We start from the raw sequence: 144,179 nt of genomic DNA, 5'->3' as shown, positions 1-144,179 counted from the left end.
ATAGTGACAAAAATGTCCCAAAATTGGTAGGTAAAACAGAGGGAAAACCTCTGTTGCTTGCAAAGCTAGAAATTGGTATTTAACGCTTTGAGATATCTCCAAAGACTGCCTGTGATCAAATCTAAGCCCTATTCAAAAAAGGCCCACCCTCACCTTCAAACGTTAAGAATCCAGTCATAAAACTGCTCATAAAAAAGCTGCAGCAAAACACAAAGGCATTTCAACTCCAGATGAAATGGACTCAGCCCTCTGCGCTGGTACTCAGAAAGATGGAGGAGGAGGGATTCCCTTTTCCGAGAGTAATATTACTTCCTTCACTTTCTGTTGAGTTTCTTTGTTTTGTTTAGCATACAATGTTTGACATCAAATCAATAGTTGTGACACACAAAGCAGCAGGAAAATGCGATTCACAATTCAGGAGAAAGAGTGATGGAAGGTAACAGAGATGACTCACATACTTGAATGAGCAGATAACAGCATTAATGTAATGATAAAAGAATAAGAGAGAAGAAATATTTTAAGTATTTCATGGAAATTTTCTAAAAATATCTCAAGCAGCATAATGTAGTGTAATATAACTTGAACAACTGAGATTTATTTCAAAAATGAAAAGGTAATTTCATAGCTTATAACATAAATATGTCTAACATTTTTCCTTTGTGGTATCCTGGTCACTGTTACTATTTGTTTTCATCAGAATTTATATAATTCACATTAACTGATTATTCCTTTTCATATGTTAACTGAATGACTTTTTAAAATCTTATCAGTAGTCTTCTTCCTTCTAATTTCCTTTCTGTACAGCCACCCAGGTCACTTTCATTGCCAATGTTAGCTTCTTAAAACAATTCTAAAAGAAATTTAATAACACAACTCCACTTCTCAAATCCCCTCCAATAGTTTCCCAGTGCCGTTAGCATAAACGTCAAAACATGTAGCATGAGACACAAAACTGTGAGATCCACTCCTAGTCTACCTAACTAATCCCAATTCTGCTGCTTTCAAACCCATACTTTTGAGCCAATATTTATTCTCTCCCCTCTGTAACGTCACGCTCATTATGCATTTTTTGGCTGGGAATAACTTTTCTCCATTACTTAATTATCTTGAGAAATTCTAGTCACTTTCAAACACAGTTTAGGTTTTAACCAACTAAGGAGAACATCCCCAGGTGTTAGTAATGCCCCATTTTTATTTATTTGTCTTCCTCATAAGGCACATCTCTATTATAATATTTTTCCTGATTATTGTAAGTTTTCACTGGTCTATGTCACCTAATAAATCTGAGTGTATCTAAAACAGATTCTTCAGTCTCCCTAGATATAATATATAGTCTTTTTAAGTATAAGTAACCATTTCACACACAATGTATTTGTTAACACATTTATTAGTGATAAAAAGAAAAAATATCTCCTTTGCTTACTCTTCCTTGAGTTTAATGTCAGTGAAGTTCTTTTTAAAAGCTATACTCAAACTACATACTCATAGTAGCTTACTTTTCCTATGATTTAAAATTAACCTTTAGTGACATATTTTTAGTACAGTATATTACCATAATAATGAAAGCGATGTGTATTTTTATATAATTTGCCTCCTGAGAACAGTATAATATAGTAGAATTATCATGGGTATTTGGGGTGATGTCAGAAAGGTGGCCAAATATGAAGTCCCAGACCTCATTCACATCATAAATACTGGTTAAAAAGAAATCTTAAGGGTCAAAATACCCTTAAGAAGTCTAGAGTTAAGTTAAGAAGTTGCAACATCTCAAATGAACACAAAACAGAAAAAAATGTTTTGTAAAGGATAGAAAGAACAGTTTTCACTTTGACTATACAGACCCTTCTCCCACCCAGCCCAGCTCAGGGCTGAGAGATCTTCTCAGCCAGCAATTTCTCCACATAGGAGGGTGAGTAAAGTGTGCCTCTAATACACCAGCCTGTCAGGGTCCTCCCTGAGAGAGTAATCTGTCCCTCCTAATTCAGCACACTGAAGCTATTGGCATGGTTACCATGGAAGGCTAGGGGAAAATGAAAATAGTATTCTCAGCTGTGAGACTGAGGGATGAACTACCTTGAGACTTCTCCTCAAGAGGGAGGCAAAGAAGTGGTATTTGCACCCAGCCTCCCACTATTCTAGTACCACACTTCCCTAAAAAGTGGGGAAGGGAAGACAGCACTCCCAACTTCCAAATCCCCCCACTCCACAGTGACCACTGTTGTATTCTTCAAATACAATACAATGTGATACAAGTGTTCAACAAACTAGCTGTAAAAGGAATGGGCCTTAGCCTAATAAAAGCTGTATATGACAAGACCACAGCTGACCTGACTTGGTGGAGGAAATGTAAAGTTTTTCCACTAAAAATGGGAGCAAGACAAAAATGCCCACTCTCACTACTGCTGTTGAACATGATTCTGAAAGTCCTAATCAGAGAAATTATGCGAGAAAAATAATAAAAGAAATTCAAATCATAAACTATGGCATTATCTTGTCTGTTTGCATATGACATGATCTTACATGTAGAAAACTCCACCCACACAAATACACACACAAAAAAAATCTGGTGGAATTAATAAACAAATTTGGTAAAGTTTTTAGATACAAAGTCAACATACAAAAATAGGGTCCATTTCTGTGCACTAACTACTAACCATCCAAAAAGGAAATATTATACAAAGACAGGTGGTAGATATATTAATTAGCCTGATTTAGTCATAGTGTTTTGTACTCATTTATCAACACAACACATTATACCCCACAAATACATGGTGTTATCCCATGTATTTTCACATGTCCAAGCTCATCAAATTACAACATTAAATATGTACAGTATTTAAAATATAAATTATACTTTAATAAAGTTATCAAAAAGAAAAAAGAACATGACCATTGGAGCCAAACAAAATCATGCTAATGACATATTAAAAATTGATTTAATTAATTGTTATAAAATTAAAAATTTACTGTTACCTACTAACATGTTAATCATTGTTCTATAAATTAAATTATTCTACAAATTCTCTTTGAGAACTACTAGCATATTATAGAGTTTTATGGTAAAAAAATTCTTTTTTCATTTGGTCATTGCACAAGTTCAGCTGCATCTTAAAGATATCCAATCACAGTGGCTTAATTAATACCATTCAGTATTTGCAACAGTAAGTTCTCTACATAGTTGCTTCATTAGATCTACAGGGCATCACGGTCTTAGAGTCATTCTAACTTCTCCACAGCTTTCATAATCACCACATATATTCAAAATGGCTAGTTAAACCCCAACATTCTGAATTTTAGCATTCAGAGGAAGGAAATGACAAACTTTTCTCTAAGTCACCATAAGATTTCCACTGAAGTTTTATTTAGACCAAAATATGCAACTCATCCCAGCTTAAGGGGCTGGAAGGTGATTTGGGGCTAATGACATTGTTGCTGCAATAAATATTTGGCTTCTGTTAGTAAAGAAGATGGGCAGAGTGAGTATCGGTTAGGCAACTATCAATGACTTCCATTTTTTTACATATGTCAAGAACATTAATATACCATGAATCATAATGGGCATAGTTGCTGTTCTATTAAATTTCTCAATTATTAGAATAATGGTGCCTTCAAAAATGAGTTAGTGAATAACTCTATGTATTTAACGTTTTTTAAAATTTTATTATTAAATCATAGCTGTGTACATTAATGCAATCATGGGGCACCATACACTGGTTTTATAGACCATTTGACATATCTTCATCACACTGGTTAACATTGCCTTCCTGGCATTTTCTTAGTTATTGTGTTAAGACATTTGTACTTAACTTTTTCCGCAAAACCTTCCTTCCAAATTATCAGGTGTGAAATATTGTAAAGTATAATTTATAAATTTCAGCAAACTGAAAAAAGTAAAATCCTTGTAGTGAAATATAAATTAACATTTTTTGCATTAAAATCCTCTTTTCTAACAGAAAGATTGTGAAATAAACTGAAAACTACTAGTCAATTTCTTAAAGTATCTTTTAGAAATAATGTTTGCCTTTATGTATTGCAATTATATAACAATTTCAAATCATGTTTTATATATAATGCTGACACTGATAGCACTTTAGTAATATAAAGTTTAAAATACCTATTTGTATTTTAAAATTTTAGAAAATGCATTTCCTTAGAGATAATATGGGGATATTTTTAATATACTGTGGATGTCAAACTCCCCTCTCACTCAAACTTACAAGAACACACTTGTAATAATCCTCACAACTGGACTAGCTAGTTCACGCTGTCATTTCCTATTTCTAGATGGTAGCCATTGATACAACTTGCCCACTACTGTGTCTCCTCCCTATCACACAAGAGAAATTTATAGGTATCAGCTGAATGAATGCATTGTGAAACTCACATTGGATGGGTACAACTGAATTACGTTGATTTCTTCACCATTATCTTTTGAAATGTTGACTATGCTAAAGTAATTAAAATGTAATATTTCTCTTGACGGCCAAAAATATCTACAATCTAAGTAACTATCACTGTCAGAACATTGCAATTGTTTAAATTTATATGCAACATCTATACAAAGAAAGAAATTATGCCAGTATTTGGAGATAATTATAAAGTTTCTAACTTAGCAGTCCCTAATGAAGCATTTACTGGAGCTTTATTAAAAATTTAAGTTCTTAACTCATTATTAATTGTAATAACTAAGTTATAATTATCCTTACTTATTATTATCTATAGACCAATATTGAGTTATACCAGAGGGCCAAAGACAAATTAGTCAGTCTATAATTCAGAATCATTTTACTGCTCTGAAGTCCTTTTCTTTCACCACCTATCGCTTATGATTTATAGTCATTCTTTGTGTTCATGTTACATGTATTGGTCCAAACTTAATACCAAAAGACAATATATTCTCTCCTGTTCCAGGAGTATATATGAAAAAGTAATTGAGTTGTTTTTTATGCATCATTTTATAATACACTATTTCCAAAGGTAAGTCATGCATGATGAGAACAAGGTAGAGAACAGAGACACACAATAATAATACAAGGGAACAAAAAGATAGTTTAGAGAGAATTACAAAAATAAAGTTTCATTCAATTTGAAAGAGAATGGGAAGATTAATGAAAGAAACCCTCAACAAATTGGGTATAGAAGGGACACACCTCAAAATTATGAAAACCATGTATGACAAACCCATGGCTGACATTATACTGAATGGAGAAAAGATAAAAGAATCCGCCTAAGAACTGGAACAAGGCAAGAATGTCCACTGTCACCACTTCTACTTAGCATAGTACTCGAAGTTCTAGTCAGAACAATTAGTTAAGGAAAAGAAATAAAGGGCACTGGAATCAGGAGAGAGGAGGTCAAACAATTGCTGTTTCTTGATGATATGACCTCATATCTAAAAAATCCTAAAAACTCCACCAAAAGACTCCTAGAATTGATAAATAAATTCACTACAGTTTCAGGTTACAAAACTAATGTTCACAAATAAATGACATTTGTAATAGTCAAACTGAAAGTCATATTAAGAACTCAGTATTATTTATAGTAGCTACAAAGAACACAAAATACTTAAGAATATACTTAATCAGGGAGATAAAAGATCTCTACAGGAGAATTATAAAAGACTGATGAAATAAATCACAGATGACACAAAAAAGTAGAAAAACATCCCATGTTCATGGACTGGAAAAAGCAACATTGTTAAAATGTTCATGCTGCCTCAAATGAGTTACAGATTCAATGTGATTCCCATTAGAACTTCAACATCAATTTCACATTGTCAAATTTTGCATTTCTAGAAAAAAATATTCCTAATTTTTGTGAGGAACCAAAAACAAAAGCCTGAATATCCAAAGCGATCCTAAGCAAAAAGAACAAATCTGGAGGCATATATTACCTGACTTCGAATTATACTGTAAGACTTGGCACCAATATCAATACTATATCTGTGTTAAGATACAAGTTTAAAACTAGAAATGGATAGATTTTTTTCATTGATAAGACAAAAAGATTTTCACAAAAATGAGTAAAATAATTAATGGAACATATCTAGGGCACTTAATGGTCTCCTGTCAATGTAATTGTTAGTTTCCTTTTTCTCTGGACTATATTGGCCTTCTACAACTATTACTAAATTACAGAAACAAGCAGGTTTATTTCCAGTGGATAGCTACAGTGCATCTTGAGTTCCAGATTTGAACAATCTTTCTGAACAGTTGTCTAGATGGATTATGATAAAGAAGATTCTCCCAATGAAATAGAAAACCAACTAAATGGTAAGACTGTGATCATCATGACCACTTAAGAAGGCATTTCTATCCTAAGTCATAAAGATCATATTCATTGAATATGTGACAATGCCCTATTATACGCTGTGACGCAACAAAAAAGGGGGCTTTCAGGTGATAAGCAGGATGGGATTTGTATTTACAATGTCTTTGATGGTTACCTGCACATCCATGCTGGCAATAGGCTTTGTCATTAAAACCTGACTCCTACTGCTAGGGATCTATCTAAAAGACAGGAAATCAGCATATCAAAGAGATTTTGGCACTTTTATGTTTGTTATAGCACTATATCATAATAACCAAGATATGGAATCTACCTAAATGCCCATCAATGGATAAATGGATATATGAAATGTAGGATATACACACAATGTAATATTATATATTAAATATATAAGAATGAAATATAAAAGAATGAAATCCCATAATTTTCAGCAACATAAATGGAACTGGAGGTCATAATGTTAAGTGAAATAAGTCAGGCACAGAAGAAAAATACTGCATGTTTTCATTCTATGCTGGAACTAAAAATCATCTCATGGAGTTAGATGGTTTATAATCATGGTTCACCAGAGGCTAGGAAAAGGAGGAAGTGGAGATGAAGAGAACTTGGTTAAGAGGTACCAAAATAGAGTAAGAGAGAAAGAATAAATTCTAATATTCAACAGTACAGTAGGGAAATTATATTTAATTTCAAAATAGCTAGAAGAGAATTGTAGTGCCCCCATTGTGAAGAAAAGATAACTGTTTGAGGTATGGATACCCCAAGTACCCTGGTTTGATCATTATACATTATATGTATATCGGTATCAAAATATAAACCCCCAAATATACACAACTATTATATATCAATAAAAATTAAAAGTCTTTGACTTTAAAAAACAAAAAAACTGACTCCTAGATTAAGGGAGCTATACTGTGGTTTATTCTTTACATGCTTGGATAAACTAACCTATAATAGAAATATGGTTTTATTAATTCCAAAATGTGTAATTTTAAAACAAAATAATCTTAAAAGCAAAACAGATTTGGGATGTATTAGTTAATTTTAAAGTGTCCAGATTTTGTTAAAAGTGAAAAAAGACTATAGTTACCAAGACACTTGTCTGTTTTAATTTTTCCAGAAAGAAAGGAATAAGACTTTCATTTTAAAAGTAAAACAATTTTCACATGCATATCAAGGAATGTAATCATTTCTGTACCTCACCTCCTACTTTGAACTCAAAGTCACAATAATAGCCTCATTAACACTTTTAGAAAATATGAAAGCAGAGGAGCCAATTTAAAATTGATTATTTAGGTAAATGTTTTTGCTAAAACTTTATAATTATTAACGTTCAATATCTTTATTTATCCTATCTCTCGTATTTAAATTAAGAATATCCTATTTATAAATTTAAAAAACCTCTTACATTGGTGGAGCTTTTAAATTAAAGTAAATTTAAGCCAATGTTATCACACTATCAAAAATAATATATTTGTACAATCTGGTTTTTGTTATGAGGATATAAATATTATGTGAAATTTTGCATTTGAACATTTTTATATAAAATTCCAAAGTTTTACTTATTGAACCATCTATAAAGTCCTTGAATTGATGTTACTTTTTAATCAAAATATTCCATTAATAACGTTCCCCACTTCATTGTGTATGGAATAATCATTTCTCAAATTTCCCCCAAAGCATGTTATGCATCAATAAATAACTTTATTAAAAATATAAATGATCCAAAAAAGCAGACAAAACTTATAAACATTTCCATGTAGCAGAGAAAAACATTCTAACATCCCTCAAGTTCTCTAACACACTATGTTTTAACTCCCAAGGACAATTTTAAATTAGTTGTGAGACAAAGTAACTGTATGATATGAAGCAGCTTTCTAATCAGTGTTCAGCGTAGTACAGTGTGCAGATATATTTACAGTTGAAAAAGAAATCATCACATACAATCTTCCTATGTGTTTTCTTTGGCAACTCAGCTTAATATATAATAAACTTTACCAAAGCTAACTATATTATTTTAGAGAATGACTATATATTTGGTATAATTATCTTCTATCTTCAGATAATTTATTTCACTATGTATCCAGTGACTAAATTAACTCAATTCCATATATGCTGCAAATAAATATTATGTTGACTTTAAATCTTTTTGCTAGATCAAAGGTATTAATATCTGTCGAGTGAAGAATACATGGTTCATATGCCACAAGATATACTCAACCAAAGGATCAAAAACTTGAATTTACCCTAAACAAATTGGTTTTATATTTTAAAATATTTTAAATTATTTTAAAATATTTTACATTACCTCAAACAAACTTCATAACATTTTCAGTATAAATTGTTTTTTACTGAAAATGTTAAATCTGAACTTTCAATAATGAACGCACTTGCTAAATAAAAATATTCCCTTATTTCTATATTTAATCCCACAATAGAGTTAGACTCTGGTCAACATGAATGTGCTTGAAGATGGAAATAATTTTTGAATAAAAAGATCAGTACTTACCGAACAATCTACTTTTCATATCAGCAAAGTGTAGGTGGGGAGATACTTACAGTCAGATAGCCTGGCTTTAATTTGGTGCTGCTGCTCACCAGCTGTGTGACACAAACAAATTATTGCTTCTAAGTTTTCTTATGCTCACAATAGAAATATTCTTTCTGATATATTATCTAATGTTTACTTCAAAGGTGTAATGGAGCTATTAGAAGATAGAACACATGCAAAGTGGTTTACAAGAAAACGCTCCTGCATAGAAAGTTCTCAATAAATGATAGATTCTACTGCCTTTGTTCTTATTATTGATATTTCCAAGTAATAAGACACTGATAGTTGTTGATCAATTAATTAACTAGCATTTTGTTACTTCTGCAAATGGAAGTTAGTACATCATCTCTGTTTACTTTGGAAATAATGGTGAAATTAGAATTAGTAAGTAGTATTTGAATAATGGACCATTAAGGCCAACTTATCTCTTATATTCACTCTTTTTCTCTCAAGAGAGTTGAAAACCAAAAATAGTGAGTGACAAGTAAAATCAAAGCACATTCTACTAGAATTAGATTTGAGTATTAAATTAATTTCACAAATAATACAGAAATGAGCTAGAATACTGGCTTAAGCTGGTGAATTTAAGAAACTTCTCTTTCTAGCACCTGACTGGAATCATAGAAATTAATTATAGTTTAGTTAGCAACTTTTAAACAGCGAGTAGAAGGTAAATTAAAATAGCTAAATTGTAATTATTTTATTCCTACTAAAGAGGAATACCACAGATTAGTCATATTTGAAGACTGTTTGGGAAATGTTTGTGAATCAATGAAACCCCTGAACTAGAAAGTCCTGCACTAAGGCTCGTTAATTGGGAGAAGGGCTCGTGAGATGGAGGAGAAATTTTTATCCCTCAATTGTTCTAGAATATGACAGAGGAAAACAGAATTATAATACATATCCTTTTCTCTCCAAAGGATATTAAATAATAGAAAATTGCTCAAATTACTATTGTTATATAACAAAATACTTCAAAATTCGGTGCTCTGTAATTTTGACAAGATCCGGCAGACATGTTGTTACTGCTGAGAAAACTAAATAACTGACATTGACTTGACAACCTGGCCTGGAATTAACTGAAGATTTACTTACTCAGCGGTCGGGCAGTGGACACCGGCCATCTGGTGAGACATCACCTGCCTGGCTGAGTTTTCCACACAAACTCTTCATGAGGCCTCGACTTCCTCACAGCATGGCTGCATCAAGACAGTCAAACTTGTTAAATAGAATTTCAGGATTCCAAAAGCAAATGTTCCAGTGAACAAGTCTATTGCCTTTTCTGACATAGCCTCTGTAGTCATGTAGCATTAGTCCCACTGCATTCTATTGGTTGTATTCTTGTCACAGCCTTCCCAAGTTCAAGGGGCATCAGAAAAGTGCCAAGGTCACATTGTCAAGAATAATCTGGAATGGAAAATTTTAGTGCAACCATCTTTGTCAAATATAATTGGTCACAAATATATAGCATTATGATGTAGGAATAATATAGATGATGTTGAAAAGCAAATTAGCAAATTTGTCAAAGTAAATTGTCGAATTGGGGAGGATATACCACAAGCAGGAATGAATTTCAGGAATTGCAGATAGTGAAAACTACTTAGTAACATATGACTGTATAGAATATATTAGCCTTGAACTCGGCTTTGAAAGATAAGTAAGATTTTATAATGTATAAATGTGTGGTGGAAGGCAGAAAGTAGAAAAGAATGGGACTTTAATAAGTTGGCACTCCTATGATAAGGTGGTGTGATAAATGATCCCAAACTTTGGTGGTTTATAAGATAAATATTAATTCCTACCCTCACAGGACTGGGAATCAACTATGGTTCGGATGTCAGAACTGAATTCAGCTGGCAGGTCTACTCTAAGCTAGCGATAACTAGAGCTTGGCTGTAGGTTTTAGCTTCAGGATTTCAACCTCAGTGTGCTAGGAACTACCTGGACACATTCTTTCCATATGAATGAGGAGTAAGCATCTTCTTTTGCCATATCTGAACACATTCCATTTAGCAAGTCATAGGACCAAACCCAATACTGACTGGAGGGAAAGGGATGTGTCTGTTAATAGTTTGAGGAATGGGGAGTGATTTGCTGAAAAATAACCCAAACTATCAGAGGAATTATAAAAAGGAGGCCATTCTAAATCAGAAAAAATAGGGAGGTGGAGGCAAGATGGCCAACTGGAGCCTTTCCATAGAGGCTCCTGTCCAAAAGAAGAGTTAAGGGGAAGAAGTTTAGCAAGTAAGCCAATGGTATGGAGCTGAGTGAAGAGAGAAGATTGAAGAACATGCATCGACCCTGCTAAGGTGAGCTGTGACCCAAAAAAAACAAACAATAGGTACAAAATCCATCGCCAAGCAGACAGGAGTCCCCTCCTCCATGAGAACAGCTCACAGTATACTCTATACAAACAATCAAGAAGAGTTCAGATCCCCTCCTATTTTATCCCACTGGAGAGACCCTCTAAAAACCGGAACTCCTTCTCTAGAGAGGACTTACAAATGTGCCATGGCACTCTCCCACCAGGCATATAACTGTGTAAAACTGTATATATTCTCCATCTGCAATTCTGAAGGCCCAGCACTCCCCTCCACTCTCACCCTGAGGTCTGGAAGCCTGTCCCCCATGGAGTCCAGATTCTTGAGCATTTTCTAGAGAAGTGTGGACAGGGCATTGGCAGTTGCTGGTCTGTGCTGATTCTGTGGCACAGGAGTAAGACGGTCAACTAAGAGGGAACCATACAGGAGAAGGAGAGATGGTGCCCTAAGGCACAGAGCAGCAGTAGCAGCTTCAGAAACAATAGAGCTCACACCCCTGGGGATATTTTGGAGAGACACTCCCTGCCTTTCTGGGCAACCAGAGGAAGCTGGGCATCTTCTGCAGTGGCAGCCACTGGTGGAACAGATCTGGGATTGAAATGCAGACCCTGTAAGTAAAGGGTATGCCTGAGGCAGTACTGGCCTGGGAGGTGCACAGGGACTAGAATACACATGCGCAGAGATGGCATACTCCCAGGGCAGGGCTGAGCCTAAGACGCACCTGGCCCACAAAGGATCATAGCTGAGACAAAGGCAGGCGGGTAGAGACAGAAACCGAAAGCTGAGTATGAGCTCTAGCTGTGTCCACCCTAACACAGACTGCAGCCGAGACAGACACGCCAGCTCCAGGCAGCAGCACGGACCAGGGCTCAGACACAGTTTCTGTGATTTCAAACAGTGTCTGAACACAGGGGAAGATAGCCAGGACAGAAACAAATTCTGTGAAGTTGTTCTGTTCTGTCAGCAACAGAAAATCAGGGGTGGGGCTGGAACTGAGTGAACCACCCCAGCCTCCATTAAACACCTGAGGTTGTCAGGCCTCACCTCCCTCTGCCAGATAGTGGCAGAGAGCAGCAGCTGAGCCAAGGAGATATAGATCTCCCTGTGACTAAGGCAGGTGCAAACCCCTGGAGCATCTGCTCATTGGAGGGAACTAGGTCATAGCCCTGCAGGGTTACCAGTGACTGTATGTGACAGAGGTGCAAGGTGGGAAGGAGGCATCAAACTTCCCAGACTAATTCATTTGCTGGGTGGGTCCTTCTGACCTCATGAAGCACCGGAGCTAGTCATACTTGAGCTGCCAGCAGACCCCTGCTATCTAGTTGCCAGAGACATTTTGAACTCTGTCACCTGAGACCAGTGCTGACTGGGACAATTGATTTGGACTTCTTCAACTGGGCCAATCACTCAAAGACTATTCAAAGTGGTACCCTGGGTATGTGGTTGTGGGAAGGTTTGATTTTCCTTTTCCAGTTGTTGCCCATGGGTGGGTGGGGTGACTTAATTGCTGGTATTTCTCCACAGCTGAGACTTCAACCCAGAGTAACTGCTTCACTAGGGTAGGACAGAGACCAGCTGAAAACAAGACAGAGACACTTAGCCCCACTACACCAAGCAGGTCCCCAGTTTCTCAGGCTGTAGCACTGTATGGGTCCTTGGCAAAGCACTAGGGGAAAAGGTACAGATACAAGTCCCAACTCATGGGCAAAGGGCTGGTTAATCACTATTCCTGGAGCCTTCAACCCAACTTCACCTTATCAGCTCATATAGCCAAATGGTATAAAATAATCATGGGGCGGAATCAACAGAAAAACTCCAGTAACATGACTAACCAGAGTAGATCAACCCCCTCAAAGAATAATATAGTGGACACAAATGAAGATCCCATTCATAAACAGATGGCTGAGATGTCAGAAATCGAACTCAGAATTTGTATTGCAAATAAGATTAATAGACTGCAGATAAAGTTGGAATTAAAAATTCAAGGAGCATTGCAAAAGATGTCTCAAGAATTTGATGAAATCAAAGACAAAATCACAAAAGATTTTGACACATTGAGACAAGAATTTGCAGCCCTCAAATATATGAGAAATAGAATAGAATCCCTCAGTAATAGAATGGTACAGGCAGAAGAAAGGATTTCTGACACTGAAGACAAAGCTTTTGAATGCTCCCAAATGCTCAAAGAGGAATAGAAGTGGAAAGCAAAAATGGATCATTCTCTCAGAGAGCTCTGGGATAATTCAAAGGAAACTAATATTTGCCTTATAGGAATTGCTGAAGGCAATGAGGTGGCTTCGAAAGACACAGAGGCTCTTCTTCATGAGATAATGAAGGAGAACCCTCCAGACATGCCAACAGATTCTGAAATTCAGATAGCAGACAGTTTCAGAACACCAGCACGACAACCCAAATAAGACTTTCCTAGGCAAATTATAATTATCTTTGCCAAAGTTAAAATGAAGGATAAAATTCTGCAAGCAGTCAGATGTAAGAAAACCATAACCTACAAGGGAAAGAATATTAGAATGACTGCAGCTCTCTCTGCTGAAAATTTTCAAGCTAGAAGAGGGTGGTCATCAACTTTTAATCTTCTAAAACAAAATAAATTTCAACCCAGGATCCTGTATCCAACGAAACTGAGTTTCATTTATGATAGAGAAATTAAATACTTTAAGAACCCACACATGTTGAAGAAATTTGCCATAACTAAACCAGCTCTCCAGGATATTCTCAGACCTACCCTCCATAATGACCAGTGCAATCCTCCACCACAAAAGGAAACTCACTCAAAAACTTTTGATCAAATTCCAACTCCTACCCATGGCAAAAGGATTAAAAATGTCCACTGGACCTTTGAAAAACTTGATACTCAAAATTCTACCAGGCTAATCAATATTTACAACTAATGTGAATGGCTAAAATTGCCCTTTAAAGAGGCAAAGGTTGGCTGACTGAATACAAAAACTCTGGCCAGATATTTGCTGCATACAGGAATCTCATCTCACCTTAAAAGATAAATAGTGTCTCAGGGTGAACCGATGGTCATCTATATTTCGGGCAAATGGAAATCAGAAAAAAGCTGATGTTGCAATTTTATTCACAGATACAATAGGCTTTAAACCAATAAAAGTAAGGAAAGATAAGGATTGTCACTTGATATTTGTTAAGGGTAATACTCAATATGATGAGATTTCAATTATTAATATTTATACACCCACCAGAAATCACCTCAATTTATAAGGGAGACTCTAACAGACATGAGCAACTTGATTTCCTCCAGAACCACAATACTTGGAGATTTTAACACTCCTTTGGCAGTGTTGGATAGATCCTCCAAAAAGAAGCTAAGCAAAGAAATTTTAGACTTAAACTTAACCATTGAACAATTGGATTTTACAGACATCTATGGAACATTTCACCCTAAAAAAATGAATACACATTTTTCACATCAGACCACAGAACATACTCCAAAATCAATTACATCTTGGTCAGAAGTCTAACCTCAGCAAATTTACAAGAATAGAAATTATTCCTTGCATCTTCTCAGACCATCACGGAATAAAAGTTGAGCTCAGTAACAACAGGAATCTTCATACTCATACAAAAACATGGAAACTAAATAACCTTAGGCTGAATAATAGCTGGGTCATAGAGGAGATTAAGAAGGAAATTACCAAATTTTTGGAACAAAATGACAATGAAGACATGAATTATAAGCATCTCTGGGATACCACAAAGGCAGTCCTAAGAGGGAAATGTACAGCACTGCAAGCCTTCCTAAAGAGGATAAAAACAGAGGAAGTTAAAAAGTTAATGGAGCATCTCAAGCAACTGGAAAAGAAAGAGCATTCCAACTCCAAACCTAGCAGAAGCAAAGAAATAAACAAAATTAGAGCAGAATTAAATGAAATTGAAAACAAAAGGATTATACAACAGATCAATAAATCAAAAAGTTGGTTTTTTGAAAAGGTCAATAAAATAGATAAACCTTTGGCTCACCTAACCAGGAAAAAAAGAGTAAGATCTCTAATTTCATCAGTCAGAAATAGTAAAGATGAAATAACAACAGACTCCTCAGAAATTCAAAAAAATCCTTAATGAATATTACATGAAAGTCTATTCTCAGAAATACGAAAATATGAAGGAAATAGATTGATATTTGGAAACCCACCATCTCCCAAGACTTAGCAAGAATGAAGTGGAAATTTTGAACAGGCCTATATCAAGCTCCGAAATAGCATCAACTATACAAAATCTCCCTAAAAAGAAAAGCCTGGGACCAAATGGCTTCGTGTCAGAATTCTACCAAAACTTTAAAGAGGAATAAGTACCTACTACTCAACCTTTTCCAAAATATAGAAAAAGAAGGAACAGTACCCAACACATTCTATGAAGAAAACATCACCTTGATCCCCAAACCAGGAAAAGACCCAACAAGAAAAGAAAATTACAGACGAATATCACTAATGAATATTGATGCAAAAATAGTCAACAAGATCCTAGCAAACAGAATCCAGCAACACATCAAACAAATTATATACCATCACCAAGTTGGTTTTATCCCAAGGTCTCAAGGATGCTTCAGTATACGTAAATCTATAAATATAATTCAGCACATAAACAAATTAAAAGACAAAGACCATGTAATTCTCCCAATTGATGCAGAAAAAGCTTTTGATAATATCTAGCATCCTTTCATGATCAGAACACTTAATAAAATGGGTATAGAACGGATATTTCTTAAACTGATAGAGGCCATCTACAGCAAACCCACAGCCAATATTGTATGAATGGAGTTAAATTAAAATCACTTCCACTCAAATCAGGAATCAGGCAATGTTGCCCATTGTCTTACCTGCTTTTGAACATTGTAATGGAAGTCTTTGCCACTAAATTAGGCAAGAAAAGACAATCAAGCATATCCACATAGGGTCAGGAGAGATCAAACTTTCACTCTTTGCAGATGATATGATTGTTAATCTGGAAAACACCAGAGATTCTACTACAAAACTCCTAGAAATGATCAAGAAATACAGCAGCGTCTCAGATTACAAAATGAACACTCATAAATAGGTAGCCTTTATATATACCAATAGTCAAGCTGAAAAAAACAGTAAAGGACCTTATTCAATTCCTATTAGTGCCAAAGTAGATGAAATATTTGGGAGTTTACCTAACAAAGGATATGAAAGATCTCTATAAAGAAAACTATGAAACTCTAAGAAAAGAAATAGTTGAAAATGTTAACAAATGGATAAACATACCATGCTCACAGCTGGGAAAAATCAACATTGTTAAAATGTCCATACTATCCAAAGCAATATACAATTTTAATGCAATCCCTATTAAAGCTCCACTGTCATACTTTAAAGATCTCAAAAAAATAATACTTCATTTTATATGGAATCAGAAAAAACATCAAATAGCCAAGATATTACTCAGAAATAAAAACAAAGCAAGAGGAATCACACTACCAGACCTCAGACAATACTATAGATCAATAGTGATCAAAACAGCATGGTACTGGCACAAAAACAGAGAGGTAAATGTATGGAACAGAATAGAGAACCAAGAGATTAACCCAGCTACTTACCGTTATTTGATCTTTAACGAGCCAATTAAAAACATTCAGTGGGGAAAAGATTTTCTATTTAACAAGTGGTGCTGGATGAACTGGCTGGTGACCTATAGAAGACTGAAACTGGACCCACATCTTTCACCATTAACTAAGATAGACTCTCACTGGATTAAAGATTTAAACTTAAGACATGAAACTATAAAAATACTAGAAGAAAGTGCAGGGAAAACATTTGAAGAAATTGGCTTAGGCGAATATTTTATGAGAAGGACCTCCCAGGCAATGGAAGCAACACCAAAAATACACTACTGGCACCTGATCAAACTAAAAAGCTTCTGCACAGCCAAGTACACAGTAAGTAAAGCAAGCAGATAGTGGGAAAAGATATTTTCAGGTTACATCTCCAACAAAGGTTTAATAATCAGAATCCACAGAGAACTGAAACATATTAGCAAGAAAACACCCTGATCCCATGTCAGGGTGGGCAACAGACTTGAAGAGAAACTTCTCTGAAGAAGACAGGAATACAGCCTACAGACATATGAAAAAATTATCAGCATCCTTAATCATCAGAGAAATGCAAATCAAAACTACTTTTAGATATCATCTAACTCCAGTAAGATTAGCCCACATCACAAAATCCCAAGACCAGAGATGTTGGTGTGCATGTGGAAAAAAGGGAACACTGCTGGTGGGAATGCAAATTAATATGTTCCTTTTGGAAATATGTTTGGAGAACACTTGGAGATCTAAAAATAGACCTGCCATTCAATCCTACAATTCCTCTACTAGGTATATATCCAAAAGACCAAAAATCACATTATAACAAAGATATTTGTACCAGAATGTTTATTGCAGCCCTCTTCATAATTGCTAAGTCATGGAAAAAGCCCAAGTGCCCATCAACCCACAAATGCATTAATAAATTGCGGTATATGTACACCATGGAATATTATGCAGCCTTAAAGAAAGATGGAGACTTTTCCTCTTTCATGTTTACATGGATGGAGCTGGAACATATTCTTCTTAGTAAAGTATCTCAAGAATGGAAGTAAAGTATCCAATGTACTCAGCCCTACTATGAAACCAATTATAGCCCAAGAATATGGGGAAAGAGGAGAGGGAGTGGAGGGGAGATGGGAGGATGGATGGAGGGAAGGTAATTGGTAGGACCATACCTATGGTGCATCTTACAAGGGTACAACGTGAAATTTACTAAATGTAGAATATAAATGTCTTAACACAATAACTAAGAGGGTGCCGTGAAGGCTATGTTAATCAGTTTGATGAAAATATTTCAATTTGTATATAAAACCAGCACATTGTACCCCATGATTGCATTAATGTACACAGCTATGATTTAATTTAAAATAAATAAATAAATAAAAGTCAATAAATCAATCAGAAAAAATAATGTGTGGCTCAGTGTGTAGGGCACCGGCCCCATATACAGAGGGTGGTGGGTTCAAACCCAGCCCTGGCCAAACTGCAACAACAACCAAAAAAAAACAAAAAATAGCAGGCGTTGTGGTGGGCGCCTGTAGTCCCAGCTGCTCCGGAGGCTGAGGCAAGAGAATTGCATAAGCCCAGGAGTTGGAGGTTGCTGTGAGTCATGTGACGCTGTCTCTACAAAAAAGAAAAAAAAGAAAGAAAAAATAATGAAAACAAATATAATCAGGGGGGAAATAATCATGTATATCTATAGCAATAAGGAGTCTTACAACAGTGGCATGGCTTTGAGAAAATTGGAAAGGTTTCATAAATGGGCCCAGATATGTCTTCTCAGATTTTCCACATTTATGGATATATAAAATAGTTATGCTACCCTGGAATATACTTTAATAGCATCTCACATGTCTTGTTTTCATGATTTTCATTGCCATTATATTAATTTATTCAGTGGTTATTTTTCCTGTTAAATCATAAGCATCATGAGATCCAAAATCAGAAATATTACATAAGACTATATTTTTATTACACAACATAGTGCTTAGACACAGCTGGTGGTAAATAAATACTTGAAATACTTGAATTTTGAATGAAGGAAAGAATGTATCAGTATTTACTAGTAACAAATGACTATTTTTGTGAAATACAAAATTGATGAATTTTATGTTTTTTTCAAATCTCATCTACTAGTTTGAATCAGGGAAACATAATCCCTAACTGTATGAGTGGCTTAATTACCTTTACGATTACTCTGTGTTTAGCCATTGCCAGGAGATAAAGAAGGCCCAGTATAATTTTTTTAAGGTATGTTTCTAACTTAGTTTCTGCATCTCTATTCAGTCCTTCAGTTATCTTTACCATGAACATGTGGCTCACATCCTTGTTCTGATTATAAGCTTATATGTTATGTTTCTTATTTTGGAGACAGAACTTAGGTAGGTTAAAGCCTAATTCTACTTGCTATTGTCAGATCACAGGAATAGGAGATTGAGTTTCAGTTCAATTCCTTCTACTGAATTTCTCTAGGAATATGTGAGAAATGTGTTGCAAACGCACTCAAACTTTTATGAAAGATGTATTTTAAAGGGATGCAAATACTTATAGAGTGACCTACACTTCTATGATGTGCAGATACCCAGGAACGACTTAGCAGATGGCTACATATCTCTCAAAAGAGTCAGGCATGTTCAAAGGGGAATAAAACTTGCTCTACCAATCTCTTCCAAGATTGACAGGAGCTTCTCCTAAGACCTTATAGGATTCTCACTACATCAGAGATTATTATCAGCAGAGTGGTACCTTTGTGGAAGCTAGAAGGTAAAAAGAGTGTTCTCTTAAACTTTGGAGGTCTGACATTCTCATGATTACTATAGCCTGGACTTAAGTTTTTAAAATGAAATGTAATATACATATTATATATATGAAACATATATATATGTAATATACATATATCATATATATGATGTACATATACATAATATATACGTATACATAAACATATATATAATTTATAGCATTATGAGACTAAAGAGAAAAATTTCATGATCAAGTCAATAGTTATAGAAATAAAAATAACTTTTCATAAAAGCCTACATTTACTCATCATTAAAATACTTAGTCAACAGAAATACAAGAGAACATTTTAAATATATATATTTTTTAATTACAGCAGCATCTCATTTGATATGGAAATGGAAAGCATTTACCCTTAGATAGGAAACAAGTCAAGACTACATATCACCACCACTTTAACTTAATGTCAGAAACCTTAGCCTGGACAGTGGCATCCACAGTTGGATTTCTTGCCATACACAGTACACAAAAAATTAACTCTTGATATATTAAAGATCTAAATTCATAAGACGAAATCAAGACCTCATTGTAAGAAACAATTTTATAGAGAAGATCCAAGAAAAAATAACCATATTCAGCTAGTCTACACATCATATACATAAACATATATATAATTTCTTATAAGACTTTCTTTCAACAGACACTTATAATTGAAAACTGAAGATAGGAAGAGAGAATTTATTCATAGTATAAACAAATAATAAGGATTAGATTTAAGATAATATAAAGAACACATGTAAATAAATATAAACAACAAACAAAAAATGGAAAATAGGAGCAAGCAATTTAAATAAAATAGATAAAATAAGAAGAAAATCCAAAAGTCCAGTAATATATCATAGGATATAAATATCGTTAATAAGCTATGTTAGTACATCATTCCACAACCATAAGTTTGGCACACATTCAAATGTTCGAGAATATAAACTGTTGGGAAAGATTTGGGGAAATTGAAATTATTATTAATACACTTCTATGGAAATTTTCTATGGAAATTTAAGTTCATTCAGCCCTTTACAAATACAATTTCTAATTTTCTGGTGATATTCATACATAGTGAAACAGTAATTTAATTCTTATGTATGCACCTTAACATACTCTTGAACAAATTCACTAAGAGTCAGAGAAGCAAAGATTGTTAATACTAAAGTACAGGAGTCAGGCTTACAAATACATCAAGAATATAATGGAGAAATAAATTATGCTATATTATAGTAATGAGTAATGCAATATCATAGAGCAGACAAAATGAATAAATTAAATTATGTGCAGCAACGTAAGTGAATTTTAGGTATTTAATGTTGAGCAGAAATATACAAGTTTCAGACATATCCAACATAAATTCATCAATATAAATTTCAAAACCATGCAACAGTAATTACTATGTTATTTAAAGATACAAACATGAAATTATAAAAAAAGATACTGATAAACAAAAAAATTAAGAAAATTATTAATCTGAAAAGGGAGGGCTGCAGAAGGAATTAATGAGAGGCACCATCCGATGATGTTCATTTCTTAACTGAATGATTCTGTACATAGCTGTTTATTGTACTGTGATTCTTTTCCCTTATATATATTTTATAAGCTCTATTTTGAATCTACTCAACACTTATGTAAACAAAGAAGTACAGAACATTTGTACATATACATTTTTTAATTGGCCCCAACATTGTAAAGTCTACAACTTGATTTCTATTATTATCATCCTGAGGTTTTTGAAACCTGTTATTTTTTTCAAAATGAAAATTATAATGTAAAATTTCAGTTTCACCCAGAATCTGAATTTTCAGGCTTTTTCAGTTTAAAACAAAATACAAATTTGTTTTGATGATGTAATATTATTAAGAAAGTTTGATAACTTCAAAATAAAAATTTTTTAAGTAAGTTTGAATACTGACAAAATACTATATGCATATTTTACTTCAATAATTAATTATTAGTGTTCTAATATGTTCTCATCACTGAAAATGCAAGGTTGATCAATACTTGGTTCTTGCCTAGTGTGGTGGCTCATGCCTATAATTCTAGAATTCTGGAGAGGCCAAGGCAGGTGGATCATCTGAGCTCCGGAGTTCAAGACCAGCCTGTGCAAGAGTGATACTCTGTCTCTATTAAAAATAGAAAAACTAGTTGGGAGTTGTGGTGGGTCCCTATAGTCCCAGCTAGTGGGGAGTCTAAGGAGAGAGGATCACTTGAGCCCAAAAGTTTGAAGTTGCTATGAGCTATGACACCACAGCCCTCTACTCAGGGCAAAAGAGTGAGATTCTATCTCAAAAAAAATAAATCACATAAGCATTATTTATGCAAGAAGAGAATCAGGTAGCAGTAGGGAAAGACACCATGGTGAAATGGTGGGACCTTGATATCAAGCACAGCTTCAAAACGATGGTTGACCACTTAACCAAGAAGTAGAAGTTGGTTCTGGTGTCAGAAGAAAAGTGACTTGTGACTAGGGTTCTAGACAATAAATTGAGGGTTTGGGACCTGTCTTTTCCCAATGGACTTGAAAACTTGGAAGAACCAGCCCCTCCATCCCAAATTAAAGGGTTTTCTCCTGGTATACAGGACACTCTGTAGAGAATGATATCCATGAGAATGATGAAGCTACTGAGGATAATGACCTTTCATGTAGAAGAGACAGAGTTATGAACTTTGCAGTCAACAAAATAGCCAGGATTCTTGCTTGCCATGGTATTCATTCTGTGCTGGAATTATTTTGTATCCTTTCCAAAGAGAAAATTTAGAATAATTAAATAAGAAGATGAAGAAAGCTAGAAAGAAAGTAAAATCAAATTCTTGTGAAAAGGAGGTGAAAGACCTTGAAATCAATGTTGAAATGGCTTGGCAAGATGAAATCCCACAGGTGACTAATATCTACACTTTGGCCAAAGTCAAATCCTTTGACTTGATTCATTGATTTCAAGGAGAGTAAAGGGCTATCTTCCACCTGCAAAATAAACTGGTATAATTATATTCACTTAATCCATTCTTGCTTGCTCGTCAGGCCACCGGGACAAACAGAATCACCATCGGGGACCATTACCGTAATGTGCAAACCATGTTACTCAGCTCAGACAATATTACTGTACTTCCAGCAGCAGTTTATTTTTTTTAACATATGGAACAGGTTTATACTTGAGTGTATTCTCACTATGACCTGTAAATAGACACTTTGCTCCTTCTTTGATCTGGTGATATACAGGTGGTCATAGGAACAAAGACAAGGAAGTTGCTGATTTATGAGTTGGCCTCAGGGAATCTACTGAAAAGGTGCACATGATTGGGGTTTTATGATCTGTGGTGTTTTGCTATAAGCCCTGGGGGAAACTATCATATCATCATTCCATAATAAATATCTGAAACTTTGGGAAAGAATAGGGAGCTTCTTATTGTTGAGGAAGAAGGAGAGATGCAAAGAAGCAAAATATGAGAAGAGTGTGGCCAAAGAAGATCAATCAGCAGTTCCATGGTAGATTCAAGGTGGCAGTTAGCATAAAGAAAACTACTGCACAGTCAAAGCAGCTTAGAGAATTATAAGCCTATGGAATCATACTAAGAAGAAACAGCAAAAATGAAAGGCCACCAAGCCATTTATAAAGCTGCAAGGTAAGAGTTTTCTCTGTCCATCAACCCCACGATGACATATGGTGATATCTCATCATCAGCTTATGTATTAAAGATTTCTGAAAGACTTGCTACTTGGGCTATTTTTATCCCGAATCCCTAAAGAATTCATTCAGATAGGTGCTGCTGTTGAACTTCAGTTCTTCATTTCTCTTCAAGATTCACTTTGGCCAGAACACTAGCAATCAGATTCTTGTGAAGGTGATAGAAAATTAAAAGAAACAAGTGTTTCAAAATCAGCTGCATCCAGAGGTTTTTGGTTTCAACATGGCAGATCTCGATTTTCTCAAAAGAGATGTAAAGCAAAAAGTGAAGTTATATTTGCTTTTTGCTGTTGCTACCATGCATTTGAAAGAGAAGAGGATAGAATGACTAAATGAATAAGAAAAACCTGACATGACCCAACAAACACCTTACTGGTAAAGACACATGTATTGAAAGTAAAGGATGGAAAAAGAAATTCCATTTACACAGAAACCAAAAGTGAGTAGTAGCTATAGCCAAATCAGATGAAACAGACATTAAGTCAAAAACAGTAAACAAATGAAAAAGACAGAGAAGGATATTATATTATGATAAAGGGATCAATGTGGCAAGAAGATACAACAATTCTAACACACAATAGTAGTGTGTTGACCACCCAAGAAGGGGCTGTCAGCATACACAGGTGGTCAATATGAGGAACTAGGGAGACAAGATGGCTGACTGAAGCCAGTTTTCCACAGAGGCTCTCATCCAGAAGGAGAGTTAAAGCACAGAAATTTAGCAAGTAACCTGGTGGATTAGAGCTTTCCTAGAGAGAAGGTGGAAGAACGCACATCAACCCTGCTGAGGCAAGCTGCGACCCCAAGGATACAAACAAAAGGCGTGGACAGGGCATGGACTACTGATGGCCAGTGCTGATTCTGCAGCATGGGAGTGAGGAGAGGATGGTTGGCTAAGAGGGAACCATACAGGAGCAGTGCCCCAAGGTACAGAGCAGCAGCAGTTTTAGACAACAAAAGGGCTCACCCCTGGATATTCCAGAGTCACACGCACTATCTCTCTGGGCAACCAGAGGAGGCCAGGCATCTTCTCAGGAGGCAACCACCAATGGAACAGATCTGGGATGGAAATGCAGGCCCCATGATTAAAGGGTTTGCCTAAGGCGGTACTGGCCTGGGTGGAGTGCAGGGACTAGAAAACGCATGCACAGTTCCAGCAGACTCCCAGAGCAGGGCTGACCCACAGGACCACAATACTGAGCCTAAGACGAACCTGGCCCTCAGGGGATCATCAGCCTAGACATAGGAGGGCAGGAGGCTACAAGCGACAGCTAACCATGCTGCAAATACAAAACTACAGCACCAAAGACAGGGCCTGAGGCAAGGATTCTGTGAACTCAAAACAGCTTCTCTTCTGCAGGAGAATTTAGCCGGGACAGAAACAAATTCCGCAAAGTTGTTCTGTCCTCTCAGTAACATCAATCATGGGTGGGGCTGAAACTGAGTGAACAGCCCAGCCTCCAACAAGCAACCAAGTTTGCCAGGCCTCACCTCCCCCTGACGGATAGTGGAAGAGAGCATTGGCCTGGCTGAGAAGACATAGATTTCCTTATGATTCAGGCAGGTGCAAACCCCTGGGGTATCTGCTCATTGGAGGCAACTGGGTCACAGCCCTGAGGAGTTATCAGTAACTGGGTGTGACAGAGGTGCAAGGTGGAGAAGGAGGCATCAACCTTCCCAGACTAATCCATTTGCTAGGTGGGTCCTCCTGGCCTCACGGAGCACCAGAGTAAGTCACATTTAAGTTGTCAACAGACCCCTGCGATCTAGTTGCCAGAGAGACCTTTTAAACTCTCCCAGTTAAGACAGGTGCTGACTGAAACAATTGATTTGGACCTTTTGAACTGAGCCAATTGTCCGAGGACTATCCAAGTGGTACCCTGGGTGTGTAGTTGTAGGAAGGTTTGATTTTCCTTTTCCAATTTTTGCCTATGGGGAGTGGGTAACTTAATTGCTGGCATTTCTCCACAGCTGAGACTTCAACCCAGAGTAACTGTTTCACTAGGGTCAGATAGAGACCACCTGAAAACAAGACAGAGCCACTTAGCCCTACCACAATAAACAGGTCCCCAGTTTTTCATGTTGTAGCACTGTATGGGTCCTCAGCAAAGCTCCAGGGGAAAAGGTATAGACACCAGTCCCAGCTTTTGGGCAAAGGGCTGGTTAATCACTTCTCCTGGAGCCCCGAATCCAACTTTTCCTTATCCACTCATTTAGTCAAATGGTGCCAAATAATCATGGGGTGGAATCAGTGGAAAAACTCTGGTAACATGAATAACCAGAGTAGATCAACCCCCCCCCAAGGAAAGATATGGCAGATGTAATTGAAGATCTCATTCATAAACAGATGGTTGAGATGTCAGAAATCGAATTCAGAATTTGGATAACATGAATAACCAGAGTAGATCGAACCCCCCACAAAGAAAGATATAGCAGATGTAACTGAAGATCTCATTCATAAACAGATGGCTGAGATGTCAGAAATCGAATTCAGAATTTGGATTGCAAACAAGATTAATAGAATGGACGAAAAGGTGGAATTACTACTTCAAGGAGCAATTCAAAGGTCAGAATTAGAAATTTGAGGAGAAATTCAAAAGTTGTCTCAAGAATTCAACGAATTTAAAGATAAAACCACCAAAGATTTTGACACATTAAAGCAAGAATTTGCAGCCCTCAAAGATCTGAAAAATACCGTAGAATCCCTTAGTAACAGAGTGGAGCAAGCAGAAGAAAAGATTTCTGACATTGAAGACAAAGCTGTTGAATGCTCTCAAACACTCAAAGAGGAAGTGAAATAGAGAGCAAAAAAGGATCATTCTCTCAGAGAGCTCTTAGATAATTCAAAGGCTAATGCCTGCTTCATTGGAATTTATTACACCTAAGCAGGTGGGCCGCTGCCCAAAGGCGAATGCCCTGAAGAGAAAAGCAGGCTGCTTTTTCTACTTGTACTCTGAACAAGTCTTTTCAAGAATTGAAGTTCTTAGCAACAAGCACCTCCAGAAGCTAAGAATGACAGCAAAAGAATATAGCTCAAAAGGGTTGTATTAGTGAACTTGCATAAAATTTTCCTTTGCCTACATATAGAAATAGGAGTGTGGAGGGAGATTCTGCAAGAAGGGGAAGAGCCAATAAAATAATTTCTAATTGCTAATGAGATTCAGTGCTGAGCTCCCAACTGGTATGGTCTAAACGATTAGACGTCATTAGGATAGGAGACATTGCTTTACACAATTTATAAAATTTTCGTTTGTTACACATTATGGCACAGGTAATTTTATTATAAAGAAGCTTTATCCACCAAAGATTTATTGATCAAAGCACTATATTCTTCTAACCAGAATTTGAGATCAAACAGACATAGTTTTCATCCTCTGTCTCCTTCTAAGAGATGTCTCTCATCTACTCAAATATCTTGTCATTTTTCACTTTTAACTCAGTGTCATAATTTTATGAAGGCAGGTGGCCAGAAGGTCTTAGAAATGGCCATAAACCTAGAAGCACAATGGTGTCTATATCAGAGAATGAAAGGTTCTTTCTCTCCCTTTCCAGTTTAGTGTTTTCCCATCTGCAAGACTTCTAAACTAGAACCAATTGCTTTTCCTGACACCTGTCATGTTTATTTAGAACCTGTTTTTACCAGAATCTTTTCACCACAATAAAAATACCATCTCTAGCTTCCATGGTCTTTTCAGAGAAGACATAACAATAGTATAGAAATAAAAAGAGAGAGAGAGTCGGGCATACAAAGCAATACAAGTCTATTATCAGACATGTATATAATATTTTCTGGTAGCAAAAAGCTACAAAAATTTCTTTTATTATTATGACTTACTCTTCTACTCTCTTTCTTCACAGGCCAGTGCTATGAAATTAAAAGTAAGTCTTATTTTTTGTGCGAAAGCTGAGTGTGGCCAAAGAAGATCAATTATCAGATTCATTATCTGACAGTGTGTTATTTAACACACTTTGGACCCTGTCAGATAATGAAAAGTAAACACATGTTGCTTGTGTGCATAAAGTATAATTATTCACACATGAGCACACATGTTTTATTTTCTCAAAGATAGCAGCAAATAGCCTGCTACCTTATATAACTTGCTGTGCACAGGGAGTTTGTTGGTATTACATATATATTTGTTGGAATTACATATATATTTCCATTGAACTCTTGTCCTTATTCAACCAAAAAAGGGTTATTAATAATTTGAGATTATACTTTATGAGTCTCTTTAGTTTTAGTCAAAAATAAAACTATGGAATGAGAATCACCATCTGATTTATACCAAAAAAAAAAAAAAAACACTTCGACAGCTTGCAAACAGAAAAAAGCCTCATTTTGACCAAAAATTGGGAGTAAATCTTTCACATTATCAACCCATTCTAAGTTTATACATTTGACTAATAAGTTTCGTCCAGTTCAATATCTGAAAGACTTCTTTTATAGAAGAGATTAAAAAATACTGTAAGATCTGGTAATAATGACTGAACCAAATTCTAATGTTTGAGTTCTATGTAGTTTATTATTTGAGCATATAAAATTATAAATATCACAAAGAAGAAAATAACTGTGTAAGTCCAAAACTTTATCTCTCTGTATGTAATCAATATAAAATTATTTAAACCTTTGACTCTCTATTTCTTTTTAAGTATTCAAAGCCCAGTGTGTATTTGATATTTAATACACATGTCAGTTTGCACTGACCACATTGCAAGCGTGGCTAGCCACATGTGACTAGTGGCTACCGTGTTGAATAGTACAGAATTAATGTCTTAAATTTGTTTATGTTCTTGCCCAAAATTAAGCCTGTAAGCATTGTTTTCTGTTTCTTTGCTTGCTTGTTCTGCCTATTAATATTTGCTGGAGTTTTTCTTTGTATTAGACCAAAAACTCTGATTCAAGGTAGTCAGCTTCTTTACAGTTAATTAAATCAATTTTCTTTTCCTGAAGCTTTTTTTCCCCCCATATTCAATGATTCCATCCTACTTTTGTGCCTCTCCTCTGTGGATATTGTAGTGTATATAGTTTAATTATTTTATCTTCACATTTTGTAAAGAAATTACTTGAACAATAATTAGTAGGAAAATAATGTCCCAATTTTGAAATCACCAAGAAAGTAATTCTAAATGATACTATTAAATATCTCCTGAAAGAATTAATTGGAATTATCTTATAATCACTTCTCTGGAAGAATAAATTTGATTAAATGTAAGCATATTTAACTTTCAAAATGCGAACTATTGACTTGTGTCTCTCATGTATTCAGAAAAATTAATGTTTACTTTTGAACAGAGGTTTTTGTTACTTACTCAACTCAATTGGACAGTCTGATACTATAATCAGTCAGCATAATCTCAGTCATAAGAGGCTACCAGACCCACTGGAGCAGTTGTTTGTAAACTTTTTAATCATGTATTTTTTTCCTCCCAACAAATTTTTAAAAGATACAACCTAATTTCGTTGTGGCGGGCGCCTGTAGTCCCAGCTACTCGGGAGGCTGAGGCAAGAGAATCCCGTAAGCCCAAGAGTTAGAGGTTGCTGTGAGCCGTGTGACGCCACGGCACTCTACCGAGGGCGGTACAGTGAGACTCTGTCTCTACAACAAAAAAAAAAAAAAAAAAAAGATACAACCTAATTTTATTGAAGTGGGAAAACAGATTCCCAATTCATTTTCTCTTATTTCTTTCCTCTGAGACTTCAGAGAAACAACCATAAAACAAGTAACAAAACTTTTGTAGTAAATCCTTACCTATCAATAATAACACTGAAGGTAATGGACTAAACCCTCCAGTCAAAAGACAAAGACAAGCTGAATTGATAAGGAAACAAAAGCCAACTATAAACTGCCTACAAGAAACATACTAAAAAGATACACGTAGACTGAAAGTGAATGGGGTGGGAAAGGATATTCCATGCAACTAGAAACAAATTTTTTTTTTTAAAAAAGCAGCAGTAGCTATTAAGAGATTATAAAAGATCAAAATAAACTACAAGTCAAAAATTATAAAAAGAGACAAATAAGGCCAATATCTAATGATAAAGGGATTAAATGTCTATGTATTCAAGACAGGGGCACCCAAGTATATAAAGGAAAATATTAATAGATATAAAGGGAAAGACAGATTACAATACAGTGACAGTAGGAGACTTCATTACATGACTTTCAGTAAGGAACAGATCATCCATGCAGAAAATCAACAAAGAAATGTCCGAGTTAAACTATACACTAGATTAAATATGCCTAACTGACATTAATGGGACATTTTACCAACTGTTGTAGAATATACATTCTCTTCATCAGCATATGAAACATTCCCCCAAACAGAACATATATTAGAACACAGATCAAGTTTCAACAAATTCAAAACAGTTGAAATTATATCAAGTAATTATTCTGACCACAGTGGAGTAAAGCTAGAAAGTGATAACAATACGAACCTTGGAAACTATACGAACATAGAAATTATACAATATGTCTCTAAACAATGGGTCAATTAAGAAGTAAAAAAGTAAATTTAAAATTTTTGAAATGAATGAAAATAAAAATACAACATACCAAAATCTATGGATTAAGCAAAATTAGTAGTAAAAGGGAATTCTGTATCAATGAACACCTACATCCAAACAGTAGAAGACTTTAAATAACCTAGTAAGTACCTCAAGTAACTAGAAAAGCAATAACAAGACAAACCCAAATTTATAAAAAGAAACAAATAATAAAAATAAGAGTAGAAATAAATGAAATTGGGACTTAAAAATACAAAAGATTAACAGGATTAAAAGTTTATTTAAAAACAAAATTAACAAAACTTAGGTTAGACTAAGCCTTCAATGGTGACACTGTGGGAGGCTGAGGTATGAGGATGGCTTAAGGTTATGAGTGTGAGGTCACAGTGAACTGTAATCAGGCTACTGTACTCTAGCCTGGGCAACAAAGTGAGTCACTGTCTCTCAGGAAAAAAAAAAGGCAATAAAGGAAATATTTGGCAAGTCCAAACCCATGGCTAATATCATACTAAATGAAAAAATGAAAACCTTTCTTATAAGATCAGAAATAAGATACAAATGCCCACGTTCATCCTTTTGTTCAATGTAATACTAGAAGTCCTAGCCAGAGCAATCAGTCAAGAGAAAGAAAGAAAAGGCATTCAAATTATAAAGAGAGAAAATACAGTATCCTTGTTCAGAGATGGCATTATCATATATTTAGAAAACCCTAAAAACTCCACCAAAAGATCATTAAAACTGATAAACAAATCCACTAAACGGGCAAGATACAAAAACATCATACCAAATGAATAGCACTTACCTGTGCAAAGAGCCAACAATCTGAACAAGAAATCAAGAAAGCAATCCTATTTACAATAGCTACAAAAATATAAAACAGCTGGAATAAATTTAGCCAAAGAAGTGAGCACTACCCATAAGGAGAACTATAAGACCCTGATGAAAGAAACTGAAAAGCATATGAAAATGGAAAAATATTTCTAGGTCATAAATTAGAGAATTAATATCTTTAAATATATTTGTGATAATAAATCAATTTACATGTTCAATGCAATTCTAATAAAAATACCAATGATGTTCACAAAATAGAAAAAAAAACTCAAAATATATATGAACCAAAAAAGACAACAAATAGCCAAAGATCTTGCACAGAAGGAATAAAGCTAAAGGAATCACATTACCTAATTTCCAATTATATTACAAGCCTCCAATAACCAAAATATTATGGTATTAACATAAAAACAGACAGGTAGACCAATGAGATGGATTAGAGAAAAACTAATCTATGCATTTATGGCCGCCTAATTTTTTTTTGTTTTGTTTGAGACAGAGTGTCAAGCTGTCACCCTGTGTAGAGTGCGGTGGCATCACAGTTCACAGCAACCTCAAACTCTTGGGCTTAAGCAATTATCTTGCCTCAGTCTCCCAAGTAACTGGGATCATAGGCGCCCTCCACAATGCTCAGCTATTTTTTGGTGGTGGTTGTTGCAGTTGTCATTGTTGCTTTTAGCTGGCCAGGGCTGGGTTCGAACCCATCAGCCAGGGTGTATATGACTGAAGCCCTACCCACTGAGCTATGAGCACCACCCTGCCATCTAATTTTCAACAGAGACACCAAGAACACACCTTGGGAAAAAAACAGACTGTTTAATAAATGGTGCCAAGAAACGTGGATAAACATATGCAGAAGAAAGAAACTAGATTTGTATCTCTCACCACATGCAAATTCAAGTAAAAATGGACTGAAGACTTAAATGTAAGACTCAAAACTATGAAACTGCTAGAAGAAAACTTTAGGGAAGCACTCGAGGACATTGGTCTGTCAAAGAGTTTTTGAGTAAAACCTAGTAAACAGAAATAAGAATAGGAGAGAGAGAGAAAGAGAAAGAGCATTTCTTCCCAATAAAGAAAATAATCAACAAAGTGAAGAGACAACCCACAGAATGGGAAAAAATATTTGCTAACTACCCATTTGACAAGAGATTGATAACCAGAGTACATAGGAGCTCAAAAAACTCAATAACAAACAAACAAAAAACAAATGATCCAATTAAAAATGGCCAAAAGATATAAGCAAATCCCTCTCAAAAGAAGAAATACAGATGGACAATAGGTATATGAAAACAGGGGTCAACGTGACTAATCATCAGAGATGCAAATCAAAACTATAATAAGATATCTCACACCAGTTAAGATGACTTTTATACAAAATACAAGCAATAAAAAATTCTGGTGAGGATGTGGAGAAAGGGGAACACTTGTTCTCTGTTGGTGGGAACGTAAATTAGTATCTCTTCTATAAGAGAAGAGTATAGAAGTGCCTCAAAAACTAAAAACAGAACTACCATATGATCCAGCAATCCCACTGCTAGGTATGTATTCAAAAGAAAGGAAATCAATATATCTGCATTCTCATGTTTATTGCAGTGATATTCAGTGGGTGACTGGATAAAGACAATGCGGTATATATCCATGAGAGAATATTACTCAACCATAAAAAGGAGATCCTGTCATTTACCGCAATATGGATGGAACTGAAGTCATTATGTTAAAGGAAAAAAGCCAGAAATAGAAAGACAAATATCACGTGTTCCCACTCTTATGTAGAAGCTAAAAGAGAGGATCTCATGAAGACAGAGAGTCGGTGGTTACCAAAGCCTTGAAGGGTAAGGAGTGAAGAGGATGAAGAGAGATTGATTGAGTACAAAAATAAAGATGTAAGGAATAAATGAGACCCAGTGTTCCATAAATTAGTACAATGACCATATTAAACAATAAGTTCTTATATATTTAAACATAGCTAGAAGAGAATGATTTGAATGTTTCCAGCATAAAGAAAATTTAAATATTTAAGGTGACAGATACTCAATTACTTTGTTTTGATTTTACCCATCATATGAATGTCATATATAGGCTGAAAATATGATAATCCATTATGTACCAACAAAAATTAATTATTTAATACAAAAGTTATGTTATAGTCTAGGTTCCTTCTTTTTATTAAGTGTATAATGTTGTAGGATTTGCATTTACAAGCAGTTTTCTCATTGTCATCCTGAACATGTAGCATAATTGTACCGTCATATACTTTATACTCACCATTACAAATGATAAAAAAGTTTCTGTTATGATTACTCAAATTCCTAAAGTAATTATCAAGGTTTTTATAAACAGTTGATAATAACTTATTATTGCCTGCAGTCTTCATTGTTTGACTGAATATGAAATCTTGGCTTCTTTGAATATCTTTCATAGATTGCTTCACTGTATTTCCCTATGAAATGTTTTTCATAAATATTTACAAAAAGTGCCTTTTTCCCACTTATAAAATTGTTTTCTCTGGTTGCCAAGTGCCATTTGAAAAATCTGTGACTTCCATGGTTTTTATGGGTTATAGCTTTGTTGATCATTCCCAGCTGAAATTTCCTTATAATACAACTCTTCCAATACATAGGTTTAAGTAACATTTTGTCTCAGATATGTTTAACCACAATTATTAGTATTTGTTCTATTTATGTTTTGTTTGCGTTACTTTTCACGGTATCTAGGGTATTCTTTGCATGTCTACTTTTACTAATTTTCTCTTAAAGAATTTTTTTTTCATTTTTTATTTCACCTTTTTTTTAAAGACATGGTCATGGGGAGTGGTGCTTGTGGCTCAGTGGGTAGGGCACCAGCCCCATATACCGAGGGTGGCAGGTTTGAACCTGGCTCGGGCCAGCTAAAACAGCAATGAGAATTGCAACAAAAAATAGCCAGTTGTTGTGGCAGGTGCCTGTAGTCCCAGCTACTCGGGAGGCTGAGGCAAGAGAATTGCTTAAGCCCAAGAGTTGGAGGTTGCTGTGACCTGTGATACCACAGCACTCCACCGAGGGTGTGACATACTGAGACTCTGTCTCAAATAAATAAATAAATAAAATAAGACACTGTCATGGGTTAACAGTAATTTCTTCCTTTTAAATCTATAAATATAATTCAGATTTCACAATGAAGAATTCGGGAGAAAAATAAATTAGAAAGAGGGCAATTATTTATATATGTGTCTATATCACCGCTCACATCATCTTTCCTACTTTCCCCAAAATGTCTCAACAATCGATCTAGTCCTGAACCCCCTTTGTATTCACATATGTTATCACATGCATTAATGAATTGGGCAAGCCATCCTTTTAGTTTCTTACCACCTTCCATGTAGTAAACAGCTGTTTCAATTGCCCATTCAAATTTTCAAATTTTTCCAACATTTTGTGGATGACAAAATGGGCTATTACCCCATCCATTGTTCCATACAACCACAATAAAAACATTGCCCTTTAGATGATACAAATCCATACTTTATCATTATCGTTATAATCTGATACCATTAATTCTGCCCATTGAGTGAATTTATCATTTTCCTTTCATTTATGTGACACCATTAACCACTCACAGGGCAGACGCATTCCAGACTGAGTGTTAACCCTCTATTCTGGAAACACCTGTAAACTGTGTTGTATTTTGGCATTCTCAGACAACTGTTGAAACAGGCCCAGGTAGCCAAATGCTTAGGTAATTCCTCAGAAAGATGGAACAGAAGACCGAAAGACATGGCAGCTATGTGCTCATTTACGTGATTGCTACCCTCAGAGGTTTCCCTCTTTGCACACTTTTGAATATACCATTTCCACTTAATGAGGAAAGTCTCTGTGTGCACAGTACTTCCCTCTCAGTTGCAATGATGATATACTATAACTCAGGCTGTGGTGGGTATTTCAGGTCTCAGAATAACTGTATGCCGTTCAGCAATAGAAGCAGTTTCAATTAAAGTCCAATAACTAGCTGCCCTTTCAAATTACTTTTGCCTGTAACTTTGAAAATAGGGTTAGTAAAATTTCCAGATATGGTATGTATTTTCTTCAGAAACTAAAAAATAAAATCAGAGTTTCTGCTTCTTGTTTCGACTTTGGGTCTGATGAAGGCAGTAACTTATTTTTGGTTGTCTAACGGATGTCTCCAGTCATTTATGTGCAAATGGACCTTGGAATTTTCTGATTTGCTCTAAGTCTATAATTTGGTCAGGTTGATTAACCCTCCTCTGGTTGTCATATAAGTTTCAAGTGTTTCTAATTCAACCCTGGCTTGGTCTCAAATTAAGATATCAAATTTATGGCATCAATATAATAAAGTTGCTTTAATTTCAACTGAATCAAATCTAACTCTCTTCTCCCCAGATTTTGGCAATAAGAATTTAAATATCCTTGTGAAAGCATAATAAATGTGCATCAGAGACTATCCACATGAATGAATTATTGATATCATGTTGGCACAGCTAATGCAATGTGAAACATTACTCTATTTGGTTTTCCAGAAACTTTAGTTAACTTCCAGTATTAGTATCTCCTCTTATCAGACATATTAGACCAGGAGTTGGTGAGTACTAATATCTTCATAACATACAGTGAATCTTAAATTACAGTAAAATTACTTTACAGCTCCTATGTATTCTTCATTGTTTAAACTTAACCTCTGAGTGGGTTTAGGTAGTTGGAAAGATTTCAAGCTAGCATGCCCATTTAAAATAGGATGAAAAGTAAATGTACATAATATCTTTATTCCAATGGTGGAAGGGAAGCTTCTCCTATTCAGTATCGAATTTATTCCAGTAATATATTCTAGTAAATATGAGGCAATGGTCATACATAACTTTCATTTATAAATTCCTAATTTGAGCCCTACTTTTACCTGAAAGTTTTACATTGTTGAATCACTATATCCTGCTTATTTAATTACATAAATTTGTAAGTTTTCTGTTCTCAGGTTTAAGTATGACAGTACATTTGGCAGCAGTGTCCAGCAATGTTAATAAATTTTCTTCACTACCCCAGGGCATTTTACCTATACAAATGCTAATGAGTTCATGCCAATTCCACTGACTTCTTTGCTCCATCTCTAAAGGATGTGGATTAAGTGATTGTAATCAGTTCCTCCCAAAAAGAGACTTCTGCATACTTTCAGTTAAATCATCTCTCCATTGATGCTATTTTTTCAGTCATCCAAACAATGATTTATGTAGATGAAGCAATTAGTTTCCTCCAAGCTCAGAAAGACCAACAGGTTCTATAAACCCTTGTCTGAGGAGTTAGCGCTATAAATATCCTGCAGCTTTTATAAGTTGCCTTTCTAAGATTTCAGAAAGACAGTCTTGTTTACAGCATGGCAGATAACGTTTCTAATAAAAATTCAACGATAAAAATTCATACCAACTAAAAGAAGAACAGTGATAAACATTGCAAAGACTAGGATCAGAAATTTTCCCATTTTAAAAATGATTTATTCAAGCCCACCTCCCAAATTTTTATAATTGATCTCCCTTAACACAGCTAAAAAAATAATGAGTCTATTAGTCTAGTATTTAGAGGTAATTAAAACTCTCTGGATAAAGGATTAATGCCTGCTAAATAGAAAGCAAGACGTCAATGTTGAATTAAGAATCTGCCACGAGGGCGGAGCAAGATGGCAGCCGAGTAACAGCTTCCTTGCATCTGGGCACCGTGAGTCTGGGGAGATAGGACTCCAGGCATCTCTGGCTGTTGGGAACTGCCTATCATCACTCCTATGAGGATACAGGGAGTCAGCGAGAGACTTCTGGACCCCAAGAGGAGGACTAAAACAGTGGAAAACTGGCAAGTGGTCGCGTGTGTTCAATCCGTCCAAACCCGCCCACAACTTCCACAGGCACAAGAACTTAAAGAGCAAGAGGAAGTGAAAGGAAAATTAGGGCAAGGAAACAGATAAAAGAAATCACTCATGAGGAAGAATCAGCAGAAAACTCCAGGCAACATGAAGAACCAGTCCAGAACAACCCCGCCAAGGGACCATGAGGTAGCTACTGCAGAAGATTCCACCTACACAGTAATGTTAGGAATGACAGAAAGGGAATTTAGAATACACATGTTGAAAACAATGAAAGAAATGATGGAAACAATGAAGGAAACTGCTAATAAAGTGGAAAATAACCAAAAGGAAATCCAAAAACAGAATCAAATCAGAGATGAACGATATGAAGAATATAAAAAGGATATAGCAGAGCTGAAGGAAATGAAACAGTCAATCAGGGAACTTAAAGATGCAATGGAAAGTATCAGCAACAGGTTAGACCATGCAAAAGAAAGAATTTCAGAGGTAGAAGACAAAGTTTTTGAGATAACTCAGATAGTAAAAGAGGCAGAAAAGAAGAGAGAGAAAGCAGAACATTCACTGTCAGAATTATGGGACTTTATGAAGCGTTCCAACATACGAGTTATAGGAATTCCAGAAGGGGAAGAAGAATGCCCCAGAGGAATGGAAGCCATACTAGAGAATATTATAAAAGAAAATTTCCCAAACATCACCAAAGATTCTGACACACTGCTTTCAGAGGGATATCGGACCCCAGGTCACCTCAACTCTAACCGAGCTTCTCCAAGACACATTGTGATGAACCTGTCCAAAGTCAAGACAAAAGAAAAGATTCTGCAAGCTGCCAGGAGTAAGCGCCAGTTGACCTACAGGGGCAAATCCATCAGAGTGACCGCAGACTTCTCTAATGAAACTTTCCAAGCAAGAAGACAATGGTCATCTACCTTTAATCCACTTAAACAGAACAATTTTCAGCCCAGAATTCTGTATCTTGCTAACCTAAGCTTCAAAATTGACGGAGAAATCAAATCATTTACGGATATACAAACATTGAGGAAATTTGCCACAACAAGACCGGCTCTACAGGAAATACTTCAACCTGTTCTGCACACTGACCACCACAATGGATCAGCAGCAAAGTAAGAACTCAGAAATCAAAGGACAGAACCTAACCTCCACACTGATGCAAAAGATAAAACTAAGCAATGGACTCTCACCAAATAAGACGAATAGAATACTACCACACTCATCAATTATCTCCATAAATGTTAATGGCTTGAATTCCCCACTGAAGAGACATAGATTGGCTGACTGGATTAAAAAACACAAGCCATCCATTGGCTGTCTGCAAGAAACACACCTGGCTTCAAAAGACAAATTAAAGCTCCGAGTCAAGGGTTGGAAGACAATTTTTCAGGCAAATGGAATTCAGAAGAAAAGAGGAGTTGCAATCTTATTTTCAGATACATGTGGATTTAAAGCAACTAAAGTCAAAAAAGACAAAGATGGTCACTTTATATTGGTCAAGGGAAAACTACAACAAGAAGACATTTCAATTCTAAATATTTATGCACCCAATTTAAATGCCCCCAGATTCTTGAAGCAGACCTTACTCAGTCTGAGCAATATGATATCTGATAATACCATCATAACAGGGGACTTTAACAGACCTCTTACAGAGCTGGACAGATCCTCTAAACAGAAATTAAACAAAGATATAAGAGATTTAAATGAGACCCTAGAACAACTGTGCTTGATAGACGCATATAGAACACTCCACCCCAAAGATAAAGAATATACATTCTTCTCATCACCCCATGGAACATTCTCCAAAATTGATCATATCTTGGGACACAAAACAAATATAAACAGAATCAAAAGAATTGAAATTTTACCTTGTATCTTTTCAGACCATAAGGCACTAAAGGTGGAACTCAACTCTAACAAAAATGCTCGACCCCACCCAAAGGCATGGAAATTAAACAATCTTCTGTTGAATAACAGATGGGTGCAGGAAGAAATAAAACAGGAAATCATTAACTTCCTTGAGCATAACAACAATGAAGACACAAGCTACCAAAACCTGTGGGATACTGCAAAAGCAGTTTTGAGAGGAAAATTCATCGCTTTAGATGCCTACATTCGAAAAACAGAAAGAGAGCACATCAACAATCTCACAAGAGATCTTATGGAATTGGAAAAAGAAGAACAATCTAAGCCTAAACTCAGTAGAAGAAAAGAAATATCCAAAATCAAATCAGAGATCAATGAAATTGAAAACAAAAGAATCATTCAGAAAATTAATGAAACAAGGAGTTGGTTTTTTGAAAAAATAAATAAAATAGATAAACCATTGGCCAGACTAACGAGGAATAGAAAAGTAAAATCTCTAGTAACCTCAATCAGAAACGATAAACTGATCCCACAGAGATACAAGAGATCATCTCTGAATACTACCAGAAACTCTATGCCCAGAAATTTGACAATGTGAAGGAAATGGATCAATATTTGGAATCACACCCTCTCCCTAGACTTAGCCAGGAAGAAATAGAGCTCCTGAACAGACCAATTTCAAGCACTGAGATCAAAGAAACAATAAAAAAGCTCCCAACTAAAAAATGCCCTGGTCCAGATGGCTTCACTCCAGAATTCTACCAAACCTTTAAGGAAGAGCTTATTCCTGTACCGCAGAAATTATTCCAAAAAACTGAGGAAGAAGGAATCTTCCCCAACACATTCTATGAAGCAAACATCACCCTGATACCAAAACCAGGAAAAGACCCAAACAAAAAGGAGAATTTCAGACCAATCTCACTCATGAATATAGATGCAAAATTCTCAACAAAATCCTAGCCAATAGATTACAGCTTATCATCAAAAAAGTCATTCATCATGATCAAATAGGCTTCATCCTAGGGATGCAAGGCTGGGTTAACATACGCAAGTCCATAAACGTTATCCACCATATTAACAGAGGCAAAAATAAAGATCACATGATCCTCTCAATAGATGCAGAAAAAGCATTTGATAAAATCCAGCATCCTTTTCTAATTAGAACACTGAAGAGTATAGGCATAGGTGGCACATTTCTAAAACTGATTGAAGCTATCTATGACAAACCCACAGCCAATATTTTACTGAATGGAGTAAAACTGAAAGCTTTTCCTCTTAGAACTGGAACCAGACAAGGTTGTCCTCTGTCACCTTTGCTATTCAACATAGTGCTGGAAGTTCTAGCCAATACAATTAGGCAAGACAAGGAAATAAAGGGAATCCAAATGGGAGCAGAGGAGGTCAAACTCTCCCTCTTTGCTGACGACATGATCTTATACTTAGAGAATCCCAAAGACTCAACCACAAGACTCCTAGAAGTCATCAAAAAATACAGTAATGTTTCAGGATATAAAATCAATGTCCACAAGTCAGTAGCCTTTGTATACACCAATAACAGTCAAGATGAGAAGCTAATTAAGGACACAACTCCCTTCACCATAGTTTCAAAGAAAATGAAATACCTAGGAATATACCTAACGAAGGAGGTGAAGGACCTCTATAAAGAAAACTATGAACTCCTCAGAAAGGAAATAGCAGAGGATATTAACAAATGGAAGAACATACCATGCTCATGGATGGGAAGAATCAACATTGTTAAAATGTCTATACTTCCCAAAGCAATCTACCTATTCAATGCCATTCCTATCAAAGTACCTACATCGTACTTTCAAGATTTGGAAAAAATGATTCTGCGTTTTGTATGGAACTGGAAAAAACCTCGTATAGCTAAGGCAGTTCTTAGTAACAAAAATAAAGCTGGGGGCATCAGCATACCAGATTTTAGTCTGTACTACAAAGCCATACTGCTCAAGACAGCATGGTACTGGCACAAAAACAGAGACATAGACACTTGGAATCGAATTGAACACCAAGAAATGAAACTAACATCTTACAACCACCTAATCTTCGATAAACCAAACAAGAACTTACCTTGGGGGAAAGACTCCCTATTCAATAAATGGTGTTGGGAGAACTGGATGTCTACATGTAAAAGACTGAAACTGGACCCACACCTTTCCCCACTCACAAAAATTGATTCAAGATGGATAAAGGACTTAAATTTAAGGCATGAAACAATAAAAATCCTCCAAGAAAGCATAGGAAAAACACTGGAAGATATTGGCCTGGGGGAAGACTTCATGAAGAAGACTGCCATGGCAATTGCAACAACAACAAAAATAAACAAATGGGACTTCATTAAACTGAAAAGCTTCTGTACAGCTAAGGAGACAATAACCAAAGCAAAGAGACAACCCACACAATGGGAAAGGATATTTGCATATTTTCAATCAGACAAAAGCTTGATAACTAGGATCGATAGAGAACTCAAATTAATCCACATGAAAAAAGCCAACAATCCCATATATCAATGGGCAAGAGACATGAATAGAACTTTCTCTAAAGATGACAGACGAATGGCTAACAAACACATGAAAAAATGTCCATCATCTCTATATATTAGAGAAATGCAAATCAAAACAACCCTGAGATATCATCTAACCCCAGTGAGAATGGCCCACATCACAAAATCTCAAAACTGCAGATGCTGGCATGGATGTGGAGAGAAGGGAACACTTTTACACTGCTGGTGGGACTGCAAACTAGTACAACCTTTCTGGAAGGAAGTATGGAGAAAACTCAAAGCACTCAACCTAGACCTCCCATTCGATCCTGCAATCCCATTACTGGGCATCTACCCAGAAGGAAAAAAATCCTTTTATCATAAGGACACTTGTACTAGACTGTTTATTGCAGCTCAATTTACAATTGCCAAAATGTGGAAACAGCCTAAATGCCAACCAACCCAGGAATGGATTAACAAGCTGTGGTATATGTATACCATGGAATACTATTCAGCCATTAAAAAAAATGGAGACTTTACATCCTTCGTATTAACCTGGATGGAAGTGGAAGACATTATTCTTAGTAAAGCATCACAAGAATGGAGAAGCATGAATCCTATGTACTCAATCTTGATATGAGGACAATTAATGACAATTAAGGTTATGGGGGGGGGAAGCAGAAAGAGGGATGGAGGGAGGGGGGTGGGGCCTTAGTGTGTGTCACACTTTATGGGGGCAAGACAAGATTGCAAGAGGGACTTTACCTAACAATTGCAATCAGTGTAACTGGCTTATTGTACCCTCAATGAATCCCCAACATTAAAAAAAAAAAAAAAAAAAGAATCTGCCACGTTAGAGTGTAAATTGCAAGCATATTGCCTAAGGTTAAAAGAAATGCATTATGTAATCCCACTTTTTGTACTGTCACTGAAACTCAGGAAGATGGCACAAATGAGAGAGTAAATGTAGTTTTCTGTAATTCCAGTATCCTGTAGTCCTGAGAGTTGAGGCCGACACACGAAAATCTGCACCTTCTCTGCTGGTGGAGAGTGGTGCTATCAGTGAGACAAAGGAGATAGGGAAGGGAAGCAGAGCATAAAATCTTTCAAAACAGATCCCCATCGATGGAAATATCAGTGTGTGTTTACATATGCATGTATATAATTATTACTGTATAAATTATGTTTGTCTTTGTTCTACTTTACTAATGTATTATATAAATTTTAAAATATTTACCAATAATATGAAACACTTAAAGGATAAAATAAAAATTCATAACAGTGCTAACATGACCTCCCACATCCTAATGAATCCTCTCCAGCACTGCATGAAATATGTGTACCACATGGGAGACCAATGCTACAAGGGGGAGAGGCTAGAGTTACATTTATTTATATTCATTTAGGTAAAATAACTCCCCTTTTTGATGCTTTAGAAATATAGGTATTCCTAGAGATTTATAAAACTTTCATTTTTCAAGACTTTTCAAATTTTCCTACGGTTTTATTTGATATAAACCATTTTCAAGACTGTAAAATAACTTTGAATCTATAGAGCTTCGACTACTCTGGGAATTTTGTTTTGAGCGAATGTGGAAAGAAGGGAACACTTTTACATTGTTGGTGGGACTACAGACAGGGAAGTATGTCAAATCCTCAAAGAACCCATATTAGGCCTTCCATTTGATCCTGCAATCTCTGTACTAGGCCTCTATCCAGAAGGAAAAAAAAAATCATTTTAACATACGGACATTTGCAGTAGACTATTTATCACAGCTCAATTTACAATCGCCAAAATGTGGAAACAACCTAAATGCCCACCAACCCGGGAATGGATTAACAAGCTGTGGTATATGTATACCATGGTATACTATTCAGACATTAAAAAAAGATGGAGAGTTTACATCCTTTGTATTAACCTGGATGGAGGTGGAACACATTCTTCTTAGTAAAGCATCACAAGAATGGAGAAGGATGAATCCTATGTACTCAATTCTAATATGAAGACAGTAGATGAGCTAATACAAGGTGGGGGGTAAGGGAATGAGGGACTGGGGAGAGGGGAGGAAGGAGGGGAATTAAGGATCATGGTGTATGGCTCACCTCTTGGTGGTGGAATACAATTATAAGAGGGACTTTACCTAACAAAAGCAATAGGTGTAACTTAATTCTTTGTACCCTCAACGAATTCCAAACAATAAAAAAAGAAAACCATAAAGATAATGAGGCTATGAGGTTTATTTCAAAATTAATATAGTTCTCCCACTTTTAGCACTAAATTAACACCAATTGTACAAACAATAGATTTTTCTTAAAATATACCTATAAAAATAAGATTGGATTTCTTGTTGAGGGAAAGAGAGAGAGAAACCTCTTGCCCTTAACCACAGAATTTTGTAAATCTATCACCATTATATATTGAGTCATAGTTTATTAGAAATCTTTCATCTTTTTCTGTCAAGTAATTTGATCCTATTAGAAATCTGTGATTTTCAGGTTAATGATGAAGCCATCAAAGGAAATACACTGATGGGAATTTTGTTTATGTGTAAATCTGTAAGAATTCATTTCCTCACAATCAGAGGGTACATTCAAAATATTTAACTGTTATGGTAATGCAAATTAAATATAAATTAAAACCTAAATAATTTTGAAAGATATTCCCTTTTATTTTGTTTGCATTTTATAAATTGTTGTTGCATTTTTTTTGTTTGTTTCACCCAGTTTTACCCTGTGTGATGATTCAACATAGAAAAACCACGTTAGCCTCTTCCACAGACTTCTCAATTAAATTGAAGCCAGCAAGTGTGGTGATTAAGACTGTGAACTTAGCTATTGGAAAACCTGGATTTTAATTCTTACCCTGACAGTTCAGTCTCAAATTACTTCTCTGTTACTCAAGGTTTATATCCATAAAATAGAGATGTTAACAATAATAATGCACAGGAATTTCTACTTTGATGTCATTATAAATGTTCCTGAAATACTTCCATTATGGAAAAATGTATACAAATTTCTTGGGTCACATTTTTATTTGAACTTTGAAGAAGGAAATCTGAAGAATTTCTCAATTGTCTTACAGTAGGTGAAATTTGGTAAAATTCAAAGTCTTGATTGATTAAACTTATGAGTAATATAATGATTTTTGTCTGTTATACATAGTATTATTTCCTTATCTGGAGTTATACTAACTTAATTCGAATACATCTTAACTTGATCCTTTTTTGTAAACTTTGTGACATGACAAATCTTTCTAAATCTAAATCTAGTTGCTTTTTATAAGGAAAAATTTCCTATCATATTATATACATACACAATAGAACCCCAGAGTTGACCAAATCCCTACATTGATGACTTCCTTAAATTGACCCAATTTTCACAGATCGGAAATGCACTACTTGTACACATTAGTACAGGAGGCCTGGCTCCTTACGTTGACCACCTCTGTATGTCGACCAGTTTGTTATAGTAAATTGTGGTCAATTTACAGAGGTTCTACTGTGTGTGTATATATATACATATGCACACATATATATACTGTATACACATATATATACATGTGTGTATTTATATATACACACATAATATTTTCACATAGTTTTCCATTCCACATATTTGATTCTCCTCTTCAGAACTATTTATACCTATGTCAGATTACTTCTTTTCTTCTGTGGCCATAATTTTCTTTATAATCTTGTTAAATTATTTTTACTTTTACCTACAAAATTGTGTTTGATTCTTTTCAAACCTGCCCTTTATGTTCTGTGTCTTGCAATAACAATCTTTTATTTCTGTATCTCTTAGGATTTTTTAATATTTTTCTTGTGGTTTTATTTAATGACTATTGCTCTAATTTTCACTGGCTTCCACTCATAAATTTTACTGGCTTTTAAAGCTACTTATTCTTTATCTTAGATTTCTTAATCATGTGTCTTTTCTTTTTTTAATTTTTTATTTTGAATGAAATATTTGAAGAGATATTTGATGGTATTTTATTAATGTGTTTAATGGTATTTTATTTATGAATGTGTGAGGGGGTAGGATGGACATTGTTCTTTCTGAACCAGCTGTTTTCCAAAACAGGGTAAGGTAAAAGTCTAAGTTGTGGTCTTGGTAATAGGAAGGTTGAGTGTCATTCTTTAATTCTGTTACCATGAACACTTTCTGATGAATGATCTACTATGGAGTAAGTATGAATTTTTAATACCCTAAAATGATGCTCCCATCATCTAATTTTTATGGCATAATATCTCGTTAAATTTTCTGGGCCCCCTAAAGCAGTAACTGTAAAACAGTTTGACAATTACACTTTACCTTTACTCTACATCATTCTAAAAACTCTTCTGGCAAAATGACTTTAATTCCCATGTGTTCACTTAATTTTACCTCTTCTGCCAATTTTTCTTGTCATGCAGGTCTCAAAAATGCTTACATGGTCCTTTGGAACAACCACATAATTCAATTCTAAGTGCTATGGTTTGAGATTGTCCCCAGAAAAACTTATGTTGATATTTGATCTCTGATGGGGCAGCACTGGGAGTAGGGCCTTGTGGGAGGGGGTTATGGTCCAATCCCTTATGAAAGGCATGGCAACAAGTGAGTTTTCCTTTTCTGAGAACTTTTCCAAAGAATTTGTTATAAAACCAGGACACCCCTAGGGTTTTCTCTCTTCACAATGTGTTCCCTTCTCTTTCAACTGTGTCTGCCGGGTTATGATGTAGCACTAACTCACCAAAAACTGGGGCCATGTCCTTGAACTTCTCAACCTAAAGACCTGTGATCTAAAATCTTCTTTTGTTTTTTCATAAATTACCCAGTCTGAAGTACTCTGTTAGAGCAATACAAAATGGACTAAATGACTAAGGAAAAAATTATTCATTTGTTTCTTTTGAATATTTCACATATTAGAAAAATTTTGATCTCCATCAATTTATTGCAACTTGGCAACCACTCCCCTTGTCCTTTATACAGTATTTGATTGGATGGACCAACTCTGCTCCATTTGTGCTAGTCTGGAATTGAGATTATCCACAAGTTCTATTGAAGAAGCATTTTCAGTTTTTATTTATTTTTATTGTTTCATATTTATTTTTGTTTCTTTCAGAGAGCAGAGTAATAGTACCTTTGGACCATCCACTTTAATTAGACAATGTTCATGGTTTATTTTTTAAAATAGTTTTTTATATGCTCCTTTTGTTTTGTTTTGCTTTTCTCTTGAAGATGAACTGATTCTCAAGAGAGCAATTTGGAGAAAGAACAATGTATTAAATTGCACTCAGTTGTAGTTTCAACTTTTTATGGGATTCTTTTATCAACCTTTATACGGTTGGTTTGTTTTTTCTGGAAAGTTAGTATTATAGTGTAACTCAGATTCCAGACTCAAATACCAGATTCTGGGTAAAATTCTACCTTCCGCTATTTCCTAAATATTATGTGTGACTTCAGTTAAGTTATTTTATCTCTCTATGCTTCATTTTTTAATCCAAAATGATAGTAATATCATGATATAGAATCCTTAGGACATACAAAGATGTCAGTTAATGTAAATAACATGCTTGGAACACTACCTGGAATAAAGTAGTCAATAAATGTTAACTATTATTTTTATCAAAATCGGTTTCCATACTTAGGGGCTAAATTCAATTAACATAGGTATTATATATTTACTCCCCATCTATAGTAGAGATTTTATACAAAAGAAGCAAAATTAAACATAGTTATCACAATTCTGCAGAGCATGAAATGGAGCCTAAAAGAATGTAAGACCAGCTAACTAAAAGAGTCAGAGCCTTCAGTCAGTCCCTAACCTCTGTTTCCAAATCTGTGTTCTTCACTGTTTTCTAGAACAGTAAAAAATAAATAATAGAAGAGGATCTAAAGAAGACAGCAAGTAGGTAGGTGGTTATCAGAGGCTGCGAAGAGTAGGCATGATCAGAAAAATGAAAAGAAGTTGATTTACGGCACAAATAGATGATTTGATGGAAAAAATGAGACCTCGTTTTAGATCAATAGAGTAACAATAATTTATAATAATTCATTGTACATTCCAAAATAGTTAAAATAGAATAATTCTTATGTTTCTATCATAAAGACAAATATTTAAGTTAATATGGAAGTACACTGATTTGATGTTTGCAAATGATATGAATGTTTACAAATTATATTATTGTGCCCCCAAAACTATACATTTAAAATGTGCATTAATTTTTAAAATGTTTAAGAATATTTTAACATTAAAAATAATAAATATAAGAGATGAGATGTTTATTGGCTACCTCAAAGACACAATTTATTGAAATGTAGAACATAAATGTGATAATTAGTGCATAGTTTCTGAATTTATTAAAATATACTTTGATTTTTATTAAATATTAATATCTTATTGAATTAGCTAATAAATTCTTTAGTCAAGAATATTGGAGCCTTAATGAAAGTAATTATTCATTTGAGATTTTTGTTCGGTAAGGCAATGAAGAAGATATTTCTTCCAACTAGTTATTCAGATCAAAAAATCATTTTTATTTTCTCCCCATTTTTTCCAGTATCAAAGTTTCTAATCCAGATCATTTTATTTATAATTTACATTTTTTAGTATTTCATTTGTTAAACTACATAAGCAACACAAATGTACAAATACAGAGATGTGTACAAATAAAAAATTCAAGCCATGAACAATTCTAAACCCAACAGTAACCTCTATTATCAGTGAGGCAAATATCTTGAAATTCTTTTTCTCCTTGTGAGTAATTTATTTGTTATGCACTTGAGACCAAGGTGGGACTTCCACAGACCCATAGGATAGAGCATTAAACCTAGATGATAATTCCCAGGCCCTGAAATCCAAGAATTTTTTCCTTGCTGAGTTACAAGCTTACTTTAGACCAGTCATCCCTTTATGCCTTCATCATTTCCCTTTGAAATGGAAATGTCTATCTTATGCTTGTTCCACCATTGTATTTTGGAAAAAAGATAACTTCTTTCATAGTTTCAAAGAACTACAAATAAAGAGGAATTTTGCCCAGTGATGGACTATTCCCAGAGTCTCACACATGCTTGATTTACATGATGAGACTTGGGGATCTTTGAGCTGATATTCAAATAAGATTTTGGACTTAAAGTCAATGGTGGAGAATGGGTTAAGACTTTAGAGCATGTTGGGATGGGGTCAATTTAATTTGCATATGAGAAGTGTAGAATTTTGAGGAACCCGAAGGCAGGCTAATGTGGGCAGAATTATGCCACCCCTTCAAAAAAATACGGTCAAGTCCTACCCTCTAGTACGTGTGACTGTGACCTCTAGTACATGTGACTGTGACTGGAAACAATGTTTGCAGAAGAAAGCAAGTTAAAATAGGTATACTCATTTTAGGGTAGGGTAGGGTTGGCCTTTCCCTAACAACTGGGGTTCTTATAAGACAGGGAAATGTCCACATAGACACACACAGGGAAGGCAGTGTGAAGGCACATCAGGAGCACACCACGTGATGGCTGCAGTAGAGACGGCCATGCTGCATCTACAAGCTGGGGACACCAAAGGTTGCCAGCAATCAACAAAAGCCAGGAGAGAGTCATGGAATAGGTTCTTTTAACCTTGCCCACAACTCCATCTCAGACTTCCAGCCTCCTAAATTGTGAGGAAATAAATTTCTGTTGTTTTGTTTGTTTGTTTGTTTTTGGAGATAGATTCTCATTTCGCTGCTCTGGGTAGAGTCCTGTGGCATCATAACTCACAGCAACCTGAAACTCTTGGGCTCAAGCAATCCTCTGGTTTTAGCCTCCTGAGTAGCAGGGATGACAGGTGCCTACCACAACATCCAGCTAGTTTTTAGTAGAGATGGGGTCTCACTCTTGCTCAGGCTGGTTTCAAACTCCTGAGCTCAAGCAATCTACCCATCTTAGCCACCCAAAGTGAAATTTCTGCCGTTTTAAGCTACTTACTCAGTTTATGGTACTTTCTTATGAATGACCTGGGAAACTAATAGAAATGTCAAAAGCTACTTCTACAGAAAGGTCAAGAAAGTATCAGGATAGAAAGTGACTATTTAGTTTAACATGCAAACTGGTAGGATAGTGAAATGACAGAGTATTATGTATTTATTACTTTAAAATACATTTTCTGTGGAGGAAGTAGAAATATTGGATTTAGATATTGGTTAAAGAAGTTAATCCAGGAATGGAAGGAGAGATATAAGTAGCAACTATAAGGGGACATGGCCAAGAAAGGGCTCTTTTCATATAGATCTTTAGATATGTTGTAACACTAAAGAAAAACAGATAAGATGCTGAAGAAAAAAGGTTAGAGGAAAGATTAAAAGAACTTTAATCTTCTTTTAATATTGCCAATCAAAAAATGGGTTCTAGGAGGAAAGAAACCACTTTCTTTGAGACAATAACAAATGATAAAAAGATGGATAAAATACATAGAAATGTCAGATGTATTGGCTCGCCAGGTGTGGTGGTGCATGCCTCTAGTCTTAGCTATTCGAGGGCCTTAGGCAGGATAATCTCTTGAGCCAGGAGTTTGAGGTTGCAATGAACTATGATGACTTCATGGCACTCTAGCCCGGGCAAGACTCTGTCTCCAAAAAAAAAGTATTGGTTGATGTTTTCTTAATTTTGTTAGGTAAACATGAGATAGCATCATTTGATGAGCATAAAAAGGAAGATGGAAAAGGGAGAGATATGAGGAACTGATAAGAATTTTGGAAATGAGAATTAATAACAGGCCCACAGTGAAAGAGTGTCTGGTAAAAAGCAAGCATTTTTAAGGAGCACCTGTTGGCATAATTAAGTGGAGTTGTATTGATTGATCGAGCACCAGCAAGGCTCAGTAGCTAGACTATAATATAACACAATGTAATTCTAATGAAATAAAGGAAAGAGGTATAAGAAACGGTCAAAGTGCTGGACTACAAGGTTATGAAATTGATAAGAAAGAAAAAAAATCTCACCAACAGTAAAAGCGGAAGAGGACTGTCAAGTAGAAGGCTAATGTCAGAGACAGAAATCTAGAATTCTGACATCTTCAAAAAAAGAACTCCTCCACTAGCCAGCAACATAACCTAAAGTTTTACTCTATTATGCTTATTCTGGGGAGACCTGCTAAAATAAAAATTCAAGTATGAAATATACCACAATAATTATCCCTGGGCTGTAAGAAAGAAAAATATAATTAACATGACAAATATCCATTCTCTTATTATAGTAAATGACTAGGGCAATTTACCACTATGTGTTCTAAGCAAAATAGGGAAAGCAAATACAATTTAGAAGAAATACAATTTTCTAAATATAATACTTCATTAAAAATCAGAAATATATCTTGGTCATTAGGAATAAATAGTAAGCATTCACAAAAATGCTTGTGAATTTTTGCATTACACTTAAGCAATTAAGTTATTTTAGTTTGTTGTCATCTAAAATCTATTGATACCGCCTACTAAGTTGTCTATGATCATGGCCTCATCTACCAGAGCCCTCATACATTTGCATAGGTGCAAGCTCGCACACTTTCAAGTTTTAAATGACAACATATATGATCCTATACTATAAGAGTTAGCTTCTGATATTTTATCATTCTTCTGCCCCTTTGTTGCTTCCTTCAGTGATCTAAGGCCAAGACTTTGGAATTCTTATGGTTAGAAAAAATGAATGAGCAAGAAGTAGAAAACCAGCTAAGTAGGCTGAGATAAGAACAGGATTCAGAAATCAGAGCTACAATGAGAAGATTATTCACCAAATTCTCTTCTTAGCCAGGAAAGCTCATTTTCAGCCATTATCTTCTAAACCGGCTCTTTTTTTTTTTTGCCATGTTAGAATTTTTATTTACTTATTATTATTTTTTATTGTTGGGGATTCATTAAGGGTACAAAGAACCAGGTTTCAATGTTTGCATTTGTTGAGTAAAGTCCCTCTTATAATTGTGTCCTGTCCCCAAGAGGTGTGTCACACCTCCTTCCCTCTCTCTGATCCCCCATTGTCCCACCTCCTGCCATGTATTAGTATCAGTTGTCCTCATATCAGAATCGAGTACAATGAATTCTTGCTTCTCCATTCTTATGATACTTTACTAAGAAGAATGTGTTTCTACTCCATCCAGGTTAATACAAAAGATGAAAGTCTCCATCTTTTTTGGCTGAATAGTATTCCATGGTATACATATACCACTGATTGTCAATCCATTCCTGGATTGGCAGGCATTTAGGTTACTTCCACAATTTGGCAATTGTAAACAGCATCAATAAACAGTCTAGTTCAAATGTTCTTATGATAGAATTATTTTTTCCTTCTGGGTAGATGCCCAGTAATGGGATTGCAGTATCAAATGGGAGGTCTAGCTTGAGTTGTTTGAGGGTTCTCCATACTTCCTTTCAAAAAGGTTGTATTAGTTTGCAGTCCCACCAGCAGTGTAAAAGTGTTCCCTTCTCTCCACATCTGCGCCAGCATCTGTGGCTTTGAGATTTGGTGATGTGCACCTTTCTCACTGGAGTCAGGTGACATCTCAGGGTGGTTTTGATTTGCATTTGTTCGGGTAAATCTGGCTTTACTTTTCAAACTTCACTTCATCCATCCTCATTAAGAAAATTTTAAAGGGAAGCTGGCCAAATGGAAAGGGCATAGCATCCTCCTATGCAGTTAGACATGCTCGTTTTTCTCCATACTGATTCCTATACAAGCTTTAATGTCTAAAACACTGCTAGACTGCAAGCTCCATGAGGATAGTATTCATGTCTAAATGCTTCATTGCTGTGTTCCCAGGACCCAGCATAGCACCCAAAAGGAGGTTTTTCAGTACATATGTAAGAAATGACAGACAATAAATGGTCACTGACTACATTGTTGGGATTCCCTGAGATTCTCCCTGTGTAAGACAGATCTAAGAAGGAAAGGCTTTCACTAAATCCCTCCCTTCATCCAAAAGAAACTCTTTCAACCTTTTTGATTGTTTCTACTTCCAATTTCATTATTATCCCAGGATAGTGGTCATTATAACCATCGTATAGTATCCCTTATTCTTCCATATAAGCTCAATGACGACAGAAATGCACATTTACCATATTCTGTAAGTATAAGTAAAGCAACGCTACGTAATAAAATGAATGTATTTCTACACAGTGAAGCAATTTGACTTTAAAATTAAATCAGGTGACTTTATCACCATGCCATCATATAAATTATTTTGCAATCTTGAATAAATGGTGTGTGTCATACCATGAGTTTTGTTTTTTTTTTAATTTCTTCTTGATATCAATGGGGAAGGAAGAAGCTTTCATTTGTAACTCAAATGATTTCTAGCTGGTAAACTGGAACAAAGAAGCAATCTTTCAAAAGAAAATAGTTTAATTTAAAATCAGTATGCAGAAAGTGTGAACTCTTTAACTTTACTTTTGATGTATCACATATTTTCACAGGCCTCTCTGGGAAGAAAAAGGAAATAATAACATTTGATATCTACCATTCACATTCAACAGGCATTTATTTTGAGAGAGGGTTTTGTCAAGGCTGTGACAATTATTATCAGGTTGTTTAAAATTATTTCTATACCCTACCTATTTAGACACAAAAATGGTTGAAGGAAACACTATTCATTACTGGTCACCTTAAGTTCATTTGTACAATAATCATAGCAGGGTTTTTGAAAAATATTCTGAACTGGAAAACTAATGAAGTTAGTTTCAAGAGAAGATAGCTTCTCTTGATAAAACTTGCTGCTCCTATTCATTTCCTAAAAATGTTTAGGTGTGATTCACAGCAATAAGTAGAGGGAAGACTGCTAACAGTTTCTGAGGTCTTCCTCCTGCCTGGTGTTGATGAAGGAAGTTTGTTGAAACTATTTGCCCTACGATCATGCTGTAAGTTGGATGTTTTTAAATCTTCTTTTTCAAAAGAGGAAACAAAAATTTAAAGAGTTCAAGAATATTCAGGAGGATGCTAAAAATATGTTAAACCTTAAATTTATACATCTGCCTTCAAAATACTAATAGAGAATTTTGGCTGAGGGACCTCCTGATTAATTTCCCATGAGATTGTTCTAAGCCCAGACTGTGTCCTTCCAGAGTACACCTCGCTGAATTCTCTGGCCCGCCTGCTTTTCAGTAAAGCTGAGGAGCCAGGTCCACCCATCTTCCCGGAAAACCCAAGTAATTTCTCTAGTTAGCCCATCCTCATCAATGTGTCCCCATGTCACCCTTGAAAACCAAGGCAACAGTCTGTCTGGAATCCTCCAACCAAATACATGTATTTACACTGCTTATAAGATACATCCAACCCAAGGAAATGCGGAGCTCTAAGTCTTGTCGTGTTTCAAGGAAAATTACACGTCAGAATTTCTGATTTACCTCGCTGTGACATTGTATACTGAACAGAATTCTCCCGGAGAAATCGTATAGACTCTACCTACCTACCAGGAAATGTGGGTAGAGCGGACTGAGTGGTGATAGCGAACGGAGGAAGAGCGGGAAATGGGTGGACATCAGATGTCAAAAGTGGGAGTGAGAGGAAAGGGGATCTGAAATGTGAGGATTTAAACACAGGAGCCGAAAGTTGCATGAAATTCCAAAATCCGGGGACAACTAAGTGTGTGGTTCCCCATTCCCACCATGTGCAGCAGGCTGCTTCCACTCACACTCTTTCTGAAAAAATCAACGGAGTCTTGTCTTTGCCTCACGGTGAATGATTGAATTGGTATGGTAAAGAACAGCTCGCTATAAATATCTGAGAGCAGGGCCCCCGGAGGTCCCTCAGCCTGAAGCTAAAAGATCTTGGAAAGATCGGAGTTACAGCTGAGTAAGTGCAGCCCTCCCTAGGCCTCGTCATCCCGCCAAGCTTAACTGCTTGGCAACGAGCGGCGAATGACTGGGATTCTAAGGGCGGGATGTAGGGAAGGAGCGTCACCGAAGCTGGAGCTCCGGGAGAGTATAAAGCGCGTCCGCAGCGCAGGAGGCTCAGTTCTCCAGCCAGTGCCTGGAAGCTCCGGCAGGCGCTGAAATGGGACCTGAGTCCCTGCCTTCTGGGGCCGACCTTTAATTTCTCTCCCGCAGACCACCTAATTCTTCCTGCGGCTAGAGCTGCAGGCTCCTGGGGGAACGTGCGGTTCTTTTTCCCGCTCACCTGCTGACTCAAGGGATCCCTTAACAGTCACTGGCTGCAGGACACTTTCTACCCTCCTGGCACCAAAGTGACCCGAAGGCAAGAAGAACTTCAGGGGAATCCTTGGCTCCGGCTGCGGGGAGCGAGTGGAGAGGTCGGGGAGCTGCACACCTGTGACGATGGCCTCTCTGGCCCTAGCCAAGGACTGGACCGACGGCGGAGGAGCTGGAGCGATGGGCGCGGATGCCCAGAACCTGAGCGCGGCGCTCGCTGCCGGGGTCGCCCCGGGGACCCTCGGGGACGAGTGGCTGCACCTGCTGGTCCAAGCCGGCAACCTCTCCTCCTCCGCGCCGCTGTCGGCTCTGGGACTGCCTGCGGTTTCCCCCGCACCCTCCCAGCCCCGGGCCAACCTCACCAACCAGTTTGTGCAGCCGTCCTGGCGCATCGCGCTCTGGTCCCTGGCGTATGGCGCGGTGGTGGCCGTGGCCGTTTTCGGAAATCTTATCGTCATCTGGATCATTCTAGCTCACAAGCGCATGAGGACTGTCACCAACTACTTCCTCGTGAACCTGGCTTTCTCTGACGCCTCCATGGCCGCCTTCAACACGTTGGTTAACTTCATCTACGCTCTTCATAGCGAGTGGTACTTTGGAGCCAACTACTGCCGCTTCCAGAACTTCTTCCCCATAACGGCGGTGTTCGCCAGCATTTACTCCATGACGGCCATAGCGGTGGACAGGTGAGAAGACGGGGAGGGAAAAGGTGGGGAGAGACAGGAGCTGGGCAGTGGGATAAGATCACAAAGGCAATGGGGGCATAAGGGGATCTATAAACGCGCAGGCACTAAGAAAGAGTTCTTGGAGAGAGAGAGATCACTAACCCATTTAGAGGCCGCCAGTGGCCGCGCCAGTTTCTGCTTCCAGGGTCTCTGCCCCTCAAATCCCAAGGCCCTGAGCTCTACTCAGGGCGTCTAGCGGGACTGGAGAGGGTGGATGAGTAGATGTGAAACTGAGTCGTTCCAAGTAAGACAAACTTAACTAGAAAACATGTAATACTAGCAGACTTTCTCCAGTGACTTCAAACAACTGCACAAAATGTACATTCTTTGTGAAATGTGCTCTGGGGACTGTTTTCTTTCTGTCAGTCACTAGTCTGACAGAGAAATGGACACTGAGTCACCCTGCACCCTTTTCTCCTAGTCTGATGTCCTCATTCCTACCCCTCCCAATTCCCTCACCTGGCCCCAAGGCCAGCAGTCCTTTGGCTTCCCAATACCAGAGGATTTATCAGAGGCAGCAAGGTCCCTCCAAGGTCTGCTGTCAGCGAGCAGTTTCTACCATGTCTCAGACCAGATTTAATTCCCAGTAACCTGTGGGGGCTCTGAGCTGTGTGAAACCCATGCCTGGATCTGTGCGACCGAATCTGTCAGACAAACGGCAACATTAAGACTAAGGAATTAACGGTTAAAAACGAGACACACTGCTTTATAGCTGTTGAAGATAATTTTGTTGGATTGGTCCCCCATCTACAGTTGAGATTCTGAGATGCTTAAACAATTAATAGGAGCTAAATGAACCTCAAACATGTGCTCCCATATTTAAGTTATTCAAAATTCTGTGTGCATTTGCTTTCTCATATTGAACATTATGAAATATAAATACACATGGAAAGACAATAGTAAATCCCCATGTGTTATTAAAAGCTGGTTAAACTTATGTTCAGTATTGTGGTAAAAATGAACCATGACATTTGAGTCAGGTCTCAGGTTTGTGATGGGCAGCTGCAGACGGGACAGATAGAGGTCAAGTTACTTTAAGTCTCAATGTTCTCCTTTGTGGAAAAAAAAAAAAGCACTTTTATTTTATTTTATGTTTATTTTTTATTAAATCATAGCTGTGTACATTGATATTATCATGGGGCATCATTCACTAGCTTCACAGACTGGTTACCAAGTTTCACATATACCCTTGTATATGTGTGATCCCACCAATATATTATACCCTTGCTGGTGTGATCCCACCAATCACCCTCCCTCTACCCACCTCCCCCCTCCCTCCCCTCCCTTTCCCTCCTTCCCCCTATTCTTAGGTTGTAACTGGGTTATAGCTTTCATGTGACAACCCTAAATTAGTTTCATAGTAGGGCTGAGTACATTGGGTACTTTTTCTTCCATTCTTGAGAAAAAAGCACTTTAAAAAAAAAAAGAAAAGCACTTTTAAAAAAAATAACAAACCTATTTTAATAAAATGTCTAAATATTATTCTTAACACATTTTAACTCCCATTATGAGAAAAAGTACAAGTTCCTTCCCTAAGTCCATCCTCAGTGTTTGCTATTTTGAGATAAGGAACACTTAAATATTAAAAACATAAGTGTATAGAAATATTTTCATAGGCAAGGTCCAGAGGATTCTACTGAAGGACCAGTAGCTAGTAGCCACCAATGAAGATAAGTAAACACAAAATCACACTGTGTGAAAGCCTCTGAAATTGTCAATTTTCCTTTCTCCTTTGTCTCTGATTTTTCACACATATTCACCTCTTATTTCTGCTAGGGATAAAAGTGATACAAAGAATGAAAATCAGACCTAGGTAGGAAAACGAGTGAAACTGCTGTTAATCTTACTCCACCAAGATAGAAATGAATGTCCCTTTGGCTTAAGCATCTTCCTTTCTTGTTTTGGTTTCTTTCTTTTTTATTTCTTCTACGTATATTGATTTTTAATGTTATGATCAGTGGGAGAGATATTGGCATGCAGTGCTATCAGATGCTTACAATATTCTTGAAATGTTAATAATATAATATGAAATATAATGAAAACTTTAGTTCATGGGAAACTAGTATTTCACTTCTGAAGAAAAAAGCTGTTTATTTCCCTGAATTCTTCCTACTAGCATTTCTGGAATGGTCTCTTGAAGCTATTTTAACTGACCACGTAGTATTATTTTATTACACCACTGGTTTGAATTAATAGTCTACCATTTAATATTTTCTATTTATTAGAAAACATTCACTTATGAAAAGTATGCAAAATTATAGTGCATACAATTTGCTACAAAATCTTGAGGACACTCAGGTCAAATACTGAAAATCCTTTTAGAATTTATATAAAAGAATATTCTTACTTGAGCAGATAGTTGATAAGAAGAAATCCAGGAATAGAAAAAACCTTTTAAGATAATTTTTAGAATCAAATACTATAGACTATACAAATATAATAAGTAAAGTCTCAATAGTTTACCAATCCATAGAATGTTTCTGCATTGGTGTCTTATCAAGTATGAACCAGAAAAACTAATCCTGTGGCATTTGCAATCATTTTATAGGTTAAAGTTTGCAAAGTTAGGGCAGCGCCTGTGGCTCAATGGAGTAGGGTGCCAGCCCCATATGCCGGAAGTGGCAGGTTCAAACCCAGCCCCAGCCAAAAAAAAAAAAAAGAAAGAAAGAAAAGAAAAGAACAAAAAAAGTTTGCAAAGTTAACCCTTCTGAGGTTGATATCTGAGTCACAGTGCCATTGGTTATGTTTGCATGGACTATAACCAAGAATATAGTTAATAGTATATGCTCAAAGAAATTATATTTTCTTATATAATTAATGCTTTATTTAAATAACTATGAAAGTTAAATAATCAATAATTGTTTATCATCGATAAAAGAATAAATCATTTATACTGCAGTGTGAACACTTCAATTATTTAATTCTGAGTGGTTTCCATCTCCATTTAATATAAATTAAATTACATCATCCCAGCCTGAATGGAAAATTCATTCTGTCTCTCTGGCTAAAATCAAAAGATTCCTTGAACTTGAAAACAATTTCAGCTTTGATTCAGGTACATATGGTTTTCTTTCAGCTACAGTAAAATGCTTGCAGCCTCTTACTACCCTTAAAACTTTCAGACCTGAAAAAGAGTATAGATGTTTCCTTAATGAACACCTATATTACAAATGGAGAACTTTAAGCCACATGGTTACACATTTAATGTAGTGTGAGTTTTTCTTTAAATGTTCTGATGTTCTGTTCCCCTTCTGCTCTGGGAAAATTGCTTGCTTTCTGTTTCACCTTCTAAATAATACTAATAACTCTACTGCGGTTGTGAAGTCACAGGTTCTGGTCTTATTCTGAAGCATGTTACCTTATTCTGAAGCTTTGTTACAAATTCCTACAGAACTACATTTGTACTGGCTAAGAATCTACTTATCAGTTGTATACATTTTCTTCTTGCTGGAAGGGCTACTTCGCCACCACCCCATCTCCTACACACACACACACACACACACACAGAATTACTTGCCAATGAAGATTTACTTTTTATCTCCACCATCCTTCCCCAAATTGGCATTTTGAAATGTAACGTTTAGATACAAGATTCATCTACAAGATGTTAAGCTTTTCCAAGATCTTACAGTAGAATCAAGATTCAAACCACTGCAGTTTGCTCCAGGGCCCGTGCTACTCTTAGCCCCTAAACTAGAATGCCTCCTAACAAGTTCTGAAGACTGCAGGGTTTGATTAGACAAAGTTGCTACCTTTAAGCAAGTTAGTATTTGGCACTTGTTTATACTGTACATCCTATGTGTACATATAACACGTCTTACATATATAATGTATTAACTATGTTTTTATTGAAAACGTAGAAGGTAGAAAATGATTATTAAAATAGTTAATACAATATAAACATTGCGACTACTATTCATTGTTGGCATATAGCATTTGTCCTGTGGTAGTACTATAAAATACATAGCCGTAGCCTCTTCCATTTTCTAAGCACATGTTTTGAGCGTAAGTTAAAAACTGTAGGAAGTTTTACTCATATGCAGTAAAAGAAAAATTTCAGGTCACCTACTCCAGTTCAGTATTGAAGTGAATATTTAATTAAGGAATTTTGAAAATTGCATTTACTTTTCCCTTCTTATAAACCTAATAGAATAGTTAACTTTGTTTTATTCAATAGTACAAAAGCATTAACATCGACAAAAAAATGTACTGTACATTTTTTAAATCAAAGGACATGCCTGACATGAATAATTTTGAAAAAGAATACTTGACCAAACTAAACAATGGTAATAGCTAAGTAGATTAAAATTGATATTATATGCAATTCTGGGTTTTTAATTCTTTAGCAATCTTCTATTTCATTCTTCTTCATAAAGCTAATTTATGCAAAGTATTCATAAAACCTCTATGGAAGACTTTTAAAATTTATTATGAACAGATAAAAATATACAATCACGAAAAACAGTGTGTCTTCAATCTGATAGCAGATTATTTAAATGTATTGTGGTAAATTATCACTGCTAAAAATATTATAGATAAAAATGCTTTGGTAAATTTTTTAAAAATCCTTTATTAGTTTTCAGGGTCCTGCCCTAGGGGCAGGGGCTGCTAAGACTTGTGGAACTGGCAGCCACTGGCTGAAGAAATATAAAGTTAGAAACTATTAGAAAGAAAAAGACAAGAAACACAGAATAGAATTTTCAAAGGTGGGAACTCAGGAGACCACCACCTGTTTGTGGGGTTCTAGTGATGGCCCCAAGTATCTGTTTCACGCAGGTTTTATTTGCCCAGAGGGTAAGCTGAGGGAGGGAACAAAGATAACAGGTCTCTGAGTGAACATATCAGCTCCTATTGTTTTTATACTCATTAACTTTAAGGGTCTCAGCAGTCTTGAGAAATCCAGAACCTGAGCCTTGTGTGGGGGCAGCCTCTTATCTGAGGTCACACACACGGATTTCTAGGGAGTGGTTAAACTCCGATAGTTTGCTGTGGAGTAAAACGCCACTAGTGGCGTAAATCTCCTCTGAAGAATAGGTGGGAGAGAGGAATTTTCCTCTCTTCACCACCACAGAGGGTCTTCCTCTGCGATATGGGATATAAACCTTCCTGTCCAAATTTCAGGGCTTCAAGCTGTTCCCTTGATCTCTGCCCCAGCCAAATGCAAATCTCCACAATCTGCTTTGTCTGCTTACTGGGCAGGAAACGGCCTAGTTAATGTATCTTTCCAGGCCTTGCCATAGCCTCTTCTATGTCCATTATTTCTCAAAGTGTTCACAGACCTAGCAGGGGTGTTTGTAAGCAATATGCCCAATAGGCTAGAGTTCTAGGAAAAGCAGGAAACTTGATCAGATAAGAAATTTAGCAGCACCTGGTTTAAAGGCAAACTAGCTGACTTTTCTTTATTCCAATTCACTCAGCTTACTTTTTAATTTTTCCCTTTTTCTGGGGGTGTTTTCCCTTGCCAATAAGGGGGTCTTCGGACCCCATTCTGCCTGCAATCAGTCTTTAACTTGAGTCAGTCCCATTCTTCTTCACCCTAAGGAAAGTCATTGACCAGGTAATTAATATTATTTACTAGTTTCACAATCACACTTTAGTAATTCTTTAGTATAGGCAATAAATTTGATAACCTAGGATCAATAGCTTTTTGCTTTAATTATTTACAAAATGGTAACTAAAACCATGTTTTGGGAAATATTGCTTTTAGTAAATTTATCTGAAACTTTTGGCTCTTTCTAAAATTTGAAGTTATTATCAAGGATTTAAAAATATTCCATTTTCATCCTCTAAAATTACTTCCCTACTGAGCCATAAAAATTCTGTCAAAATCTTAGTGCCAATTCATATAAAATTAATCATTAACACACAGTGAAAGCAATACACACACACACACACATATATATATATACAAATTGAATGAATAAACACAAAATTGCCACAGAATGAAATGTAATCAGAGGTGGCTCTTATATAATGAGAAGAACTCCAGTTGATATCAAGGATACAACCAGACTAGAAAAGTTCACAAAAGAAGAAATGTCTAATAAGTGATTGATTAAAGAAAATATGCTATCTAGACATAGTGAAATACTATTCTGCCATGAAAAAGAATGAAATCATGTCCTTTGCAGAAGCATGGATAGAACTGGAAACCATTACCTTAAGTGTCACTCACAGAAAGATAGATACTGCACATTTTCACCTCCTTATAAATGGGAGGTGAATGTGTACACATGGACATAAAGCATGGGATGATTAACAATAGAGACTTGGAAAAGCAAGGGTGGGAAAGGGTGGATAGTGAGAAATCACTCAAAGGGTATAATTATATTAATCTGATGATGGATACACTAAAAGTCCTGACTTTGCCACTATCCATTATATCTATGTAACAAAATCACACTTGCACCCCAAAAATGTATATGAAAAATAAATGTCTAAGAAGCATAAAACTATCAGTTGCCCATAGTCTATATTTTCACTTCTTATCTGCTATTTGCTCTTCAAGTCATTCTGATCTGAATTGTTTTCCCAAAACTCTATCCAAAGAGTCATATTGTGAAATCTGGTGGATATTTCAGCCCTCAACTTTTTTGAACTTTGAGTAGTATTCCTCATGGGTAGTAACTGCTTAGAAGTTTCCAATTTTACTGGCCTCTCCTCCATGGCTGTATTTTTTAATCTCTGCCTACACATAATGACTAAATACATAGATTCCTCAATGCTACTTCATGGGTCTAATTTTCTCTTTACTTTCTGCCCCCACTCATCTAGAATTGACTTTATCACTTTTGAATGAAGAGCTCCCATTGTTCTATTGAATTTGCTTTCTTCTGAATTATAGGAGACACATAATAATAAAATAAATAGACAAATATAAATAAATGAAAAATTAAGGTTTGGGAACATATACATAAATGTTAAACAAGACTAGATATTTTACATATTTATCTATTTATCTGAAATAAGACCAGGAAAAATCCTTTAATATGTATTATTCAGTTCAAAAATACCTAATCACTTATGAAAGTTGAATTTCAAATATGTTTTCTGAGGTTCTTGATAATCATACAAAAAAGGAAATAAAATTAGTAATATGGTTTACATTTTCTAAAGAGACAGGACATAGACATATTTTTTCAGTGCTAAAGAAGTTCTTGTACTTGAGTTTCAAGAAATTCTTTATATGGATAGTAAAGAGTACAGTGTCTTCAATCACATTGTTATAAATGCAAAAGAAAGGTTTCTGTAGCTTTTGTTTAGTGTCCCATTGAGTAGACCACAAGTATGGTGACAAAGCTGAGAACCCAGTGAGTGAAGTTCTCAGAGTACTAAACCTGTATCTTAGCACAGTTTCCAGATGGTTTGATAGAAGGATAAAAGTGCAAGAAAAGATAAAGTTTATTTTCCCCAGAAGTACTTTTTCTCGCTCAAACTTTGCATAGCTTGAAAAGTAGATAATTGAAAATTGAAATATGACAAAAACTCTTTGAATCATTTTTATTCCAGTTTCCAGTCTTTGATCCTGACTCATCCCACTTCCTAGTGTTATAATTAAGCACAGTTTTCCACATTTATTGTAAAAAATATTCACAGAACAAAAAAGCAAAAATATAAATATCAGAAAGTTAAACTTACCCATAATTATTCTCCCCACAAATAGCCAAATTATGACCTTCACATCCACATTGCAACTCTTCCCTTGTTTTGTGATGTATGAGGTCTAACAACAAAGTTCATGAGTTCACCCTAGAAAAAATGCTCCATACCTCATTGTTGACTATCGCTATAGTCATCTTCAAAGTATTCTGCTTGGGAAGCTATACACAAAGTGCCTAGTGCAATTTTGGAACTCTTTTTCTGGAATGGTCATCAGAGCTATTGTTATATTACTCTTAATACCCTAAACATCATCAAAATGTCTTCCTTTCAATATTTGCTTTATCTTTGGGTAAAGTAAAAGTCCTTGGGGGCCAGATCAGGTGAGTTGGAAGGGTGTTCTAATACAGTTATTGGTTTACTGGCCAAACACTCCCTCACAGACAATGCCATGTGAGCTGGTGCATTGTTGTAATGCAAAAGCCACACCATTCTCATGTCAAGATTTTCAGTTACTATTTCACTGTTTCTCTATCAATGATTACTTGGTCTGTATGCTTCTCACAGTTAGCCAATGATTTTGACACATAATTTGATGAATTTTTGTGATGTTTTCATAAACTCTGCTCATTACTGGCCACTCTTATCTATTTTCATCAGTGACACTTTCTCTCCCCTCTGAAAATCCTCTAATCCATTTGTACACTGCCATTTTCATTGTGGCATTACTCCCATAAACTTGGACTAACAAATCCCTGATTTCACTTCCATTCTTGCCAAGTTTAAAAAATTTAATGTTTGCTCATTGCTCTAATTCAAGCTCCAGCATTCTCTCAGTGGCACAGAAAAGCATATAACAATAATAATGAATGTCACCCAGCAAGAACCCATCACACATCAACATGAACACAGCTGGAGACACTGATATACCAGGGTTATAAAACCTTACTGAGTTGTTTGTACGGTGCTGCCAATGTAAGTGCACAATGCCAAGTTCACAAACTTAATTGTCAGACCTCATGTGTGTGCACGTGCTCGCTCTCTCTATATATGTGTGTATGTCTGGGTGTGTATTCATATACGTATATAAACACACTCATGGATAGTATATTATATATTGAAAATATAGAGATATATTTTCTTTAATTATTAAAATGATGTCACATTATTATGTCATTTTTGAATTAACATCCCATTTATTTAGATATACTTTGGCACCAGAGTATAGCGATTTCTCTTATTCTATAAAATGTTAGATTTAATTTTTTAATATATAATACATGAATTTGGTCTAAAACTCAAAAAAACAACCAGTTCACAGATTTGCAATCCTTTCCCTAACACTTTTTGAGCTCTGGTCCTATATACATAGTTACCTCCTTGACATTTCTATTGTCCAAAAGACTCCTTAAACTCCATGAATATCATTATCTTTCCTCTTTCTGTATTCACCACTTAAATAAATAGTACAAGCATCCATTGCCATTGGATTGTCCCTATTGCCTATTGCCATTTTTTGTCCCTACTCCCAGTTCCTTAGTCCAAGCCACCCTCACATCTTTCCCATCCTACTACAACAGCCATCTTTTGTTAATTTCAAATATTAAGGGGATATAAATGTTTTTGATATATGGCTTGAATCAAGGCTGCAAATGTGCCCATCACCTGAATAGTGTTCATTGAACCCAGTAGGTGGATCTTTGCCCCACTTTCCTTGCTTGATTTCCTGTGAATTTTACTACCCTCTTGCACCAGCAACTCCACTACTGGGTATCTTGTTCTATAATGTTTATTGCAGCACAATTCATGATCACAAAGATGTGGAATCAACCCAAGTATCCATTGCAACACAGAATAATGTCTTCAAAATATACCAGAGAATGTTTCCTGTACCCTACTTAGAATCCTACAATGTTTTTTTCCTTGTTCTTGGAAAAGAAATATGTTTATAACCCAGTACAATTTCATTACATACAGGGATTTAACTGGCCTGATGTGTTTCAACCACTCTTTCAAGTTTATAAGTGTATGAATAAACACATTTTTGCCACACAGTTTTCCTTCTGCCTGAAATTTTCCTCTTCCAATTCCTCATTAGTTAGATGCATTTCTTTTTAGATTACAACTCAGATGCCACTTTAAGAGAAACCTTCTATGAACCTCCTATTTTAAATTAGATATGACTTTATAGATTCTCAAAGTACATGCCAGTCATAGCATTTTTCATAGTTTAAATTTCTCTTTATTTTAAAGAATATTTGATTAATAATTTCTTCCTCTAATAGACTTGTAAACACTCTGACACAGGTTCAGTTCTGTTCTTAGTCCTCTGTATATCCTTCCATCTATCATGCTGGTTTGTACATAGTTAGAGCACAATCTGGATTGTTGCATAAATGAATTGTAAAAGTAAACAAGTAAACAAGCACACAAAAGCATGAGTGATAGCACACAAAAGTATGCAGCCATGCAACAAAGTGATGAGATGCCACTTTTACCTATTAAAACTGACAGAAATTGGTAAGTATTCAATGAAAAGAACATTTTTACACATACTTTTATGAAATTGCTATTTTGACTACTTACAATTCTCAGCTACTATTTTATATGGTTTGGTATAAGTTAGTAAGAATCTTTTAGAAGTATAATTTGCTAATGCATATATCCTTTGAGTCATTTATTTTACTCTTAGGAATTAATCCTAAGAAATAATCCTAAGAAATCCTAAATAATAAATTAATCCTAAGTAGATTTTAATAAAATTCATATTTAAGTTGATTTTTCAAACAAAAATTCAAAGAACTATAAACAACTAAAAATCCCAGCAAAAGAAAATAATCTAATAAATTATAGGTCATCTAAAAATAAAATTTTATTTTATTTAGAGACACAAAAACCACATTTGCATATAACCCCATTTCTCCTGAGTCTTCAGGATCATGTGCATAATTTACCATAACTATTCAAATTGTTTTTGTTCATAACCTTACTTATAAACCATTTCTTGCTATAGTCTCCCAAATATTTCTCAGTGGAGAAGGGCACCATCTCCTTTCCCAAATTACTATTGGAATTTGCAAAACTCATCAAACTTTACCCTTTGCCCAAGATTTTGTGAAACTTATTTGTGTTCTAAATAGAATGTGGAATATTTATTTTGTCCTTAATATTTTGCTAAATACACTACTATTTCTTACTTGCCAGAATTCCACCATCTTCAACTTACAACTCTCACTGTGGGGTTCAGCTCTAAATCATATGTCCAGGATGAGAAATTATTCACACTCTTATCTTCCCTAGGCCTCAGCACTCAGAGCATAAATCATTTTTTATTGGAGTTTTCCCATTGGGACATAAAATAAATTCTGTAGAATAGACAACTGGATTTTGAAGACGCAGCACATCATTAGACATGGAGTCTCAATCACATTCTAGACTCCACTGGATCCTTAACACATGAGGAATTTTTAGACCACATATTTAACAGTCTGATGTAATTCTACATGTGAAATAAAGCAGATATAGATTTGATTTGCTCTGAATGGTGAGACTCTGAGTAATTTTATCATCTTTCAAACTTTTCAATTTTTTTTTTTATTGTTGGGGATTCATTGAGTGTACAAAAACCAGGTTACACTGATTGCATTTGTTAGGCCAAGTCCTCTTGCAATCGTGTCTGCCCCCAAAAGGTGTGGCACACACCAAGGCCTCACCCCCCTCTTTCCTTCCCTCTCTCTGCCCTTCCTTTCCTCACCCCTCCCTCCTTCTTTCTCTCTCTGCTCTCCACTTCCCCCCATACTTTTCGATTTTAAATTATCTGCAATGCAATTCTTTTACATGAAAATAACTTCAAATAGTCATTAATTAAAGTTTTAAAGATGGATGGTAGTGATGATTTCGTAACAATGTAAATGTACTCAATTCGATGGAAATGTACCTTTAAAATGGTAAATTTTATGTATCTTTTACTACAATGAAGTTTTAAATATTAACTATTTAAAATAAATATGTTTAAAAATACAATGATTCTGAGATACAAGAAAAAACAAGTTGGTCTCCAGAACAGAAAAATTTGATTAAAATTTCTGTAAATATTTTTGTACTATGTCTTATGATGACATTTTTAAACACATTTTCTTGGATGATTTACTCTCATGACAGGAGAGTATTATTGACATTATAATACATTATTTCGTAGGCAGTGAAATCTTTTTCCCAGGAGTTGAATAAGGATAGCTCACCTGTTTGGAGTACTTAAAAGCCTGCTTAAAGATACAAGAATAAATTAGCTCAGTGTTTGTATTATTTATTTTTCTAAGTGACACAGGTTTTTAATATTTGCTTAGCTTCCTTTGTTTGGGCTTAGATTATCATCTATCAAAGCATAAAGATGAATTAAAATTCTCTTTTAGGCACTCTTGGAAGTAAGGGAAAATACGTATATGATTATGTGACTAACCAACAGTGGACCCAGTTGTATACTGAAACCCAGTGGTGCACACCTCTTCCTAACTCTGCATTCAGTGATGTTACTTTGGTAGCTCAAAGTCACAGAAGGAGTACTTGTATCACAGAAATCTGCAAATACTATAAATCTGTAGTTTTGTTTCTTTTTTGTTTGTTTGTTTGTTTACAGGAACATCTATGGTTAAACATTTATCATCATACAACACAACATCTATTTCTTGAGTACCCTCTAAGTGCAAGTATTGCATAGGCATGTGGAACGTTGAAATAAACAAAGTAGATATGACCCCATAACCTTATGAAACTGTAATTAATATCTCTAATTTAACCCACTGAGCTATATTCAAGAGTTCTGAATCCAGCAACCTACTCAACATCTGTTTGAGTAGCTAATACACACCTCATATTTACACATCCAAAACTGATCACTGAAATCCCTTCTAAAACTTCCTCCTCCTATAGTCTTCTGAGGTCAAAGTATGAATTTCAGGTCAAAACTCTTGGAAGAATTCTTGACTCTTCTTTCATACTCTATATTCAATCCATCAGCAATTCTAGTCATCTCTACTTTTAAATGATATGTAAAATTTAATCACTTCTTAAGAACTCTACTAGCGCAGCCTTAGTTCAAGCCAATATCATTTTTCATCTAAATTACCACAAATACTTGCCTAAGTGGTTTCCCTACTCCTACTCTTATTTCCCTTTAGTTGTTCTCAATGCAACATTAGAGTTATACTATTAGTAATGAGTCAGATCATATATCCCCCCTACATATCATTCTGTGGCTCCTAAACTCTCTCTGGGCCACTGTTCTTAAAATGGATTATAAGTATTTGTACTAACCTGTCCTTTGTCATACTCTTATTATCATTATTTTTTTTGAGACAGAGTCTCACACTGTTGCCCTAGGCAAAGCGTCATAGCATCATAGTTCACAGCAATCTCAAACTATTAGACTGGAGCCTCTTGCCTCAGCCTTCTGAGTAGCTTGGACAACAGGTGCCCACCACAACGCCTGGCTAGTATTTCTATTTTTGGTAGAAAGGGAATCTTGTTCTTGCTCAGCCCTTATATATTCTTATCTTATAAACTCACCATTCCACCACTGTGCTCCACCATCACTTTATCACAATATTAGACATATTTTCACTTCAGGACCTTCCATCTGTATGAAATATTCTTCCTCCAAATAGGCACATTGCTTATTCCCTAAAGTCCTGGACACTAACTACTATATAATATCACTTTATATTTTCCTTTATTTCCTTCTAAAATACTATATAATTTGTTCATCTATCATGTTTATTATTTTCTTTGCCTGTGTTCCCTACTGAGTTAGAAATTCCATGAGAATAATACTAGCCTTATATATCAATTGAATGAATGAATAATAAATGGAATGTACTGTAACCATAGTACACAAAACAGGGGAAAGTATATTTACAGTGTTGGATCAGAAAAGCTAAATTTGTAGAAATGTTCTTTATTTTACTAAAAAAGGAAAAATATAATAAATTGCATATGATGTTAAAAATTTAAATAAGGGAACCTTAAATACTATACAGCCTCATGCATGGTGCTCACCTTAATGTTAAGCTGAATCATCAATAGAAAAAAATGATTTGAGGGTTTCCTAGTAAGTATAAAGAACATTTTTTTTTTTTGAGGCAGAGTAGAATGGGTAGAATTCTGTAATGTCATAGATCACAACCTCAAACTCTTAGGCTGCAGAGATCCTCTTGCCTCAGCCTTCCAAATAGCTGGTACTACAGGTACCTATAACAATGCCAAGGTAATTTTTCTGTTTTTAGTAGAGACTGGGTCACTTTTGCTCAGGCTGGTCTCCAACACCTGATCTCAGGAGATCCACCTGCCTCAGCCTCCCAGAGTGCTAAGATTATAGGCATGAGCCACTATGCCCAGCCAATTTTGAAAAAATCAAACAATTGGAAAATCCACAATTTTGAAAAAAATCAAACAAAACATACTATGCACTTGCTCATGAAATTGAGTATTTATGTTATATTAGAATTCTCAAAGGTATAAACACATTGAATTTAAAAGATGTTATAGTGCCACATGTATTGACTTTTATGCCTTCAAATTGAATGCATATATCAAAGTAGTTTTTCCCCAATAGCTAACTACATGGTGTAAAATAAATTCAAATCTCTTAACCACGAATAATGTTTTCATTAAGTTAAAATATATAAATGTTAAGTAAAAATGTTGTAATATATCTTCAATAATAATGTACATAATCTAGTTTCATATTGAAGACAATAGAAACTGAGAATCAAACAAAACCAGTGTAATCCAGTATCACATTGAAAAAATAATAGATTGAAATATTTTTTTCCTATGTAAAAAATTACTAGCAATCCCTAGTCACTGGTCACAGAGCATTGCTGGTTAATGCATTCAATGAACAGGAGTGAAACTGGACTTCATGGAAAGAAATGAAGTATGCAACCTTTAAAGTTGTAATAGTTCACAAATAGAATACATCTCCTAAAGATAAACTAATCTGCATAAAATGATTACCAAGTCTAAACATATATTTCTTGATGAGCACAAATTTCATTTACCAAAGTATATTTAAATAACACAGGTCCTCTCAACAACTTGGCTCAACTTTCAGTTACCATGTCATATTAACTGTAGTTGCATAAAATATAAATTTAGCTGCTAACTTTTTAGTCTATGAATCTCTCTATAGACAGCAGATTACATCATAATCAGTGACCAACTGCATTTTTTCTTTTAAAATCTGTCACTGATCATCTGTTATTAAGTTTATCCACAAACAGCAAAGCAGGTGGTTGTGTTGCCTAACTATCTTCCAGTGACAAACTCATGTGATATTTAAATATGATTAATCGAAAGAGAGCCTTGCCCACAAAGGTGAAAGTGTAGTGAAGTATGGAAATGTGATGCGACTGAGGGTGAAATGTGAACACAGCATATAGCTGATGGAGAAACGCTGACACTGTCACTGTATGGAATTCCCTCGGGGGAATTAGTCAAGGTGAACTTATCAAGGTAAATGAGGAAACTGGTAGTGACAAAAGGATGAAGATGTCACAGAAGGAAATGACATCGCAAAATCTTCACATAAAAACACTCATAAAAATATTTTAGCACATTGAAAGTACAAAAGATAAAATATTAGAAGTTAATTCAAATTTAGAAAACAGTATAAAATTTTTCCAAGGCCTAGAAAATATACTTGCTCTGTATCATTTCATACCACAAGAAGAAAACATTGTTCAAAATATTCGTGATACATTTTCCATAAAGAAATACAATTTTATTTATCAGTATTTCTAATGTTATTTAAATTACACTTTACTAAGTAAATATTACTTTACTAATTTTTCACTTCCCTATGCATTCATAGCTAAAACTAAGTGAGTTTTAAGTATTTTGACAAAGAGTTTAAAGACCATAGGAAAATTGTAATTTTTCCCACTGATTGTTAAGTTCATTTTGCATTGTTTCAGCTTTCATGGTCATTTTGATGTTCTCACCCCACTCTACAAAGCAAGAATTTCCTAAGTCTTGTAATCAGTACATACTTTTCTCTCAGACTACCTGCACATTATTTAGCTAGATGACTCATCCAGATCATTCTATTCACCAAACATTCTACTGTAGAAAAATATCTTTTTCAATGATATAAATTACAGAGGTTTATACATAGAATGGAAAAGAAAAGAGGAGGAAAGGAAACAACTACTAGAAAAGACAAGCCAGGAAAGCATGGATGGCTAAACACTGAAAACCATTAATACTTGGTATCAAAGTTAAGCATACCATCCTTTGAGCAGATTCTGAAATAATGCATCCAAGATAACTCCAAACCTATTCCTGAGTGAGAATCATTTATGAACTATAATATTCACTACTTTCTTAATGTGATAAATAATATCTATTCCCAAACACAGTATGTGAGAACTATGTGAAGTAAGCTTTATACACAGACACACAAACACACACACCCCTATGTGCAGCTGACCCTTGAATAATACAGGAATTAGCAGTGATGATTCCCAAGTAGTCAAAAATCCATGCAACTTGGACGTTCACAACCTTTGGTTGGGGGATGATTTCTTAGATATGTCCAGCAGTAATAATAAAGAGAAAATTTGATATACAGCACTTCCTTAAAATTAATTTTTTTTGCTTTTTAAATACACTGTGAAGAAAATGGAAAAGCCAAGCCATAGACTTGGAGAAAATATTTACAAATCATATGTCTGATAAAAGACGTATGTCCAGAATGGACAAAGAACTTGTATAACATAATGAGAAGACATATAATCTAATTTTAAAATAGAGAAAACAACTTGAAGTTTATATAAAACACTACTTCTTATTTAATTCCATTTATATCAGATTCCAGAAAAGTCTAGTCCATGTATAGTCACAAAATAACTGAGTGATTTCCTGGAGCTGAGTGTGGAACAGGGAGTAACTGTAATTGAAAGTAAGGTTTTTTGGCGAGGCAGTAATGAAAATACTCCAAAATTATATTGTATTGATGATTATATAACTCCAAAAGCTTACTAAAAATCAATTAATTATATATTTAAAATTAGTGCATATTATGGTATGTAAATTATAACTCAAGAAAGCCATTAAAAGAAAATAAAACCCAACTTACTTTTGAGAATATAATGAATTTTAAAAATGGACAAAAGCTTTGAACAGTAACTCCAACAAGGAAGCTCTAGTAATGGCAAATAAGCACATGAAAGATGTTCAACATATTTTTCATTAGTGGAATGTGAATTAAAATCATCCTGAGATACACCTACATATTAGAACTGCTAAAATTAAACAATTTGGAACAATCATATACTTCTGGTATGTCTAAAAAATAGTACACCCACTATAAAAAACAGTTCTGAATTTTCATATATCTGTACCACACAATTCAGCAACCCTACTCCTATTTGCTTATCCTAGAGAGATGAAAACTTGTGCTCACACAAAAACATGTACAGAAATCCTTATAACATCTCTATTCATAATTGTTTAAAATTAGAAACAACCCAGGCGGCGCCTGTGGCTCAGTTGGTAAGGTGCCGGCCCCATATACTGAGGGTGGCGGGTTCAAACTCGGCCCCAGCTGAACTGCAACCAAAAAATAGCTGGGCGTTGTGGCGGGTGCCTGTAGTCCCAGCTACTCGGGAGGCTGAGGCAAGAGAATCGCTTAAGCCCAGGAGTTGGAGGTTGCTGTGAGCTGTGTGATGCCATGGCTTCTACTGAGGGCCATAAAGTAAGACTCTGTCTTTACAAAAAAAAAAAAAAAAAAGTAGAAACAACCCAACTGTCCTCCAGAGAGTGAATGAATAGACCATGTAGCAGCCCTACCATGGAATGACCTCAGCAAAAAAAAGAAACAAACTCCATACCCTCCATAACTGGACAATGTCACAGATGTTGTGGCAAGTGAAAATAGCCAGACTCAGAGGTTACATATTGTATGATTATATTAATATGACATTTTCCCGAAGAGGCTAAACAATAGTGAAAGAGAATAGATCAGTGGTGCCCCTAGTTTGGGGTCAGGGAGAGGGTGTGAGTATAAAGTTATAGCTGATAGAGTTCCTTTCTGGTGATGAAACTGTCCTGTATCCTGATTATGATGGTTTTTATATGAACATATCCATGCATTAAAAAGCCTAGGTCTGTACATTATAAATTTTGCTGTATATTAATTTAAATGTTAAAAAATATGCAATTGAAATTTATAGTACATAACCCATTGTCATGAGATCAAATTTGTGATTTCTTGTAATAACATTAGGCATTCTTGGTATTTAAATGTTTATATGAAATTTTCACCAAAAGAAAAGACAGTCTATATGAATATCATAAACTTTAGACTTTAAGACATGTGTTATTAAATAGGAAGAGGAACATTTAATAATGATAAAAGGGATCAATTCAACAGGATGACATAAAAATCCTAGATTTGTATTAACATTGCTTCAAAAAGTACAAAGCAAACTTGACCTAACTAAAATGAAAAATAATCCTCAATCATAGTCTCTTGGCAGACAATAAAAAAGAAAACAAATCAACAATCACAAGGTAACAGTAAAGATAACAATTTGAATAACGTGATTTATTGCCATAATTAAGAGGAGAGTTCGAGTGGTGCCTGTGGCTCAGTGAGTAGGGCGCCGGCCCCATATGCCGAGGGTGGTGGGTTTGGATCCAGCCCCAGCCAAACTGCAACAGAAAAATGGCCGGGCGTTGTGGCGGGCGCCTGTAGTCTCAGCTGCTCGGGAGGCTGAGGCAAGAGAATCGCGTAAGCCCAAGAGTTAGAGGTTGCTGTGAGCCGTGTGACGCCACGGCACTCTACCCGAGGGCGGTACAGTGAGACTCTGTCTCTACAAAAAAAAAAAAAAAGAGGAGTTTATCATATCAGATAATGCCAACAATTCTATTTATCTTGAAATGTTATATGTATATGTGCTGATAAAGGATTTTTTTGTCTGAGTTTTTAAATGTTTTTTCTTTAAACATTAACAAATCCAATAGTGGAACCATGTCCAGATACAAAATTAACAGAAAACACTGTCCAAAGTGTTATTAAATATCCTCTATTACACAATTGCAGAGGCTCTCAGAAATAGGGATGAGTAGTGAACCTCAGTGTGAGTTTTAAGGGCCTGGTCACTAAGAGAACTCATTGTCCTGGCTCTTACAGGAGTGATCAACAACAGGATTACAGAATAAGGAGAAAGCATATGAGCATTCAGGTCATTGTATAAAATGAAATTGAGAAAGTATAATGATCTTGCTTTATTTTACAGAAAAGTTACATTTTCCTCTATATTATTACAAACATATTTTTGAAATATGGAAAAGTATAAATAAGAAAATAAAAATTCCCCACAATCCTCATACTAAAAGACAACATTGCTAAACATCCTCATTCATTTTGTTTCCTTTCACTATTTCCTTTGTGCACAAACTTGTATTCATATCATTATACATATGATATTATATCTTGCATGTTTATAATTTCTACATCCTTTAAAATTAATATTTTACTTTTTATTAATATTAATAAAAATTAATATTTATAAAAATTAATATTTATACCTTTTTTCATATCAATGCTCTCAAAATGGATTTTAAATTATTCTTAATGGGCATTCTAAAAGATGTATGAGGGAATCTATTCCAGAAGTATTGATAATGCTAAAAATTGCAAGCAATAAAATATTCCTTCGCATTTTTTTGTGGATACCTGAAGGTGAAGTTGCTGTGTCTAGGGAAATGAGAAACCCAGACACTTACAGTCATTTGACCAAGTTCATTTCTCAAAAGGTTGGTCTGATTTCTATTTCCACCAGGAGAAAATTAGAAGGCCCACTTCTCTGATTTTCATCAGCATTGCATTAACATAAAAAAGCATTTCTTTGATTATTGTAAATGTGAATACTTTTCATCTATTCATGTATGTTTTATTTTTCTAAAAATTATCATCTTTCACATATTTGCAGTAATATTTTCTTACTGATTGGTAGGAACTTATTATAATTTAAAGTTATTAGCTCCATGTCTGTTATTTATATTGTAAACACTTAAAAATTTTTCTTACTATTTAATGATACCTTCATGATTTTTATTTTTTGGTAAAAATTATATAATGCTTTGGTTATACAGTTTTATATAATCAGATGACTTGATTTTTTTCTGTATTCATCTCTTATTCTTAGAAATTTTTTCTCTAGATAAAATGAAGAGTTCAAGGATTAAATTGTTGTATTTTTCTCATTATTTTATTATTGTATTTTAAATATTCTGTGTGATATTTTATTAGCTCATAATGTAGAGACTCTAACCTGTTCCTCAAATAATTGGCTTAATTCCAAATTTCTTATTTTGAGCAATGAAGAATTCTTATTGATTTGTGTTACTTTCATTGTAATAATCTCATATTTTCTATTATTATAAATTTGTAGTATTTTCCTATCTCAGTCAATTCCCTCTGTTATTACTATTGTTATTATTACTAACAAATGTTTCTTGGTTAATGTCAGAAGTTTATAATCAGAAAAACTTTAGACTATTTTATAAGTTCTATTAAATGTCCCCTGTGGTTTTATTGGGATTATATTGAACTTTAAAATAACTGTTATTATCAAAAGCTTTTTCTGCATCAATTGAGAGAATCATGTGGTCTTTGTTTTTTATTTTATTTATGTGATGTATTATATTTGTGGATTTATGTGTGTTGAACAAGCCTTGTAATCCTGGAATAAAACTGACTTGATTATGTGTATAATTAATTTGTGTTGTTGAATTCTGTTTACTAGGATCTTATTGAATATTTTTGATTAATATACATTAATGATATTGGTCTATAGTTTTCTTTTTTTGTTGTGTCTTTTCCTGGTTTGGAGATCAGGGTGACATCTGCCTCATAGAGTGTGTTAGGGATTATTCCTTTCTTTTCTACATTTCTACTAATATAGATACTAGTTCCTCTTTGAAGGTTTAGTAGAATTCTGATGTGAAGCCATCTGGTCCCACACTTTTCCTTTTTAGGAGACTTCATACTGTTAATGCCATTTCATTGCTCGATATTGGTCTATTCAGTGTTTCTAATTCTTTCTGACTGAGTCTAGGAAAGTGGCATGCTTCCAGGTATTGGTCCATTTCCACCATATTTTCATATTTCTGAGAATAGAGTTTTTTATAATAATCATTGAGGATTTTTTGGATTTCTGAGGTGTCTGTTGTTATTTCTCCTTTATAATTTCCGATGCTGATATTAGGGATTTTACTTTTCTGTTTCTGGTTAGATTAGCCAAAGGTTTAAAAAAAACAACTTTTTGTTTTGTTCATCTTCTGAATGATTCTTTTGTTTTCAATTTCATTTAATTCTGCCCTAATTTTGGTTATTTCCTTTCTTCTGCTGGGATTGGAGTTGGAATGTTCGTCCTTTGCCAGTTGCTTGAGATGTCCCATTAAATTGTTGTTTTCCTTTCTTTCTATTTCCTTGAGGAAGAAAATAGGCTTAGAAGAGTCACGTCTGAAACTGATAGAGGCCATATACAGCAAACTCATAGCCAATATCATACTGATTGCAGTAAAATTGAAAACATTTCCATTCAGATCTGGAACTAGGCAAGGATGTCTGTTGTCTACACTGCTATTCAGAGTGGAAGTCTGCCTTCAGATCAGGAGGTATCATGTTATCAGACTTCAGGCTATATCTGTAGTGATCAAAACAGCCTGGTACTGGCACAAAAATAGAGAGGTAGATGTATGAAACAGAATAGAGAACCAAGAGATGAACCCAGACACTTATAGTCATTTGACCTTTGACAGATCTTTCAAAAACATTCAATGGCAGAAAGATTCCCTATTTAACAAATGGTGCTGGGTGAACTGGCTGGCAACCTGTAGAAGAATGAAACTGGACCCCTATCTCTCACCATTAACATAGATTGATTCTCAATGGATAAAAGATTTAAACTTAAGACATGAAACTATAAAAATATTAGAAGATAGTGCAGGGAAAACACTTGAACAAATTGGCCTGGGAGAATTTGTCATGAGGAAGACCCCCCCATCCCCCAGGCAATTGAAGCAACACCAAAATTATATTACTGGGACCTGATCAAACTAGTATAATCTTTTTAATATTTGGTTTCAAACTGCTCATTACAAATATATATATAATCATTCATTGATTTTTTTTTTTGTGGTTGACCTTATACTCTGCATTCTTCCTGAACTCATTATTTCTAAGTTTTTTTTAATTATATACATGTCTTGGGATTATCTACATAGACAACCATCTTTTGTGTAGGTGGGGAGTTTATTTCTTTCTTTGAATCTGTATGTTTTTCAATTCTTTTTAATGACTTATTCTACTTCCAACACAATGTTGAACAAGAGTGGAAAGAATGGACATCCTTACATTATTCAGACCATAGGGGATAAAGTCTTATCATTACATGTAATATTAGTTTATGTGTAGATTCTCTTTATTAGCTTTAGGAAATTCACTTCTATTCGAGTGTACTGAGAGTTTATAATAAATGAGTGTTGAACTTTTCAAAATGCATTTTCTGCTTCAATCAATATCATCATGTGATATTAGGTTAAATTGATTGATTTTTGAATATTAAAACCAGCTTTGAATTATGTGAATAAGTACCATTTGTGGATGATGTGTTCTTCCCCTTCAGTGAATTATAAAGTTTTCTTTTCAATTATATAGTGTTGGTGTTTCCTTTAAATATTTAATAGAATTCATCAGTGAAACCATCGGGTTCTACACATTCATATTTTGGAAGTGTAATATATATGAAACTCAACTGGGGTAAGGTTGTTTAGATTTCAGAGGATAAGAAATTAGTCAAGAATATACATGTGTTGTATTGATCATAGTATTCTCTTATACTCTTTCAAATGCTTGTGTCTATATCACTTATTATATTTCAGATATTGCTAATTAGTGTCTCCTTTATTACTTTTGTCAGTCTTGCTAGTGTATTATCAATTTTAGCAATCTTCCCAAAGACTCAGGTTTTGAATTCATTGATCTTTATCTTGTCATTACACTTTGATTTTTATGATATTCTCTATTATTTAATTTCCTTTCTTTTCCTTACTTTAGGTTTATTTTGCTCCAATTTTTTCTAGTTTCTTAAGATGGAACATTAGAATCTTTATTAGAAGACTTTTTATTTCATGATATAAATATTAATTCTATAAATTTATATCTAAGCACTATTTTGGTTGAATTCCATAGGCTTTGATATTTTATATTTACATAACTTATTCAAAATATGTTTTTAATTCCCTTGAGACTTTAGCCTCATGATCTCTGCCTCCCAGTCTTTATTCTCTTTATAATATTTCCCATGGTTTATATCTAACCAATAAAATCTGGCAAATGTGATAGGATGTCATGCATAGTGATACATTATGTTATCTGAGGTTCCATCTCACTAGCATATATAGGAGCAAGTTGGCAAGATTCTACAGCCACAAAAAGCCTAGAGGCTTTAAAGGAGCAAGTTGACATGAATTCTACAGCCGCAAAAAGTCTACTGGCTTCAGAATACTGTACGTGATTTGATGTCTTATGAAGTTCTGAAGTTATTTTATCAAATAGGTGGACAGTCAGCCTATCTATCAAAACGATATACAATTCCCTAAAAGCACTATTAGCCCTACAAAGTGAGAATATAAATGAAATCTCTTATGAGTTGAAAGGATACTCACATGGTGAGAAAACTAAATTAGAAAGTTTATAGCAGTCATCAATAATCGCAGTATGGGTAAAGTATGCTGAGAACTAAGAAACTAGCCTTCTGAACAGACTTCTATTGATAGTCTTAGCTACATGTTCAAGAACAAATAAGGTGCTATTCTCTATCTAGCAGAATTTGAATTTTCACTTGGATGAGAATAGTATGTCCTTTAAATTAATCCAAAAACCTTTTAAAATACTGTTACCAGAGCAAATTTCTGTAGTATTCCTCTTATACGTTAAATGTTCCTTCATTTTTACTAGTTATGCTCAGATTTTTCACTCCCATTCTAACTTAAACATATCTCCTTTTCTCAACAGAATAAAAATTTGTATAGATTAAGCAAATTTTCTTTGTGCTCTATGGGTATGACTGTTACCTCAACTGATTAGTTCTTCATACTAAAAATAGCAAAAGTACCCAAGCTCATTAGAGCTAATTAACTCCTTTTGTTTTCAAGAAGTCAATTTTACCCCTAGATCCAATCAGTACACTCGGAAAGTCACGACACTGGTAACAAAGAAAATGGAGCAGGAAATATATTCACCGAAGTTTATTTCCTCTTTAGAAAAATAACTCGAAGCACAGCTATAGTGACAACAAGCTCATAAAATTATCTTCATATTCTTCAAGAAATAGATTGTAAAGTGCTTGAAGATATTTGTCATGTAGCTGAAGCAGCATTAAATATTTGAATAGCAATAAACATCTAATATATTTCTTCATATATTGAAATGAATGCCTGATAGTGCTGTTATAGAAGATGCAAATGTGGTAGAATTAAGAACTTCAGTTTGAGGTAAGGTACCGATTATATAATAATAGTTACATAAACTCTAAGTAGTATCTGTCGCTCTGTAGTATCAGGATGCATACATATATAACAGTTACTAACTTCACCGTTTGGGAGTCGAATTATTCCCTGCTGTAACTGACCCTCTCTTGCCAAAGCGTGGCTGACTGGCTAACTGAAGGTTTTCAAGTGGGTGAATACTGTACATACAGGGGGCCCAAATCTATGTGCAATTTACTATGTTAAACTACTTTAAATTGCACGTGAACTTTATGTCCATCCTGTATTTTATACTGAAAAGGATAGTGGAGTATTGTCAGGCTAGACACTCTTGAGACAGATTTTAATGGCTCAATTTTTTAATAAATAATATGTCCTTGATGGTTAAAGATAAAATATTAAATATTAGACTTTGAAAATTCTTTTTTTTTTAAGTATTTTTATTTTTTTCAAAATAATATGAGGGTACAATTTTTAGGTTACATTGTTCTCACTTCCACGGTAAAGTTCCAGTTGTAAAAGAGCCCCTCACCCAGGAGGCCTGTTATACACCCTCACAATGTGCACATTAGGTGAGATCCTACCTCATGCCCTCCCTTCTTCTGGCAAATGTCCTCCCACTTCCCTCTACCTCCAAATTGGTCTTTATTACTGTTGCATTGTTTTTATGAGCATGTAATTATTTATATATTGGTTTCATATTAGTATGGAATACATTGGATATTTTTCCCTTCTTGCTATACTTTACTAAGAAGAATGTATTTCAACTCCATCCAGGTAAATGTAAAAGATGGAAAGTCTCCATCTTTTTTAACGGCTGAATAAGATTCCATAGTGTACATATACCACAGTTTGTTAATCCATTCATGGGTTGATGGGCACTTGGTTTGCTTCCACAACTTGGCAGTTATGAATTGAGCCGTGGTAAACATTCTAATCAAATGTTTTTGTGTTTTTGTAAAATGATTTTTATTATTCTGAGTGTATACCTAGGAATGGGATTGCAGTGTCAAATGGAAAGTCTACTTTTAGATCTTTGAGGATTCTCCATACTTCTCTCCAAAAAGGCTGTATTAGTTTGCAATCCCACCAGCGTGTAGAAGTGTTCCCTTTTCTCCACATCCACGGCAGCATCGGGTGTTTTATGACTTTGTGATATGTGCTAATCTTGCTGGGGTTAGGTGATATCTTAGAGTGGTTTTGATTTGCATTTCTTGGATGATTAAGATGATGATTTTTTCATGTGTTACTTGGCCATTCATCTGTCATCCTCAGAGGCTATTTGCTTTGACTTCTAAACTCCTTAACTCATGTAACTATACAAACCACTCAGAACTATTTGCAAAAGACTTCCACTGGCCCGTAACCCTCACTCAGCACCATGGAGAGAATCCTACTTTCCACAGTTGTCAAGGGCTGCACATTGTTTGAATGTGTCTAACAGTGTAAATTGAGGCATAACTTGACAAGAGTTAAAGAGTGCTTTCAATTAAATAAGAAACAGAAATATGTTTTTATAATTATGTTTAAAAATAAACATAATTGTTTATCAATATAATAATTTGGCTTCTCATTGCATGAAATTTAAGAAGCTACAAATCCTGTTTAATCACACCAAACTACTCCATGTTGGAAACAAAAAGCCTAAGATAATAGAATTTGTATGTTTTCCTGCCTCAGCACCTGCATTCTATGCGATCCAATGTGTCTTTTGTTAGAAAACATTGTTGTCCAATTTTTTACTCCCCTGGCAATGGAGAGCTTTCATTACAAACTAGCATTCTAGTTACTTTTCCTGATAGTATATCAGGAAATACATTATAAGATGTTGTTAAATAAATTTAAATTTTTATCTACAAACTAAATTTTAAAGTGGTGTTATTTTATTCTTGTAAAGCAAGTAGAGCTCAATTAAAATGATTCATACCGTCTCCTCTCACTCAACTTTCCCAAACTCAGCAGTTACTCCACATGAGGCTTGTTATTGAGATTTTTTTTTTAGTTCATTTAAAGCCTGAGAATGAAAGGGCATCTAAAGTGAGAGCCTCTCAGCACCCATTTCATGAAAACCAAAAGCATTACTAAAAATTCTAACATTTATTTGAAATTCTTGGCTCCTAAAAAGCAGATATGATGACCCCCTCAGCCCTCCTGCCTAACAATTCCAGTCCTAAGGTTTGAAATGTACCGCTACTAAGATAGCCTCAAAGTAATTATTTATATGCTATAGCGTCACTTCAAAGACATAGACAAACTTCTACCCAAAGAAGATATGAATTCTATTTTACTATTTTGAAACAGGATATTACAAATTAAGAATTATGACTGATTTTTAACAGAAAGAAAACAACACAACAGGGAAGAGTTAGGGCATCCAGAATTAAATTTTATTACATAATAATGCATCATAGGAGATGTCAATTAACATTTCATGAAGTTTGTAAGATGAGCGTAATAACGTTCGGAAATCAATGGACGTGAAACCCAACATACAGGATATTGATAATCAATGTGAGCTATTTGACACTGCTGATTTGCTTCCGTGGTGATACCTGGAAGAACTGGAAAACACATGCTCTTTGAATTCAGAATATATGATTATTAAATCATTTGTCTCCCATCAGCTCAGAAAGTCTTGGAAGTATTATGTCCCATTTAAGAGCAAAAGTTATTAAAATAACATAGTCTTATACACTGTATTTGTAGGTGTGATGTGAGGGCAGAGAAACAGCTTTTACAAAAAAAAAAATTAGCTACCTTTTGTTTCTAATTTTATCTCACATATAAACTGACCACTTTCTAAAGCAGCAAGCTCATGTCATTTTCTATCCATTTATTCTGTTGTATTTTTCTTCATGGTACCCACTACTACTTATTTTGTTTATTACCATGGGTTTAGCACCTGGAATAATACCTGCACTTATTTTGGCCTTCAGGGCTGATTTATGGTTTGACTAAATGAATGGATGGATGAATGAAGGCAAATTTTAAAGTTATTTTTTTATCATTGAATAGTTTTGCTCAAATCAACTTTAATAAGGTCAGGAAAGTATAATTAAGGCAATTCAACTGTGAAAAAATCTTGTATTTCTTACCCCTAAAGTTTTGAGGTTATCTAATACCTACGTTCTTCCACTTGCAGTTAACTAAGCATCATCACAACTTCAATATCCTTAAGATTTCAAAGTCCTTCTGCTTGCATCATCATCTCTGTGGACCAAAGGCTACTATTGACTTGATAAAGGAGTTTGACAGGTGTAGATCCATATAAGAAAAAATTGAAGGGAACTTACAAAGTATCCAATTGTAACATTGAATATTTCCATTTAATCATGGACTCGCTGAAACACTAGTTGCCCTTACTGAAGATGCATACAAAATCTTACTGTTCTCTGTTCCAAGAAAAATAAAGTGTTTTTAAAGGAAAGATTTAGAAGCAGGATAATCTAGATTATATTACCCTGATAAGGGATTAATAGGTTTATGTTGAAGAACTAAGAACAATATCAAAAGCTCGATTTATTTTCAATCCTTAGATCAGAATTTGGTCGTAAAATTATTCTTCTTTTATGCCAATCACAACTACCTAAGAACCACTTTAAACCAATTATTTGTAGCCAGGCATTTTGGCGGGCACTTGTAATCCCAGCTACTTGAGAAGCTGAGGCAAGAGAATCGCTTAAGCCCAGCAGTCTGAGGTTGCTGTGAGCTATGACACCACAGCACTCTACCAAGGGCCACATAGTGAGACTGTCTCAAAAATAAATTAATTAATTAACCAATTATTTGGGGGGTTTTGGTATTAATCTTACATTTATAACTGTTGTTCTTCCCAAGTGCTTCTTTCTTTCTTTCTTTCTTTCTTTTTTGGAAACAGAGTCTCACTCTGTCACCCTGGGTAGAATGCCCATGGCTTCACAACTCACGGCAATCTCAACCTTGGGCTCAAGCCATCCTCTTGACTCAGCCTCCCAAGTAGCTGGGACTAGAAGCACCCACCACCATGCCCAGCTAGTTTTAGAGACAGGTTTTTGCTCTTACTTAGGCTGGTCTTGAATTCCTGAGCTCAAGCAAGCCACCCATCTCCTCAGCCTCCCAGAATGCTAAGATCCAAATGTTCATTTCATTATTATATTTAGCATAGTTTAGGATGATTTAGACTGAGTGTATGTTGTGCCAGAAATTATAGAACCATCTTTGAATACATTATTATTTAATATAATTTAGGATCATAATTATATACTATTATATTTATTCCCATTTATCAAGGGGAATAAATATAGGGAAACTATTTATTTAAAAAGCTATCTACCTGCTCAAGTTCTTCTTTGTAAATGATTATTCATTCATTCATTTATCTGTCCAAATATCCAACAACCACTCAACATCCGGATCCCATTCAACAAGGTCAGACATTCGGCAAGATGCTACAGAACACAGAGGTCTGACCTCCAGTAGGGCATTTAGAGGGACATAGTAAAATCACAGTATGAAGGTAATGCTTTTGGATCATTTAATGTGCAAAGACTAGCTCCTGAAGAAGAGAATGGAGAAAATCCACAGTGATTAAATTCTATATCTGTGTGGAAATTAAAGGCTGGGTAGAAACTGTGTGATTGTAGAACTTTAGATTAAAGTTATGAGCAAAGGGATAGTTTCAATATTTCAGTTCAGACCTCCTCTGTCTCAACTCCATTCTTTCTCTGCCTCCTTCCCGCCAGGCTGAGTCCCCATATGGAATGTATCAATAAAGTATCTTGCTTTCTGAACTTTTCTTGGCCTAATGAGAAATGAGGAAATGGGAGGAAGAGATGAGAGAGACTTTGGGATATGTCTATCACTCCTTCGAGACTGCTACAAACTGGCTACACAGACGCATCCACATCTCCCATCAGGTGTTGTTACCTTAAGCCTGCTTCCCCTCCTATCAGACCCTGGGATTCTTTCATTCCTCAGGCCTGGAGAAGGGGGAGCACCCCCTCCCTGGTATTGCTAGTCCTGGGGAACATTTGTTATAAGTTGGTCTCCTTCAGTGTCACTCACACCCTTGTAAATAGCCTCTTTTATTAACCTCTCTTCAGTTTGCCCCTTTTAAGGCATTACCTATTATCCTTGGAAATCTGGCTGATATAATTATAGTTAGTTGGCGTGGGCAAAATAAGATGTTTGGTATTACTGAGGTAAAGGGAATGCAGACTTGCAGTTAATCATGTAGGAAGTGAAAAGACAAAGTCATATTTTAGAAAGAAGACCTTGAAAATATTGTGGAGAAAGCTAAGAACATGTAGCAGCAGGGAGAGTCATGATGGCAATGTTTCACGGTTCAGGCATTGATAGTTGAGAGAGAGAGAAAGAACAGATTTGGTGACGTCAGAAACTGACAAGATTTGTAACTGTGCAATGGAAGTCAGAAAAAGGAAAGAGTTTAGATTCACAGTGGTTCTCAAACTTCCTAATGCCATGGCCCTTTAATACAGTTCCTGTGAGTCGTGACCCACAGATTGAGAACCACTGGTTTAGAATAACTCTGTCTGTATGAAAAATGTTTAGAATGAGGGCGCTCAAAAAAGCATTAGTTCAGTTTTTCATGCATAAAAAACCTTTTTTGAGACAGTCTCACTATGTCGCCCTCAGTAGAGTGCTGCGGCCTCACAGCTCACAGTAACCTCACACTCTTGGGCTTAAGCAATTCTCTTGCCTCAGCCTCCCATGTAGCTGGGACTACAGGCACCTGCCACAACACCTGGCTATTTTTATTATTGTTGTTGTTGTTATTGTCATCATTGTTGTTAGCAGGCCCGGGGTGGGTTCAAACCTGCCAGTGTATGTGGCTGGCACCCTAACCACTGAGTTACAGGCACTGAGGCAAAAAACCTATATTTTTATTTAAGTATAGTAAGATTTTTTTTGAAGTCATCTACTTTAGGAGGGGAGATAGAAAATAGTTTAAATCTACTTTCACAAGATGTTTCATGTTGCTATAGGTTAATAAAAATACCTACCATAACTACTAACTCGCAATGTCATTTACAATACAGGCAGTCCCTGAGTTACAAACATACAATTTACATATGACTCACACTTAGGAGTGGAGATTATGTACCTGTTCCAACTTACGTACAAATTCAACTTCAGAACAAACCCATAGAGCCAAATAATTAAAAGGAAGAGTTAGTAGATGGAAAGGAATCTTGGTTTAGTACTTTGGGAAATATGAGTCATGCTTGAGGCACTCTGCAAATTAGGCAAAGTAGTAACAGTTGCTTCTAAAATACACAATTTCCAAAACACCATCTTGTCCCCATCAGTCTGCTTCCTGCCGTATCTCTTCCTGGAGATAAGGACATGGCATTATGAGCTTTAGGACGAGAGTCCTCCGATTCTAAAGGAGTCCCCTTTCATCTATTTCAACAATTCATCTGGTAATTTATAGCTCTTTATTTCACCCAATAGATGGTTATTTACTATATTTCTATTTCCACTAACAGAGTCCCCCCCCACTCAAAAAAAGTTCAATAGCACTGGAGACAATCCATCCTGTGTTGGACATTTGTGATTTGTCTTTCTCACAGAAACCAGGTAGTCTTTGCTCTCTCTGCAAAACACTGTTCCAATATCTGTTCTACACTATGGCTAGTATAGTATAGTGTATGGCTACACTGTTCCAGTATCTGTTCTACACTATGGCTAGTATAGTATAGTGTATGGCTACACTGTTCCAGTATCTGTTCTACACTATGGCTAGTATAGTATAGTGTATGGCTACACTGTTCCAGTATCTGTTCTACACTATGGCTAGTATAGTATAGTGTATGGCTACACTGTTCCAGTATCTGTTCTACACTATGGCTAGTATAGTATAGTGTATGGCTACACTGTTCCAGTATCTGTTCTACACTATGGCTAGTATAGTATAGTGTATGGCTACACTGTTCCAGTATCTGTTCTACCCTATGGCTAGTACAGTATAGTGTATGGCTACACTGTTCCAGTATCTGTTCTACACTATGGCTAGTACAGTATAGTGTATGGCTACACTGTTCCAGTATCTGTTCTACACTATGGCTAGTACAGTATAGTGTATGGCTACACTGTTCCAGTATCTGTTCTACACTATGGCTAGTACAGTATAGTGTATGGCTACACTGTTCCAGTATCTGTTCTACACTATGGCTAGTACAGTATAGTGTATGGCTACACTGTTCCAGTATCTGTTCTACACTATGGCTAGTACAGTATAGTGTATGGCTACACTGTTCCAGTATCTGTTCTACCCTATGGCTAGTACAGTATAGTGTATGGCTACACTGTTCCAGTATCTGTTCTACACTATGGCTAGTACAGTATAGTGTATGGCTACACTGTTCCAGTATCTGTTCTACACTATGGCTAGTACAGTATAGTGTATGGCTACACTGTTCCAGTATCTGTTCTACACTATGGCTAGTACAGTATAGTGTATGGCTACACTGTTCCAATATCTGTTCTACACTATGGCTAGTACAGTATAGTGTATGGCTACACTGTTCCAATATCTGTTCTACACTATGGCTAGTACAGTATAGTGTATGGCTACACTGTTCCAATATCTGTTCTACACTATGGCTAGTACAGTATAGTGTATGGCTACACTGTTCCAGGATCTGTTCTACACTATGGCTAGTATAGTATAGTGTATGGCTACACTGTTCCAGGATCTGTTCTACACTATGGCTAGTATAGTATAGTGTATGGCTACACTGTTCCAGTATCTGTTCTACACTATGGCTAGTATAGTATAGTGTATGGCTACACTGTTCCAGTATCTGTTCTACACTATGGCTAGTATAGTATAGTGTATGGCTACACTGTTCCAGTATCTGTTCTACACTATGGCTAGTATAGTATAGTGTATGGCTACACTGTTCCAGGATCTGTTCTACACTATGGCTAGTATAGTATAGTGTATGGCTACACTGTTCCAGGATCTGTTCTACACTATGGCTAGTATAGTATAGTGTATGGCTACACTGTTCCAGGATCTGTTCTACACTATGGCTAGTATAGTATAGTGTATGGCTACACTGTTCCAGGATCTGTTCTACACTATGGCTAGTATAGTATAGTGTATGGCTACACTGTTCCAGTATCTGTTCTACACTATGGCTAGTATAGTATAGTGTATGGCTACACTGTTCCAGTATCTGTTCTACACTATGGCTAGTATAGTATAGTGTATGGCTACACTGTTCCAGTATCTGTTCTACACTATGGCTAGTATAGTATAGTGTATGGCTACACTGTTCCAGTATCTGTTCTACACTATGGCTAGTATAGTATAGTGTATGGCTACACTGTTCCAGTATCTGTTCTACACTATGGCTAGTATAGTATAGTGTATGGCTACACTGTTCCAGTATCTGTTCTACACTATGGCTAGTATAGTATAGTGTATGGCTACACTGTTCCAGGATCTGTTCTACACTATGGCTAGTATAGTATAGTGTATGGCTACACTGTTCCAGGATCTGTTCTACACTATGGCTAGTATAGTATAGTGTATGGCTACACTGTTCCAGGATCTGTTCTACACTATGGCTAGTATAGTATAGTGTATGGCTACACTGTTCCAATATCTGTTCTACACTATGGCTAGTATAGTATAGTGTATGGCTACACTGTTCCAATATCTGTTCTACACTATATGGTTATATATTGAACTAAAGCTACCAAGTGTCCAGCCTCTTTTCTTGGCTATAAGTTTCACTTCCTTTTACCCACCAAGAACCCTGTGATGTGTCTCTGTGTCCTAAATGAAAGTTCCTTTTAGTTCTTATTCTAACTCCTTCACCTTAGAGCCAAGCAAATCTTTTGCATTCTCTTTTCATTTAAAAACTCTTTCTCCTACAAAAATGAAATAATACTGACTTAAATGGTTTTTCTATTGCCCTGTAAAGAATATTGTTTATATTTGGGAAAGAATATTATTTTATAATCCAAGTAGAATATTATACATACCTGATTATGTCTATTTTTTTGTGTCATGTCTACAAAGCATTGAATACTGGAAATATTGTTATAGATCAATTTCAACTTATCATGTATGAGCATATCTCATTTTATCACATTTCACTTTGTAACACTTTGCAAATACACATTTTTTACAAATTGAGATGTGTAGCAACCCTGCATCCAGCAAGTCTTTCCATGCTATTGTTTCCAACACCACGCGTTCACTTCCTGTCTCCTTGTCGCATTTTGATAATTTGTAAAATATTTCAAAGGTTTTTATTATATCCGTTTTGGTGGCCTGTGAATCTGTGATCAGTGATCATTGATGTTATAATTGTTTTAGGGCTCTATGCATCATACCCAGAGAAGAGCAGACTTAGTAAATGTTGTGCTTGTTTTCACTGCTCCACTGACCAACTGTTCCCTATCTCTCTCCCTCTCTTGTGGCCTCCCTATTCCATATGAAACAACAACATTGAAAGTAGAGCCATTAATAACCCTACAATGGCTCTCCGTGTTCAAGTGCAAGGAAGAGATGCATGTATCATAACAAAAACAAAACAAAATAAACCCCCAACACTTTTATCCAAATAGCCAGGAGGTGGTATTAATTCAGAAACATTTGGGTAATAGTTTCTAACCAATTCTCCCTATTTGAGAAATATATTTATTTTGCATTAGACTCTAAACTCCATAAGGGCAGGAGCTAATCTATTTTGTTCATGTTCATCAACATGGCCAAAGTATGTAATATAATCCAAGAAAATAGTTGGCATTCAAGGAATAACTAATAAATATACAAATAAATGAGAAGATAAACCTAATGTTAAATCCAAATTGACAGAATATACAAAAAACCATAAGTACTTTCACATTATGAAACTGTTTTAGGTTTATATAATTTCCTTAACATGCCACTGTATAAATTTTACTTATAAAACTCAAAGAATTTGCGTAAGTGCATGAATGATTTCTTTCTTATCAGACAATATCCTATTATATGTGTATATTCATATTAATGTATGTGATAAATGTAATGTATGTGTATATAGGTTTATTTTAATAAAAGCTTGTTCACTTTGAAATTTATTAATACAACACTTATAATTAACCAATTTATTAACTTTTTTTAAGTTTGCTTAAGATGTTTACGGAAAAACACAAAATAAAATTTATCCAGAAAAATTCAATTTTGCAAAATGTTGTGTACCATAAAAAACTGTAGCACCCAAGACCAGAAATTGAAATTTTAAGGGTCATAAATAACTGTTAGAACTAATCTTTATTTTGCACAGATCGTAGCCAGACAACATTTTATACTTGGGACTTATGGAGTAAGGCGCTTTTCTACTGTGTTCAGAAAGATGTTAGAATAGAGTCAAATCCATTATCATTTCAGACAAATTTTCTTTGCCTGGGAAGTACAATCAAGTAAATATCTGAAGGCTGTACTGTATCTTCATTGCAAAACTTAAAAGTGTGTAGAAGTACATAAATCTCCAGAGACAGAGCTTAATAAAAATGCCAACAAAAAGAAGAATTATACCAGAGACCAGTAAAAATTGCAAATTGAAAAAGCATATTTATGGAGAGTAGGCAAACAAAATTTATGTCAAAAAATGCTATTTTTCAAAGGACATCAAAGTAAAATAAAAGACCCCCTCACTTGCCTCGGAAAAAAAGTACATGATAAAGGAATATAGTTTACTCTTGGAGTGGAAGGAAAACTGATGAGAGATGGCACAGAAAACATGAACTTTTAACAGATGTTTCTGAGAATTTTAGCCTCTATTAAGTGATAATTTGGGGTGACTTTAAGACTTGTTTGGGTGACCTGCTAATCTGAAGAGTAAAGAATCCAATCTTATTGGGCGGCGCCTGTGGCTCAGTGAGTAGGGCCCGGCCCCATATGCCGAGGGTGGCGGGTTCAAACCCAGCCCCGGCCAAACTGCAACAAAAAACTAGCCGGGCGTTGTGGCGGGCGCCTGTAGTCCCAGCTGCTCCGTTGGCTGAGGCAAGAGAATCGCGTAAGCCCAAGAGCTGGAGGTTGCTGTGAGCCGTGTGACGCCACGGCACTCTACCCGAGGGCCGTACAGTAAGACTCTGTCTCTACAAAAAAAAAAAAAAAAAATCCAATCTTATTTACTACTTAGGAAATAGCCGTTCTAAGGAGAAAGAACCTGGTGAGGGAGGAATGGTAGTGAGAAGCTCACCCCCAAAACCTAGGAAAAACTGATGTAATCACATAAAAGATATATATTTAAGGAATAAAGTACTGAAAATTATTTGAGTGAAATTATATCTCAGATTTGATCATTTCTTCTCAAGGTCCAGAGAATATTTGTCCAGATGATTCTAAGAATCCTTGAGCAAATTATGGTTGCTAGAGAAAGTTGCATAATAGAAAATATTAATACCAGAATGAATTCCTAATCACCAATTCTAAATCCATCCTCAGCAGAGCCTGGTAATTCTACCTACTTTTTTCACCAACTGTGTCTCCTTTATTAGAACAATATTCCAGCATCATTTTACTTTTCCCAAACCGTCTACTTAACTCGGCCCTCAGGGATAATACCCTTTTCCAGCTATAATCATCTCTTACTCGAATTAAAATGTTAGCTGGTTACTCACTTCCCTGCTTGCACTCTTTTCCTCCTCTGGTCCATTTTCCAGACTGAAGCCAGGTGCTCTTTTCTAAAAATAATATGGCTATTCTACTCACCTGGTTAAATCACCTCCTCAGTTACCCTCCAGGGGGGAAAAACATCCATCACCTGAACCTTCTCATTATCTCAAACCACTTTCCTTCCTTCCTTTCTATGTTTCAGTTGCAGAAGCCTTTCATCCCTCAAGACCCTAACACTTCTCCCACCCCTGTTGACTGCATTCCTTTTCTTGGGCTGCCATAAAACAAGAATTGCAAACTAGGTGACTTAAAACAATAGAAACAAATTGTGTCATAGTTTTGGAAGCTGCAAGTTTGAAATCCAAGAATTGGCCAGGCCATGCTCCCTCAAAAACTTATAGGGAAATCCTTCCTTCACATTCCTTCTGGTGTTTTTTCTGGGAATCTGTGGTTTTCCTTCATTTGCTGCTATATCCCTCTAGTCCTCCATCTTCATGTGGCCTTCTGTCTAGGAGTTGCTTTCTGTTTCCAAATTTTCCCTTTATACAAGGACACCAGTCATGTTGGGTTAAGACCGACCCTCATGACTTCTTTTTAGCTTCCTTACCTATGCAGGGACTCTCCCCTCTTTCCAAACAAGGTCTCATTCTGTGACACTGGGATTGGGAGCTCAATATGTTTCTTTTTTTTTCTTCACTCTGTTTACCTAAACCAAGATACTGTTTTCATAATTATTTTTTCTTTTCTCTTTTTGTGAGTTTTATTGAAGTATGCTTTACGTACAGAAATTGCACATATTTAAGGTATGCATCTTGATAAGTTTGTACACATGTATACATTATGATGCCATGACCACAGTTAAGGTATTAAACGTGCCCATCACTTTCAAAATTTTCGCGTGTGTGTGTGTGTGTGTGTTTAGTAAGAACATTTAACTTGAGATCTATCCTTTTGACATATTTTAAATTCCAGAATACCATATTGTTAATTACAGGTGCCATGTTATAGATACTAGATTTCTAGAATTTATTCATCTTGCATAACTTACACTTTACACCCCTTGGGCCCCTGGAAACCAGCATTTTATTCTCTACTTCTATGAGTTTGACTATTTTAGATACCTCATTTATGTGAAATTATGCTGTTAAGTGAAATAAGCCAGTCACAAAAGGACAAATATGGTTTTTTTTATATGTAAGTATCATGTTTACCTATTAGCTCTTATACACAATGAATTAGAATATTTTCTTTAGGTAAATTATGACTACGTTTATTATTAAAAATAGTATATGTTATGGGGAAAGGGAATGAGGGGAGGGGAGAGGGAGGATGGGTGGAGTGAGGGTAATTGATGGGACCACACCTACCGTGAAATTTAAGATGTGAAATTTACTAAATGTAGAATATAAATGTCTTAACACCCCCCAAAATAGTATATGGATAATTTCCAAAATAGTCACTGAAGAGTTAATTCTGCCTAATAGTTACTGAAGCAAAGATTGATAAATTGATATAAGAAAATATCCTTATTTTGAAATATTTATCCTTAAGATTAAAATGTTTTGGCTTAGGTAATATCTGTTCTTAATGAAATCATTACCTTTGAAATTTTTGCATAAATCAAAATATATTCTACAAACACTGAATAGCTAAAAGTAAACTTGAAGCAATGTATGTTGTTTTTTACATATAAGTACAAAAATATAAGTATTTTTGATGCGCATTATTTTTAGCTCTGAACAGTGGTTAAATTCTCATAATTAACCTATTATATACAGTTAAAACTGAAAATTACTTCTTCGAGATAATAGTGTTACTACCTTTATTTACCAAATGAATGAAGCTTGACTTGATTCTTACTATGTTTACAGAGTTCTCAACGTCCCAAAAAGTTTTATTCCAAAAGTTGTATGTTAATACGTGTTTTAGAGATTCAAATGTATTTCCCCATTACAACTGTCTTATGCATGGTTACACAGATAACATCATGAAGATTTTCATGATATAGTATGAATTTGATAGGGGGTGTTATAGGAACTCATAGCCTCAATCAAACTTAATTTGTGCTTATCTAAATCCTGAACCCGTCTCTTGCTGCTTATAAATGGGTATGTTTACCATAACTTTCACAGGAGGTTTCTCATCTTTGTCTATTATGTAGGAATTATTCATATTATTTCTCCATTAACTTTCTTCAAAAAAGTTAAACATACAGAAGAGAAATGAAGGTTTTGAGTGGTGCAACCAGTATAATTTAACCACTTATTAAGGGCCTTTCCAATTCAATTCCACAAACATTTATGAATTCTGGTGTGTTCAACACAGCCCCAAGTAACCAATACTTTTTACTCACACATTATTTCTTTTTTTTTTTATCCTTTTAAAAATATTTATTTATATGTTTTTAATTAGCAAATAATAATTGTGTATATTTGTGGGGTACAATGTGATGTTTTTGTTTGTTTTTTGTTTTTGTTTTTTTTATTAAATCATAACTATATACATTGATATGATCATGGGGCATCATACACTCACTTCATAGACCATTTGACACATTTTCATCACAAAGCTTAACATAGCCTTTCCGGCATTATCTCAGTTACTGTGCCAAAACATTTACATTCTACATTTACCAAGTTTCGCAAATACCCCTGTAAGATGCACCACAGGTGTGATCCCACCAATCCCCCTCCCTCTATCCACCACCCCCCTCCCACCCCTCCTTTTCCCACTTTCCCCTATTGTTAGGTTGTAACTGGGTCACACATTATTTCTATTGATCCTTACTTTACCTCAAAAGGTGAGTGTTCTTATTCTAATATTAACGATAATGGAGCTGAGTTCAAAAGGTTATTAAACAATGTCAGAATAGGTTTGCACCTAGATCTGTCTGATTCCTAAGACAAAGCTGTTTACCATTCTATGCTGGCTGTGCACAAGCAAAGTCCTTATCAGCGTGTTCACCAAAACAGGGATAACTGTAGCCTTTGAAGTTCTTTGTTAAACTCTGTTAACAACAGAACCAACAAAATCATTTTGTTTGTTTCTACGTAGGTATATGGCCATTATTGATCCTTTGAAACCCAGACTCTCTGCCACAGCTACCAAGATTGTCATTGGAAGCATTTGGATCCTGGCATTTCTGCTGGCCTTCCCTCAGTGTCTTTACTCCAAAACCAAGGTCATGCCAGGCCGTACTCTTTGCTACGTGCAGTGGCCAGAAGGTCCCAAACAACATTTTACGTAAGTTATTTCTCTGTAGTGATTTTCAACTCAATTTATCAAACATTTAGGAAACTATAGATGAAGAGCAACAAGTAAGCAAATAAGACATAGATATTTCTCTCAGGGCTCACATAATTGTTGGCAAAAGAAACAGGTAAAAATACGATAATACGGTATGACAGAAAGGTCAGTAAGTTTGTGTAAGTTACTAAAATCATGATTGGAAACATGAGGACTTCTCTATGGGGTAGTATTGGAGAGTTTCCTGGAGGAAGTGAGAAGTGAGAAGAGCCATGTGCAAAGAAAACCAGGGATTTATTGAGTGAGAAAGAAGAAACCAAATCCCCAAAGTGATGATTGCTCTTTTAAGCACAGCTTCAGGAGGAGGGACAGCCTGGTAGGTTCTTTAATCTTTCTGTTTGGTTTGATGTGGTTTGTGTTCCTTTGTCGCAGCATTAAAAAACCTGAGCACTGGGCAAAAAGGAAATTGAAATGTCATGTGACGTAATTTGGTGTTTCATACTTTTCACCCACCTTAAAAAGAACAAAAAGGGAAAAAAGGATAAAGTGCAATTGATTGGATTTTGTTTTTTCATTCTGATTTCTTATTTCATTCTTATTTCAACAAAAAGCTTATTTTCCTATTTAGCACCCAATGGTTTCCCTTTAAAACTAACAAATTACCTGTTGGATGCAATGTACATTATTCAGGTGAACTGGTATGCTAAAAGCCCGGGCTTCTCAATATACAGTTCATCTATGTAACAACATTGTAACCCCTACGTTCATTAAAATAAAATTTAAAAAGCATATCGAATGGTGTGAATAATTGTCACCTTTTAAAGCAATCATTTTTTCTAACTACTCAGAGCCCAGATTTTTTTTTTAATAAAAATATGAGGAAGCACTTATTTTAGGAAAATCAGGCAGATATTATTAAATTGACTACCAAATTCCACCCATTATTATGAATCTTAGTTGCATGATAATGTTATCAGCCATGTTCTTTATGGACCAAATTACTCTCCATTTACTTTAAATTTATACTTAGTAAGCTATAGAAGGATGACAAGGAGATTTAAGATTCACCTTACAAAAAACACCGCTGGAAAGACTAGTATAACTCTTTAACTACTTTGAAGGGTCATAAGACAGTGGAATCCACACATGAGTTACATAAAATTCAATTTGGGCTATTCTTATTGTGATTTATCTTCATTTCTCTTCCTAACTGCATTCTTATAATTTTGATTGAAAGCTATGAAATCCTGGAATTTAATTTGGTAATTTATAGTAACATGACTTTGGTGTGACTAACAGTAAATTCTACATGTTTTTTTACCAAGCTAATGATGCAATCTAGTGCACCATGAGTTTGGAAAAATACTTGTAAATGTCCTTACTTAATTTTTTTTAATTCACCATCAAGTAACTTATAGATCCAATATGGCTTAGATTATCCATCTACTGTTTTTTTTTCCGTGTAGATAAAAAACAATTTATTTCAAATATATCTTACATTGCAAGGATGTATAAAATAGTCCTACATAGAAGAAAATATGTGCCAGTTCATTAGTTTGTTCTGCCCTGACCCTTTTCCTCAAGTTCATTAGTTTGTTCTGCCCTGACCCTTTTCCTCAAGTTCATTAGTTTGTTCTGCCCTGACCCTTTTCCTCAGAGGACACATTTAATTAGTTTAGCCCAAGAAGAGTACCGAGCAGGGGAAAGATATGGACCCTCAACCTCTAAACAAGGAGATTGTATGTAGTTTAAATGAACGCTTCAGTTTATTGTATTCATACACAATGTTAAGACTGACAAAACTCAACTGGCAGCATTTGAAATATGACTACAGCATGATATTTTGATGGATTTTGTGAAAAGGGGCACAGAGATAATGTGTAAATAATCTCTGGCAGTTTAATCATGATTTAAATCTGAACAAATTCAAAGTCCCATGTATTTCAGCCCAACAGGTGCTTCAGTAAGTGTTGTTCTCATTTCTTACAGTTACCACATTGTTGTCATTATTCTGGTGTACTGTTTCCCATTGCTCGTCATGGGTATCACATACACCATTGTTGGAATTACTCTCTGGGGAGGAGAAATCCCAGGAGACACCTGTGACAAGTATCACGAGCAGCTCAAAGCCAAGAGAAAGGTATGGTTTCATGTAGTTGACCTAGCGTTTGTGTAGACTGCGGTCCATCAGAGAGGAAAGCTACCTAGTCAGAGCATTTTAACCTAATATGACTTGATCACTGCCTACTTTTTAAAATGTTTGCTTTTCTTTAAGCCACTGCCACATAAAATATCAGTCTGTGATGGAAATCTTACGTCCTTACAGCAGGACTTGTTTTTATAACCTTTTGCAGAGTACTCTTAAATTATTCTGCCTGAAATTGCTGAAATTTCACTATAAATGGGATTCCAGTTGATTGTATTTTTGAAACTCTAGTTATCTTTATCCTTTATTAAGCAGAATGCCTCTGATATACTCTATAATCTGCCCAAAGCATGTTTTATCCCAGAAGTGACATCTTTTCTAGAAAGTGCTACTTTTCCTCAATCTATATCGATCCCTCCTCCATCTCCTGCTCACCTTTTCTCCTTCCTCCCTCTTTATCCCCTCTTTCTCTTTCTGTTCTTCTCTCTAATAAGCTATCAGGAATACCTGTTAAATAATGAAAATTATATTAATACTCTTCTATAATTTATTGGGTGACATTAAAAAGACTTTTTGACTTATTTATATTAAACAAAAACTCTAAAAATAAGATATTGACATTTTACTAGAACTATTTTGTGATAGTTTTTCTTATTACCATTATGTGATTCCATAAGTGAGATTTTTCCTAAATTTGTGGAGTTGAAAGCAATCTTATTTCGTCCTCATCTCTTTACTGATGTGTGCCTAATGATCTTGGAGGGTTTTCCCCAGGGAAAAGTGACTCCAACTGATTATGTTCGCCATTATTATTCATTCAATTTATGGTTATTTTATTTATATGTAAAACTACAACTAACTAAATGAATCAATCTTAAAACCACTTAACTACAAACACTCTCTTAAAAATGGTTGAATCCGTTTAAAAATAAAACACAGAAAATGGATTCTATTTTAACTATGTTTTTTCTCTAATGTTGACAAATAATAGTAAGCAAAATCTATTCCTGGTTAACATTTATCATGCTCTCTAGTATTTGAAAACAAAAAAATAAGCATGATCATTCCCACATTCATTATATTTTGACTTGTACACACAATTTCATTTTATTTCTCTTTGAAAAAATTTAAAATACGTTCAAAACACTGTGTCCCAACAGCCCAGTGATGGCGTTAGCACCTAAAACAGCATCTTAAAATGAGAAGCTCTTCAGTACGTGGTCATCTTACATGAACGGTGTCTGTCTCCTCTTTGTAATTTCAACCCTTCTTTATTATCATCTTGCTAATATCGCAAGACACTTTCTTCTGGGGGCAATTTCTCATCCCTGTGTTTTGGCTGTCATCACACTAAATAACTGATGGGATGTTCAACATATTTCGGAACAATTTCTCTGTTTATAGTACCAACTTTCTTGCCTTTTATTTTTTTCTTATTGGTTCAGGTATCGTTTTTTCTTTTTAACATTTTCCTTGTTCACTGAGAAACTAAAATAAGTCCAGTAATAGTAAATTATAGTTATTTATTTTTCATATACATGTAAAAAAATTAGGAAGAAATAAAAATTTAATCTGAGTGCTCTTATTTTTTTGATTTAGCATTTCAGAGAGAGCAAAGCTAGAGGGGAATGTTTTTCTGTTTGTTTTTTACTTTACTGCTACATAACTGGGAAAAGTAAGGCATTGATATTCCCTTTTGATTTCACTACCGTACAGTTTCAAAGTGGAAATACCAACTCAAACTGGGAGTGTGACCATTCTAGAATATTTTTTAAAAGTAAGTTATTTAAAAGTTCTTAGTCCACATGTCTCTCCTGGGTTGTGTTCTGGGTTGAAATAATACAAAATGACATTTGTGTCATGTATTTTTCATAATAAATCACCTTGTCCTTGGATGTCTTTCACAGTTACTTATTGGTGTGACTATCAGTATTTAGGCAGTAATCCTCATTTTGTTCAGAATTTTTTAAATATCAGACCACAATTAGCTCATTTCTTTTTATCTAAAGTTAAAATGTTATTTTGGAATTGTTAGTTATACAGTTATTACTATTAATTGATGCTATTGTCATGTTTTTCATATGACCATTTAGTCCTACGTGGTCATTTATTTTGTCTGCAAGAAAATGCATGTCTAATATTACAGATTAGATTGGACAGACAGAATTCAAAAGTATTGGCTACCATAATGCAAATTAATCATGATTACTGAGAAAAACGATTGTATACACCGTTCTAAGTCAGCCTCTTAACAGTAAAAGTAGCAGATATTGATTGAACTCCCAAATGCATGTGTATACAAAGAAATAAAAGATAGACAAATTTTAGGCAGATCACTGACAGGAGATCTTTGTCAATATTGAGCAGCCTTGCTTCCATTTCTCATTCTCCCCAAATCTTTAGGAATTGTATTCAAATGCAAGACTTGTACACCAAGTCATCTTCTTTGAAGAATAGCTAGCAGAAATATATTTCTTTTGTTCTTTCTTTGTTGTTTTTTTATTTCAAAATGTTTTTGTTACATAGACAGATTTTGTAATGCTCAAGTCAAGGCTGTTAGTGTCCCTATCACCCAAATGATGTTCATTGTACCTGCTGGGTAGGCCCTTACCCCTCCCCTCTTCCCACTTCTTGATTTCCAATGACTTTCACTTTTCTCTGTGCCCATGTGTGCCAGCCAATTAGTTCCAAATTAATAAGGAGTACATGTGGTCTTTGTTTTTCCATTCCTGAGGTACTTAGGATAATGGTCTCCAGTTTCATCCCAATTGCTGCAAAAGACATTACTTCATTTCTCCTTATGGCTGGTATGGGGGTGGGTGGGGAGGATGGATGTACACTTAGTTTGATTCCACATCTTTGCGATTGTGGATTGTGGCACAATAAACATTTGAGTGCAGGTGTCTTTTTGATAAAATGAACTCTTTTCCTTTGGGTAAATACCTACTAGTGGGATTGCTGGGTTGAACGGCAGGTCCGCTGCTGTTTTCCATAGAGGTTGCACTAGTCTGAAGTCCTACAGAGTATGAGCATTCCTTTCTCTGCATCCATGCCAGCATCTTTTTTTTTTCTTTTACTTTTTCATAAAAGCCATTCTAACAGGGATAAAGTGATATCTCATTGTGATTTTAATCTGCCTTTCCCTGATGGTTAGGACTGGTGAGAATATTTTCATATGCTTATTGACCATTTATCTATCTTTTTTGAAAAACTTCTGTTCATGCCTTTTGCACAGTTTTTAATGGAGGTTTGTTTCGGGGGAGGGGGGTGTTGTTGTACTTGCTATTGTTTGATTTCTCTGAGCTCTTTCTGAGCTCTTAGTTTCTATTTCCAATGTGAAGACCATAGCAATGTACTGAACAATATATATTTCCTGAAGGACAGCTTTGGCGAGATTATCGACCGATTACTACCAGGAGTGGATATAAGCACGTTGTCAGATGTATAGCCTGTACCCATTTTCTCCCATTCTCTAGGATGTCCATTTGCTCTGTTGACTATGTCCTTTGCTATGCCGAAGCTTTTTAATTTAAATAAGTCCCCCTTATTTATTTTTGCAGCTGCTATAATTTCCTTTGCCAGCAGAAATATATTTCTAAGTTATATAAAACCTACCATGTTTCAAAATTTAATATAAAATTATCATTAACTACTCCTGCTTGATTTCTACTTATGTCCAGACTAAGTATATGTAGTTTAAAAATAATACTACTGGTTGTAGCAAGCTATAATTATCAAACCAACACCATACTAGAAATAAAAAAAAAAACACATATACCAATGGGAAAGAAGAGAGAGCCCAGAAATATACCCGCACATTTGCAAGAAATTAGTCTTGACAAAGCTACAAGGAACACTCACATTGGAAAAAATAAAAAGTTTCCTCAGTAGATGATGTTGGAGAAACTGAGTATTCATATTCAGAAGAATAAAATTGGACCCTTATTTCACCATATACCAAAATCAACTCAAAGAAGAATAAGCCTTAAATGTAAGACATGAAACTGTAAAGCCACTAGAATAAAACAAAGAGAACTTTCACTACATTTATCTGTGTAGTCATTTGAGCAGGTTTGACCCCACTAGTACAGGCAAAAAAGGTGAGAATAGACAAATAGGATTGCAACAAACTAAAAACCTACATTGCAAAGTAAACAATTAATGGAGGGGTGGCACCTTTGACTCAAAGGAGTAGGGCACCAGCCCCATATACCAGAGGTGGAGGGTTCAAACCCAACCCTAGCCAAAAAAAAAAAAAAATGCAAAAAACAATTAATGGAGTAATTATACAACCTACAGACAGGCAGAAATTATTTGCAAACTGTATGTATGATAAGGGGTTAACATCCAAAATATATAAAAAGCTTTAATAACTCAATACAATAAAATAAATAAATTGATTTAAAATGCAAAATACCTGACAAATGGCTCCAAAAGCATATTGAAAATTGTTCAAAGTCACTAATCATTAGAGTCATGCACATTTTCCCCTCTATCCTTGATGTCGTGAGTATCTTAACTGAACTGGGCCCCAAATCAAGATTTCCTTTGCAAAAAAAAAAAAAAATTGTATTGTAAGTCATTGTATTTAGGTCATTAAATATGAAATGTCAATTTCAAATCAAAAGTTGAGTTTATCATATCTCAAACAAGAAGCAGTACAATTAATCAAAGTATGCACCTAAACTGTTAACACAGTTTTACCATTTTAAGAGTAGCTTGTTTATGCCGGCAGCAAAGAAGCCTGGAGAACAAGTGGCAGTAAATTATGAAAGGTGTTTTCCATAAGGTTGTTGAAAATTGAATATTTTTCTTTGAAAAAAGTTGTCCAAAGCTTGGAAGAAGTGGTAGCTGGTGCAAGGTGGGTGGATGACAGAGAGTTTCCAAGTTCAGCTTCTGTAGCTTGACAGTGTTGTGTGACAACATTGTCTTGCAGGCAGATTGGCCTGTTTCTATGGAGTAATTCTGGCTGTTTAATCACAGGCATCGTCATCATTTCATCCAATTAGTTGCAATAGACATCTCCTGTAATCGTTTCACCAGGTTTCATGACGCTGTAGTGAGTAATACCAGTGCTGGACCACCAAACAGATACCATTAGCTTTTTTTGGTAAATATTCGGTTTGGGACTGTGTTTCAGCATTTCATCTTTATCCAACCATAGTGATAAATGCTTACGATTGTCAAAAAGGGCATCTCCACGGCATCACCTACATCTGTTGTTTTTTTACTTTTTAAAAACATCCATTCTGACTGATGTAAAATTGTATCTCATTGTGATTTCAATTTGCATTTCTCTGATTAGTGATGTTGCATGTATTTTTAAGTATTTATTGGCCATTTGCATGTCTTTTAGAAAATGCCAGTTCATGTCCTTTGCCATTTCTTAATGGGTTTGTTTTCTCTAGTTCTGGTGAATGGTTTGAATTCCTCAGAGATTCTAGAACTAGTCTTTTGCTGGATGTAGGCTTCGCAAACATTTTCTCACTCTGAAATTCACTCTGTTGATTATTTTTTGGCTGTGCACAAGCTAATAACTAAGTTCTTTCTGACTTCATACCTATTACAAACACATATCCACGTCTGTGCAGTGTTATAAAATGGAGAAAAACATAAACTGTAGAGTCAGACAGGATGACTGGATTTCTGCATTGTCAATTTCTGGTTTCCTGCTTCATGATCTCTTATCCTCCATTATCTTGTTTATAAAATACTAAAATAACATTTCTTTTTTGTGTATTTTGACGAAGGTTAGTCAAGATAATGTATGTGTCAAAAAACCTAATGCTGATAAATATGCAAATCCAACCTGCCCTTAATTTACCCTGTTCATGAAACAAAAATAAACCTAATTATGATCGCTAATAAAAAGGATAATGCTTGTGATAGCTCTATGAATGCAACCAGCATTTACTGGTGCTTATTATGTGCCAGCCACTTGATGTAGGTCATTAAGTTAGATTGGGCAATTAAATCCTGACAACCAGAAGAGAAAGACACTATTGCTATGTTCTCTTTACAGATTAAGGAAAAAATATTTATAAGGGTTAAGTAATTTACTTGGTTGTGTATGATAAAGTCAGAATCTGAACCCAGAAAGTCTTATTCTAGAGAATGTGTTTCTAATCTGTGTTACACTGGTCATTTAGGTACTTTGCTCTTTGCTCAAGTAGCAAAAATTAAATAAGATAAAGTAATTCTTTACTTATTTTTTCCATGTGTTTAATTACCAGTACCATTACATTGTATAATTATATTATGGCATTTTGTTTGTCTTTATAGACAGTACTCTGTCACCTAGGCTGGAGCACAGTGACATGATCATACCTCACTGTAACCTTCAACTCCCAGACTCAAGCAATCCTCCTGTCTCAGATCCCCAAGTAGGTCGGACTCTGAACACACAACCAACATGTCCAGATAATTCTTATTTATTTGTAGAGATGGGTGTCTTACCATGTTGCCCAGGCTGGTCTGGAATTCCTAGCCTTAAGAAATCCTCCTGCCTCAGCCTCCCAAAGTGCTGGGATTATAGGTGTGTGCTACCTTGCCCAGGCTATTATCTTACTTACTGATATATTCTGAGATAAAAGGCTTTTATGTGTTTAACTAATGAAAGTATTAATAAATAACATTATTTCAAAGAAAAATTATTTTCCAGTACCAAAATTCACCTTAAGATTTATTTAAATACAAGAGTCAACTTAAAAATTCTCAGACAAAATCTCCTCAGTAAGCTGGGACTGCATGTATGTACCAAGTGATGTGAACTAACATAAAATCTGTGTTTTGATTCTTAAAAATTATACACCAATACATGGGATGTTTGTTTGTTTTTAGTTCAAATGAATTTGGCTTTTTAGCATTCTACAACTGTCAAAACGTGTAAATAAAAAACAATAACAATCTTTCTTAACAAATTCTCCTCAGTTAATGTAATGCCCTAGAGCAGCGAGCCCCACCCATTCTGGTACCAGGGACCAGTTTCATGGGAGACAATGTTTCCAGAGACTGCCAAGACGGGTGACTAGAGACAGCTTGTCCAACCATCCCAGCTGAAGAGGAGAGGGTTGGACCAAAGAGAACAGAGAACAATTACCACTCAGAAGTGGGCCGTGGGGAAAATCAGTGGAGGAGGAGTCTGGAATCCCTCTCAGAAGAGACATAGGTAGTACACATGAGTTCAAAGGAGAATGTGCCTCTCATGGCATAAAATTCCTTTCAGCATTTCCTCTGAAGCCAGTCCCAGGCTCTAGGCAATTGCGAGTGTTTCTTTTTTCATTTTTTTTTTCTTTTCGCAGTTTTTGGCCAGCGCTGGGCTCGAACCCGCCACCAACAGCACATGGGGCCGGCACCCCACTCCTTTGAGCCACAGGTGCTGCCCTGTGTGTTTCTTTTTTCATCACCTTTACTCTTTTCTTTTCCCTCACCATCTTTTCTTCTTGCTGCCCCTCTTTGATTCATTTCTTTGCTTCTAAAAGACTATTCGCCTACAATTTTTTTTTGAGACAGGTCTTGCTCTGTATCCTGGGGTAGAGTGCAGTGGCATTATTGTAGCTCATGCACTGTCAAACTCGTGGCCTCAAGCCTTCCTCCTGCCTCAGCCTTCCATGTCATTGGGACTATATGTGCATGCCATCACACTAGGCTCATTTTTCTTTTTCTTTCTTTCTTTCTTTTTTTTAGAGATGAGGGTCTTTTTTTTTTTTTTTTTTTTTTTTTTTTTGCCGGGGCTGGGTTTGAACCCACCACCTCCAGTATATGGGGCCAGCACCTTACTCCTTGAGCCACAGGAGCTGCCCAGAGATGAGGCACTATGAGGCACTCACTATGTTGTTCAGGCTAGTCTCAAACTCTTAGCCACGAGAGGTCCTTACACCTTTGCCTCCCAAAATGCTAGGATTACAGGCATGAGCCACCATGCCTGACCTCATCCACAGTTTGTAAAAGACAAATTTGATACTGTTTTTACAATTTGAACAGCAGCACTGTTCCTATAATTCAAATTATTCTAAACATTCCAATCACTGTCGACATCAATAACCTACACAGGTGCATCTTACAAGGGTATATGTGAAACTTAGTAAATGTAGAATGTAAATGTCTTAACACAATAACTGAGAAAATGCCAAAAAGGCTATGTTAACCAGTCTGATGAAAATGTGTCAAACGGTCTATAAAACCAGTGTATGGTGCCCCATGATCACATTAATGTACACAGCTATGATTTAATTAAAAAATAAATAAATAAATAATAAATAACCTACATAGCTAATAAAATGTCCTTTCTATACCATTATTTCATTCTCCTTCAAGTCAGAAGGGGATTATAAATAGGAAAATAGTGGGATTTTTCTTTCAAACCACGTTGCACAAATGCTTTATTTATATTATTCCCATTATGTGCTCTAAGTCTTTCTAAATATCTTTCTAATATTATTTATATTTATTTCATTTTAACCAAGATTTCAGGGAGACTTTCCTCTACTACTTTGCTTAGGTAGTTGATCCCAAAAGTGTTTCCATTCTCTGTGTATCTATATACTTTATTCAATGTGATTTCCAAATTTATGACTTTGTCAAATCCTTTGTATGGCTCTCAAAGCTGTCTTTAATCTGTTTTTATTTGGAAATATTTAGAACTAGTAGAAATAATGCATTGGGATCACTTTGTACCTTCTGATTCTCAAGTATTATCCTCATTATTTCTACCTCGTTATTTCATCAATCACAAATGAGATGCAGCAGCTTTATACAATCTCTGAGACAGGAATTTCTAAAGCCTTTTTCTATAGCTGCCTAAGCCTAGATGAGGAAAATGATTTTCACAGACACCCTAAAGCAGGCGTCCTCAAACTTTTTAAACAGGGGACCAATTCACTGTCCCTCAGACCGTTGGAGGGCCAGACTATAGTTTAAAAAAAAAAAAAAACTATGAACAATTCCTATGCACATTGCACATATCTTATTTTGAAGTAAAAAAACAAAACAAGAACAAATACAATCACACCACTTCATGTGGCCCGCGGGCCACAGTTTGAGGACCCCTGCCCTAAAGGAATATACATGCTTCACATAATGAATCTGCAAAGGAAAAGAGCATCTTAAGAAAACTGAATTCAACATACAGAATAGTAATTGCATAGTTAAAAGGAATCAGAACTTAAATATTATTTAGAATAAATGACAGACCCTTCAGAGGCTGTCCATGCTGGTTAAAAGGCAGCAGACCAAGTACAAAATAATTTCCTTCATATGAGTGGTATTTCCCCCAAAATTGAAGAAATATCAGTGGTGGTCACAAGTTTACATGCCACAGTTAATTCAGCTTGAACAAGATAGTGTGTTGTATTTTAAAACAAGATTTCCTAGAGAATTAGCAGTCACTTTCACATACTTACTAAGAATACAAACCAGGTCTCCAACCTCCTAATACCAGATTACCTTCTAGCCATAAAATTTTCACAGGGCATCCCCTATAACATGTCATTGCCAAACCAGATATTTCTACTAAAAAGGACTCTGCACGAGGACTTCTAAATCCAGTGCATTTAAGCATCTGATAAGCTTGCATTTATTTAGAGATTACCTGTAAAACACTGATTGAAGAACTGCACATCTTACAATTCAGTTGCTATTGCTGTCTGGTTTTTGCATAATACATATTAGGATGTAAGTAACTTTGACCAAATTATTTTAAAAAGAAGGATTTAACGCACATCTTCCTTAAGGGTCATGGCCTAAAATGGACAGCACAGTCCAGAAACTTTTCTATAATAATGTTATTAAATGTTTAATATGCATAAGACACAAAAGTTGTTGCTTTATTATAATCTATGATTACAAACCAAAAGAAACTTTACCACAAAATAACTATTTTCTAGCACATGAAGTAGTTTTTTTTTAATTTTAGAGGAAAGTCTTAGAGTCTCTGTCTTTACATAATTTAAGAGCACAGATAAGATTCTCATCTCTCAGAAATCTGTAGTTTTGCACACATTTTTTCATCCAACTAAAATTCTAGATTTATGCTAAATGGGGAAAAGTTTATAGTTTTATTTGTGTAAACAAATTTTAAATGTGATGAGAAAGGATTAATTTATTTATTCTGAATCCTTTTTATAAGGGAGTGGCAAATATACTTCAATGAGGACAGAGAAATCTGGCAAATGACGTCATGGCATTTCCATCTTTAATTTTGCCTTCCAATTCATTTTGATTAGAACTTTGCATTTATTTTTGGAAGTGTGGTTTCTTAAAACTGCTGAACGCCCTTCTCTAACCACCCAGACAATGATCTTTTTTGGGTTTGACAGCTCTTTGCTACTGAGCTTCACAATCCATGGCAATGGCAATACAACTTTTCTGCAGCATGTCATAATTCCTAGAATTGTATTTGAATTCTCTAATGTGGGCCCTGGAGGTTCAATGGGCCACAGATTGTTGACCAGCCTCACTATCCAAATACCTCATTAAGTTCCTCCATCTTCCTCTGGTCTCTGCTTTTAGATCAATCTTTGCCATTTCCTGTTCAAGAGCATTCCTCCATCAATTAAACCCATCTTCTCAACTACAGCCTGTGTCTCCTGAATGTGTTCTTGCTCAGAATGTCAGCATGCTCACACCTTTCTATCAACCTCCAGCTCTACATTTGCTTCCATCTATCTTTCACCCCTCTGGTCAATTGTGCATGTGTTCCAACACACCATTCCACAGAAACTACCCTTGCAAAGTTACCTTTGACATCTTTGCAGCCACACTGGCTGGATACTTTTAGTCCTTGGCTATATGGAAACAGAGAAATTCTTTGATCACTCCCCACTTGTAAGTCTCCCCTTCCATGATATTTGCTTTTTTTCTCTCCTCAGGCCATTCCTCTTCAGTAGGAGAGTCCCAGTTGGATAATCTCATCCACTCTCAGGACAAGCAACACTCAAAATAACTTCCAAATCTGCATTTATATTATGCTTATATGTAGATTTCTCTACTGGAGTCCCCTGAGATTTATATCAAAATTCTGTTAACCATCTCTCACTCCAGACCTATGCAATAGACACTTCAAATTAACCTGGTCAAACTAAATAATGATCTTTGTCTCTGAAATCCTTCTTCCCATCTATAGAATGTTATTAATACTCTATAAGAATATTAATTTATTCTATTAAGAATAATAGAATAGAATAATAGATTTTGCTCCAGACACAAAAATCTAAACTAATCTATAATTTCTTCCTTTTCTTTTTTTTTTTTGTAGAGACAGAGTCTCACTTTACTGCCCTTGGTAGAGTGCCGTGGCGTCACACGGCTCACAGCAACCTCCAGCTCTTGGGCTTACATGATTCTCTTGCCTCAGCCTCCCGAGCAGCTGGGACTACAGGCGCCCGCCACAACACCCGGCTATTTTTTTGTTGCAGTTTGGCCAGGGCTGGGCTTGAACCCACCACCCTCGGCATATGGGGCCGGCGCCCTACTCACTGAGCCACAGGTGCTGCCCAATTTCTTCCTTTTCTTAATCAATATCCAATCAATGACAGATCCTTCAAATTAACTCTAAAAGCAATCAAATAGATTTCCTTCTTTCCTAAATTCCTGAACTATTCTTTTTATAGAACTACATAATTCATTTTGTCTCATTTCTTTTCTTGAGTATAAATTACATTTTTCTATTTTTTCATAGGTATGATAATTTTTGGTTGCATGCTGGACAGCATTATAAGATAACATATTGAGACTGAATAATATCTTAATCTGAAAAATTCATATTGATGGAGATTTGGTTTTACATTTTGTGAGGATAAATGTATTTTAATTTTGCCCTTGGATTTAGGATTAATATTTTAGTCTTGGGCATAGTATGTTTTCTAAAATACAGACCTGGGAAAAATCCAAGATTTTTACTGACACTTTGTAGTTTGGTGGGACCCAAACTCTGAACTATCTCCTCTGTACAAGAGACATATATATAAATGTATATAAGAGACATACACATAAATATATGGATATATGTATATACACACACGTATGTGTGTCTATGTAGACGTGTAAGCCCTTTGCTACTCTTTATATATTATGTACAATACTCTATACTTTATATATTATATATACTCTCTATATATGATGTATATATGTTTATGTGTATTTTTCTTATTTCTTATTTATATACATATACATACATACATACATACATACATAAAAGCTACTTGCCATTATGGGAAGGCAGAAACCCTAAATTTCCTTTTTAGAGAGTATCTTTATAATATGTCCTTGATTATTTGAATGTACCTTTGGATTGTGCAGTGACCCATAAACTCATATTAATGTTTCAATTATAATTTCATGTTCTTCAATATCCTATTTCGGCATTTCTTCTAGAACAGGTCACCTATTTTCTGACATTTTTGCTCTATGTGAATCTATGACATTTAATTTTCTGGAACACCTTCAGTTCTTCTGACATACTATGGGAAGGTCTTGAATGTGATGTTGTAAAATGTATTTCTAGAATTGTCAGAGCAAAAGGTATTACTCTTTCTCAGAAAATATTCACAATCTAAAGAACAAATATATAAACATTTTTTTTTCCTAAGATGAACTTCATGAGCCAGTACAAATTGACATTGTACAAAAGGAAACTGCCTTCATTTCCTTTTGTGCACCATATATCAGTTAACAATTAAAGGGCCATTACAGTCTTTGTACTTTATGACACTTTAAAAACATTTAATGTCCTTTTATTATTCAATTAACATTTTATAAAATGTTTTACTTTCCTAATTTTTCAGTAAAGTTAAAACAAATACCAAGAACTGTTTTACATGTCAGAAAACATGCCACAATGAGATTACCTATGAGATTAAAAGATTAACTTGTAATTGATAATCAATTTTAATTTACATTCAGGTGGTTTCATGATAGTAAAAATCAGAGAAAAATAAAATCATTTTTGCCTAAATGTAATTTAGGGAAGAAATGTAGGAATAAGGAATAAGGAATAACAGCTGTACTTCTTAAAAAATACTAATTAAACATTTTCAGTCAAATTTTATTTTTAAAAAAGCAGCAGATAAACATTACAATTCAAGAATCTAATCTAAATATGCACTTGACAATGAAGCACATCTGAGTATGGAGTGGAAAAGGTCTTCCAAAAAACCATCAAATATATTATCTCCAAGTACCCAAATAATAAGTCACTTCTGTAGGCTATTAAGTGGAATCATAAAGAACTAAAGATTTATTGCTATGAAAACAAATCTGTCGTATGAATCTTGGGTATTAAGCATAATCAGCTGAATCAAGTTAAGAAGTTGAAAATCTGGTAAGAAATTTGTATACACAAATTCTGTGTGTGGGGGGGGGCATGTGTGAGAGAAACTCTATAAGCCAGTTGACTGAAAAGCAACTCAATACCTAACTTGTTCAGTTGAACCCAGACATGATGTCAAATCTCCATTTTTTAGAAGGCAATTAAAAATCACAATTCTGATAGTACACAAACCAAATTTTAAAAATTGTACAAAGAAATTAAAACCATATTCAAAGAGCCATTTTAAAGCTCAATTTCAGGACCCCAAAGAAAATAAAAGCATCCGTGACTATCACAGATGAAAATTAAACGAATGTCATTGAAATCAGTTATTTTTCCCCACTGAGGTAAAAAATTTATATAGAAATTTGATACTAGGCGGTGGAGACAAGATGGCTGACTGAAGCCAGATTTCCACAGAGGCTCCTGTCCAGAAGAAGAGTTAAAGGACAGAAATTTGGCAAGTAACCTGGCAGATTAGAGCTGCACCAAGAGAGAAGGTTGAAAAACGCACATCAACCCTACTGAGGCAAGCCGCAACATCAAGGATACAAACAAAAGGTACAAAATCCATCACCAAGTGGATAGGAGCTCCCTCCCCCATGAGAATAGCTGAGAGAACCCCATAAACAAATGAGCAGAGTTCAAAAGTCCTCCCATTATACTCCATGGGAGAGACCCTCTAAAAACTGGACCTACTTCCCCTACTAGGGTGCCATGTTGCTCTCCTGCCAGGCAGAAAACTGTATATATTCTCTACTTGCAATTCTGAGCTCCCAGCACTTCCCTCCACTCTCACTCGGAGGTCTGGAAGCCTGTCCCCCAGGATTCCAGATTCTTCGGTGTTTTCTCAAGAGGTGTGGACAGGGCCTGGACTGCTGCCGGTCAGTACTAATTCTGTGGCACAGGAGTGAGGAGAGGATGGTCGGCTGAGAGGGAACCACACAGGTGCAGAGCAGCAGCCATTTTTGTCAATAATAGGGCTCACCCCTGGATATTCTGGAGTCACACTCCCTGTCTCTCTGGGCAATTAGAGGAGGCTGGGCATCTTCTCGGGTGGCAACTACTAGCAGAACAGATCTGGGATGGAAACTCAGGCACCATGAGTAAAGAGTTTGCCTGAAGTGGTACCGGCCTGTGTGAAGCACAGGGACTAGATAATGCACATGCAGAGCTGGCATATTCCCAGGGCATGGCTGACCAGAGGACCACTTTACTAAGCCTGGGATGTACTGGCCCTCAGGGGATGATCAGCCTAAACAAAGGAGGGCAGGCAGAGGCTGGAACTGACAGGTAACCATGCTGCGAATACAAAGTATAGCTGAGACCAAACAGGGCCTGAGGCACAGGTTCTGTGAACTCAAAACAGCTTCTCTTCTGAAGGAGAATTTAGCAGGGACAGAAACAAATTCCACAAAGTTGTTCTGTTCTGTCACTAACATCAATCAGGGGTGGGGCTGGAACTGAGTGAACAGCCCCAGCCTCCATTAAGCACCCGAGGTTGTCAGGCCTCACCTCCCCATGCTGGATAGGGGCAAAGAGCAGTGGCCTGGCTGAGGAGACACAGATCTCCTTGTGATTCGGGCAGGCACAAACCCCTGGAATATCTGCTCATTGGAGGGAACTGGGTCACAGCCCTGTGGGGTTATCAGTGACTGGGTGTGACAGAGACACAAGGAGGGGAAGGAGGCATCAACCTTCCCAGACTAATCTATTTTTAAGGTGGGTCCTCCTGACCTCACAGAGCACCAGACCAAGTCATATTTGAGTTGTCAGCAGACCCCTGCGATCTAGTTGCCAGAGACCTTTTAAACTCTCCCACCTGAGACAGATACTGACTGAGACAATTGATTTGGATCTTTTGAACTGAGCCAATCGCCCGAGGACTATCCAAGTGGTACCTTGGGTGTGTGGTTGTAGGAAGGTTTGATTTTCCTTTTTCAATTGTTGCCTGTGGGGGGCAGGGTGACTTAATTGCTGGTATTTCTCTACAGCTGAGACTTCAATCCAGAGTAACTGTTTCACTAGGGTCAGACAGAGACCAGCTGAAAAGAAGATGGAGCCACTTAGCCCCAACACACCAAACAGGTCCCCAAGCCGTAGGGTCATCAGCAAAGCTTCAGGGGAAAAGGTACAGACACCAGTCCCAGCTTTTGGGAAAAGGGCTGCTTAATAACTATTTCTGGAGCCCCAAGCCCAACTTTTCTTTATCCACTTATCTAGTCAAACGGTATAAAAGAATCAGAGGGCAGAATCATATTACCAGAAAAACTCTGGTAACATGAATAACCAGAGTAGATTAACCCACCCACCCCACCCCCAAGGAAAGTAATGGCAGATGTAACTAAAGATGTCATTCATAAACAGATGGCCAAGATGTCAGAAATCAAATTCAGTATTCGGATTGCAAACAAGATTAAGAGAATGGAGGAAAAGTTGGAATTAGAAATTCGAGGAGCAATTCAAAAGTTGTCTCAAGAATTCAACAAATTTAAGACAAAATCACCAAAGATTTTGACACATTGAGGCAAGAATTTGCAGCCCTCAAAGATCTGAAAAATACAGTAGAATCCCTCAGAGTGGAACAAGTAGAAGAAAGGATTTATGACACTGAAGACAAAGCTTTTGAATGCTTCCAAACTCTCAACGAGAAAGAGAAATGGAGAGCAAAAACAAATCATTCTCTCAGAGAGCTCGGGGATAATATGAAGAAGACTAATATCCGCCTCATTGGAATCGCTGAAAGTGATGAAGTGGCTTCGCAAAGCACAGAGGCTCCTCTCCATGATTATGAAAGAGAATTTTACAGATATGCCAAGAGATTCTGAAATTCAGATAGCAGTTTCAGAACCCCAGCACAACTCAATGCAAATAAGACATCCCCCAAGCACATCATAATTAACTTCACTAAAGTTAATATGAAGGAGAAAATTCTGAAAGCAGCCAGACGTAAGAAATCCCTTACCTACAAAGGGAAGAATATTAGAATGACTGCAGATATCTCTGCTGAAACTTTTCAAGCCAAAGAGGGTGGTCATTGACTTTTAATCTCCTAAAACAAAATAACTTTCAACCCAGGATCCCGTATCCAGCTAAACTGAGATTCATTTATGATGGAGAAATTAAATACTTTAATGACATTCATAAGTTGAAGAAATTTGCCATAACTAAACCAGCTGTTCAGGATATTCTCAGACCTATCCTTCATAATGACCAGCACAATCCTCTACCACAAAAGTAAACTCACTCAGAACTTTTGATAAAACTCCAACTTCCGCAATTGGGAAAGGATTAAAAATTTCCACTGGACTTTCAAAAAACTTGATACCCAAAATTTTACCAGGCTTATCAATATTCTCCATTATAATGAATGGCTTAAACTGTCCTATAAAGAGGCACATGTTGGCTGACTGGATACAAAAACTCAGGCCAGATATTTGCTGCATACAAGAATCTCATCTTAATTTAAAAAATAAATATAGATGCAGGGTGAAAGAATGGTTGTCCATATTTCAGGCAAATGAAAATCAGAGAAAAGCAGGTGTTGCAATACTATTTGCAGATACAATAGGCTTTAACACAACAAAAGTAAGGAAGGATAAGAATGGTTACTTCATATTTGTTAAGGGTAATACTGAATATGATGAAATTTCAATTATTAATATTTATGCACCCAACCAGAGCGCACCTAAATTTATAAGAGAAACTCTAACAGACATGAGAAACTAGATTTCCTCTAGCTCCATAATAGTCAGAGATTTTAACACTCCTTTGGCAGTGTTGCATAGATCCTCCAATAAGAAGCTGAGCAAACAAATTTTAGATTTAAACCTACCCATCCAACATTTTGATTTAACAGACATCTACAGAACATTTCATCACAACAAAACTGAATAAACATACTTCTTATCAGCCCATACTCCAAAATCAATCACATCTTAGGTCACAAGAGTCTAACCTCAGTAAATTTAAAGGAATAGAAATTATTCCTTGCATCTTCTCGGACTACTGTGGAATAAAAGTTGAACTCAGTAACAGCAGGAATCTGCATACTTATACAAAAACATGGAAGTTAAATAACCTTATGTTGAATGATAGCTTGGTCAGAGATGAGATTAAGAAGGAAATTGGCAAATTTTTGGAACAAAGTGACAATGAATTCATGAATTATCAGAACCTCTAGGATACCACAAAGGCAGTCCTAAGAGGGAAATTTATAGCACTGCAAGCCTTCCTCAAGAGAACTGAGAGAGGAGAAGTTAACAACTTAATAGGACATCTCAAGCAAATGGAAAAGGAAGAATATTTCAACCCCAAACCCAGTAGAAGAAAAGAAACAACCAAAATTACAGAAGAATTAAATGAAATTGAAAACAAAAGAATTATACAACAGATCAATAAATCAAAAAGTTAGTTTTTTTGAAAATGTCAATAAAATAGATAAACTTTTGGCTAACCTATCCAGGAAAAAAAGAGTAAAATCTCTAATTTCATCGATCAGAAATGACAAAGACAAAACAACAACAGACTCCTCAGAAATTCAAAAAATCCTTAATGAATATTACAAGAAACTCTATTCTCAGAAATATGAAAATCTGAAGGAAATTGACTTGGAAGCAGGTCACCTTCCAAGACTTATCCAGAATCAAGTGGAAATGTTGAACAGGCCCACATCAAGTTCTGAAATAGTATCAACCATACAAAATCTCCATAAAAAGAAAAGCCCGAGACCAGATGGCTTCACATCAGAATTCTACCAAACCTTTAAACAGGCACTAGTACCTATATTACTCAACCTGTTCCAAATATAGAAAATGAAGGGAGACTACCCAACATGTTCTATGAAGCAAACATCATCCTGATCCCCAAACCAGGAAAAGACCCAACAAGAAAAGAAAATTATAGACCAATATCACTAATGAATATAGATGCAAAAATGTTCAACAAGATCCTAACAAACAGAATCCAGCAACACATCAAACAAATTATACATCATGACCAAGTCAGTTTTATCCCAGGGTCTCAAGGCTGGTTCAATATTCGTAAATCTATAAATGTAGTTCAGCACATAAACAAACTAAAAAAGACCATATGATTCTCTCAATTGATGCAGAAAAAGCTTTTGATAATATCCAGCATCCCTTTATGATCAGAACACTCAAGAAAATTGGTATACAAGGGACATTTCTTAAACTGATAGAGGCCATCTACAGCAAACCTATAGCCAATATCGTATTGAATGGAGTTAAATTGAAATCATTTCCACTCAGATCAGGAACCAAGCAAGGTTGCCCATTGTCTCCACTGCTCTTTAACATTGTAATGGAAGTTTTAGCCATCACAATTAGGGAAGAAAAGGTGATCAAGGCTATCCATATAGGGTCAGAAGAGATCAAACTTTTGGTCTTCGCAGATGATATGATTGTATATCTGGAAAATACCAGGGATTCTACTACAAAACTCTTAGAGGTGATCAAGGAATACAACAGCATCTTGGGTTACATAATCAACATCCTTAAATCAGTAGCCTTTATATATACCAACAATAGTCAAGCTGAAAAAACAGTCAAAGACTCCATTCCATTCGCAGTAATGCAAAAGAAGATGAAATATTTGGGAGTTTATCTAACAAAGGATATGAAAGATCTCTATAAAGAGAACTATGAAACTCTAAGAAAAGAAATAGCTGAAAATGGTAACAAATGGAAAAACATACCATGTTCATGGCATCAACATTGTTAAAGTGTCCATACTACCCAAAGCAATATACAATTTTAATGCAATCCCTATTAAAGCTTCAATGTCATACTTTAAAGATCTCAAAAAATATATACTTCATTTTATATGGAATCAGAAAAAACCTCAAAAAGCCAAGACATTACTCAGAAATACAAACAAAGCAGGAGGAATCATGCTACCAGACCTCAGACTATACTATAAATTGATAGTGATCAAAACAGTATGGTACTGGCACAAAAACAGAGAGGTAGATATATGGAACAGAATAGAGAACCAAGAGATGAACCCAGCTACTTACCATTATTTGATCTTTGACAAGCCAATTAAAAACATTCAGTGGGGGGCGGCACCTGTGGCTCAAGGAGTAGGGTGCTGGTCCCATATGCCAGAGGTGGCGGGTTCAAACCCAGCCCCGGCCAAAAACCACAAAAAAAAAAAAAAAAAAAAACATTCAGTGGGGAAAAGATTCCCTATTTAACAAATGGTGCTGGGTGAACTGGCTGGCGACCTGTAGAAGACTGAAACAGGACCCGCACCTTTCACCACTAACTAAGACTCTCACTGGATTAAAGATTTAAACTTAAGACATGAAACTATAACATACTAGAAGAGAGTGTAGGGAAAATTCTTGAAGAAATCGGTCTGGGCGAATATTTTATGAGGAGGACCCCCACCCCCGGCAATTGAAGCAACTTCAAAAATACACTACTGGGACCTTATCAAACTAAAAAGCTTCTGCACACCCAAGAACACAGTAAGTAAATAAGCAAACAGCCCTCAGAATGGGAGAAGATATTTGCAGGTTATGTCTCCAACAAAGGTTTAATAACCAGAATCCACAGAGAACTCAAACGTAGTAGCAAGAAAAGAACAAGTGATCCCATCACAGGCTGGGCAAGGGACTTGAAGAGAAACTTCTCTGAAGAAGACAGGTGCACGGTCTACAGACATACGAAAAAAATGCTCATCATCCTTAATTATAAGAGAAATGCAAATCAAAACTACTTTAAGATGTCTAGATGAAACCCATGAAAGCAATAACCCATGTTAGATGAATGCAATCTAACTCCAGTAAGATTAGCCCATATCACAAAATCCCAAGACCAGACATGTTGGCGTGGATGTGGAGAAAAGGGAACACTTTTACACTGCTGGTGGGAATGCAAATTAATACATTCCTTTTGGAAAGATGTTTGGAGAACACTTAGAGATCTAAAAATAGACCTGCCATTCAATCCTGTAATTCCTCTACTAGATATATACCCAGAAGACCAAAAATCACATCATAACAAAGATATTTGTACCAGAATGTTTATTGCAGCCCAATTCATAATTGCTAAATCATGGAAACTGCCCAAGTGCCCATCCATCCACGAATGGATTAATTATTTGTGGTATATGTACACATGGAATATTATGCAGCCTTAAAGAAAGATGGATACTTTATCAGGGGTCCTCAAACTACGGCCCATGGGCCACATGAGGTGGTGTGATTGTATTTGTTACCATTTTGTTTTTTTACTTCAAAATAAGATATTTGCAGTGTGGATATGAATTTGTTCATAGTTGTTTATTTGGTTTTTTTAACTATAATCTGGCCCTCCAACGGTCTGAGGGACAGTGAACTGGCCCCTTGTTTAAAAAGTTTGAGGATCCCTGCTTTACCTTTTTCATGTTTATATGGATGGACCTGGAACATATTCTTCTTAGTACAGTAACCCAAGAATGGAAGGAAAAGAATCCAATGTACTCAGCCCTACTATGAAACTAATTTTTGGCTTTCATATGAAAGCAATAACCCAGTTATAACCAAAGAATATGGGGAAGGAGGAGAGGGAGGGAAGAGAAGGGGGGGTGTTTGGTGGGACCACACCTACGGTACATCTTACAAGGGTACATGTGAAACTTACTAAATGTATAATATAAATGTCTTAACACAATAACTAAGAAAATGCCAGGAAGGCTATGTTAACCAGTGAGATGAAAATATCTTAAATGCTATATAAAACCAATATATGGTGCCCCATGATTGCAAAAAAAAAAAGAAAGAAATTTGATACTATACTATAACAAATTGTAATTCTCATAGTTCTATTTTAATTTCCTTAAACCCTGTTTAATATAGTTTTTATTTTTATAAAAATGTTTTCATGATTTGGAATCTGGTTCCAGTTCTTTTCACTTATTTTAATATCAATATTTAATATACTGGCTACCAGTTCTAATCAGGAAAAAATACTCTTGGAAATCTCTTCATTATGACAGCATGTTCAGCAGTAATTACTGATGTGCAAGCAAACCATAAAAGATGCAGCTCCCCAGAAAGCACATTCTGTTGATAGTTTCATTGTCTAAATATTCTTTGCCATGATTCTTGGTGAAAGACTCTTTCAATCTTGTAAACATCAGAGTGCACACTCTCACTACTATGCAGTTTCACATCCGTGGACAGGAAGGCTGGTTCACAGCTAGTGAAACGCTAGAGAAGTTCAAGTTTTAATGGCTGTAAACCTTACATCCTGGGAAGGAGGAAAGCACTTTTCCTTTTTTGTTATTTAAGACTGTGGCAGAAATGTATGCTAAGGTAGCCCAGTCAATCCTCGTTTCTTTTTTTTTTTTTTTTTTTTGTAAATTTAGTCTTAGAATATTTCTGGAAGAGTGACAGAGTGACATTTCAAAGAAGCCACGGCTGGGACTGGCTTCCATTGCAGCCCCTCATGCTGGGCACCTGGCTGTCCTCTTCTGTGGCTTTATCCTAGCACTGATTACTGTTCACATGCTGCAAGGTTAACTTCCCTGGGTCATACTCCCAACATTCGTTGCCTTTTAGATGGTGACATTTGAGCATTATGACTGGGCCATTAAGTTTAGCAACATCCAAGCAAAGGTCATCCATTCTAATATCTCTGTTGGCAGTCTAAGAGAAAACCTGATTATCTTCCATACTGTGACAATTAAAAATTCCAATTTTTTCATTATCTTTTCTAGCCATGTCATCTAGACATTGATTTACTTCCACATTTCGTATCTCTCCCAATGAGAAATAGTGATGTGGAATTTGAGACTCAGGATAAATATTCTCTAGGTACCAAGAGAAAGGTCTGCATTGTAGTGTGTCTTAGACCAAGTCTGGATGATGTATCTCCATAATCTACCTTTGTAATGCCTGGATAAATTATATGGAAAAAATTCCTGACTTCATCCATCCACACTTCTGCAAGTCGTCTGTTATTTTTATCGATAATCTGCCCTGTGCCTTGTGGAAACATGTAAGGTGTAGCATTCTGAAACACATGGCCCACATGTGAGCATGTAACAATTTCCAAAGTCCCTCCCCACGGCCAGGTTCTAAAGGAAATTTCTAGGCTCTCCTCCCCAAATACTGGTTCCAGCATCATATGCTCCAATTTCCTTTCTAAATTGAAAATCTGGTAAGAAATTTGTATACAGAAATTACCAATGAAAGTAATCTCTGTCAATAGAGAAAAGGCCTCCTGCCATTGTAGGTGTTCTGACAGGAAGAGTTCCATCACCTTTCCTTCTGTCCATTTCTCTATAGGGAACAGGATACTGGTGAAAATTGTGCTTCCATTTGAATCTACCATAGGTCATGTCAGAGCTTGCCATGTACTCAAAAGTATCGTTGCTGATCACATCAGTAATAGGACATACCACTGTTTTCCTGTCATGTTTGATCCTGGCTAAGAGAGTCTTCAGCCACCCCACTGGGTAGTCACAACGAGCGTCCAGAAAGGTGATTATTTGGCCTTTAGACATGGCAGCTCCTTCTAATCTAGCCCTGATCAATCCAGACCGTTGTTCTATTAGAATTACATGAGCTGGTACTTTCGCTTTTTTCATACAACTCTCTAGAGGCCTTTTCTAAAAGCCTCTTTCACTGGCATTATCTACTAGAACAGTTTCTTCTACCATGTGTCTTGGAGAGCGAACAGTGACACCACGGACACTTCGCAGAAGTGTGCTCCAAGCCTCATTGTGAAACTAATCACCACACTTGTTGTAGGAAGATTATCTGCATCCACCTGTTTTATACCCTTCTAACCTAACATCTGGCGAAGATCTGTTGAGAGCAATCATCTCACTCACCATTAAATTGAACTTACTGGTTTTAAACATCCCTTTCGTCTTTTTTTGGGTGCTCTTTAGAAATGACGTCTGGCTTCCCCATTTCTCCAGGACCTTCATGAAGCTTCTGTACTGGTTCTAGAACATCCCGCAGGAAGCCCCCTCTACTTTTTCTCATCACATTTGTTGCATTCTCTGAAGTAAAGCAGCAGGAACATATCCAAGAGTACCCTAATCCAGGAGGTAGCTAGAACTGCCTTGCATATGCCAATTTTCTCATAGCACTTTAAGTTAAATGCAAAATTTTAAAATATATACATACAAATATACAAAGGTCATGAAAATGATTGCAATCCATTTTCATCAGAAATCACCTTCATACCCCCAAAGTGGTTTTTTAAATCAATTCATATCCCAAATCCATATGTCTCACATCTCAACACAGGCGCTACTCTTGGAGCACCGTCTCTTCTTTATTCATATGATTATTGATGTTCAGAAAAATAAAGTAATTTAGCAAAGGCCTCTTGAATCTAATAGGACCTAGACTTAGATTTCAATACAGGCCTTTGACTCAAATTATCTTTGTACTGCAGTACACTAAAAAATAAAAAACTAACTAAAAAAACAGCACAACCTTCTAGAACATATAATTCTAGGACATATTTTTTGACTTCTGTTTGCTTTAGGGTGCAAATAAATCTACACTAACACAACATCACATGCTACAAAAATATACTAAGTTTGTGAACAGAAATAGCTTTTGTGGCCATTGCTGAAACAGAATGTGGTGAACAATGCACCCAAGTGTCTTTATTAGTAGCGTAATCTAACTCAGCAGCATAATGAAGCCTATGCTGTGATATCCATCAGAGTGTGCACTTCCCTATTATAAACTTCATATTTTTGGCCTCCCTAGAAGCAGCTCAATTTCTGAGCACTTTCAGTTTCATAAAAAATATATATGATCTAGTGGAGGACATACTGTTTTCTGACCAAATCCATTCCTCAGCAGTTTAGCTAATGACATTGCCTCATACTTTACTTATTCATTGATTTCACAAATAATTATTGAGCACATTCTGTGTGTTAGCTACCTCTCTAGGCATGCTGAGCACCAGCCATTAAGAAACAAAGAGGCAAAAGGTAAAAGTTCTCTAAATTTTCCACCATGTGATGCACAAATCCACCCACATATACCCTACACATTCTTCTATTTCATTATAGTGAGGAAAGCCTTATCTCTCAAAATTCGGGGATTCCATTCTCTCACATTCTCTTGGAAGGCATAAGCCTTCAGTTGTACTCAATGACAGAAGGCTTATTGCAATAGCATTCAAGTATCTTTCAGTATGTCTAATTGTATAAATTAATCTTTTGTTCCTCTAATTCTTCCCCCACCCAGATTCAAACCTGAATGAAACACTCCATCATAACCAACCAAAATAACTGAAAGAATTGCTTATAGGTGCTTTCTTCACATTTTGTTCACACTTTAAACTGTTCACTTTGGATTGTGCCACCACAGTTCCATCAGAGGTGCTCTTATTCAGTTCATCACTTGTTTCCATGGAAATTGTCATTTCATAGTAAATGAGAAATTTAGTAAATAAGAAACTACCATTTCTTAGTAAAACTCTGAGCTGCATTCCACAGGATTGACAATCCTCCTTCCTAAAGGAGTGGGGAAAGCTGTTCCTCCCTCCTATCCTTTCCAAGTCTTTGCCTCTATCTGACTTCAAAATAGCTGAGTTATTTGGGGCTTGGGCTAGGCTACTTCTTATTATTCATTCTCTGAGTAATTTAATTCATTACCATGACACTAAATATCATCTACATATCTCTGGCTCTGGAATGCATATTTTAAGTCAATACTTTCTGTGGGGGAAATGGGAAGATGTTGGTCAAAGGGTACAAACATTCAGTTTTATGATGACTAATTCTGAGGATCTAATAGAATAAGTGGTGATAAATATGTTAATTAATCTGACTATGGTAGATTAATACAGCTTAATTCACAATGGCTAAGATATGGAATCAACCCAAGCATCCATCAACTCATGCCTGGATTAACAAACCATGGTATACGTCTACCACGGAGTATTATTCAGCCATGAGAAAAGATGGAGACTTTACATCTTTTGTGTTTACCTGGGTGGAGTTGAAACATATTCTTCTTAGTAAAGTGTCTCAAGAATGGTGGGGGGCTGGGAGGAGTTAGGGGGAAAGTACCCAATGTATGCAGTATTAATATGAAATCAATATATAAACAACTACATACCCAAACAAAAGAAAAAACACTAGTATAGTCTAGCAAGGGGGAGGGGAGACACATGGGGAGAGGAAGGAGGGTGATTGGTGGTAACTCACCTAATGGCCACAATGTGAGGGTGTTCAGCACACCCCCTGGGTGAAGGGACCAAATACAAGTTGAACTGCTCCTTAGAAATAAAAACAATGTAACCTAAACATTTGTACCCTCATTAATCTGAAAAAAAAAAAAAAAACGATTATGGTAATCAATGTTCAATGTATACATATATCAAACAACCTTCCTGAGGCATAGGGTGAAACACTCCAAAGTGCTTGGCATTGCAATCTGTAACACAGGATCTGTATCAACAGAAATTGGTCATAGAAAGGTAGTTAGAGGAAAGATAATAGAAATAGATGTTTGAGGCCGGATGCCCTGGCTCCCACCTATAATCCTAGCACTCTGGGAGACTGTGGCACTGTGGCTCATGAGTTCAAGACCAGCCTGAGCCAGAGAGAGAGACCTTGTCTCTAAAAAACAGCTGGGCATTGAGGCAGATGTCTGTAGTCCCAGCTACTTGGGAGGTTGAGGCAAGAAAATCAGTTAAGCCTTAGAGTTTGAGGTTTCTGTGTGCTATGGTACCACGGCACCCTACTGAGAATGATAAAGTGAGACTCTGTCTTTAAAAAAAAAGAAAAAAACTAGAAATAGATGTTTGGTAAATAGGAGGGGAAGGGAGGAGGGAGGTTAGGGTGGAGGGAGAGTAATGGGTGGGGCCACACCTATGGTACATCTGAGAATGGGTACAGGCGAAACTTACTAAAGGCAGAACACAAATGTCTACATACAATAACTAAGAAAATGCCATGAAGGCTACGTTGAACAGTATGATGAGAATATTTCAGATTGCATATGAAACCAGCACATTGTACCCCTTGATTGCACTAATGTACACAGCTTCGAGTTAACAATAAAAAAAAGAAAGAAAAAAAGAAAAAGTTTTAATAGAACATAGGATGAAAATCTGAAATTTGAAAACACTGCTATACCTCCTAGAATTTACTAGAGAACTCTGAAATGCAGAGACAGAAGTGAACTCTACTGTAGTCAAGCTACAATGTAATATCTCAGCCTATTTCCAAAATTAAGAGTAGGAGATAAAAATTCCAAACTTCATTCCCATTACAAGACCACTTTCTTATAGTTTATTATGAATATATATTTGTCTACGTGTTGTGAAAAGTATCTGTTACATTTTTGTGCTGATTTGCTAGATGTATAACTTTAAGATAAACATCTTTAACCATATTTACTTTCCTTCATTTTCTAAGATTCCTCAAAAACATCAGTTATATATTTTAGGTGAGAAAGTAAATTAGCACATCCTCCATGAAGATCAGCATGGAGATTTCTCAAAGGACTAAAAGTAAATCTACCATTTGATCGTGCACTCTTACTGCTAGGTATCTATCCAAAGGAAAAGATAAAAGATAAAACGTACTCATACGTTTATTGCAGCACAATTCACAATTGAAAAAATATGAAATCAACATAAGTGTCCACCAACCAATGATCAGATAAAGACACACACACACACGCACACACGCTGTGAAGTACTACTCAGCCAGGAGAAAGACTGAAATAACCCCTTGTTTAGCAACTTGAACAGAACTGGAGGCTATTATCCTAAGTAACCCAGGAACAGAAAAATAAATGTTGCATGTTATGAGTAGGAACTATAAGTGAACTGAACTACGACTACTCAAGGACACGCAGAATGGTATAGTGGGCACTGGAGACTTAAAAGGAGGGAGGCAGGAGGGATGAAAAATTACCTGTTGGGTACAATGTACTCTATTCAAGTGATGGGTACACTGAAAGCCCAGACTTCATCACTATACATATGTACGTATGTATGTGTGTAGCAGAATCCAACTTGTATCCCCTAAATCTACTGAAATAAAAAATTGTGAATTGGCTCTAATATTCATTATATATGAGAATTTATTCTGAAAAATTCCTGTTGAAATTGGTCTTATTTGGATACCTGAAATAACTAGCGAATACACTACTTCTGTTGTTTCACGGAAGTATAGAAGTCGTTTTCTGAATATTTTCTATTTTAATTCTCTTCCTCCAGAAGCAAGTCAGATCAGCTCTACTCCTTTAGAGGTGAATACCTCAGTGTGATAACAGTAAGCCTTTTGCTTTAATCGAAGGGACCACTCTTCAGTCTAAGTTAAAGTGACAGATTCAGTTGAATTTTTGAATTGTATAAAAACCAGAACCAATCTATCACCTCACTCAGGAAGCATGATTTCTTTGTGCTTGTCATTCTTTCCACTGCAAGGGAATTAGCATAAAAAATAGTGCTTATGAGGAAAACCACATGTAATCTAAGAGAACCTCAGCTAAAGGAACAGGGGCCCTGATGTATCCCTTACATCTGCAGTCCCCAGCCTGTTAGGAACTAGGCCCTATGCCTAGAGCAGTTGGTAAGCAGCAGGCCAGGGAGCAAAGCTTCAGGTACTTACAGCCCCTCCCCACTGCTGGCCTCAACACCTGAACTCCGCCTCCTGTGATATGGGGGTGTATTAGGTTCCCAGAGTACAGTGACCCATACTGTAAACTGTACAGATAAGGGTTCTAGGTTGTGTGCTCCTTATGAGAATCTGATGGCTGATGAGCTGAAGTGGAGCCGAGGCACTGGGGAATGAGTGTAAATACAGATTATCGATAGCAGAGAGGTTTGACTGTGCAGAGACCATAATAAATCAATCGTTTGCAGACTCATAGCAAAATTACCACCACCACTCCCCCCAGGGAAAAACTGTCTTCCATGAAATCGGTTCCTGGTGTCAAAAAGGTTGGGGACTGCTGCCTTATGTCACTGAAAGCCATTCCACGGGGGAATCCAAACCACTCTGGAAGTGTCCGTGTTCACTGAAACCACGCACAGTAATATGCTGCTTACTTTGCAGGAATGAAGCCCTGTGATACACTATCCTCAGAACCTCCAGCATTGTATTTGAGATGTCTGCTCAGGCTGCCTTCACAAAATACCATAAATTGAGTGGCTTAAACAACAGACATTTACTGTTTCACAATTCCAAAGGTTAGAAGTCTGAGATCAATGTGTCTGCAGGGCTGGTTTCTCTGAAGCCTCTTCCTTTGTTTGCCAATGTCTGTGACCCCTGTCTTCACACGGTCTTCCCTCCACATGTCAGTGCATTAATCTCTTCTCCTTGCAAGTAGACCCATTATATTGCATTAGGGCTTACCCTAGTAACTGCATCTTAATTTAATTACCTCCTTAAAAGACTTTACATTCAAATGCAACCACATTCTGAGGTACTGAGGACTGAGACTTCCACACATGAATTTTAAGATGTTAGAATTTAATTCTCTGCCACTGTTTCTCCAAAAGCCCTGTCCTTCTGACCTGCAACATAACATGATCACTTCATCTGAAGAGCCCCAAAACTCCAAACCCATTCCAGCATCAACTCTCAGTTCAAGAAGTTCATTTATATCATCTAACTGAGGTCTGAGTGAGACTTGAGATATGATTTATCCTAAAGCTAAATTCCTCTATAGCTATGAACTTTTGAAACCAGACAAGTTGCCTGCTTCCAAAATTACAATGGTGGGTAAGATATAGAACAGACATTCCCCTTCCTAAAGGGAGAGATCAGAGAGGCAAAAGGTGTGATGGGTTCTCAGCAAGTCAGAAAATTTTCCAGGGCAAGTTCCATTAAATTTTGGCATCCCTGCCAACCTGTGAACCACCATCAAAGGACTGATCTCTTTTCTTGAAGGATAATGTGCTTGCAGCTGGATGGCTCTGTTGGCCTGTCCTGTAGAAGCATAGAAGTCTGGCAGCCTTCCTTCAGTTCTTCATGTTCCTGTCCCCTTTAGTCCGAAGCAGGCAGAGCTTTTGCTAGTATAACCCACCTCTATCCCTGCCTTCTGCTGGGCCACCTGATTTGATCCTTTTATCACATACCTGTGATCTCTTCACCAAGTGATTGTCCATTCCCTTAGTCTTCCTTCCAGAATGCATTTTCTCATTTGTCTCATTTTTTACAATATAGATAAGCTAAGAATTTTCCAAATCTTGAAGTTCTGGTTTCTTTTTGCTTAATAATTTGTTCTTCAATTATCTCTCCTCACACTTTTTACTAAAGGAACCAAGGGAAAAACCAGGCCATGCCTTCAACATTTTGCTTGGAAATCTCAGCTAACTATACACATTCATCACTTACAAGTTCTGCTTTACACAAAATATTAGAACACAATTTGTTCAAATTCTTTCTTGTTTTATATCAAAAACTGTGTTTTCTCCAGTGTCCAGTAACTTGTTCTTCATTTGCATCTAAGGCCTCATCCGAAGCAGGTTAATGTCCGTATTTCTATCAACACATAGATCTCTAAGACAGTAAAACTCTTCCTCTATGCTCTCCTCTTTCCTTTCTGAGCTCTCACCAGAAAAAAATGTCCTTTTTTCTACCCAATCTCTTCAGGGTAGAGATCTGGGGTATTATAACTAGTTCCAAAGCTGCCTTCACATGTTTAGATATTTGTATAGCAGCATCCCATTAGCAAAGTCGATTTACTTTTGGGGGGGGGTTATTTGTCTGTTTGTTTAGTTTTTCTTTGTTTTTCTGAGATAGATTCTCACTCTGTCACCCTGAGTAGAGTGCCGTGGCATCATTGTAGCTCACAGTACCCTCAAACTCCAGGCTAGAGCAATCCTCTTGCCTCAGTCTCCCAAGTAGCTGGGACTGCAGGCACCTGTCACAATGCCCAGCTAACTTTTCTAGATTTAGTAGAAACAGGGTCTCTCCCTTGCTCAGGCTTGTCTCCAAGTCCTGAGTTCAAGCAATCCACCCACCTCAGCCTCCCAGAGTGCTAGGATTATAAGCCTGAGCCACCACGCCCAGCCTGATTTTACTCCCTTAGGGATGCCAATACAGGCTGGGTGGCTTAAACAGTAGAAGTTTACTTTCTAACTATTCTGAAAGCTAAAAGTCCAAGATCAAAGTGGCAGCAGGGGTGGTTTCTTCCAAGGCATCGCTCCTTAGCCTCCAGACGGCCGTCTTTCCTCCTGTGTCTTCCCATGACTTTCCCTTTGTGTATCTATAGTATGATCTCTTCTTGTCAGGACTCCAGTCACATTGAATTAGAGTTCACCCTTCTAGCCTCACTGTAAGACCCAATCTCTAATTATAGTCACACCTTTGTGTTTTGGGAGTTAGAACTTCACCATTTTTTATTTTTTTTAATTTTTATTTTATTTATTTATTTATTTAAGACAGAGTCTCAAGCTGTACCCCTAGGTAGAGTGCTTGGCATCACAGCTCACAGCAACCTTTAGCTCTTGGGCTTAAGTGCTCCTCTTGCTTCAGCCTCCCACGTAGCAGGGACTACAGGCCCCTGCCACAACGCCCAGCTATTTTTTGGTTATAGTTGTCATTGCTGTTTCGCAGGCTGGGGCTGGATTCGAACCTGCCAGCTCCAGTGTATGTGGCTGGCGCCCTGACTGCTTGAGCTACAGGCGCTGAGCCAGAACTTTAACATATCGAATCTAGTGGGGACACAATTCAGGTCATAACAAGCCACTCGAAGTTTTTCTTCCTCTGTATTATCCCATAAAGTGAATCTTTATTCCTTCTGTCTTAATGTACTTAACTGTCTAATGTCATCAGTCTTTTCTTCCTCTTCGTGGCTGCATTCTTCTCTTTGGTTTCAGATCATTCATTATTTTCCAGTGCTCTCAAAGATCATTTCCAGTAAAATTACATTAAAAATTGGGCAGCGCCTGTGGCTCCAGGAGTAGGGCACCAGCCCCATATACCGGAGGTGGTGGGTTTAAACCTGGCCCTAGCCAAAAACTGCAACAACAAAAAAATCACATTAAAAATAAAATGTTACCAATGAAGTACAAAGAAGTAGAGTACAAACACACATACACACAAATATTTTTCATATTTGCACACATGTGCACATAGGCTTGGCATAATTTCTTACAGGCAATTCTCTAGATTGATGTTAACTGAATGTATATGTGAGCTGGATTTGGCAACAGCACCCAATTTCTTGGATGACACTTAGATAATATGTCTATGTCCTCACCCAATCCTGAAATTACCAGCAGAATTCCATGTGTCTTCTGAGCCGTCCTGTGCTGTTTTCACAGGTAGTTCTTAGTTCTTATTTTCTCCCTTGTGACTGAAATTCTTAAGCATCATCTTTCAAACTGAAGCATAAAAAGCCAAACCTCAATGGCCCATGAAGTAGAACCATAAATTTTAGTGCTTTTCATTAAAATTTGTAAATCTTATTCTTATTTCATTTTTTTTTCCCCAGTTTTTGGCCGGGGGTGTAAATCTTATTCTTGAAAATATTATAATAGTCTTCTGATTGGTGCTTAGAATAAGCTCGTCTGTGATTTCTACTTAAAGAAATGTCATGATCCATGACATTTGAGAAAACTGAACAGAGGAAAAATATGGATGAGTGGTAGGGTTGGATCCACGGACAGGTCTTTAAAACATATGCTCTGAGAACAAGAAATTTTCTGTCCCACAGTACCAATCATTTTTATTTCAGACATGTAAAAAAAGAATAAATAAATCCTTTACTGAAAAATAGGACACCTAGATTTTTGTAAATGGTTGGCAGTAGTTTATTTAATTCCCTGCACTAATTTTGTTGCCATGTAAACCTCAAAGTCATTCACCCTACGATCATTTAATGTGATAGATAAGAACAGCTGTAGGCATTTCAGTATAACCTGTCCAGGATATAAAATGAAAAGTTTATATTCCCCTTTGATACATGAAGGAAAAGTACCCAAAGCTTATTGTCACTAACATAGGACAGGCTTTCCCAGACCGCCTGTATGGTCAAAGTACATTTTTAACATCTAAAAACAGGCATCATCGCTTTCGGGGCTACATTCCATGCCCCCACTTCCCTCCTTTCTCCAGCTTGTAAGTTCCTACACTAAGGACAATGGGTGGCCAGAACCCCACACGCTGCCATGGAAAATAACTCCCATTGCCTCAGAAACACAATATCTTTCAGCTTTATGACATGTCAAACATCAATCAGCCTTTATATCAACTTACAATAAAATTTAAGACACGATGAAAGATTTGAATCCACTCCATCCCATACTCTCATCTCACCGAAACATCTCAGGCGTTTCTAGAATTCTACCGGCCAACTTCCTTTCCTGTTCAGCATTCATAGCCTGTCTCTGCTAGTGCCATGGTGATAACTGCCCACAGCACTTGCACATCCATCATCACGCAAGCTTTGCACTTCAAAGAGCTCTTTTCCTATCATTTTATGAAAAAGATTACAATTTTGTGATTTCAGCATTTTACAAAGACAATTCTCCCACCCAAGAGCCTACTTTTGCATTTACATCACACCTAAGGTCCCCAGAGTTCAACATCTGAAATAAGTCGACAGTATTTTGTGAGCCGAGAGCCAAGGTGGCAGTATGTTATAAGTGAAGGAATTATATTACAGCAGTTCTTTCACCTTAAAGAACTCCTTTGTTAAGGGTCTTTTAAGAATTTTTAATATGTTTATCAATCTTTTGCAGCAAGGTCATACGGGCTCTGCACACGAGTTAGAAGTTATGTAAAATCCCCGTTCCATTCTCCACGTGCATTTCCATTTTGTGTATGTTTCGCTGGATTTCCCATGCTGACAGCTGAAAGTCACTTAAAAAGACAGCTTTAGTAGCTCTTCCGTTGCTGTTGGAAAACAATTTTAGGCGTAGGGGTTCGTAATCAGTCTGTCTGAAAGGCTTCAAATAAGCTCCACTTTCACAGTCTCATAGGAATTTTTCTTGCTCTTAACATTATTCAGAATGAAATTTAAAGCTTTTATGCACTCACAACAAATATGCTTGTATTGTTTTTACGCTCCTCCTCTTTATCTGGATTTGTTTGCCTTGAAAGGGGGAATGGCAGATAATGACATGCTCCTTTTATATGCACATGTCCATTTTAAACTTGGAAAACAAATGATACCATTTGTTAATGGCTGACTCAGTAGTTTCATTTATTTAAGAAATTTTTGAGTACCTGTTACGTGTGAAGTCCCTTCTAAGTGCCTGGAGAGACACACATGAACAAAACAAGCAGAAAATTCTAGCTGTTTTATATTCCAGTATGAAGAGACACAAAGTAAGGAATAAACATAACAAACTGAAATTAAAGAGCAAGCCAAGGTTCTGGGAGTGTTGGAAGCGCAGACTGCAACGTGAAATAAATCAGTCAGCATAGGATTCATAGAAAAACTGCCAACTGTACCATGGCTTAAAAGGAGCTGAGGGAGTTAGGCAATGGAAATCATTGTCAAAGGAATCCTGGAGGTACAGGGAGGAGCCAGGGAGAATGGTCCCAGCAGTGCTCAGGAATGGTAGGATGTTCACATATTTAAGAATGAAAACAGGGTGGTGCCTAGGGCTCAAAGGGATAGGACGCTGGCCCCATATGCCAGAGGTGGCGGGTTTAAACCCAGCCCAAGCCAAAAACTGCAAAAAAAAAAGAATGACAACAACAGTTGAACTCACTTCATTCAGTCTAATATCCCCTGAATCCAGTTAGCACGCATGAATTGAATCATTTATTATTACAACAAATCCTTACATTCTCATAAATATTTTTAATTTAATTGGCACATGCTCATATTTACCACATTTCAATGTAAGCATTTTTACAAAATTTTATGTTTTTTTCATTGTTTTAAGTTTGGGAGTAAGGAATTGGTTTCATAGCATTTTTTTCTCCAATATTATTTTCTAGACCCAAGAGGTATTCAATAACTTTTTTAATTTTAAGGAGAAATTTAAAAGGACCTAGAAGTTTCAGTTTTAAACACCTTACTTAGTTGTATGAATCACAGGGGTCAAATCTTTTGGTCTTTGTCTCAGTTTTCTAATTTGCAGTTGAAAGATAATAAGTTACTAAATATGTAAAATGGGCATAAATGTAAATTATAGTATGGCTTTTACTTGTATGTCACAAATATATAAGTCAGACATACCAGAAAAAAATGCATAAACATGAATGTAATTCTTCAGAAGAAAACATTACAATTTGAAAAACACTAAGAAAATCATAATTCTTTATAGAGTGCTGTCAGTGGTGACATTTGTGAGCTATTGACCTGAATTTTCAACTCTGATGGCCAATTTTCCAGCAGCTCCATGCTGGTCACCTGGATGGCGCAGTGATTAGGCCCTTAGGAGAGCTTTGCCTTTCACATTGATCCATTTCATGCTATGTCTATTTCTAGTATGATGATTCAATTTTGTCAATTTTCATCTGAATCAAAACTTCCAGACGAATGCTAAGTCTATTTTATAAATGTTGTATTTTCCTATTTCTAAGATTCCTCATAGGACATTGGGTCAGGACTTTCTCTAATTTGTATTAACTTGACTGTAGGCAAGCCTCAACATTATTTTTTTTAATTTAGCTATTCTAAACAATTTTTGCTATTTCCAAATTTCCAAAAGAAGTGTAAACAAATATAGCAGACAGAATAATGACAAGAAATATTAAATGAGATAATCAGAGAATATTATATCAATTTCCTTTTACATAAAACCAAGCTGCTCAGTGTTTGTTTCCTTTGATGTTACCTTTCTGATAAACAGACATAGATTTTTTTTTATTCTGAGACAGAAAAAACATCTCCCATTCAATTATTCATTCATTCTATATTTCTCTATTTCCAGCTACTAAGAAAAATAGAGACTGGACTATGCCAGATCCTAGGAGTATTCAAATAATTGAAGGCTGGGTGCTATGGCTCACAGCTGTAACCCTACCACTCTGGAAGGCTGAGGCAGATGGATTGCCTGAGCTTATGGGTTCGAGACCAGCCTGAGCCAGATAGAGACCTCGTCTCTAAAAATAGCCAGGCGTTGTGGCTGGCACCTGTAGTCCCAGCTACTTGGGAGGCTGAGGCAAGACAATCACTTGAGCCCAAGAGTCTGAAGTTGCTGTGAGCTATGATGCTACAGCACTCTACCAAGGGCAACAAAGTGAAACTCTGCCTCAAAAAAATAAAAATAAAAATCATTAAAATAATTGAGACATTCTCTCTGTCTTTCAGAAATTTAGGGCCCAGTGGAGGAGAAATAGAGGTTGATTTTCTACTTTGATTAGGATATTAAGGTTCCAGAGTGTAAAATCAAAGGAAATGACCTACGCTTACCAAACCCATAAGAGAGCTGATGTATAAAACAGTTGCTTAAGCCGATTGCTTATTTACAAATGCAAAGTTAGTAACTTTTTCTCAGGTTAATTTGAACATTTATAATCATTCTTTGGGAAAACCTTCCCTAATATAAGATTACAAGGGAGACCAAATTAATATTCATAGGTTGCCTAGTGAGCATGATATTAAAGAAGTCTGGAGAGTCTTAAGCTTTATTCGGGCTGTAATGAATCCTGAGGAAGCAGCTCAGCCTTGCAGCCTCGCATATCGCTATAGTGAATTAACAGTGAGTTTCCCTGGGCAGACCGTCTCCGTTCTCATACAGGGCAGGCACACAGCCACATCCCAGCTCTTTCCCCGCTCTCCCTCAGGCCCACTAGGTCTTCGTAAAGACTTACATTTTCTTCCAGACAATCAAAATATATTTGTCTATGTTTGTGTTAGTGTTCCCCACTGCCTCGAGTGGGAGAAGATGAGTGGTAACACAAACATACTTCCTGTAGGTGACTGTCCCTATATTGCTTTGCTATTAAATATATTGGCTATTTCTTAGGCAGGCTGTGTATTTAACTGAATTGGCAGCCAAGTATGATTTGTAGTAAGCTATTGGAACTACTATATTTAATGACCTGTATAAATTCCCCAAAAATGACCCCTTTTTTTTTTTTCTTTCTAGGTTGTAAAAATGATGATTATTGTTGTGATGACATTCGCCATCTGCTGGCTGCCCTATCATATTTACTTCATTCTCACTGCAATCTATCAACAATTAAATAGATGGAAATACATCCAGCAGGTCTACCTGGCCAGCTTCTGGCTGGCAATGAGCTCAACCATGTACAATCCCATCATCTACTGCTGTTTGAATAAGAGGTAAACACAAAACTACCAAATCCAACTTCCTTGCAATTCTTGCCTTATCTGGAAACACAAAATGTTATTCCATCTTCATGATGCGAATTTAGAAAGTAGGAGGAAGGGAAAATTTATAAACTCACTGAAAGGAGGACAAAGCTTCACTTTTTTAATATTCTTTATCCTTTATAAAACATCCCATCTGAAAAATTACATGTCCAAAAAATGTTGTTAGAGGTTCTAACCGGGCAATATTAATATGGGCCATGTTCTTCCTCCAAATCCTTCAGAATTTTACCTGCCAAAGAAAAAGAAATGCCCTAATGGTTGAAAATATACTCAAATCCTCAAGCAAATGAGGATACTTCCTAGAAATTTATAAATAATGCATATAGGATAGAAGATGGCAAATCTGAGTGGACGCCTTCTAAATGGATATATTGTAGCTGGACTTCAAAGTAAATGATTTTGTAAAGATAAGTAAGGATGAGGAGCACACCAATCCTTCCTGCATTGTGAGGTGGGGTAAGAAAGAGGACAGGGTCCACGGTGGTTTGTGGAGCCATTAGGGGAAAGATGTTTATAAAGTTAAAAAATAAAAAGTAGGAGTATGCTCAGTCCAATTTAAGATTAGAAAAAAAGGTAAGATGTGGTTTCCAATTAAAAACACTTTGGTTGTTTGGCCCTACATAGAGGGGAATAGTTAAATTTCATAGGGTTGATAAATCCCTTAATAAGCCAACGTGTTTTGTGCATGAGTAGAAATAGGACTTGTAAGTAACTATAGGAGCTAAATACTAAGCTGTCTTCTCAGTTGGAACTTTATCACGCTGAGCCTTCAGGTTTGTTAAATACTTACTTAATTCTTAACATTTTGCACTAATTGCATAAGCCATATCTCAATTCAGTGCATCTGCTGGTAATCAACTTCATTTAATGGTTTACAAAGATAAGGATTTTGCACTTCTAAGAGAGTATATAAAAACAGTCAAGATTAGCAATTAGTTCTAACATTAAATAAAGACTTACATTTATAAATTCATAATTCTTTCTGAAAGAAGCTATTTTGAAATGTCATTTTTAAGTGCCTTAACAGGCCACTCTAATTAAATTAGACTTATATAAATATATAAAATTATGACAGATAAGTACATGGTTTCTTTGGCATGTAAATTACCTGGTGTTATACTTTTGCTATTTAATGATTTCTAATTTATGGGAGATTAAGATTTAATTCACACAACAAGAATTTTAAAGACAAATACCAACACTGTGGCACAAATTCCAAGCGTTTGACTCGAAAATCAAATCAGAAACTGAGTTGGCATTTCTGCTTTAAGTAGGGTATTCTATGGCGGCTGCAGAAAATGCCTGCTTAAAAACCTGACAACTTCTTTCTGTGGCCTGCTTCTCCTCAGATTTCGAGCCGGCTTTAAGAGAGCATTTCGCTGGTGTCCCTTCATCAGAGTTTCTAGCTATGATGAACTAGAGCTCAAAACCACCAGATTTCATCCGACTCGGCAAAGCAGCCTGTACACAGTGACCAGGATGGAGTCCATGACCGTGGTGTTTGACCCTCATGATGCAGACCGCGCCAAGTCCAGTCGGAAGAAAAGGGCCCTTCCAGGAGACCCGAGCTTCAATGGCTGCTCCGGCAGGAATTCCAAATCCGTCTCCACCACTTCAAGTTTCCTAAGCTCGCCCTACACCTCTGTGGATGAACATTCTTAAATCCATTTCCTGAGGGGATAAGTTAGGGTACAGCCATCATGGTGCCAGCGTAGGGCCCCCTCCCCCGTTTATCCGTCCTTTCCTACATTCATTCTGGAAGCAGAAGTGAATTTTTTAGGCAGCACACATAGTATAAATGTGACGAAGACCCTAATACGCTATACCCACCCCATAATAAAACGGTTTCTTAAAAACACTAAATTATTATACGTACATGAAAATTCATCTGAAAAAGTCTTATAAAGCGTCCAGTGTATCTCATTTAAAATTTGCAATATATAATTGTGACACTAAAATCTTATATGATTTTCCCAAAAGATGGAAAAGCTTTGAAATATAATAGTGTGAGTGAAGAGAAATATAATCTGTACATAATGAACTTTTTCATCTATAGCTACAAGACAGAAAATTGTTAAAAGATCCATTTTCCTACCAGAGTAGCAAATATTAACCACAAAAGGTAGGCATTAGTAAACATCTTTGTTCAAGAAAACTCATTTTGTAGGAAAACATTTAAAATTTATTCCAAGACATTTAACTGAACAGAAAATCTACTTAAATCATTAGGCAGGTATACAGGTAATTCTCTTTATTATTTTTCCTGAGATAGTGATCACAAAGGAAAAAAATTCAGACACTTTTTAAACATTACATATTTTAAATGCTAGGCTGGGAAATAGTCAAAGTCAGGACATTAAAAAGACAAAAAATTCCCATTCCTTATTTTTCACAGATTTTTTTTTTAATAGGTAGATTATAAAACACTAAAGATGCATTCCTTTTTTTTTTTTTTTTTTTGCAGTTATTGGCCAGGGGCTGGGTTTGAACCCGCCACCTCCGATATATGGAGCACCCTACCCCTTGAGCCACAGGCACCGCCCTAAAGATTCATTCCTATAAAGAAGGGAAGGATCTTGCTTGTCTCTGAAACTGGCTATCAGTCTTCAGGCAAAAAAAAAAAAAAAACTTAGTTTGTTTTTTTTTTTTTAAGTTTTTTGAGGTTGTAATTCATAATTTTGAGGTAGACAGGGGAATCTCCTAGCTCCAAACAAAGATTTTTTTTTCTTTTAAGCCAAGCAAAAAGTTTAAGGTGGATATGCACTTTATCAACCATATAGTGTCCTCTCACTCTGCCCTCATTGAAAAAGAAATAAACAGTAGGGGAAAGTATCAGAAAATATATTCAAATGCAGATCCATAGAGAAAAGAGTCATAAGTGATACAAAACAAAATGTGGTTGAAATACCAATACACAGGATATGTAGGTAAATCAGGTTATGTGTAGAAATGTGTACCAACTGTTAGGAAAAAAACTTGCACAATAGTTTGGATACATGTGAACTAATTCCAGGTGAGGCTGAGTCTAACACGCAGCCTTCCACAGACAGACCGTCTCTTTTGTCTGCTCAGATAATTCAGAAGGCTCACCAAAAGGAAATATGGCAATAGTCCCCAAAAAGCACTCGTTTTACCAGAAGAAAAAAGCTGTACCTGCACATTTCAGAGATATATAACAGATCATGGAACACTTTAAGTGTAAAATTTACTTTCCAGACTTCAGTGCTTATAAATCACCTTTCCTTGACTTAGAGATACTATCAATCCTGCTCAAGAAAGCAGAAACCTTCTGAAAATATGGGCTTGTAGTAGAAACTTCTTTAAACTGTTAAATTCTTAAAGCCGTCTCTCTAAAATGATTTCCTCTAACACTTTGCTTGATTGTTATGCCTTCATCAATAGTAGAGCCAAATATTTTTTGAAGAACAGTCTAAAAGCAATTATTCAATGGTAAGTCATGGTCTATTATTACATTAATTTCCTAATTCACCTCATTTTATTTTTAACCGTATAGTTATTACAAAGTTTTAAAAGTCTGAACAGCCTAACCATATGTGTTTGAGCTGAATTTCTTTGGGTGACACCCCATAAACACTCATAAACACTTATAAGTGTGAAGATACATACAATAATTTAATGAATGTGACAACTTCATAGAATTAAAATTAAAAATTAAATATTGAAATAGTAAGTGATCATTACAAGGTTGCCACAAACATCTCAATGCAGCTATGAAGCCTGCGTGCATGTTTTAGATAAGCAAATGCATTATTATTTCATATCTCCTTGTATGGATATGTTTTTGAATGTTCATTCTCAAAAATGTAAATGCTTATCATACAACGTAAAAGTGTCAGGAAAAATCCTAACATGTAAAAACAGGTATTATTTTCTTCTTAAATTCATGAATTATATGATACTAGCATTAATTAATGTCCTAGACATATGGGACCATATTCAGCTGCAGAATCTGAACATGAAGATGGGACCTCCAATTTAATACAGTTACCATCACCCAAAGGACATTTGAAAAACAATACTCCTGGCCTCCCCACATGTAAGGAAATGTGGGAGAATTTGGTAAAAATACTTATAAGGACAAATTTCACCCTAATTAATTGCTTTGTTCATTTAGTTCAGGACTATTTTTTAGTAGATTTATTGTTGATTTACTCACCTAGCATCATTACTTCTAATATGAAAGAAATGCCTGAGGTACAAATAGTTTATTTTTAGTGCTGTTTAAGAAAAAAATGACATCATTCATTGAATAATGATGGCCCTTAATCCAAAATTTATAGACAGATTCTTATAAGTTTAAAAATTTAAACAACAATATAAAATAAGAGTAAAATATGAAAGAGGTAAGATTTTAGCCCTTTTGTCTGCATTTGACAGTAAGAATTATAGAATATTGCAGATGGAAATCAGCTTCCGTGGGACTTATTGTAAATAAAGTTACACCAGTGTTTTCATATTTGCCAGGGTTTGGAAGGATTTGTCTTCAAAATCTACTCTATCTCCTGGTGTTTAAGTTCAGTGTGGATCTTTTTCCTTGTTAGCAGGCAAACACTAGCTTAGAATACTAGACAGATGGTTAAAGCATTCAAGTTTTTGTAGATTTTTGATTAGGACCAGAAAAATCCAAAATATTTTGAGAGAAATCTGAAAAAAATCAAGTCTTGCATCTTCTAAAGCATTCTCTTTTTAAAAAGACAAAAGCAAATAAAAAATAAACATTGTATTTTCATAATTCTGCATCTGGGCAAAATGCAAGATATTGAACTTACCTATATGGGAAAAAAATGAAAGCAAACTTGATTCTTACAATCTAACCTTTTTTTGGCAAGTTCAGTACACTGCTGCATTATTTCATCTTCCAACCTCATGATGGTGACATTTCTGACCCAGAAGCTGAATTCATGTTCTTTTCCAGATCCTACCAATTGCTTGAAAACAGAGATCTAACCAAAGTGACTTCCACCCTTACAGAGCACACAAAGAATTCCAAGAAGCCTCACAGTAAACTGTGAAACACAAAACAAACACAAGAAAACAATGCTGCTCAGCTCCAAATTTGCATTTAATTTTTGTTTGTTTTTTTTTGTTTTTTGTTTTTTGCATTTAATTTTTGTTAATGCAGAATTTCCTCTGAAAATTTCTGATTAGCACCTGGTAAAATATTCCCTCAAATACAAAGTCAGGAGAATTGCAATTTCTTAGACTTCTACCAGTAACAACTGGAACCCCACTTGTCATTGACAGTGTGCCAAAAGTTAAGAAAATCAAGCATGACACTGACCATGTAGAAAAATAAGGTTTAAACAGCCTCCCTCAGGGCCAAGCAGGAATCCAGAATAAAATCCAATAGGGCCATAAAAGGTCATTAATTGTGTGGTTTGACAACTATTTGTGAAAATCTGTGTGCATAAGTAGTAAATGTATACTAAGTTTGTAGATAGTAAATAAAATATTTTCATGTTGTAGTAATTATACTGAATATGTTTAATAAATTTATACCCTTTGCATATGTGGTAACGTGACAGATTTCATTTCTATTTTTTTCTTTAAAAATATTAAATATAATATTAAAAATAAAAGAAGTCTTAGTATTTTCTTATTGGCTATCTTTTCTAAACATACCAAATCATTCCTCAAAAACTATGTTGTGCTTTTTCCTTCCTCTTAAGAATGAATGCCTGGTTTTCCTAAGCTAGCTTGATTCAGAGAGGAAAGCAAAATTGTCAAAACAACACAGAAAACTATTCTGTAGAGTGAGCAAATGAATTGGAATGTAGGGAGGAAGGTGCACGTAGCTGAGTGCGGAGCATAGCTTTTTAGAGCTGTGGGATCTGGACTATTCCAATTAACAGACTTGAATTTAAATGCGAGCTCCACCAACAGCTTGTTGGGGAATTCAAGCATATGTTTGCTGCTCTGAGCTTCACTTAAGTCATCAGTAAAAAAGGGAAAGTAATAATTTTTCAGAGAGCCGATGTGAGGCTTCAATGAGCTAAGGCATGAGTAGGGTAGAGCCAAACAAAGAATAAATATTGAAAAACCTCTTTATTTATATTATTCTGTACATAGGAGAGAACATTAGAGAAACTCTCTTCTGCCTATCATTCCACCCACATCCAGAGTTTTTTGGGCTGCCAAAAATTTGCCTTACGACTCCCATCATTTAGCCCTGGGCTGTCTCCAGAGTTCCCACAAGATCTCAAAGATTGTTTATGAGTGTTATGGGAATTTGCTATCTGGCTGTGAGCCCTGACTTGGGGAAAACAGGATTAGAAATGGCTAATCAACAGGAAGAATAGCTTTGATCATGTGAAACTGAACTCACTTCTTGGAAAAGATGAAGTTAAATGTAGCGATTTTTAGGTTGAGGAACAAGAATGTCAAATGTCAGAGGATAATGGATGATGGAGAAAAAGCAGGGCATTTCTTAAGGTTTTCATGGAAGTCCTGATGCTAGTCTGGTACCCCTATCTCCTCCCAGGTCTTCTGAAAAAGAGTCACCGGGAACATTTCAATGTCACATCAGAGCAATGATCCACACTGCCCATACACTTCTCCAGTTGCAGGGACATGTTCCCTGATCTAGTGTCTCAACCCCACTAAGATACAAGCCAAGCATCCCTTACCAACTCACCACAAAAGGGAAAAGAAAGAAAGGAGCAATAATAGCCCACCACACATCCAAGTATTGTGAAGTCCTCCAAGCTCTTAAAATACATTCAGGGCTCTACTGCTTCACACTATATCAACTGCTATAATCCTGATCCAAGTTCCAGTCATCTCCTACCTGGACTGTTTACAATAGCCTCCACCCCATGCCCTCTCTCAAGTTGATTTTCAATAAAGTAACCAGAAGGAGGCGCTGGAGGGAAGACAGAATGAAGGCGAGCAGTTCTGGCCAGTGACATTACAGCAGCAGCGAACAGTTGACAACTACCTGTATCTTCTTTTGACATCCTCAGCACTAGCTTTACACGTACTCTCCCAAAAAACAGTATCAATTATGCAGTGCACCTTTGGTAATAAAATTACCAACCACACCACATTTCTTCACCTGAAGACCATGGTGCCTTCTTAAATGCTCAAACAGCAGTGCACTGGGGTCCCTCCTCTGAGTCCACAGTCTAGCAATATCTCTTCCTCCCTTTCATTATCTCAAAACTGCATAATGTTACTTCTTTCTCTCTGTATAAATCTCTATATTATTTAAATTTTTTGTTGGATTTTTTTTTGTTTTTGTTTTTGTTATGTTTTGTTTTGTCTTTCAGGTTTCTAACATCTGTTGATCCCAAATGGCATAAGATATACAGAAAACTATTGTAAAATGGCTGAAACTAGCCCTTTCTTATCAGTAATTGTTTTAATTGTAAATAGATTAAACTCTCTAAACAAAAAACTGAGACTGGCATAAGGAATAGGGAAAAAATGATCCAATTACACTATTTCTCACTTTAGATCCAGAGAAACAAGTAGGATGAAATATGTTTCATTTAATATAGTAACACAAAGAGAACTGAGGAAGCTATACTGACAGACAGAATAGACTTTCAGTCAAAAACTATTACAAGAGTCAAAAAAGGACACTCTATATCAATTAAAGACTCAATTCATCAGGGAGATATAGCAATAGTAACTATATACGCACTTAGCAATAGAACCCCAAAATAGGTAAAACAAAAATTGACAGAAATGAAGAATGCAACAATATACTACAATAACAGTTGAAGACTTCAGTACCCTCTTTTTTCAATAATGGACAGAACATCCAAAGGTCAATAAGGAAGTAGAGAACATAACCAGTTTTATGAACCAAATGCACCTAACATACATATATATGGAAATCAAAACCATGAATAAAATGGGGCAACTGTACACACCGGCTTTCCTGGGTCTTTAGCTAGTAGACAGCAGATCATGGGACTTGTCAGCCTCCATAATCATTTGAGCACTTAGGGAAATGCAACTCAAAACCTCAATGAGCTCCCACTTCACATCCCCTAGGATAGCTACAACCAAAAGAGAGACAATAACCATAGGCTGTGTGATTCCAGTCATATAAAATGAATAGAATAGGTAAACAAATCTAGAGAGAAAGAAAGTAGATTTGTGTTTGCCTGGTTATCCAGTGCTGAAGGAGGGAAGGAGAGGAGAGGGTAGTCACTGATAACAGACAATAGATTTCTTTAGAGGATGATGAGAATGACCTAAAATTAGGTTATTTTGTTGGGTGCACAACTCTGTAAATAAACTAAAAACCACTGGACTGAACATTGTAAACATGTATAAGTTATATATCAATAAACTCATTTTTAAGAAATAAGGATTTTACAGAGCAAAAGGCTAATGAAAGTATCAACACCCTACATTGTTAAGCCCTAAGGAGGAAAAAAATCATTATATCAGCAAGCAAAACAGTACATTGGAAGACCTTAACAAGGAACTCACAAAACATGGAATAAATCAGTTCCTTTCTCTATAAATGTAACTGAATTTTTTTATTAATGTTTTCTGTTGTTATGGTCATAATCTTAAAATTGTACGTAAAAATTCCCTTCAGAAAAATTCTAGTCCATTAGCAGAATTTACCCCAGGCTCAGAAGCAAATTGAAATAGGATTCCAACAACATAAGGGCTGTTATCCAGCCATTTTTAACACTACTTTTTATAATGTGTGGCTGGATACTTTCTGGACAGCCCTCTTATAATAAAAAATAATCCACTGATTCAATGTTTTAGTTGTAAGCAATACAAACTCATCCAGGTAATCTTAGGTTAAAATGAATTTTAGAAAACATATTAAGTAACTAGCAAACTCTCTTCCAGGAGCTAGAAAAATAGACTTGGGGTCATACAGTCACTGTCAATACACCAAGCACACTTCATAACCATTAAAGTAGCTACACTGCAACCAGAATTGTTAGTTTGGAAAACTTTAATCTATGTAAAACTTTCAGCAACCTGATGATGCTGCTAGCATTGTTGGGGTTTCTTCTGCTCTGGAAATTGAATGTTGGGACTATCACGGCACCACCACAATTGGAGTAGATTCTCCTGTGTCTCTGCTGCTTTGCTTTAGAAGATTTCAATCCTAATCCAAGGGTGGTTGTGTCAAACTGGCTAATGCACTCACCCTTAGCTCTAAGACTGTCTGAAAATTAGCTTTAGATTTTCTGCTTATAAGTTAAGAGGCAGGATCTGCCTTCTAAGCTGAAGATTTCCTAGACACAGATGCTGGATGTTCAATAAGAAAGGCAAATGTCTATTACACATGCATTGATAAGAGAAAATATACTTAATTGTTATATAGATGTCTTTAGTTATGAGAATTACAGTTTACAACTTTCCTTTTATTTTTCTATGTTAATCATATTTTCTTTAACAAGTATGCTCGTCATAAGTAATAAAAATTTTAAAGAACATTATTCTGAGGAAATGAATGGGTATTCCGTTTTAACAGAATTCATAGGAAATGTCTCCATTTTCCCCAAGGTTATTGTTACTCTGATTTATAAGCATGAAGAAACCATTGCTACAAGTTTTATGGGTTTGAATGGCGGCCTACTGATAGGCAGATGATATCACAGTAAGGGAAGTTAACATAACTCCTGTCCTAGATACAATGTTACATTCACAAAAGGCATTGTGTATAATATAAAGGAACTCCTACCAGTCTGACAAGTCACACAGGCAATGATGAGCAGCCCACTCTGCTAAACAACTTGAACCTCTTCATACTTAAAGAAGACAGGGTGAAGATTTCTTTGAATTAACTATAATTGTGCTATAGTTGATTTTTGTTCTCAGTTTATAACAAGATGCCCACAGTTTATTACAAAATGTATTGGAAAAGCTAGACAAAGGATCCTAGGGCATGTATAAAAATTCATCAGAGTATTTCCTGTGTTCTATATCACAATTCTCTTCTGCAACATAGAGATCGGTTATTGAGTTCTCTCCTCCACCAATCTCCAAACAGCCTAAGAGTGGAGCTACATTAACAATCCCAGGTGGCCTTAGAGAACAACTGAATTTTAATAAATTCAAACCCTGAGCATGTGTCTACATGGCAGTGTAAGGAAAGCACTAAAATATTTAAAGCTTCAGCTTTTTGCTCCTAAAAGGCAGTAGACCCCAAAAGTACATGACTCTTTGTTTGCATGACAATTAATGTTAAAATGCAAATCTTCACTAATATGACTAAATAATAAGGAGCAAAGGATTTGGCTAAATTGAACTTTCTCTGTCTATGTAATAAAGGCAAGAAAGAACACAAAGAGCATAAATTCCCTGGCCAACACTTTATCCTTCTATTCCAAAACTTTGGAAGCATAAGCCAGATTAACATTGTTTCTCTACTTAAAAACAATCACCTCGGCCTGGCACAGTGTCTCACATCTGCAATCCTAGCATTCTGGGAGGCTAAAATGGGTGGCTTGCTTGAGCTCTGGAGTTTCAGACCAGCATGAGCAAGGATGAGACCCTGTTTCTACTAAAAAATTAAAAAACTAGCCAGGGGTAGTGCCTGTTGCTTAAAGGGGTAGAACGCTAGCCCCATATACCAGAGGTGGCAGGTTCAAACCCAGTCCCGGCCAAAAACTGCAAATAAATAAATAGCCAGGCATTATGGCATACCCCTGTATTCCCAGCTACTTGGGAGGCTGAGGCAAGAGGATTACTGAAGCCCAGGGCAACAGAGTGAGACTGTGTCTAAAAAAAAAAAAATACTGGTTGTAGCAACCTATGTAATAAGTTATGTGGCAACTTATGTAACAACATATGTAGTGATCTATGTAACAAGCTATATAGCAACCTAGGCAGCAAGATGTGTAGGAACCTGGACAGCAGACTTGAACAGACAAAGTAGCAGTTACTGAACATTAATGATCAGACTTTGGCAGTTGGAAATTGATCAGCTGTGGAACTCCAGTGAAGGGAGAGGGGCTCGGGGGAGGGGCATGTGTTCTCAATAAATAGCAGCTGTGGAGGTTACTTGGGGCCTTTTCCAGACACGTATGGGAAGGCCCACCTCCTGCAAGCTTGGAGCTTACAATCCATTGTCCAGCTTGCTCCCTTGGTGACAGCACTGACAAATGGTCAAGTAGGCTAATGTGGTCCAAAAACTTGTGAAATTTTGTTCCCTGCTCACCAGAGGAGACCATGATATTACATAGAAATTGTGTCTCACCCCACCTCATTGCTTTGTGTTGCATCTCACCCATCCCAATCCATCCATGCCCAAGCCACCCCTTGCCAAGTGAGTGCAGCCTTTACCCTACTCCAGAGTGGGGTCTGTCGGACCAACAGTGAGGATGGCAAAGATGTCATTCTATAAAACCACACATAACTTTTAAAAGAATCTGAGGGACAAATGATCCCTTCTTAGTCCTCCATAATTTAAAGGACAAGGTGATAGCATGAAAAATGTTAAGTCTGTGATGACATTACTAAAGTTGACAGCTTAACTAATGCAATAAAAAATGAAAAACAGTTTTAAAAATTAAATATGCCATCCATTAAAGACAAAAACTAAAAATAGTCCTCTCAAGCATATAGTCAATTCAAAGTCACCAAAAAATAAATTTCATTTTTTTCTCTGAAAAAAAACTGACTTTTAAATGCCAAACATATATTTGCATTAGTTAAAATAATGATCAACTAAAGGTCTGATGTCAAAATGCAGAACATTTTAAACAAATTATTTTCATATAAAGTCCAAAAAATAGAATTCCCAATTTTGGAGAATGTGGTTCTTTTCCAAACTCTGACTCAATAAACTGAGTTCTTT

At 36.0% G+C, this 144,179-nt stretch overlaps 1 protein-coding gene and 1 pseudogene across 1 annotated transcript; one reads left to right on the top strand and one right to left on the bottom strand.

Annotated features, from left to right (window-relative positions):
* The first annotated feature begins 53,770 nt into the window (after positions 1 to 53,770).
* Positions 53,771 to 134,191, top strand: TACR3 (tachykinin receptor 3). Its single transcript, XM_053595028.1, has 5 exons — positions 53,771 to 54,603; positions 93,476 to 93,664; positions 95,657 to 95,807; positions 132,126 to 132,322; positions 133,723 to 134,191. Exons 1-5 carry the CDS (start codon positions 54,044 to 54,046, stop codon positions 134,033 to 134,035), a joined length of 1,410 nt encoding a protein of 469 aa, XP_053451003.1. The 5' UTR covers positions 53,771 to 54,043; the 3' UTR covers positions 134,036 to 134,191.
* On the bottom strand, positions 117,509 to 119,201 carry LOC128587684 (polypeptide N-acetylgalactosaminyltransferase 1-like; annotated as a pseudogene).
* Positions 134,192 to 144,179: the final 9,988 nt, after the last annotated feature.

The sequence above is a fragment of the Nycticebus coucang genome, chromosome 1, assembly GCF_027406575.1.
Source record: "Nycticebus coucang isolate mNycCou1 chromosome 1, mNycCou1.pri, whole genome shotgun sequence".
Classification (NCBI taxonomy): Eukaryota; Metazoa; Chordata; class Mammalia; order Primates; family Lorisidae; genus Nycticebus; species Nycticebus coucang.
This window is presented reverse-complemented; position numbering and strand designations above follow the sequence as displayed.

What these genes read in the sequence shown, in the direction of transcription:
- TACR3 (XM_053595028.1), top strand. Translation starts at nt 54,044, where the DNA reads ATGGCCTCTCTGGCCCTAGCCAAGGACTGGACCGACGGCGGAGGAGCT. An exon ending in ACGGCCATAGCGGTGGACAG is followed by an intron (nt 54,604 to 93,475) that starts GTGAGAAGACGG and finishes GTTTCTACGTAG; the next exon opens with GTATATGGCCATTATTGATC. An exon ending in AGCTCAAAGCCAAGAGAAAG is followed by an intron (nt 95,808 to 132,125) that starts GTATGGTTTCAT and finishes TTTTCTTTCTAG; the next exon opens with GTTGTAAAAATGATGATTAT.